Source organism: Haematobia irritans, chromosome 3 (assembly GCF_050003625.1).
Source record: "Haematobia irritans isolate KBUSLIRL chromosome 3, ASM5000362v1, whole genome shotgun sequence".
In the NCBI taxonomy this organism is placed as follows: domain Eukaryota; kingdom Metazoa; phylum Arthropoda; class Insecta; order Diptera; family Muscidae; genus Haematobia; species Haematobia irritans.
The window spans coordinates 126,631,953-126,776,131 of record NC_134399.1 but is presented as its reverse complement, the minus strand read 5'-3'; the positions used below and the strand labels follow the sequence as shown (position 1 = coordinate 126,776,131).

Genomic DNA, 144,179 nt, shown 5'->3' with positions numbered 1-144,179 from the left:
CACCTCTAAATTTAGGCAATTCGGACAAAAATATCCGTTTCTAGAAGCCTAAGAAGTCAAATCATAAGATCGGGCTTTACCGAAGCATAGACCGATACACACCATCTTACGCACAATTGTTTACGAATCCAAAATATATCTAGATTTTGAATTACAGGTAAATCGGATAAAAATTCGGATATCTAGAAGCTCAAGAAATCAAATAGCAAGATCGGGCTAAATGGGGGCTATACCAAACCATGGACTGATACACACCTATTCGGCACACGTATTTATGGACCCAAAATGCATCTAAATTTAGAATTTCAGGGAAATCGGATACAAATTGGGATGTCTAGACGCTAAAGGCCCCAAATCGGGGGATCGGTTTGTATGGGGGCTATATTAAAGTCTGCAGACAATACACGCTTATGCAAAATTTCAGCACGATAGCTACATTATTGAAGACTGTAGCGTGATGACAACAGACAGATGGACATGTTTATATCGTCTTAGAATTTCTCCCTGTTCAAGAATATATACTTAATGTACTCGGAAATTCACATCTCGATGTGTTGCAAACTGAATGACAAACTTATTATATTATTTGTTGACATTTTGAAAAAAAAAAAAATACTTGTAAATAATTTATGGGAGATTCCATATCTGGCGAGAAATGGATGCAAACAAATTTCAAATAATTTAATGAAATATCCATTATTTTATTTCTCCTTACTGTGTTATAAAAAGAACTTCTTGTGAAGTTATAATGAAATCCATCTCTGGAAGAGAATTTTTGGATATTCTTTATGAGAAATATCTTAGGAAGAACATTGTTATTTTTTTTTTTTGCTGGAACCGCGTTGGCTCCTGTTACTATACATTAAACTTGCGGGTTTCGCTTCTGCTGCTCATTGGAGTAATGGGGATAAAATCGACAGAACTTAGATTTCAAATAATATGACAGTCGTTATTCCATCAGATTTTCTTGCACGCTTAGGCGAAATGTTTAAGATTCCTCTAAAATTTGTTTAAATCATTTTAAAGTCCTTCGACATCAAATCTTGCCATTGTACTTTATATTAAATTAATTTTAGCTAATATGCAGCTTCCTTATAACTTTCCAACTTCTTTCAAAATGTTTACATCTCCTCTTAAAAATGCAGAGTTCTTTCTATTTCTTGTCAGTATATTCCTTATAGAAAATATCAGATAAAAATACTCTAGACGCCCGAAAAAAGACAATGAATGTTTAAGGAATGTCATAAAATTTCCTAATTACGGTAAAACTACTTGCAACTACAACGTATGTGATTAATCGTAGTAGTATGGGTCCGGAAGACTCACCATGAGCTTGTGTATGTGTGTGAGAGAGAGAGAGAGTAGCTACACATGATATGCTTCTCTTGAAGGTTGGCTAATGAATGGAGCTTGTAAAAGATTTTATAATAGGCTCATCATAACTTACACGAAGACCGTAAAAAAGGATTTTGAAACTTTAATGTAATGTGTGTGTGTAGTGGAAGTTAAAAGCTAACATACTCACACACACACACACACACTTCATATACGAGTATGCATCAGGGATGGAAAATGCTATTTTTAATAAAGTACAAGAAAGTTATTTTTTGGGCGAAAAAGTAATTTTCAACAAAAATTCCATTGGAAGGTTATTGTCAAGAGGCCCTTTAGACTGAGTTTTAAAGAAACTAATATTTTGTTTGTCAACACCTCAATTTTAAATGTGTTTTTCTACCCTCCACCATAGTAGGTCGGATGGTATTGCAAATGGGCCATATGGGTCCACTTTTACGAATAGCCCCCATATAAACGGACCTTAAAATTGACTTGCGGAGCCTCTAAGAGAAGCATATTTCATCCGATCCGACTGAAATTTGGTACATAATGTTGGTATATGGTCTCTAACAACCACATATATGGTCTCTAACAACCACGCATATATGGTATCTAACAACCACGATGGTTCACATCGGTCCATAATTTTATATAGCCCCCATATTAACCGATTCCCAGATTTGGCTTGCGGAGCCTCAAAGAGAAGCAAATTTCATCCAATCCTGCTGACATTTGGTACATGGTGTTGATATATGGTCTCTAACAACCATGCAAAAATTGGTCCATATCCGTCCATAATTATATGTTATATAGTCCCCATATAAACCGATTCCCAGATTTGGCTTGCGGAGTCTCAAAGAGAAGCAAATTTCATCCGATACGGCTGAAATTTGGTACATGGTGTTAGTATACGGTCTCTAACAACCATTCTAAAATTGGTCCACATCGGTTCATAATTATATATGGTTAGGTTAGGTGGCAGGCCGATGTATCAGGCTCACTTAGACTATTCAGTCCATTGTGATACCACATTGGTGAACTTCTCTCTTATCACTGAGTGCTGCCCGATTCCATGCTAAGATCAATGACAAGGGACCTTCTTTTTAAAGCCGAGCCCTAACGGCGTTCCACATTGCAGTGAAACCACTTAGAGACGCTTTGAAACCATCAGAAATGTCACCAGCATTACTGAGGTGGGATAATCCACCGCTGAAAAACTTTTTGCTGTTCGGTCGAAGCAGGAATCGAACCCACGACCTTGTGTATACAAGGCGGGCATGCTAACCATTGCACCACGGTGGCTCCCATAATTATATATAGCCACCATATAAACCGATCCCCAGATTTGGTTTGCGGAGGCTCAAAGAGAAAAAAATTTCATCCGATCCGGTTGAAATTTGGTAAGTGGTGTTGGTATATGGTCTCTAACAACCGTGCCAGAATTGGTCCATATCGGTCCATAATTATATATAGCCCCCATATATACTGTTCTCCAGATTTGACCTCTGGAGCCCCTTGGAGGAGCAAAATTCATCCGATCCGGTTCAAATTTGGAACGTGGTGGTAGTATATAGCCGCTAACAACCACACCAAAATTGGTTCATATCGGTCTGTATAGCCGATCCCACATCGGTTCATAATCATGCCACTCGAGCCAAAAATAATATACCAAAATTTTATTTCTTTAGAAAATTTTGTCAAGATTTTATTTCTATAGAAAATTTTGTTAAAATTTTATTTCTATACAAAATTTTGTCAAACTGAATTATATATGTGTTTAATCGGTCTTTTTTAATTTAATATATACCACCTATGGACTTACTTACAATTTAGAAGATGGTGTTAGGAGGTTTTAATATACCTTGCCATCGGCAAGCGTTACCCCGCAACCCAAGTAATTCGATTGTGGATGGCAGTGTTTAGAAGGAGTTTATACGCAATCCATGGTGGAGGGTACGTAAGATTCGGCCTGGCCGAACTTACGGCCATATATACTTTTTATTTTTATATTCGCTAACAAAGACTACAATAGTATTGTAATCACGGTTGCCATAGTTGGTAGAATTCTGCCAAAAATTATAGTTTTTGCTACTGTTTGATAGACTGGTAGAAATCATGGCACATCATAAATTAGCTACAGATAAATAAAATGAAATTTTTGACAAACTTTTCTATAATAATAAAATGTTTTTTTCCGTAGGAATAAAATTTTGAAAAAAATTTCTATAGAATATAATTTTGACACAATTTTCTATACTATAGAAATAAATGTTCTGAGAAAATGTTCTACAGAAATAAAATTTCGAGAAAATTTTCTATAAATATAAAATCTTGAAAAATTTTTTTATAGAAATAAAATTTTGAAATAAATTCGTTTAAAAAATTCGTGAAAATTTTCTATAAAAATAAAATCTTGACAAAATTTTCTATACTATAGAAATAAAATTTTGAGAAAATTTTCTACAGTAATAAAGTTTTGAGAAAACTTTCTATAGAAATAAAATTTTGACAAAATTTTCTATAGAAATAAAATTTTGAGAAAATTTTCTATAGAAATAAAATTTTGAGAAAATATTCTATGGAAATAAAATTTTGACAAATTTTCTATAGAAATAAAATTTTGACAAAATTTTCCGTAAAAATAAAATTCTAACAAAATTTTCTGTAGAAAAAAATGTTGACAAAATTTCTATAAAAATAAAATTTTTGAAAAAATTTTCTATAGAAAAATTTTGACAAAATGTTCTATAGAAATAAAAAGTTGAGAACATTTTTTATAGAAATAAAATGGTGACAAAATTTTCTATAGAAATAGAATTTTGACAAAATTGTCTATAGAAATAATTTTGACAAAATTTTCTATAGAAATAAAATTTTTAAAAAATTTTCTATAGAAATAAAATTTTGACTAAATTTTCTATAGAAGTAAGATTTAGACAAAATTTTCTATAGAAATAAAATTTTTAACAAAATTTTCTATGGAAATAAAATTTTGAGAAAATTTTCTATAGAAATAAAATTTTGACAAAATTTTCTATAGAAATAAAATTTTAACAAAATTTTCTATAGAAATAAAATTTTGACAAAATTTTCTATAGAAATAAAATTTTTAACAAAATTTTCTATGGAAATAAAATTTTGACAAAATTTTCTTAGAACAAAATATTTGACAAAATTTTCTATAGAAATAGAATTTTGACAAAATTTTCTATAGAAATAAAATTTTAATTATATTTGTTTAGTTCGGCTTGAGGTCATATGGATAAAAAACAAATGTTGTTGTTGTGTCTGTTGAGTTTAAAACTGTATATTGTAAATTTACTCGTTTGCGAATAAGTTCATTGTTCTTTATTTCTAAAAAATTTCCCTGAAGACGAACATCGGAGATGTTTCGAAATATTGGATAATTTTCAATAAAAATACAACTCAACAAAGACAACAACATCTGTTTTTTATTCATATGACCTCAAGCCGAACTAAACAAATATAATTAACAGTTTAAAGGTCAACTATCAAACAACGACGAAATAAAATTTTGACAAAATTTTCTATAGAAATAACATTTTGACAAATTTTCTGTACTATAGAAATAAAATCTTGAAAACATTTTCTATAGAAATAAAATTTTGAGAAAATTTTCCATAGAATTAAAATTTTGACAAAATTTTCTATAGAAATAAAATTTTGGCAAAATTTTCTATAAAAATAAAATCTTGCCAAGTTTGCTATAGTAATAAAATTTGTACAAATTTTCTATACTATAGAAATAAAATTTTGACAATATTTTCTATAGAAATAAAATTTTGAAAAAATTTTCTATGGAAATAAAAGTTTGACAAAATTTTCTATAGAAATGAAATTTTGAGCAATTTTTCTATAGAAATAAAATGTTGAGAAAATTTTCTATAGAAATAAAATTTTGAGAAAATTTTCTATAGAAATAAAATTTTGAGAAAATTTTCTATAGAATTAAAATTTTGACAAAATTTTCTATAGAAATAAAATTTTGGCAAATTTTTCTATATAAATAAAACTTTGACAAAATTTTCTATAGAAATAAAATTTTGACAAAATTTTCCGTAAAAATAAAATTTTGACAAAATTTTCTATAGAAATAAAATTTTGACAAAATTTTCTATAGAAATAAAATTTTGACAAAATTTTCAGTAGAAATAAAATGTTGAAAAAATTTCTATAGAAATAAAATTTTTGAAAAAAATTTTCTATAGAAATAAAATTTTGACCAAATTTTCTATAGAAATACAATTTTACCAAAATTTTTCGTAAAAATAAAATTTTGACAAAATTTTCTATAGAAATAAAAGTTTGACAAAACTTTCTGAAGACATTTTTTTATAGTTTTTGTTAAGAATTTCTCTAAATGTTGGTAGATTATTTTTGTCCCAAGTTTCACCGTGATAATACAGTCATTAGTTACAGGCATTAGTTTAGTACGCGATCGATATATTCTCATTTTAAAAGTACTATAGTACTGCATTTTCCATCCCTGGTATGCATGGTTCTGTTTGTATAGTAATATGGTATCCTTTTCCGTTGTCTCATCACATATGTGTTTTTGTATGTTAATGTTAATTTTCCTGTGTACAAACAACAACAACAATATGTTTAACGTTCACTTATATGTATGGCTACGGAGTTTTTGTTTTTGCGGGAAAATCTACAGTGACAACAACCCCGGATGGCATTGGTTATTTAACGTGTACTTTGTATGCAAAATAATTAATTAAAGTATTAATAACACTTAATGAAACTTGTTAACTTTTACCGAAACAGTTGATGTCAGTTGGTCTTGGGATGTTGGCTGTCGCTTTTATATCCGATGCGACTGTCGACACCATTGCCACCAATATTGTCCGTTTGTAGTTGTATGCAATATCTGCTAGACATGTAAGGACTTTTGACTTGTCGATGTGAACATATGTTCAAATAAAAGTGAAATCTTCAAGGTCCCAAGCAATACATGAGAAAAATATCTGACTCGATATAACATTTCACATTGCTAACAATATTGTCATTTGAAAACCAACGAGGGAGAATATGTAATTGATTATGAAATTAATTTTCCGGTGTCGGGAGAAAACGTTGTACTGGTTTATGTGAAAAATAAACCAAATGACTAAATCGTGCGAAAATTTGAGTAATTTGATTTCCATATTCCGAGAATTTGCTGACATTTTTAGATTTTTAACTACACTCAAAAACAAAAAAAAAAAATGAACCATATATGGCACCAAACACAATTTATTTCTACTTTACCAGGTATACCGGTATGACATGAGCGTTTTTAACACTATGTTAATTACCCAGCAAAAAAAGCGTCGCCAAAAAAGTAAAGAAAATGTTCTTTTTTGATCCGGAAGTGGTGCAAAATTGACGCTGAAACGATGAATTTAAAATGGACTTGTCATAAGATGGAAGTCCTCCATTTCAACAGCCGTTGCACTGAATTGGCATCACTTCTGTAGGTGTGATCCGATTTCAATGTTTTGGATGTAAATTAAAAAAATCTGTGATATTTTGTCAAATTAATAATTTTTATAATTTTTAATGGATTCTAACGTCTATTATTTCAACCGTCGAACGGAACGGACGTGTTTTTTTAATAGCGGATAAAATCATCGTAATAAGTACCTACTACGAATTTCAAGTGTGGTGGGATATTAGGCCACCATGCAGAGAAATTCAAAGACATCCACTGGGTTGCTAACTTCAGGGCCCAGTGGACGGGTATCGACTGGAGTTATAAATTTGGGCAATGACCAAGAGTTAGGCCCAATTAGTCGACCTGTAGACGGGTCGACAGGTGGCGACAATTTGACAAGTCGGACCTTTTCCAAGGTAACGGCATCAAAAGGAGGTAATCCCTCACGAAAGAGATTCAAAGAACGCAGAAATGCTTTGTTTATCCTAAAGAAATTAGGATCAGTCGACCCAAGCACGTTGTCGGCTAAACAAAGCGATTCCTTAAAATGGGCTCAAGGAATTCTTGAGGCTGGAAAAAGGGAACGATCACCGGATGAGCTGCCATCCTCCAAAAGGGATCAACGATCGTTTGCCTCAGTTGCTAAAGACAGCCTTGTGATGGCTATCATAAATAAAGGAGCATTGGACGGTATGGTTCCAAAGCAAAAATGGGGGGAAATTGAGAATGCTTTGTCTGGCGTCTACTCACAGGTGCTGGAAAAGTTTCCCGGCCCAGATCCTCGACACCAAGAGGCTGGTTGGTATCAAGGACGATTTAAGCTAGTCGCATTTGAGGACCAGAGGTCTATAGAATGTTTTAAAGCTGCTCTGATACTAATTGGTGAAGTTTGGGAAGGAGGTGCTCTAGAGTTAGTCGAGAAGAAAGACATACCGGCTAGACCAAGAGCACATGCGTGGATACCTGCAAACCCTCCTGACCCTGAATCTATTTTAAATAGACTGAAACAATGCAATCCAGATCTTCCAACAGCTGATTGGAAGGTTGGCCGTTTGGATGAAGTGGATGGGCCAAGACGGCATGCAGTGTTTATATTGAACACTCAGTCTTTGCCACATCTAGCAAAGTCCCAGGGCCGTGTATGTTATGGCTTTCATTATATCCAAATGAAGGTGTATAAAAACGATCAGCTAAAGGATTCAGAAATGGACAAGCCTCTGTCTGAATCAGAAGTAAGCGGATCCTCTTGCAAAGTCGAGGGGGATACCAAGACATTTGAAGACATGGATAGATACCGTATGCGTGAGGAGGCTTCTACTGCCTCAGAACTCACCAAAGTTGAACCTATGGTTATTGCGAGAGTCACCGATATCTCTGAAGAGGACATTCTTGATGACTCGATTGAAACGGCTGATGTGACGGTTGTTGAAAATCTCGATGGTCCTACGGATCCTCCAGATAAATCTTCATCATTGTAAGGCTGCATGTGCTGCCTTAAAAGTTCTCCTGATGAAAGGGGACATAGACATAGTTCTTATTCAAGAACCATATATTTATAGAAACAAAATATGTGAATTAAGTACTCCGGGGTTCAAACTATTGCAGTATAGTGGTAATGATGTAAATCGAGCCTGTATAATTGCTAAAAACGAGCTCAACTTGTTTCTGCTTCCCTCAATGTGCAATACAGACACTGTCGTTGCCAGTTTAGAAATAGCCAAATGCAAATATTGGGTATCTTCGGTCTACATGGGACATGACAGGGAGATGCCTCCATATGCCGTTAAGACCTTAGTGGAGGAGTCACGGAAAACAAAGACGAAACTCATTATGGGATGCGATGCGAATGCACATCATAGTATATGGGGAAGTAGTGATACTAATGCAAGGGGAGAGTCGCTAATAGAGTTTATTTTGCGTACTAATCTGGTAGTTTGCAACAAGGGAGATGTCCCAACCTTTGTCACTAAAAACAGGCAAGAGGTTTTGGACATCACCTTGGCCTCGCAAGAACTGAATGAAATGATATCTGAGTGGCAGGTTTTAAGTGAACACAGCTTCTCAGATCATCGCTACATCAGTTTCAAATTTGATGTTCATATCACCAAGATCATATTTCCGCCAAATGTTAGGAAAGCTGACTGGAATAGGTATAGGGAATCGTTCAATATGATGATACCGGAAATAACAGAGACAAATATGAGAAATGTGCAAGATATCGAATACGCAGTGGAGCGGATTACTAAGGCCTTCAACATCTCACTGAAAGCTGCATGCCCTAGAGGAAAGCCAAGGGGGAAACATCGACCACCATGGTGGTCTACGGAATTAAGTAATATGAGGAAATCCTGCAGGAAGCTCTTCAACAAGGCAAAGTCCACCTGAGCCCCTGAGGACTGGGACGCTTACAAGAAGAATCTGAGAGGATACAAGCGAGAACTGAGAAAGGCTCAGCATAACTCTTGGAATGCTTACTGCAGCAGTATTGAGAATACGTCCGAGGCTTCCAGACTACGGAAGGTTCTAGCATCCACCAACTCCGCTCCAGGTTTCATTAAAACATCGGAGGGCAATTGGACAACGTCCAGTGAGGAGACGCTGGAGGTACTATTGGACACACATTTTCCTGGAAATCAGACGGTTGAACCATGTACTGGCGGTGCCACAGTTGCTCAGCGGTCGTTTCCTGTCGAGGACATTGTATCGGAAACTAGAATAAGATGGGCGCTAAATAGCTTTGGACCATTCAAATCCCCTGGACCTGATGGAATTACTCCGGCGGAGTTACAAGCTGTAACTGACAAAATTATCCCCTGGTTGTCGGTGATATATAAAGGATGTATCAACTTATCATATATCCCAGGAAAGTGGAGGGAAACAATAGTCGTCTTCATACCTAAAGCGGGAAAAGCCTCTCACTCGAGGGCGAAGGATTTCCGACCAATCAGCTTATCCTCATTCCTACTTAAGACTCTGGAGAGGATGATAGATATTTATCTTAGAACTAGCATCGATTCAAGTTTGTTCTCGAAACGACAGCATGCATACTCGAAGGGCAGGTCTACTGAGACCGCACTACATGAACTAGTCAGCTTTATTGAAAGCTCACTATCTGTCAAAGAATACACAATCGTGGCGTTTCTAGACATCGAAGGGGCGTTCAATAATGTCCATCCGAGCTCGATATTAAATGGACTGACAACTCTGAATGTTGATCCATGTATACTCAGGCTGTTAGACGAACTGCTAATGAAGAGACGTATTTCAGCCACACTAGGACAAGCAAACATACAAAAGTATGTGAACAGAGGCACTCCCCAAGGAGGAGTTCTATCACCTCTTCTTTGGAATGTTGCTATAAATAGCCTTCTAGTTACTCTAGAAAAAGAAAGGATAAAAGTGGTGGCATACGCAGATGATGTAGCTCTGGCAGTCAGGGGAAAATTCCCATCCACAATCAGAGATATTATTCAGAGGGCCCTCCGGATGACTGAACAATGGGCGAAAGACAATGGTCTTGGGGTAAATCCTGCAAAGACAGAATTAGTCATGTACTGCAAAGATCGCAAAACTCCCACGGTTAGGCCTATTTCCTTAGGGGGTATTGAAATTCCCTTTGGTGATTGTGCAAAATACCTTGGCGTTATTTTGGACAGGAAGCTGAACTTTAAGCTTAATATTGAAGAAAGGGCGAGGAAGGCAACTGTAGCTTTGTACTCGTGCAAAAAGGCAATAGGAAAAAAGTGGGGACTAAAACCAAAAATTGTGCATTGGCTATACACGGCAGTGGTTAGACCTATAATGCTATATGGTGTTGTAGTCTGGTGGCCGACACTTCAGAAACCGACTGGTTTAGATAAAGTTCAGCGTATGGCGTGTTTGTGTATTTCAGGCGCATTCAGCAAGACAGGAACAAATTCCCTTAATGTCATGATACATCTATTGCCTTTAGACATTTTGGCCAAACAGTCAGCTGCAACAACGGCTGTGCGGTTGCGCGAACTATCGCTGTGGTCGGAAAAAGGTTACGGTCACAGTTCTGTCCTCAAAATAATGTCAGATGTGCCTAACGTAGTGGATTACACTTTGGCGAGTCCACTTTTCGACAAAAAGTTTGAGACTCTAATCCCCAACAGTGAGGCGTGGTGCACACATACCCCGGGGAATAAAGAATATATAGATTTCTACACTGATGGCTCCAAATTGGATGGACAAGTGGGTTTCGGAGTATATTCTAATGATCTGGAACTTCAAATAGCGAAAAGATTACCTAATCACTGTAGTGTTTTTCAGGCTGAAATATTAGCAATAAGAGAGGTGGCGAATTGGCTGAGAAGTAATGTTCCAAAAAATGTGGGCATTAATATATACTCAGACAGTCAACCTGCAATAAAATCCTTGGACTCTGTGTTCCTCAACTCGAAAACGGCCATCGATTGCCGCAAATCTCTCAATGAGATGGCTGAGCAGTACAATATTCACCTAATATGGGTGCCTGGCCCTAGGAACATTCCGGGGAACTGCGAAGCGGATGAGTTGGCAAGGCTAGGGACTACCTTACATATTCCAGGGGAACTAGAATTTGTTGGTATGCCCCTAGCTACCTGCAAGCTCATGCTGCGTGAGAAGGCTGTTATGATGGCAAATGTTCGATGGGAGAATTGCAAGGGTTGTAACGACACCAAGCAAATATGGCCCCATTTCAACTTAAACCGCACACTAGATATGCTAATGTTCTCGAGACGTCAGGTATCACTCCTGATATCTGCTATAACGGGTCGCTGCCTGATAGGAGATTTTGCAAAAACTATTGGCGCGAAGTATAATGACTATTGTATGAGCTGTCATGATGCGGAGGAAAAAGAATCAATTAAACACCTCTTGTGTGAGTGTCCTGCATTTTGTGTAAAGCGCAAGCAACTTTTAGGAGCATATAGCTTCAGATTACTGGCGGATCTGGAAAACGTTAACTTAAGCAGTCTGCTAATATTTTTGGAACAATCTGGTTGGTTCAACAAAGAAAAATAATCAAGAAGGTTCAGCGGTTAAAACTAGAAGTGCCCATATGTAATAGGTACTTTTAGTTAATGTGGTATCACAATGGACTGAATAGTCTAAGTGAGCCTGAATCTTAATCGGGCTGCCACTTTAACCTAACCTAACCTAACCTAACGCTTGTCGGAAACGTTTAACCTCAAATATTTTCAAAAATGTACAATTTTTATACCCTCCATCATAGGATGGGGGTATATTAACTTTGTCATTCCGTTTGTAACACATCGAAATATTGCTCTAAGACCCCATAAAGTATATATATTCTGGGTCGTGGTGAAATTCTGAGTCGATCTAAGCATGTCCGCTGTCCGTCCGTCTGTTGAATTCACGCTAACCTCCGAACGAAACAAGCTATCGACTTGAAACTTGGCACGAGTAGTTGTTATTGATGTAGGTCAAATGGTATTGCAAATGGGCCATATCGGTCCACTTTTACTTATAGCCCCCATATACACCGATCTCCAGATTTGGCTTGTGGAGCCTCAAAGAGAAGAAAATTTCATCCGATCCGGCTGAAATTTGGTACATGATGTTGGTATATTGTCTCTAACAACCATGCAAAAATTGGTCCATATCGGTCCTTAATTATATATAGCCCCCATATAAACCGATCCCCAGATTTGGCTTGTGGAGCCTCTAAGAGAAGCATATTTCATCCGATCCGGCTGAAATTTGGTACATGGTGTTGGTATATGGTCTCTAGCAGTCATGCAAAAATTGGTCCACATCGGTCCATAATTATATATAGACCCCATATAAACCGATCTCCAGATTTGGCTTGCGAAGCCTCAAAGAGAAGCAAATTGCATCCGATCCGGCTGAAATTTGGTATATGGTGTTGGTATATGGTCTCTAACAACCGTGCAAAAATTGGTCCACATCGGTCCATAATTATATATAGCGCCCATATAAACTGATCTCCAGATTTGGGTTCTGGAGCCTCAAAGAGAAGCAAATTTCATCCGATCCGTCTGAAATTTAGTACATGATATTGGTATATGGTCTCAAGCAACCATGTAAAAATTGGTCCACATCGGTTCATAATTATATATAGCCCCCATATAAACCGATCCCCAGATTTGGCTTGCGAAGTTTCCAAGAGAAGCATATTTCATCCAATCCGGTTGGTTTGGAACATGGTGTTAGTATATGATCTTTAACAAGCGTGCCAGAATTGGTCCATATCGGTCCATAATTATATATAGCCCCCATATAAAACGTTCTCCAGATTTGACCTCCGGAGCCTCTTGGAGGAGCAAGATTCATCCGATCCGGTTCAAATTAGGAACGTGGTGTTAGTATATGGTCGCTAACAACCATACCAAAATTGGTCCAATCACACAAAAATTGGTCCATATCGGTTCATAATCATGGTTGCCACTAGAGCAAAAATAGTCTACCAAAATTTTATTTCTATAGAAAATTTTGTCAAAATTTTATTTCTATAGAAAATTTTGTCAAAATTTTATTTCTAGAGAAAATTTTGTTAAAATTTTATTCGGTTCATAATAAAATTTTCATCATTGTCAAAATTTTATTTCTATAGAAAATTTTGTTCAAATTTTATTCGGTTCATAATCATGGTTGCCACTCGAGCCAAAAATAATCTACCAAGATTTTATTTCTATAGAAAATTTTTCAAAAGTTTATTTCTATAGAAAATTTTGTGAAAATTTTATTTCTATAGAAAATTTTGTTAAAATTTTATTTCTGAAGAAAATTTTGTCAAAATTTTATGTCTACTTTGTCAAACTGAATTATATACGTATTGGATCGATCTTTTTTTTTTTGATTTAATATATACCAAGTATGGACTTACATACAATTTAGAAGATGGTGTTAGAAGGTTTTAAGATACCTTGCCATCGGCAAGCGTTACCGCAACTTAAGTAATTCGATTGTGGATGGCAGTGTTTAGAAGAAGTTTCTACGCAATCCATGATGGAGGGTACATAAGCTTCGGCCTGGCCGAACTTACGGCCGTTTATACTTGTTTCTGATTGGATTTAGCATTTTTTCGACAAAATTTAAATGATTTGTACCATTTTATGAATTTTTACTCTGTTTTTAACCTATTTGAAACAAAAAAAAAATTAAAATTACCCATTAAAAGTATGAAAAAAAAAAATAATTAAAATAACTTCCTGAGTAGTTAAAATAAACAATATCATTGGGAGTGCATCTTCTGGAAGTGCTTTTAAAGTTGTGCCTTTGGAAGAACTTCCAAATTTTTTTGCTGCGACCCTTCACCACTACTGTGGTACAGAGTATAATAAGTTTGTGCATTTGTAAGTAACGCCAAGAAGGAAAAGTCTGAGACCCATCGTTTAGTATACCGATCGTCTTAAAATTAAATTCTGAGTCGATTTAGCGATGTCCGCCTGTCTGTCTGTCCGTCTGTCTGTCAGTTCATGTATTTTTGTGAGCAAAGTACATGTCGCAGTTTATGTCCGATCGTCCTCAAATTTGGCATAGGATCGTTTTTTGACACAAAGACAATCGCTATTGATTTTGGAAAAAATCGGTTCAGATTTAGATATAGCTGCCATATATATTTATCCCCGATCTGATCATAATTGGCGTATTTATCAACCGATGTTCCCCAAATTCCGTACATCCGAATATTTTATGAGTGTCGAAGAACTTGCAAAAATATCAGCCAAATCGGTTCAGAGTTAGATATAGCTCCCATATATATCTTTCGTCCGATTAAGACTCAAATGACCACAGAGGCCAACGTTTAATACCGACTTACCTGAAATTTTGCACAGAAAGTAGAATTGACATTCTACGAAAGCTTGGTAAATGTGATTGAAATCGGTTCAAATTTAGATATAGCTCCCATATATATCTTTCGTCCTATTTGAACTAATATAACCTCCAAAGCCAGAGTTTTGCCATGATTCGCTTCTAATTTTGCACAAGGGGTTCGTTTAATAGTATTTTTATGCATGCCAAATTTGATTAAAATCGGTTCAGATTTAGATATAGCTCCTATATATATCTTTCGTCCGATTTGAACTTATATGGCCTCAAATGCCAGAGTTTTGCCCTGACGTGTTTCAATTGGCACAAGGAGTACGTTTCATAGTATCGATAAGTCAAATTTGGTTGAAATCGGTTCAGATTTAGATATAGCTCCCATACATATCTTTCGCCCGATATGCACTTACATGGCCTCAAAAGCCAGAGTTTTGCCCTGACTTACTTCACATTTTGCACAAGAGGTACGTTTGATAGTATTGTTATGTGTGCCAAATTTGGTTAAAATCGGTTCAGATTTACATATAGCTCCCATATATATCTTTCGTCCGATTTGAACTTATATAGCTTCAAAAGCTATACGTGGTTGTTAGAGACCAGAGGCTCCGCAAGCCAAACCTGAGGGTCCGTTTGCATGGGGGCTATAAGTAAAAGTGGACCGATATGGCACATTTGCAATACCATCTGACCTACATCAATAACAACTACTCGTGCCAAGTTTCAAGTCGATAGCTTGTTTCGTTCGGAGGTTAGCGTGAATTCAACAGACGGACGGACAGCGGACATGCTTAGATCGACTCAGAATTTCACCACGACCCAGAATATATATACTTTATGGGGTCTTGGAGCAATATTTCGATGTGTTACAAACGGCATGACAAAGTTAATATACCCCCTATCCTATGGTGGAGGGTATAAAAACAGGTGAGTAAAGTAGAAAGTTGGGCGGGGTCGACTATATCATACCCTAAACCACCCCTACTTAATTAGTAAACATTGTTTGTGGGGTAGCAATGGTATAGGTGTGGGGATAAACCGCATTTCCATATTTAACAACATCACAATCTGAACAGAAATGTCTGATATTAGGAGCTATAGTTGATTCTGAACTTACACAGTTAGTATATCACTAATATTTCGTCCATTATTAAAAAAGATAAAATCGCTCAATTAGTGTGGGTAATAAATCCAAATTTCTGAAAATAGGCCAAATATGAATATGAATAACATGAAATATTATGGCCAAATTTGGGAAAATCGAGCGATGTATATATATGGGAGCTATATCTAAATCTGAACCGATTTGGATGATATTTTCCCAGTTTGATTGATGCCACAGAAGGTTACCTTGTGCTAAGTTATAAGGGGTTAATTTTCAACAAGTATATACGGCCGTAAGTTCGGCCAGGCCGAAGCTTATGTACGCTCCATCATGGATTGCGTAGAAACTTCTTCTAAACACTGCCATCCACAATCGAATTACTTAAGTTGCGGTAACGCTTGCCGATGGCAAGGTATCTTAAAACCTCCTAACACCATCTTCTAAATTGTATGTAAGTCCATACGTGGTATATATTAAATCAAAAAAGATCGATCCAATACGTATATAATTCAGTTTGACAAAGTAGACATACAATTTTGACAAAATTTTCTACAGAAATAAAATTTTAACAAAATTTTCTATAGAAATAAAATTTTCACAAAATTTTCTATAGAAATAAACTTTTGACAAAATTTTCTATAGAAATAAAATCTTGGTAGATTATTTTTGGCTCGAGTGGCAACCATGATTATGAACCGAATAAAATTTGAACAAAATTTTCTATAGAAATAAAATATTGACAATGATGAAAATTTTATTATGAACCGAATAAAATTTTAACAAAGTTTTCTCTAGAAATAAAATTTTAACAAAATTTTCTATAGAAATAAAATTTTGACAACATTTTCTATAGAAATAAAATTTTGGTAGACTATTTTTGGCTCTAGTGGCAACCATGATTATGAACCGATATGGACCAATTTTTGTGTGATTGGACCAATTTTGGTATGGTTGTTAGCGACCATATACTAACACCACGGTCCTAATTTGAACCGGATCGGATGAATTTTGCTCCTCCAAGAGGCTCCGGAGGTCAAATCTGGAGAACATTTTATATGGGGGCTTTATATAATTATGGACCGATATGGACCAATTCTGGCACGCTTGTTAAAGATCATATACTAACACTATGTTCCAAGTTACAACCGGATTGGATGAAATTTGCTTCTTTTGGAGACTTCGCAAGACAAATCTGGGGATCGGTTTATATGGGGGCTATATATAATTATGAACCGATGTGGACTAATTTTTGCATGGTTGTTAGAGACCATATACCAACATCGTGTACCGAATTTCAGCCGGATCGGATGAAATATGCTTCTCTTAGAGGCTCCACAAACCAAATCTGGGGATCGGTTTATATGGGGGCTATATATAATTAAGAACCGATATGGACCAATTTTTGCATGGTTGTTAGAGACCATATACCAACATCATGTACCTAATTTCAGCCGGATCGGATGAAATTTTCTTCTCTTTGAGGCTCCACAAGCCAAATCTGGGGATCGGTTTATATGGGGGCTATATATAATTATGGACCGATGTGGACCAATTTTTGCATGGTTGTTAGAGACCATATACTAACACCATGTACCAAATTTCAGCCGGATCGGATGAAATTTGCTTCTCTTTTATGATCCGCAAGCCAAATCTGGGGATAGGTTTATATGGGGGCTATATATAATTATGGACCGATGTGGACCAATTTTTGCATGGTTGTTAGAGACCATATACCAACACCATGTACCAAATTTCAGCCAGATCGGATGAAATATGCTTCTATTAGAGGCTCCACAAGCCAAATCTGAGGGTCCCTTTATATGGAGGCTATACGTAAAAGTGGACTGATATGGCCCATTTTCAATAACGTCCGACCTACATCGATAACAGCAACTTGTGCCAAGTTTCAAGTCGATAGCTTGTTTCGTTCGGAAGTTAGCGTGATTTCAACAGACGGACGGACGGACAGGCTTAGATCGACTCAGAATTTCACCACGATCGAGTATATATATACTTTATGGGGTCTTAGAGCAATATCCCCCATCCTATGATGGAGGGTATAAAAACGGGCGATACATATATACGGGAGCTATATCTAAATTGGAGCTGATTTGGATTATATTTTGTAAGTTTTGTTGACATTACACAAGATAACCTTGTGCTAAATTTGAGTAAGATCAGTTAAGAAATGAGGCCACTATGGTAAAAAATAAAGTTAAAAGGGCAAATTTTTGAAAATCGGCGCTACATATATATGGGAGCTATATCTAAATTTGAACCGATTTGGATGATATTTTGCAAATAAAGTCAGTACTATAGAAGATTAGAGTAGGCCATATTTGAGTAAGATCGGTTGATACAGAAGGGTTTTATGGCCAAATTTTCGAAAATCGGGCGATACATATATATGGGACCTATAGCTATATCTGAACCGATTTCGATGATTTTTTTGCACATACAGTAAATGCTATAGTAAATTAGAATTGGCCAACTGTGAGCCAGATCGGTTTATAAATAAGGGAATTATGGGCAAATTTTGCAAAATCGGGCGATACATATATATGGGAGCTATTTCTAAATCTGAACCGATTTCGATGAAATTTAGCAAACTTAAAGGGTGGTCAATTGGATTACTTTGTGACAAACCTGACGCCTATTGAGCCTAAATGAGCACAATCTGACGCCATATATCGAAATCGGGCGATACATTATATGGGAGATATATCTAAATTTGATCCGACTTTTTCCAAATTCAATAGCGTTCGTCCTTGTGCCAAAAAAACGCCATATACCAAATATCATCAAAATCGGTTAATAATTGTGACCGGAATCCTGGGAACAACAAATGCATGGACGGACGGGCTGACAGGAGGGATGGACACCAAGGGCTAGATCGACTCAGGAGGTGATTCTGAGTTGATCGGTATATATTTTATGGGGTCTAAAATCAATATTTCTGGTAGGCACACTTTTTGGCAGATCAAATTTATTATACCCTGACCACTACGTGGTTTAGGGAATAAAAATTTGAAATATCATTCAATCGAATCGCGTTGGTCGGTTTATATGAGACCTATATCAAAAAATGGTCGGGATCAAAAACTATCTTCGAACTTGACCTGCTTACAGACCAAAACGAGTTTTATTGAAGTAATTACTACAGACAGACAGGCAAAATGAACGCATTAGATTGTCTTAGAATTGCTCCCTGTGTAACAGAAAAATCGATATTTCGATGTGTTACTAACAGAATGACAAACGTATTATAATCCATCGCCATCCGATGTTGTGAATAAAAATGTACAAAGAAATAGAAAGAGAAGAATAGGAGGTAAAGAAAAAAATTAACAAATATATACAGCAGTAAGTTCGGCCGGGCCGAATCTTAAATACCCACCACCATGAATCAAATACATATAATAGTTTGCTTTGAAAACTCTTCGTCGTAGCGGGTTACTTCATAATATATAGCATTTTAAGGAGTTTAATGACAAATCTTCTCCCAAGAAAATCAGTTCAACCACTACGCTTCCCGAAGAAAAAATTTGAAGATTCTACCTATGAAGACCAGATGAGATTCTGGATTTATGAGAAGCAATTTTGTTTGAGTTTTAGAGAAATCATAAACACATCGTGTATATGATGAAATAACGCCTTGATTTAAAATCTTAAATCTGTAGATTTTTTACGCCATTATTTAAATGAATACGATGAGTAAAATCTGGAAATTTTACTTTCAGTTTCAAGCAATTTTCATGATCAGTGCGCCTGCTATACCCTGAAAGAAGTGTTTTCTTTTCTGAGGAACGAAATTTTAGACAAGCAAAGTCTTCCTTCGACACAAATTTTTAGAAACAATCGTTGAATCGCTTATCAAAAATTCGGATTAGTTTGCTCTAAACGAAAATACTTTATAGGAAAGGGGAATTTCGTTTGTCTAAAATTTCATTGCGGAGGAAAATATTTTTTCTTTGGGTGTACCCTCAAGAAGTTAAATCGATCTATATCGATGCCTTGCCAAATGGACCGGTAAAAATAAATGCGATACAGATTTTTGACGGTCTAAAATTCCAGTATATTTACATTTTTGTGCAAATCGGATAAAAACTACGGCTTCTAGAAGCCCAAGGAGTTAAATCTGGAGATCGGTCTATGTGGAGGCTATACTAAAACATGGGTCGACACACCCCATATTCGGCTGACCTATTTGTGGTCAGCCAGATTCCAGAAGTCCTATAAATATATTCGGAAGTTAGGTCTATATGGGGGCTATACCAAAACATGGACCAATACTAACCACCTCTTAATGTTCCTCAAATACCTCTACAATTCCACTTTCAGACGAATTGGGTGAAAACTACGAGTTCTAAAAGCCCAAAAAATAATATCGGGAGATCAGTCTATATAGGGGCTATACCAAAACATGGACCGATACGGACCATTTTCGACACACCTCTTTATGGTCCTAAGATACGTCTAGATTTCTAATTTCCGGCAAATTGAATAAAAACTACAGATTCTAGAAGCTCAAGAAATAAAGTCTGGAGATTGGTATATATGGGGGCTATACCAAAATATGGACCAATAGGCACTATTTGCAACACACCTATTTGTGATCCTAAAATACCTCTAGATTTTCAATTTCAAGCAAATCGTCTAGAAAATATAGTTTCTAGATGCCCAAGAAGTAAAATCGAGAGATCGGTCTATATGGGGGTTACGCCAAAAAATGGACCGATACACCTCAATTTCGGCACACATATTTAGGGTCCCAAAATACCTTCAGATTTCCAATTTCAGGCACATCGGATAGTAAATATAGTTTCTAGAAGCCAAAGAAGCAAAATCGGGAGATCGGTCTATATGGGGGCTATACCAAATCATGGATCGATACGGACCGTTTTCGACACACCTATTGATGGTCCTAAAATACCTCTAGATTTTCAATTTCAGGCAAATCGGATAGAAAATACAGTTTCTAGACGCCCATTAAGCAAAATCAGGAAATCGGTCTATATGGGGGCTATATCAAAACATGGACCGATTGGCACCATTTTGGGCACACCTTTTTATGGTCCCAAAATAACTCTAGATTTCCAATTTCAGGCAAATCGGATAGTAAATACAGTTTCTAGAATCCCAAGGAGCAAAATCGGGAGCCACCGTGGTGCAATGGTTACCTTGCCCGCCTTGCATACACAAGGTCGTGGGTTCGATTCCTGCTACGACCGACCACCAAAAAGTTTTTCAGCGGTGGATTATCCCACCTCAGTAATGCTGGTGACATTTCTGAGGGGTTCAAAGCTTCTCTAAGTGATTTCACTGGAATGTGGAACGCCGTTCGGACTCGGCCATAAAAAGGAGGTCCCTTGTCATTGAGCTTAACATGGAATCGGGCAGCACTCAATGATAAGAGACAAGTTCACCACTGTGGTATCATAATGGACTGAATAGTCTAAGTGAGCCTGATACATCGGGCTGCCACGTAACCTAACCTAACCTAACTTAATTTCAGGCAAATCGGATAGTAAATACAGTTTCTAGAAGCCCAAGAAGCAAAATCGGGAGATCACTCTATATAGGGGCTATACCAAACCATGGACCGATACGGACTACTTTCTACACACCTCTTTATGGTGCCAAAATACCTATAGATTTCCAATTTCAGGCAAATCGGATAGTAAATACAGTTTCTAGACGCCCAAGAAGCAAAATCGGGAGATCGGTCTATATGGGGGCTATACCAAAACTCACCATTTTCGGCGCACCTTTTTATGTCCCGAAATACTTCTAGATTTCAAATTTCAGGCAAATCGGATAGAAAATACATTTTCTAGATGCCCAAGAAGCATAATCGGGAGATCGGTCTATATGGGGGCTATATCAAAAAATGACCGATACAGACCATTTTCGACACACCTCTTTATGGTCCTAAAATACCTCTAGATTTTTAATTGCAGGCAAATTGGATAAAAACTACGGTTTTTATAAGCCCAAAAACCCAAATCGGGAAATCGGATTTTGTGAGGACTATATCAAAACTTGGACCGATATAGCCCATCTTCGAACTTGACCTGCCTGCAAACAACAAGCGAATCTGTGCAAAATTTCAGGACGATATCGCCATTATTCAAGGCTGTAGCGTGATTACAACAGACAGACAGACGGACATGCTTATATCGTCTTAGAATTTCTACCTGATCAAGAAGATATATACTTTAATTGTCGGAAATCGATATTTCGATGTGTTACACACGGAATGACAAACTTATTATACCCCCATCACCATTGTATGGTGGTGGGTATAAGAAACTAATTTAATATATGGTGGTGGGTATAGAAAACTAATTTAATATTTGGTGGTGGGTATAAAAAAACTAATTTAATATATTGAAGTCAAGCTTGGGTCCTGTAACAAAAGTCAAAATGGTACAAAATTAAAAAGTTTGATTATGAACATAAGTAGGAATTATTGATTGTTGATCAGTTACATTTGGTCATGGATTTTACGGCCTCAATAAAATTTTAATTACATTTGTAAATATTAAGATCACATTCATTTAAATTTTAGCCAGTTAATTTAACTTTTCTATCGACCCAAAAGTAATCACAAGTTTTCCAATTGTCTGCCTTTTTACCATTTCCAAACGAAAGAAGACAAAAGTGCATTAACTTATGATTTATTAAGAACTTCACTTCAACAATTTTTCAAAAGACAAAGTTTTGCTAAAAATCCATGAACTCCAGAAGCATTGCAAACCATAACTCTCTATTAAAGTCTTCTCTGCATTGCAGACATAGCAGTCGTGCAGTATAATATCACAGACACTGAGTAAAAAACATTTATGGAAGCTTTAACTCAAGAAATTTCAACAAAAAAAATGTATAACGCACACACATAAAACGAGAGGGGAAACTAACTCAATTTATCTTCTCCATGACAGTGACGATGGCCGACATAGAGTATATGTTTGACTCCTAAAGCTCCATCGTTACACTCCTGTTTTACTGGTGGAGATAGTGATGAGTTTGTGCACAAAAAAATACGAATTCATATTCACTCATTTGTTGGAGACCCCTTGTTAACATCCTTCCGAAAGGGCACACCCACCACTTATGTCAATGACAGAGAGGAGATAAAAAAATCCAACCAGACTCATAATAACATTAAGTGGTTTTGTGTTTTTTTTCTAAATACATCTAAGTGGATATTCCGTCTGCTTTCATATCCAATAAAAGACTGGCAATAGAAAATGATTTTAAAAATGCGCAAAATCTCATTTTTTGTTGTTGTATGAATTTAATATGAACTGTACGGTAAAATTAATGAACTTTAACCTTCCTATACCTTCGTTTGGCTTTAACTGACAATTGACAAGAGGTGGGTTAGGTTAGGTTAAAGTGGCAGCCCGATTAAGTTTCAAGATCACTTAGACTATTCAGTCCACGGTGATACCACATTTAACTAAATGTTCCTATTACATATGGGCACTTCTAGTTGTAACCACTGAACCTTCACTATTATTTTCTTTTGTTGAACCAACCAGATTGTTCCAAAAACATTAACAGGCTGCTTAAGTTAACGTTTTCCAGGTCCGCCAGTAATCTAAAGCTATATGCCCTTAAAATTCGCTTACGCCTTAATTAATTGATTCCTTTTCCTCCGCATCATAAAAGCTCACACAGTACTCATTATACTTCGCACCAATAGTTTTTGCAAATTCGCCTATCAGGCAGCGACCCGTTATCGCAGATATTAGAAGTGATATCTGATGTCTTGAGAACACTAACATATCTAGTGTGCGGTTCAAGTTTAAATGGGGCCATATTTGCTTGGTGTCGTTACAACCCTTGCAATTCTCCCATCAAATATTTGCCATCATGACAGCCTTCTCACGCAGTAAGAGCTTGCAGGTAGCCAAAGACATACCAACAGATTCTAGTTCCCCTGGAATTGTAAGGTAGTTCCTAGCCTTGCTATCTCATGTGCTTCGCAGTTCCCCGGTACGTTCCTATGGCCAGGCACCCATATTAGTGAATATTGTACTGCTCAGCCATCTCGTTGAGAGATTTGCGGCAGTCGAGTCCAAGGATTTTATTGCAGGTTGACTGTCTGAGTATATATTAATGCCAACATTTTTGGAACATTACTTCTCAGCCAATTCGCCACCTCTCTTATTGCTAAAATTTCAGCCTGAAAAATACTACAGTGATTAGGTAATCTTTTCGCTATTCGAAGTTCCAGATCTTTAGAATATACCCCGAAACCCACTTGTCCATGCAATTTGGAGCCATCAGCGTAGAAATTTATATATCTTTTATTCCCCGGGGTCTGTGTACACCACGCCTCAATGTTGGGAATTAGAGTTTCAAACTTTTTGTCGAAAAGTGGTTTCGCCAGAGTGTAATCCACTACGTTAGGCACATCTGACATTATTTTGAGGACCGAACTGTGACCGTATATTTTTTCCGACCACAGCGATAGCTCGCGCAACCGCACAGCCGTTTTTGCAGCTGGCTGTTTGGCCAAAATGTCTAAAGGCAATGGATGCGGCATGACAGTAAGGGAATCTGTTCCTGTCTTACTGAATGCACCTGAGATACACAAGCACGCCATCCGCTGAACTTTATCTAAACCTGTCGGTTGTAGAAGTGCCGACCACCAGACAACAACACTATATAGCATTATAGGTCTAACCACGGTCGTGTATAGCCAATACACAATTTCCGGTTTTAGTCCCCACTTGTTTCCTATTGCTTTTTGCACGAGTACAAAGCTATCGGGGCTTTTCTCGCTCTTTCTTCAATATTAAGCTAAAGTTCAGCTTCCTGTCCAGAATAACGCCAAGGAATTTTGCACACTCACCAAAGGGAATTTCAATACCCCCTAAGGACATGCGCTTAACCGTGGGAGTTTTGCAATCTTTGCAGTACATGACTAATTCTGTCTTTGCAGGATTTACTCCAAGACCATTTTCTTTTGCCCATTTCTCAGTCATCCGGAGGGCTCTCTGTATAACATCTCTGATTGTGATTGGGAATTTTCCCCTGACTGCTAGAGCCACATCGTCTGCGTATGCCACCACTTTTATCCTTTCTTTTTCTAGGGAAACCAGAAGGTTGTTTATAGCAACATTCCAAAGAAGAGGTGATAGAACTCCTCCTTGGGGAGTGACTCTGTTCACATACCTTTGTATGTTTGCTTGTCCTAGTGTGGCCGAAATACGTCTCTTCATTAGCAGTTCGTCTAGGAGCCTACGTATACCTGGATCTACATTCAGAGTTGCCAGTCCATTTAATATCGAGCTCGGATGGACGTTATTGAATGCCCCCTCGATGTCTAGAAACGCCACGATTGTGTATTCATTGACAAATAGTGAGCTTTCAATAAAGCTGACTAGTTCATGCAAAGCGGTCTCAGTAGACCTGCCCTTCGAGTATGCATGTTGTCGTTTCGAGAGCAAACTTGAATCGACGCTAGTTCTACGATAAATGTCTATCATCCTCTCCAGAGTTTTAAGTAGGAATGAGGATAAGCTGATTGGTCGGAAATCCTTCGCACTCGAGTGTGAGGGTTTTCCCGCTTTGGGTATGAAAACGACTTTTGTTTCCCACCACTTTTCTGGAATATATCCTAAGTTTATACATCCTTTATATATCACCGTCAACCAGGGGATAATTCTTTCAGTCACTGCTTGTAACTCCGCCGGAGTAATTCCATCAGGTCCGGGGGATTTGAATGGACCAAAGCTATTTAACGCCCATTTTATTCTAGATTCCGATAGAATTTCCTCGATAGGAAATAACCGCTGAGCCACTGTGGCACCGCCAGAACATGGTTCAACCGTCTGATTTCCAGGAAAATGTGTGTCCAATAGTACCTCCAGCGTCTCCTCACTGGACGTTGTCCAATTGCCGTCCGATGTTTTAATGAAACCTGGAGCGGAGTTAGTGGATGCTAGTACCTTCCCTAGTCTGGAAGCCTCGGACGTATTCTCAATACTCCTGCAGTAACCATTCCAAGAGTAATGCTGAGCCTTTCTCAGTTCTCGCTTGTATCCTTTCAGATTGTTCTTGTAAGCGTCCCAATCCTCAGGAGCTCTGGTGGACTTTGCTTTGTTAAATAGCTTCCTGCACGATTTCCTCATATCACCTAACTCCGTAGACCACCATGGTGGTCGATTTTTTCCCCTTGGCTTCCCTCTAGGGCATGCAGCTTTCGGTGAAATGTTGAAGGCCTTAGTAATCCTCTCCACTGCGTGTTCGATAACTTGCACAGTGCTCATATTTGTCTCTGGTATTTCCAGTGTCATCATATTGAACCTATTCCAATCAGCTTTCCTAACATTTGGCGGAAATATGGTCTTTGAAGTACGAACAGCCAATCTGAATGTAGCGATGATCTGAGAAGCTATGTTCCCTCAAAACTTGTCACTCAGATATCTTATCATTCAGTTCCGGAGAGGCCAATGTGACGTCCAACACCTCTTGCTTGTTTTTGGTGACGAAGGTTGGTGCATCTCCCTTATTGCAAACTACCAAGTTAGTACGCAAAATAAACTCTATTTGCGACTCTCCCCTTGCATTAGTATCACTACTTCCCCAAATACTATGATGTGCATTTGCATCGCATCCCATTGACAAGAGGTAAATCCAAGATATTTCGTAAATTTCATAAATTGAAGATATTGACTGCCAAGCTTTATATCAGTTAAGATTTTAACTGACTTTTGAATATAGAAGCAGGATTACAATCATATCTGTTGTGTGGTAGGCCAGGTAGATACAAAAATTGGAAGTTCTTCTAAAGTCACGACTTTAAAAGTACTTCAAAAAATGTCCTCCCAAAGATGTTCTTTATTTAACCACACAAGAAGTTCTTTTAATTCAATTTGTATACCCTCCACCATAGGATGGGGGTATATTACCTTTGACATTCCGTTTGTAACACATCGAAATATTGCTCTAATACCCCATAAAGTATATATATATTCTTGTTCGTGGTGAGATTTTGAGTCGATCTAAGCATGTCCGTCCGCCCGTCTGTTGAAATCACACAAACTTCCGAACGAAACAAGCTATCGACTTGAAACTTGGCATAAGTTGTTGTTATTGACGTTGGTCGGACTGTATTGCCAATGGGCCATATTGGACCACTTTTACGTATAGCCCCCATATAAACCGACCCCCAGATTTGGCTTGCGGAGCCTCTTAAAGAAGCAAATTTCATCCGATCCGGTTGAAATTTGGTATGTGGTGTTAGTATGTGGTCTCTCTAACAACCATGCAAGATTTGTTCCATATCGGTATATAATTATATATATCCCCCATAGAAACCGATACCCAAATTTTACCTCCGGAGCCACTTGGAGGAGTAAATTTCATACGATCCGGTTGAAATTTGGGACATTGTGCTGGTATATGGCCGTGGCAAGCCTGGTCCATATCGGTCTATAGTTATATAAAGGGTGATACGGTCAAAATTTGGTCAAGGGAAAACGCGTGTAAATCGGTGAAATCGTTTATTTAAAAAATCAAATTAAATTTATTTTTCAAGTTCAATTAGTATAAAATTCAGGAAAAATATTCAGTTAGGATTTCGGTTTTTCAAATCCGAATTACCGGGCCTCACGCTTGACACCTGCCATCAGATTTTGTACAGCCACCTTGTCCACCTTCTTCGCCGCAGAAAGCCAGTTTGCCTTGAACTCCGGCTCGTTCTTACCAGTTTTTTGGTCTTCTTTAGGTTCCGCTTGACAATAGCCCAGTATTTCTCAATTGGGCGGAGCTCTGGCGTGTTGGGAGGGTTCTTGTCCTTGGGAACCACCTGCACGTTGTTGGCGGCGTACCACTCCAAGGCCTTTTTACCGTAATGGCAAGATGCCAAATCCGGCAAAAACAGTACGGAACAGCCGTGTTTCTTCAGGAAAGGCAGCAGACGTTTATTGAAACACTATTTCACGTAAATTTCTTGGTTGACAGTCCCGGAAGCTATGAAAATGCTGCTTTCCAAGCCACAGGTACAGATGGCTTGCCAAACCAGATATTTCTTTGCGAACTTTGACAGTTTTATGTGCTTGAAAATATCTGCTACCTTTCCCCTTAGTTTTACCGTATAAAACTCCTGTCCCGGAAGCTGCTTGTAGTCGGCTTTGACGTAGGTTTCGTCGTCCATTACCACGCAGTCAAACTTGTTCAGCATCGTCGTGTACAGCCTCCGGGATCGCGCTTTGGCCGTCGTATTTTGTTTATCATCGCGATTTGGAGTCATTACCTTCTTGTAAGTCGATAGTCCGGCTCGTTTTTTGGCTCGATGCACGGTTGTAGACGATACACCCAGCTTATTTGCGGCATCTCGGAGAGAGAGGTTAGGGTTTCGCTTGAAAGTACCGGCAACTCTCTTTGTCATCTCAGCGGCTTCCGGTTTTCGATTTCCCCCCGATCCAGACTTCCTGGCTGTCGATAAACGTTCCCCAAACACTTTAATTACATTTGTAACGGTTGATTTGGCAACTTTCAGCGATTTTGCCAGCTTTGCGTGCGAGTAGCTCGGATTTTCGCGATGCGCGAGCAAAATTTTGATACGCTGCTCTTCTTGCTTGGACGGCATTTTGATAACTGAAGAGTGAATTCCAAAATCAAAATAGGAGCAACATTCTACACACACACACCTTCAAAATGAGGGGTGTTCAGGTTTTTTAAATGCAAAATTGAAAGAAATACGTCAAGTTTATATTGACCAAATTTTTACCGTATCACCCTTTAGCCCGCAGATAAACCGATCACACAAAAATTTATCCATATCGCTTCATAATTGTATATACACTGAAAAAAATATTGACCCAATATTGAAGATTATGCAACTTAAATTTTAGGACTCAAAATTTACGCAATGCTAAGGACAAAATTCGTTAAAACAATGACTTTTAATTAAAAGAAAGTTTATAATCCTTGCTTCAACAATTTTTTTCATTAAAGTTAGGACACAAATCTTGAAATTTTGCGTCTCTCTTCTGAAGTTGTAGACCTTTGAAGTAAGGCAAATTTTCTTTAAAATAAAGAAAAACATTTGTAATTTAAAGAAATTGTCTTTGACTCAATTGACATATTGAATTTTTAAATTTAAGATAAAAACGCTTCAAATATAGGCTAAGACTTATTTTAAGGATTTGCAAAATTCGTTAAAACAATGACTTTTAATTAAAAGAAAGTTTATAATCCTTGCTTCAACAATTTTTTTCATTAAAGTTAGGACACAAATCTTGAAATTTTGCGTCTCTCTTCTGAAGTTGTAGACCTTTGAAGTAAGGCAAATTTTCTTTAAAATAAAGAAAAACATTTGTAATTTAAAGAAATTGTCTTTGACTCAATTGACATATTGAATTTTTAAATTTAAGATAAAAACGCTTCAAATATAGGCTAAGACTTATTTTAAGGATTTGCATGTTTAGTTTTAAGTTTTTTTAGCATTAAGAAAACTGTTTTCACTTTGAAGTACCTGGCACAATTTGGATTTTGAAGTTGGAATTTTTTTGTGCGTAAATACCTTTATTAATATATCGAAAAAAGAAAATAAAAACTCGATGAATGAGATCTGTATCCAATTTTAATTTTATTGATCCCAGATTTAAAGCCAGGGAGGTCCGTAAAACATGTCTTTATTTTAAAGAAGCCGCATCTTTGGCCCGGAATCAATACCAAAATCCTTAAAGGAAGGTCAACATCGTTGGATCCAAGTAAACTTTTTATTGAGTGTAGCCCCCATTAAAAGCAACCCCGATATTGGCTTCCTAATTACCACGCAAAACTTCATATCCATTCGTAATTATTTGTAGACTTCCCTATATATCATATACCGGTCAAGAACTGAATTATCTACGTTTTCAATCTGTTTTTTTATATCTAATATATACCACGTATGGACTAACTTAGAATTTAGAAGACGATCTTAAGAAGTTTCAAGATAACTTGCCATTGGTAGGTATTGCCACAACTCAACTATTTCGATTGTGGATGACAGTCTTTCGTGGAAATTTCTACGCAATACATAAGATTCGGCCTGGCCGAACTTACGGCCGTATAAACATGTTTATAACTCGCTTTTTTCATATTTGTAATGCGTAACTCTTGTTTCAAATAGGTTAAAACAGAGTAAGAACTAATAAAATGGTACAAATTATTAAAATTTTGTCGAAAAAAATGCTAAATCCAATCTAAAAAAAGTGCGAATTTTGGAAAATATTTGAGGTCAAACGTTTCAAACAAGCGGTAGAAAGCACTAAAAATCATACAAATTATTTGGCAAAATATTATAATATTTTTTAACTCACATTCGAAACACTGAATTCGAATCAAACCTTAAGAAGTGATGCAAATACAGTGCAACGGCTGTTGTTGTGGTGAACATCCGTCATATGACAAGCCCATGTTAAATTAATCATTTCTAAGCCAATTTTTCACCACTTCCGAATCCAGAAAGAACATTTTCACTATTTGTTTCGCTGGGAATTCTGAAAAAAAAAATTCCAAAAATAATGAAATTGTCTTTAAATTTGTTGGCTTTTTATGTCTTGAATATGTTACAAAGCTAAAAAGGTTGTTTTCAGTGCAGCGGGTCCACTGGCTGACCTATGGGTGTTGAAAGTTGGTCACTTCTGTTGTTTGGATTTTTTGCTGACAAATCCGCAATTATGAACCGATTTCGATGATTTTTTTCTTTGCTAATTTTTTGACTAGGCGAAAACACCTCAGCTTTCATCATACAAAGGAAAAATTATGTTTATAATTTTATTTGTTGCAGAATTATTTTCAGCAAGTAGATACAGTAGTAAGTTCGGCCGGGCCGAATCTTAAACTCCCACCACCATGAATGAAATATAATAGTTTCCTTTGAAAATTTCAAATTGTGGCAAATCGGATAAAAACTACAATTTCTCTAAGGGGGCTATATCAAAAACTGTACCGATACACAATATATCCGGCACTCTTTTTATGGTCCTGGAATACCTCTAGATTTCCAATTCAAGGCAAATTGGATAAAAACTACGGATTCTACCCCAAATAGGGAGGTCGGTTTATATGAAGACTATATCAACCGACCGATATAGCCCATCTTCAAACTTGGCCTGCCTGCAAACAAAAGACGAATCTGTACCAAATTTCAGGACGATAGCGCCATTATTGAAGGCTGTAGCGTGATTACAACAGACAGACAGACAGAAGAATATAGATACTTTATATAGTCGGAAATCGATATTTCGATGTGTTACAAACGGAATGTCAAACTTATTATACCCCCGTCATCATTCTATGGCGGTGGGTAAAAAAATAAGCGATTTGGAACCTTTTTTTTCCAAATACCAAAATATGGACCGATACAAATCATATTCACTACACCCCTTTGTGATGCCAAAATACCCATAGTTTTCCCATTTCAGACAAATCGGATACAAATTGCAAAGTCTAGAAGCCTAAAAATTTAAATTGGAAAATCTGTGTATATGGCTCACACATTTATGGGCCTAAAATATCTCTAAATTTTCAATTTAAGCGAAATCGGATGAAAATGTCGATTTTTATAATGTCAAGAACTCAAATCGGGAAATCGTTCTGTATGAGAGGTATATCAAAACATGGACCGATATACACCACTCTGAAAAAACAGTGAATCCACTAGGAAGGAAACTTTTGGTTCATTTTAGAAAATTTTGAAAATTTTTAGAAAATTTTATCTAATAGTATTACAAACGCTGGCATCTCGCCGATATCACAAAAATAAGTAAATATTTTTCAACAAATACAAGAAAATTTATTAAACATAACTAATTTTGTGCACTAGTTAAAGAAAATTTTGTAGTTTAAAGGAAATAATTGGTATGCAAATCGTAGAAGGCAAAGAATTTCAATCGGCATATTGGTTTATATGGACGCTATATCAAAATATGGACCAAGATACATTAAAATTGCCACATATTTTTGTGGAACTAAAGTAGATCGAAATTTTAAATTACAGTCAAACCGAGAGATGGGTTTATTTGGGGGCTATACAAAAAATATAGACATATTTATACCAACTTAGGCATAACTCTTGCAAAAAAAAAAAAAATGAAATTTACGTCTTCTATGTTCTCAATTTTTCTCAATGCAAATTAGGTCTATATGGCGATTATGTCAAAACACGATTCGATAGACCTAAAATAAATTTATATTTTAAACTTTAAGCAAATGGAATAAAAAGTACGGAATTTCGGTCGGTCTATATTAAGTCTATATCAAAACTTTATGACTCCAAAATACCTCTAGATTTCAAATTTCGAGAAAATAGGGTAAAAGTACTCAAGAAGTTAAATCGGGGTTCGGTGCATAGGGGGGCTATATTGAAACTGAAACCTGTATAGCCCATATTCGAATTTGGTCCGCCTTCAAACGAAAATTGTGACAGTTAAAGATTTAATCGCGATAGATTCATGGTGAATGCTGCACAGTGATTCCGAGTCCTGTTTTTTGGAATGAATAGAGATATCAACATATTATTTTCAAAAGTGGTAACTTTGTGTGTATGAAATTTTGTTTTAGCTGCCAAATCCGTAGTTATGAACCGATAAAGATTAAAGGCAAATTTGAGGATCTTTTGGGTTAGCCTTATTATACCCACCACCATAGAATGGTGACGGAGGTATAATAAGTTTGTCATTCCCGTTTGTAACACATGGAAATATCGATTTCTGACTATATAAAGTATATATATTCTTGATCAGGGAGAAATCCTAAGACGAAATAACCATGTCCGTCTGTCTGTCTGTCTGTTGTAATCACGCTACAGTCTTCAATAATGAAACAATTGTGCTGAAATTTTGCACAAACTCGCCTTTTGTCTGCTGGCAGGTCAAGTTAGAATGGGCTATATCGGTCCAGGTTTTGATATAGTCCCCATATACATCGAACTCCCGATTTGAGGTCTAGGGCTTATAGAAACCGTAGTTTTTATCCAATATGCCTGAAATTGAAAATCTAGACGTATTTTAGGACCACAAAGAGGTGTGCCAAAAATGGTGAGTATCGGTCCATATTTTGGTATAGTCCTCGTATAGACCGATTCCCGATTTAACTTCTTGGGCTTATAGAAACCGTAGTTTTATCCAATTTGCCTGAAATTGGAAATCTAGAGGTATTATAGAACCATAACAAGTAAGGAAAGTCTAAAGTCGGGCGAGGCCGACTATATTATACCCTGCACCACCAAATCCGTCAAATGTGTTGGGTGCTATATATAAAGGTTTTTGTCCCAAATACATACATTTAAATCTGACTCCATTTGAACAAAATTTGTAATCTATAGACTTAAAATTTAAGTCGTAAATATGTAAATTAGTAAAAAAAATATGGGAAACATTTTAATCTGAATTTTGAGGCAACTTCGCAAAAGTGTATTTATGATTGTGTGTATTTATGACTTCAAATGACGACACAGCACAATAAATTGTATTTCGGGGGTCGTAGGGTGCACGGAAAAATAAAAGTTTTGGTGTTCTGAAATTGTCTTCGAATATGCTACAAAACTGGGGGGTGACCGCATCAACTTTTTTTCGTTACCCTATCTACACACAAAAAATTATCACCAACATTTTTTCAATTAAACACTTAATTGAATTTGGAAACGGATTCAATTAATATGTTAATTGATTCAATTAATTATTTAATCAAATTCGAATAAAACCCAATTAAAAAAATGATTGATATTTGTTACGTTTCCAATTAAAATATTAATTGATACAATCAATTTGTTAATCAATTCGGAAATAATTTTGAATTACAAACGTGATTGAAATGTTTTCCGTTTCCATTTACACATGTGATTGATACAATCACCTTTGTGATTGAAATTGAATAATTTTGAGCAATGGAAAGAGCGAAAAGAGAACAAGAGAATGGGTATTTATTCAACAATGTATGATGGAGAGATCAGTCTGTAGAAGTAACTTGTAACGAACGGTTGGGTTTTTGTTTTTCGCGTAACTTGAAAAACATGATGGGCGACATTCTGTCTGCTGCATTGAAAATGTGTACATAAATATTTTGAACGCAACAACAAATCATAGCAAAGGGTTGAAATAAATAAAGTGTGCAACAACAAATGGCATTTGAAATTACCTGTGTTTGTGTTTTGTGGTATTGTAAAAATGGAAAACAATCTACGTTTATTGAAGGTAAGAAATTGTGAAATGTGAATACCGTTTTCCATTGAAGCCTGTTTATATTAAACGGACTCAAATAATATATTTTTTATTCATTTCTTTTAGTAACCAATTTTATTTCGTGAAATTGACCAATGCGGAAATTTTGGAAAGGAATTGTTACTAAAATTAAATTACCGAGCTCCTTAATACACCTTTTTATGCTAAAAGACTACAACTGCAAAAGAAGATTTATGTAATTGTATTTGTAAGTAATTTATGTAATTGTATTTGTAAGTTATGTTAGAACAAACCACAAATGACAAGAACCAAATTTATTTGTCTATTGCATAATTCAAAAAATAATAAAATATTAAATATGTTTTATAAGAAACACATATTTTCTTTTATTTCAAATAAAATTAAATACGATTTTGGGGTCGCAATATATAAATTTTTTTATTGAAATTTATAGCCAGTTTCAATTAATTATTTAATTGAATGAATCAAATAGTTGATTGATTTTTGTCGCGAAATTAATTAAAATTTTAATTGATTCAATTAAAACTGTGATTGAATTTTATGTTAAAAATCAATCACGTTTTTAATTGATTCAATCACACAATTAATTGATTCCGTGACAAAAGTCAATTAAATTTTTAATGGAAAATCGTGTTTGTTTTCAATCAAAATGGGCGATTGATACTATCATTTTTGTGATTGAAGATATTTCAATTAAAAAATTGATTGAATCCGCGATTTTCGTGATTGAAATCAAAAAAACAATTTTTTTGTGTGTAGCGGGTATTTAAGATTCGCCCCGGCCGAACTTACTTGTGTGTATACTTGTTTTAAATTATTATCCAAAGATAGAAAAATCTTACCTGTATTTACAATAGGGCCCTTATAATTCATTTCGTTTGTGAGAGGAAACCACTATTATCGTATTTGTTTATATTGGGCTACATATTAAATAATTTTATTTTATTCAATTATTTTATAAAATCAACACAATTTAATCTAAACGAAATACGTACATTCATATAAACTAAACTTACTAACATAATGCAAATATAAAATTGTGACAAAGCTTCGTTTTATTCAAATGAAAAAAAATTTTTTTCAATTATATAGAACGAATTAAAATGTTAATTACCAAAATTTCTGCATAATCATGATATTTAGAATCTATATGTGAGTATGACTAATTTATTGCAAACACAATACGTTACTCTTTTGCTAACTACCATACCCCTACAATAACATATGGAGTGTATATATAAGTATGCATTTGCTATTTATAGATTATTTTGTAGTTTCTTCATTTGAATTTGGTTTTGGTTTTATCAATTTATTCGTTCTGTTAATTTACTAATAAAAGAAGCTCTTGATTTTGGTGTGTGTAAAGTGTTTAACTATTACAATGTTTTGTTTTTGTTTTTGCGTAGATTTTCCTTTTCTTAATCTCTTGTTTTGGTTAGCATATCCTTCTGTTGTTGTATTATCAACTTTGGTTTTTGTCGGGCAAAATAATTCAATAAATACAAATAACAATTCTTTTCTATATATATTTTTTTAATATACATATTATATATAAATATATATTCGTACTCTATACATACATATTTAATTGATTCTGTTTATCCTTTATAAGGGGCAGGGGGGGAATTAAAGATAAGAAAATCTCGTACTATTGTTTTGTACTGAAGTGATCGTGTATCCAGCAAAAGTAAAAAAAGAAGTTGTCCCACAAACATTTCTTCTCAAACGTATTCCACTATCAACCGACCAAGATATTTTGGATAAGTTGTAGAAAATACGCTATTTGTCCGTTTTTGGCGTCCGGGTAGAAAATTCTGATACTTTGCCATTTCAGTTGTCTCAATATCTTATGCAAATATAATTGTCTACATGTATATATGTATATTTGTGCAATTTTAATTTAAAGTTTTGGTAGAAATATCATTAAAAGATTAAATAAAAAGCCAATGAAAAATGCAAAAAAAAGGAATGAAAAATTAAATAATAAAGTTCACCCACACAGGGATATGACATTGTGCCGTTCAACTGTCTCCTTTCCATGGAAGTTCTTTTGAGAATTAACAATCCGGACAATCCAATAGTCCGGACAGCTACATTTTTTGGACAGTTTTAAAATTTTCATCTGTAATCCGCCGAGATTTTCAAGGATCTTTTGAAGATTGTTTTTTTTTTTTTTTTAATATTAAACATTTTTATATCACAACTGACAAGCAGTTATAAGTTGGTAATGACTAATGTACCATCACAACCCAACAGAAAACGAAATCAATACTGATCCTAACTTTCGAAACTGAAAATCAATGGCAGTACTCCAACCAATGAACCGGAATTTAACCCAGAACATCATGGTACATACAGAAAATATCTTCTAAGACATATTCTCAAAGAAATGTATGCAACCTTGGAAGCGTCCTAAAATCCTTTCATTTAATTATGTAAAGATACAATCGCTACAACCCCCTCTGCTAATTGAAGCAGTTTCCAAACTGACCAATAGTCTCGTGACGAAAATTAATATGTCTTGTTAAACAAAAATAGAAAATATATGTCTTAAGAAATCTACATGTCATCCCCCAACAAACTAGATGCATTAAAATTTTCTAAGATTTGTAGAATTCTTGATATTTTGGTAGATTTTGCAAAATAAATCCTCCCCAAATGTTCAATAGAAATAAAATATTAACCAAAATTGTCTAAAGAAATAAAATTTTAACCAAGATTTTCTATAGAAGTAAAATTTTAACCAAAATTTTCTATAGAATTAACATTTTAACAGAATTTTCTAAAGATAAAAAATTTTCAATACAAATAAAATTTTAAACAAAATTTACTATAGACATAAATTTTTGACAAAATTTTCGATAGATATAAAATTTGGACAAAATTTTCTATAGATATAAAATTTTGACAAAATTTTCTATAAATATTAAATTTTGACAAAATTCTTAAATATTAAATGTTGACAAAATTGAAATAAAATTTGGCAAAAAATTTTTATAGAAATAAAATTTTGACAAAAGTTTCTATAGATATAAATTTTTGACAATATTTTTAATAAACATAAAATTTTGCCAAAACTTTAAATAGCAATTAAATTTTGACAATATTTTCTATAGAAATTAAGTTTTGACAACATTTTTAATAAAAAAAAATATGGACAAAATTATCTATACATATACAACTTGGACAAAATTTTCTATGGATATAAAATTTTGAGAAAAATCTTTAAAGAATTTCTCTACAGATATAACATTTTGAGAAAAATTTTTAAAGACATTTTCTATAGATATAAAATTTTGACAAAATTTTCTATAGATGTAAAATTTTGACGACTTTTTCTAAAAAAAAAAACAAAATTTTGCCAAAACTTTCTATAGAAATGAAATTTGGAAAAAAATTTCTACTGAAATAAAATTTTTACAAAATTTTTTATAAAAATTAAATGTAGACAAAATTTTCTAAAGATATAAAATTTTGAGAAAAATATTTAAAGAAATTTTCTATAGATATAAAATTTTGAGAAGAATTAAAAAAAAAATTCTACAGATAAAAAATTTCACGAAATTTTCTATAGATATAAAATATTGACAAAAATTTTTATAGATATAAAATTTGGAAAAAATTTTAAAAGTTTGACAAAAATTTCTATAGAAAAAAAAATTGACACAATTTTCTTTTATTTTATTTGGACAAAATTTTCTGTAGATATAAAATTTTGACCACATTTTCTATAGAAATAAAATTTTGACCAATTTTCTATAGAAATTAAATTTTGACCAAATTTTCTATAGAAATAGAATTTTCACAAAATTTTATATAGAAATAAAATTTTGGACAAAATATTCTATTGATATAACATTTTGTCAAAATTTTTTTATAAATATGAAATTTTGACAAAATTTTATATAGAAATAAATACCAAACACAATTTTTTATAGGTAAAAATGTTTCTTTTCCTCTGTTGGTTAAGCCACTCTTGCAGTTTAGTCAACACAATGGTTTTAAAGCTGAGATCAAAACAACAAATATGATTGAAGTACAAACCCACAATAAAAAACAAAACACGAATGGTATAAAATTTGGAAAAAATTTTCTTTGGATATAAAATTTTGACAAATTTTTTTATAGAAATAAAATGTTGAGACAAGTTTCTATAGATATAAAATTTTGACCAAATTTTCACTAGAAATGAAATTTTGACCAAATTTTCTATAGAAATAAAATTTTGAGAAAATTTTTTATGAAGAGAAAATTTGGACAAAATTTTTTATGAAAAGAAAATTTGGACAAAATTTTCTATAGATATAAAATTTTGACGAACATTTTTATAAGTATAAAAGTTGGATAAAATTCTCTATATTTAAAAAATTTTGAGAAAAATTGTTATATATATAAAATTTTGACAAACATTTTTATAGATATAAAATTTTGAGAAAAATTTCTTATAGATATGAAATTTTGACAAAATTTTCTATAGGTATAAGAATTTAAATTAGATATACAATTTTGAGAAAAATTTTATAGAAATAAAATTTTAACAAAATTGTCTATAGAAAAAAAATTTTGACAAATTTTTTATAGAAATAAAATTTTGAAAAAATTTTCTATAGATATAAAAATAAAAAATTTTCTATAGATATAAAGATAAAATTTTCTGTAGATATAAAATTTTGACAAAATTTTCTATAGATATAAAATTTTGACAAAAATTTCTACAGAAACAAATTTTTGACAATTTTTTTTTTGTAGAATAAAAACAGTTTTTTCATATTAACTACAAAAGTTTGATCAACAGCTTCAAAGTTTTTTTTTTTAATTTTGTAGAGTTTTGGGAAAATTTTCAATTTAAATTTTTTCAATTTTTTTTAAGAGTTCAAATTTTGGTAGATTATCTTTGGCAGGAGTTGCCACTGTGTTACCTAGGCGTCAACAAAAAACTCAGGGTATAGATTTAAAATTTGGCAAAATTTTCTGTAGATATAAAATCATGACAAAATTTTCTATAGATATAAATTTTTGACAAAAATTTCTACGGAAATAAATTTTTGACAATTTTTTTTTTCGGAATAAAAAAAGTTTTTTCATATTAACTACAAAAGTTTGATCAACAACTTAAATTTTTTTTAATTTTCTATAGTTTTGGTAAAATTTTCAATCTCAATTTTTTCAATTTTTTTTTAAGAGTTCAAATTTTGGTAGATTATCTTTGGCAGGAGTTGCCACTGTGTTACCTAGGCGTGAACAAAAAAACTCAGGGTAAACTGCCAGTCGAAACGAAAGAGTCTTAGAAATTGTGAAAATTATATAATAAGTAAATAAAACTGTAATAAAACAAATATATACGGGCTTAAGTTCGATAGGGCCGAATTTTAAATACCCACCACCATGAATAATCGACATATACACACTATTTTCTGTACACTTATTTACGGACGCAAAATATATCTAGATTTCTAATTTTAAGCAATTAAAATTGCGGTGTCTAGAAGCCCATGAAGACGTTCTATATAGAGGCTGAGCTAAATAAAAAAAAAAATAATAAATAATTTTGGGCTACAAAAAATAAGTTAAGATAATCCTACAGGAAATGTACTGCGTTGCCAGAATTGTTTCACCAAAAACCGCTACTAAATGTTGTTTGTCTAAAATGTCGTTTCTGAGACAGGAAATCTCTTCTTCCAGTGTATCTGGTGTGTATGGACTAGTGCAAACTCTGGTCAAAAACCAAAAAGGATTTGCCATTGAAAATTTATAGTTTACGACGTGAGCTGGACTCATACCAAAGAACACGTCATCAGACAATTTAGTTGAACAACTCGTCCTCTTAAGAACCTGTTTCAATTTGAGAATGCTAAGAGTCAGAAAAAGTTGCGGTAAAATGGAGCATCGGCGTTAGTCCTTTGATAGGTTCGCTAGTGGGAATTTGTTTCAATTTTTCGTTAAAGTAGCATTACCTTAACCCTTTGACTACCGATGTCGACTTAGGAGGACGTTCGAAAACGAAAACAAACTCTATTCACCACTTCGTTTTGATTTATTTATCGATGTTATAATAAAGTAGAGGCTTTAACCTAAAGAGCTATAAATGTTTGCCATATTGGTGAGCACTAAAAAGCATCTTTAACAATAAATGAAAAATACGAAATTTTGACTAGTTTTCTACTGTATGTTTCTAGCAAATGGACATTTGTAGAAGAACTATAGCCGACTTTCTTTCTTTTTCTGAATTTTTTTTCACACTTCGATAGATATTATAGGCCAAATATCGCTTATTTTCATAAGGCCTTTAGGTCAAAATTCAAGAATCAAGTTTTCAAAACAAACTTAAATAGCTCGTGAACTGATTGAAATAGGTCCTTAAAATTACAACATTTTGTTTCTGTAAGCTGTTGGCACAAGTAAAAAAAGAATAAAATCATTTTTTAATATTTGATTTATTTCGGTAGTGAACGGGTTAACGGTGAACATTTTCCAATACAAATGCAATAGTACGATTTTTTTTATTCCATATATATATTTTTTTTTTTTTTGAGGTGCTTAGACTATACTCATTTTAAAGCTTAGCGACTATATATATTAGGCCTCTGTTTATACATATAATAACTAAAATTTACAACATTATCATAAATACATAATTCAATTGTTTTATACAATATAATTTATTTTCATTGCATATTTTTAGGTTTTATAGTTATACTTAGCTATACATTTAAGTTCATATTTGTATATCAACTATAATAATTACATTATATATAACTATATAATATATAGTTGATTATTGGTTAAATTTTCCTATCAATTATCTTAGTATAAATATACATTTACATGAGTATACAATTATCATTATCATCATCATTGTGATCATCATCACCATCATTAACATCATTCATGCCATCAATTTTATTAACATTCCCATATAAATTCCCTTTCAATGGTGGATTGTTGATTTTTATTCATCCATTGCATGGTTCTATGAATTGTTTAACTATTTGTTTTTTTATTAATTCATATTGGCTATTTAAAATAAAAATAACTGAAAATTTATTCAGGTTCTCATTTTGGCCTGGCATATACAATAATAATAGACACGAACAATATAACAATTTTTAATTTTGATATAAATTTCCATTTTAAATGTATGATATACGTATTGTTATTATTAGTATTGTTGTTATTTTTAATAATATAATTGCTTTTTTTAATTTTGGGGGGGGGGGGGAGGTTTAATTATTGACTAAATCAACAACTAATTTTATTTTTTGCCATTTGCAATATTTTATCGTTATTTACATACATTTTATGTATTTTATGCATTCACATTGACAGTTTATGATTTTCATTAACAAAAATTCCAATAATTGATTTGATGTTTCATAGTTTTCATTCGAAAATAATCAAAGACAAGTTTCGATGTTAAATTTCATCAGATCAGAACTATACACATTTGGAAATAATTCAATTAGTGAAACTTTATACTTGGGAAAAAGTATATAAGGCTGTAAGTTCGGCCAGGTCGAATCTTAAATACCCTCCACCATGGATTGCGTAGAAACTTCTACGAAAGACTGACATCCACAATCGAATTACTTGGGTTGTGGTATCTTAAAACTTCTTAACATCGTTTTCTAAATTGTCCATACGTGGCTTATATTAGACAAAAAAGTTATGTATAGGTAAGTCTACAAATAATTACGAATCGATGTGGACTTTTGCACGGTACGTAGAGAGCCAGAATTGAAATATAGGGGTCGCTTATATGTGGGCTATATACAATTATGAACTTGATATGGACCAATTTTTGTGTGATTGGGGATCTATTTATCTGAGGGCTATATATAACTATACACCGATATGGACCTAGTTAGGCATGGTTGTTAACGGCCATATACTAGCACAATGTACCAAATTTTAACTGACTCGGATGAAATTTACTCCTCCAAGAGGCTCCAAAACCAAGTCTCGTGATCGGTTTATATGGGGGCTATATACACGGATGAAAAAGACTGTTTTTCATATGTTTGGCTATAAACATTATATGTTTGGAACACAAATTTTTAAACACAATATTTTTGAGTGCAAGCATATAATGTTCATAAACTAGCATAACATGTTTGGGACATATATGTTAATATATTAATTTAGAAATAGCCTATAAACATATATGTGTTTAGTAGCTTGGAGCGCTATTTAACAGGGAGCGATATTGAATTAAGTTGGTGGTTGTTGCTCGTTATTACAAAATTAACATTTTATTTTCCCTTGGGCAACTGATCAGCTACTTCTTTGATCCTTACAAACTGTGTGGTCCGCTGTTCGAATCCCCGTCCGGCAAAAGGTAAAATTAAAATAAAAAAATCATAAAATTGAATAATTTCTTCTACAATGTTTGTATTACAGAAAAAGGTGCTAAGAACTAAAAAATCTCGTGGAAGTGAGAAAGATGTGGGGGAATATACAATTGGGCAGAAACAAAATTTTTGGCAATCATTTCGAAAACCTATGTTGTTAGCACCTATATTACCTGTTTATTTTCATAATTAATTATGATTGTAAATATATAAATAAATAAATAAAATTTTGAGCACAATATTGTTTGGGAGAATTTTTTTAAGCATATAATATTTTTGGGTGCAAAATGCTTCCAAACATATTATATGTTCACATAATAACATATTGTTTTTTGGAAGATAACATTATTGAATTTGGATGCAAAAATACAAAATGTTTGGAACTTAGACTACCCAAACATATATTGTTTAGACCAATATGCTTTCAAACATATTATATATTGGAAGAGATCAAACATATAAATGTTTGGGCAATACCCAAAATTGTATATGCTTGAAGCAAAATATGTTTGGGAGTATATGTTACAGAAGCGATTTTTTGTGAGGGTGTATGATTATGGACTGATATGGACCAATTTTGGCATGGTTGTTAAATATCATAGACTACCACCACGTACCAATTTTCAGATGAATTCTGCTTCTCCAAACGGAACCGGAGGTCAAATCTGGGGATCGGTTTATATGGAGGCTATATATAATTATGGACCTATATGAACCAATTCCTGCATGGTTGTTGGATACCATATACTAACATCACGTACCAAATTTCAACCGAATCGGATGAATTTTGCTCTTCCAAGGGGCTCCGGAGGTCAAATCTGGGGATCGGTTTATATGAGGCCTATATATAATTATGGACCGATTTCGGCCAATTTTTGCATGGGTGTTTGATGCCATATATTAACACCATGTACAAAATTTCAACTGAATCAGGTGAATTTTGGTCTTCCCAGAGGGCCCGGATGTCAAACCTGATTATCGGTTTATATTGCGACTATATATAATTATGGACCGATATGGACAAATTTTTGCATGCTCATTAGAGACCATATACTAACATCATGTACCAAATTTCAGCCGTATCGGATGAACCTTGCTTCTCTTAGAGGCTCCGCAAGCCAAATCTGGGGATCAGTTTATATGGGGGGCTATATTTATGGACCGATGTGGACCAATTTTTGCATGATTGTTAGAGACCAAATACTAACATCATTTACCAAATTTCAACCGGATCGGATGAATTTTGCTCTTCCAAGAGGCTCCGCAAGCCAAATCTGAGCGTCGGTTTATATGGGGGCTATACGTAAAAGTGGACCGATATGGTCCATTTGCAATACCATCTGACCTACATCTATAACAACTACTTGTGCCAAATTTCAAGTCGATAGCTTATTTCGTTCGGAAGTTAGCGTGATTTAAACAGACGGACGGACGGACATGCTCAGATCGACTCAGAATTTCACCACGACCCAGAATATATATATAATTTATGGGGTCTTAGAGTAATATTTCGATGTGTTGCAAACGGAATGACAAAGTTAATATACTGCCATCGTATGGTAGAGGGTATAATAACAACACAACAACAACTAGTTAGTGAGAGCAAGATAAAGTCGAACGAAGCCTAATTGCATGATACCCTAAGCCAACTTTACTGATTAAGAGTGATACCACTGCTGAGGAGAGTATTTTTAAAATATGGACTACTTGCGAAATTTACAGAAGATGTTTTACCGGACTTTGTGACATTTTCATGTAGGGCCCATAACTGTGAGATAAATAGGCCCATACCACTGACCACAACAAAACCACTCTAAGGGCGTTTTCGTTTCGAAAAAAATATGTTGCCCTGGTGTTATATTACTTTTTCCCTCATTGTATTTTCGCTCAAATAATAGTGTCATTCCAAAGTTATTGTTAATTCATAATATTGTGGGGGATACAGGATCCAAAATCTATGACAGTATCCTTTATATTTGGCAATCAATTTCGAGAATGTTGCACCTTTTTTCCTAATCGAAATCGCAATAAGAGACACACTATCACATTGGGGGACGAAGACAAAAGTGTGCTACATGCACCCCTATGTAACCCACCGGCTTGTCGGACACGAAATAATCCAATGGTGTGACAATATCTCAGTAATGAGAAGAACATCCTGTTAAGGGATCTGAAATCGTATTATGAAAGTTCTCGAAGCTAAGATATGACACCAGGGGAGATTATGTAGTGAATATAGGTTAGGTTAGGTTAAGTGGCAGCCCGTTGTATCAGGCTCACTTAGACTATTCAGTCCATTGTGATACTACATTGTGATACTACATTGGTGAACTTCTCTCTTATCACTGAGTGCTGCCCGATTCCATGTTAAGCTCAATGACAAGGGACCTCCTTTTTATAGCCGAGTCCGAACGGCGTTCCACATTGCAGTGAAACCACTTAGAGAAGCTTTGAAAAACACAGAAATGTCACCAGCATTACTGAGGTGGGATAATCCACCGCTGAAAAACTTTTTGGTGTTCGGTCGAAACAGGAATCGAACCCATGACCTTGTGTTTACAAGGCGGGCATGCTAACCCTTGCACCACGGTGGCTCTGCAACATGAGTCTAAAATACTATCGGTGGGACAAAACTGCGACCTCTTAATCCAACCGAATCATGTCACATCCAGGAGGTATCTCCTGCAAGAACCACGTCATCCGGAGAATTTCTGAAGGGACTTAAAATCGATTAGTCACCTGATCGGCGATGACAGTGACGAGGGAATAAGGCATTGGAAGTCGTATACATGGAAGCGGTACAGATGCCGATGCCACTTCTGAGAGTGTGCCTTCCGAATGAGCTAAATCCATCCGTCTCGTATTCAGACGGGACTTAAAACTAAATAGTCACGTGATCAGCAACGATGATAGTGACAATGCAACTACAGAGTCCAGGGAAGAAGACCACCACCATTCAGCGATGGTAGTGACAATGCAACAACAGAGTACAGGGAAAAAGACCACCACCATTCAGCGAAGACACAATACAATCATGATAGTGTCATTGCTTTATATGTGACTGAAAAAACCACTAGTCCCTATCCTTAAAACCTTCCAGCATTAGAATTTGAATAAATCATTTGTTTCTTATACCATTGCTCGTTACCATTTGGCTGTGTTGGACGAAAACACCGTATTTAAAACCAGAAACTCTTCGAAAAGTGAAGGCTAGAATATGATCAAAATCCACACCGCATAGATAGAAAACTTGCTCGTGAGCTGAATATATCGCGAGAATGGTAGCAACAGATATTTAAAATGGGCTTGGACTTGAGCCATCGAAGTTAGGTTAGGTTAGGTGGCAGCCCGATGTATCAGGCTCACTTAGACTATTCAGTCCATTGTGATACCACAGTGGCGAACTTCTGTCTTATCATTGAGTGCTGCCCGATTCCATGTTAAGCTCAATGATAAGGGACCTCCTTTTTATAGCCGAGTCTGAACGGCGTTCCACATTGCAGTGAGACCACTTAAAGAAGCTTTGAAACCCTCAGAAATGTCACCAGCATTACTGAGGTGGGATAATCCACCGCTGAAAAACTTTTTGGTGTTCGGTCGAAGCAGGAATCGAACCCACGACCATGTGTATGCAAGGCGGGCATGCTAACCATTGCACCACGGTGGCTCCCGAGCCATCGAAGTTCCAAAAGTGCATGAGCTCATCGATGCACGAAAGTGGCCAATTAGCGAATTTGGTTTTTGCCGATGAGATGTCATTCAACATTGAGCAGTTTATAAACAAGCAAAATGATCGTTGGCTTCGATTGGCCACCAGAACTCCAGGGCCGCCGATGGTAAATATGGGCCGCACTCCACTTGTATTCGTCGATCGTGGGATCAAAAAAAAAATGCTGAATTTTATCATGAAAATGTCCTAATGACAGTATTGAAACTCTGGGCAGACAAACATTTCATTCGCAAACCATGGACATTTCAGCAGAACTCAGCACCATCTTACACATCACGTGTAAACCAAGAACGGTTTAAAAATAGGTTCCTAGCTTAATTTCTACCGCACAATGACCACTAAAATCTTTGGATCTCAATTCGTTGGACTTTTGCGTTTTGGGGCATTTGGAGGCATTTTGGAGATTCAAGTTGGCATTGAATAAAATGAAAGTGTCGATAATCTCAGGACGGCGCTTCGGTGGGCATGACTCAAACTACCGCAAAGCCACTTTCGGCCGTGTTAAATGTACTTAATTCGAACAAATCTAAACTGATTCTAAAATGTAATGTTATTTGCGAAATTATGTACTTTTGAACAATAAATTTGACATTGTAATAGATTTGCTGATAAGTCCCCGGTCTGACACATAGATGGCGTCGCTAGTATTAAATGCATATTATTTTTATATAGTACCAACCTTCAAATGATTCGTGTCAAAATTTGACGTCTGTAAGTCAATTAGTTTGTGAGATAGAGCGTCTGTTGTGAAGCAACTTTTGTTATTGTGAAAAAAATGGAAAAAAGGAATTTCGTGTGTTGATAAAATATTGTTTTCTGAAGGGAAAAAATACGGTGGAAGCAAAAACTTGGCTTGATAATGAGTTTCCGGACTCTGCCCGGAAAATCAACAATAATTGATTGGTATGCAAAATTCAAGCGTGGTGAAATGCGCACGGAGGAGAGTGAACGCAGTGGACGCCTGAAAGAGGTGGTTACCGACGAAAACATCAAAAAAACAAGTATAAACGGCCGTAAGTTCGGCCACGCCGAATCTTATGTACCCTCCACCATGGATTGCGTAGAAACTTCTACGAAAGACTGTTATACACAATCGAATTACTTGGGTTGTGATATCTTAACTCGTTTTCTAAATTGTGAGTTAGTCCACACGTGGTATATATTAGACAAAAAGGTATGTAAGTCTACAAATAATTACGAATCGATATGGACTTTTGCACGGTGTGTAGGGAGCCAGAATTGAAATATGGGGGTCGCTTATATGGGGGGGCTATATACAATTATGAACTTGATATGGACCAATATTTGTGTGATTGGGGATCGATTTATCTGAGGGCTATATATAACTATAGACCGATATGGACCTAGTTAGGCATAGTTGTTAACGACCATATACTAGCACAATGTACCAAATTTCAACTGACTCGGAGGAAATTTACTCCTCCAAGAGGCTCCAAAACCAAATCTCGGGATCGGTTTATATGGGGGCTATATATGATTATGGACTGATATGGACCACTTTTGGCATGGTTGTTAAATATCATATACTACCACCACGTACCAAATTTCAACCAGATCGGATGAATTTTGCTTTTCCACAAGGCACCGGAGGTCAAATCTGGGGATCGGTTTATATGGGGGCTATATATAATTATGGACTGATATGAACCAATTCATGCATGGTTGTTGGATACCATATACTAACATCACGTACCAAATTTCAACCGAATCCGATGAATTTTGCTCTTCCAAGGGGCTCCGGAAGTCAAATCTGGGGATCGGTTTATATGGGGGCTATACATAATTATGGACCGATTTCGACCAACTTTTGCATGGGTGTTTGAGGCCATATATTAACACCACGTACCAAATATCAACTGAATCAGATGAATTTTGGTCTTCCAAGAGGCTCCGGAGGTCAAATCTGGCGATAGGTTTATATGGAGCTATATAAAATTATGCACCGACGTGGACCAATTTCTGCATGGTCATTAGAGACCATATACTAACACCATGTACCAAATTTCAGCCGGATAGGATGAAACTTGCTTCTCTTAGAGGCTCCTCAAACCAAATCTGGGGATCGGTTTATATGGGGGCTATATATAATTATGGACCGATATGGACCAATTTTTGCAAGGTTGTTAAAGACGATATACTAACACAATGCACCAAATTTCAGCCGGATCGGATGAAATTTGCTTCTCTTAGAGGCTCTGAAAGCCAAATCGGGGGATCGGTTTATATGGGGGCTATATATAATTATGGACCGATGTGGACCAATTTTTGCATGGTTGTTAGAGATCATATACTAACACCATGTACCAAATTTCAGCCGGATCGGATGAAATTTGCTTCTCTTAGAGGCCTCGCAAGCCAAATTTGGGGGTCCGTTTATATGGGGGCTATTCGTAAAAGTGGACCGATATGGCCCATTTGCAATACCATCCGACCTACATCAATAACAACTACTTGTGCCAAGTTTCAAGTCGATAGCTTGTTTCGTTCGGAAGTTAGCGTGATTTCAACAGACGGACGGACGGACGGACATGCTCAGATCGATTCAGAATTTCACCACTACCCAGAATATATATACTTTATGGGGTCTTAGAGCAATATTTCGATGTGTTACAAACGGAATCACAAAGTTAATATACCCCCATCCAATGGTGGAGGGTATAAAAAATCACAAAATGATTTTGAATGACCGTAAAATGAAGTTGATCGAGATAGCAGAGGCCTTAGAGATATCAAAGGAATGTGTTGGTCATATCATTCATCAATATTTGTATATGCATAAGCTTTGTGCAAAATGAGTGCCGCGCGAGCTCACATTTGACCAAAAACAACAACGTGTTGATGATTTTGAGCGGTGTTTGCAACTGTTAACTCGTAAGACACCCAAGTTTTTCCGTCGATATGTGACAATGGATGAAACATGGCCCCATCACTACACTCCTGAGTCCAATCGACCGTTGGCTGAGTGGAACCGTCTCCGAAGCGTGGAAAAACTCAAAAGTCCGCTGGCAAAGTAATGGTCTCTGGTTTTTGGGATGCGCATGGAATACTTTTTATCGATTATCTTGAGAAGGGAAAAACCATCAACAGTGACTATTATATAGCGTTATTGGAGCATTTGAAGGTCGAAATCGCGGCGAAACGGCCCCATATGAAGAAGAAAAAAGTGTTGTTCCACCAAGACAACGCACTGTGCCACAAGTAATTGAGAACGATGGCAAAAATTCATGAATTGGGCTTCGAATTGCTTCCCCACCCACCGTATTCTCCAGATCTGGCCCCAGCGACTTTTTCTTGTTCTCAGACCTCAAAAGGATGCTCGCAGGGAAAAAAATGTGGCTGCAATGAAGAGGTGATCGCCGAAACTGAGGCCTATTTTGAGGCAAAACCAAAGGAGTACTACCAAAATAGTATCAAAAAATTGGAAGGTCGTTATAATCGTTGTATCGCTCTTGAAGGGAACTATGTTGAATAACAAAAACGAATTTTGACAAAAAAATGTGTTTTTCTTTGTTAGACCGGGGACTTATCAGCCAACCTGTTATATTATTGGTCCTTGTGCAATTCTAAGTCGATCTAATTAAGTCCTTTCATTGAAATCACCCTTACTTGCCACTGCTAGTTATTATTGATGTAGATCCGATGCCATGAATAAAGTCGCCAATTTTAGTCGCCGATTAAGTCTGTTAATCACGACCCTAATGTAGCCGCCAATCAATCATTATATCTTCCTTAAAAGCTTAAATTAACTCATATTAAATTTTTCGCCTAAACTAATTCAAATTATTAAAACATAATTTTTTTTTTTTTCAAAATGATTTGATGTTTTTTCTTGTCCGTATGTCCAATACAAAATATTTATAGTTCTGTCTGATAAAATCGATTACTTTATAGTTGCTTTACAGCCTTATAAAAAAAGTATAAAATTTCGTTGCGATAATTTTCAAATCATACGTAAATTTGATCATGCCATTTATATTATCATTTAAGTGATTTTATTTTGATATGATTGATTTATATTTCAATTTTATATGAAACATTTCATTTAATATTACCAATTGTCACTAAGATTATCTGTTTCACATATTTTCAATATTAACAAAATACATTAAAAATTATTATTTTGTTTCGAAATTAATTTCAAATTCAATTTAAATTATTTTTATTGGTATTTTAGTATAATAGTATTTCTATTTATCTATAACATTATATTAGTTGCTAAATTTATTTTGATTATCTTATAAAAAAAAATATTTTTTTTTTCCACTTTAGTTGTTTTTCGTTTCTATATTCTTAATAAGGAAATATTTACCTAAAACCCCTGCATCAGGAGAATTGTCAGTTCTTGTGATTATTTTGTGTTGTGTTTTGTTTTGCTGTTTATGTGAGTTACTTGCCATTTTCCATTCAATATTTCTTTGAGTTATTGTCATTGGTGATATCGGGTTTCAATCATCTGCAGACGGTACTGTCATCACCGGCACATGACGAATGCGAACTGGCCAAAAATAATTTGCCATTTGAACAGGCACATAGCTGAAATACACGATGTGTGTGATCCTTTTGGGGCGGTCCTTGTATGGATGGTACTGTTCTTAAATTTGGCATAAATATTTTCGATGATTCCAGACGTATCTGTAAAATAAAGAAGCACGAAAATCAAAGTAAACGTAAGATCTTTTGAGAAGGTTTTTCAATTTACAAGAGTTTCGAACATTTTGAGAAATTTTTTTTTCAGAAATAAAATCTTGAAAAAATTTTCTATATAAATAAACTTTTTAGAAAATTTTCTATAGAAAAAACAAGTAAGGATAGTCCAAAGTCGGACGGGGCCGACTATATTATACCCTGCACCACTTTGTAAATCCACATTTTCGATACTATATCAAATCCGTCAAATGTGTTCCGTGCTATATATGTTATAAAGGTTTTTGACTCCATCTGAACAAAATTTATAATCTATAGACTTAAAATTTAAGTCGGCTAATGTCCTGGGATGGTACACTATGTTAGTAAAAAATAAGTAAGGATCGGCGGGGCCGACTATATTATACCCTGCACCACTTTGTAGATCTAAATTTTCGATACCATATCACATCCGTTAAATGTGTTGGGGGTCTATATATAAAGGTTTGTCCCAAATACATAAATTTAAATATCACTCGATTTGGACAGAATTTGATAGACTTTTACAAAATCTATAGACTCAAAATTTAAGTCGGCTAATGCACTAGGGTGGAACACAATGTTAGTAAAAATATATAAGAAACATTTAAATCTGAAGCAATTTTAAGGACACTTTGCAAAAGTTTATTTATGATTTATTGCTCGATATATATGTATTAGAAGTTTAGGAAAATTGGAGTCATTTTTACAACTTTTCGACTAAGCAGTGGCGATTTTACAAGGATAATGTTGGTATTTTTACCATTTTTGTCGAAATTAGAAAAACATATATATGGGAGCTATATCTAAATCTAAACCGATTTCAACCAAATTTGGCAGGCATAGCTACAATGCTAATTCTACTCCCTGTGCAAAATTTGAACTAAATCGGAGCAAAAAAGTGGCCTCTGTGGACATATGAGTGTAAATCGGGGGAAAGCTATATATGGGTGCTATATATAAATCTGAACCGATTGCATCCAACTTTGGCACGCACAGCTACAATGCTAATTATACTCCCTGTGCAAAATTTTAACTAAATCGAAGTAAAAAATTGGCCTCTGTGGTCATATGAGTGTAAATCGGACGAAAGCTATATATGGGAGCTATATCTAAATCTGAACCGATTTCAATCAAATTTGGCACACTTGACTATACTGCTAATTGTACTCCTAGTGCAAAATTTCAACCAAATTGGGCCAAAACTCTGGCTTCTGGGGCCATATAAGTCCATATCGGGCGATAGATATATATGGGAGCTAGATCTAAATCTGAACCGATTTCAATCAAATTTGGCACACCTGACTATAGTACTTATTGTTCTCCTGGTGCACAATTTCAACCAAATTGGGCCAAAACTCTGGCTTCTAGGAACATATTAGTCCATATCGGGCGAAAGATATATATGGGAGTTATATCTAAATCTGAACCGATTTCAATAAATTTTAGCACACTTGACTACACTACTAATTGTACTCCTAGTGCAAAATTTCAACCAAATTGGGCTAAAACTCTGGCTTCTGGGGATATATAAGTCTATATCGGGCGAAAGATGTATATGAGAGCTATATCTCAATCTGAACCGATTTCAATCGAATTTGGTACACCTGACTATAGTACTTATTGTTCTCCTGGTGCAAAATTTCTAGCAAATCAGGGTAAAACTCTGGCTTCTGGGTCCATATAAGTGCATATCGGTCGAAAGATATATGGAAGCTATACCTAATTCTGAACCGATTTCTTCCAAAATCAATAGTGTTCTATTCTGACCCACAACAGGAACTTGTGCCAAATTTGAAGGCGATTGGACTTGAACTGCGACCTAGACTTTGATCACAGAAATGTGTTCACAGACAGACGGACATGGCTAGACCGGCTCAGGGACCCACCCTGAGCATTATTCCCAAAGACACTACGTGTCTATCTCGTCTCCTTCTAGGTGTTGCAAACATATGCACTAACTTATAATACCCTGTTCCACAGTGTGGCGCAGGGTATAAAAACAAAACACGAATAAAAAATTTTGTAATAAAATAAAATTTTGACAAAATTTTCTATAGAAAAAAATCGTGAAAATTTTCCATCGAAATAAAATTTTGTAAAAATTTTGAATACAAAAAAAAAATTGTGACAATTTACTAAAAATACGAAAATTTCTATAAAGCAATATAACACCTATACTGAAAGGTCAACTATTCAACAACTACAAGAAATACAATTTTGTCAAGATTTTCTATAAATTAAAATTTTGTCAAGATTTTCAATAAAATCAAATTTTGTGCAAATTTTCTATAGAAATAAACTTTTGTTAAAATTTTCTATATAAAAAATATATTAAATTTTATATTAAAATAAAATAGTTAAGTTTTAATTAAAAAATAGTTGCATTTTGTAATCAACATCAATTAAATTTTTAATTGAATCAATTAAAAAATGTATTGTAATTTGCTATGAAATCAATTAATTTTTTAATCAAGTATTTTGTTTATGACTAATTAAAAATGGGACTGATACGATCATTTCCGTAATTGAAGACGTTTCAAGCAAACAATTAAATGGATCAATTAATTTTGTGGGAATTTTCAAAAGAAATATATTTTTGTGAGCATTTTCTATAGAAATAGAATTAAAAAAAATCTATGAAAAATATATATTGAGAAAATTTTATATTAAAATAAAATGTCAACACAATTTTCTATAGAAACTAAATTATGACAATATTTTCAATAGAAATAAAATTTTGTGAGAATTTTCTACAGGAATAGGCAATATTTTACAGAAATAAAATTTTGTGAAAAAGTTTTTTAAGTGACTTGTTAGTCGCTTTTCCATACAAAAGCGAGATATAATTATTTTAAAAGAATATTAAGCAATTTCGGACATTATGGCGTATAATTAATGGCAGAAACTAAACCACAACCATACGCCCTATGGTCCACATACCAATGGGGAATACAGCAATCCCGATTTACGTCGCCTCGGTTAACGTTGTTTCGATTTACGTCGTAAAAGTTTTCGTTCCATTAAAATTCGATTTACGTCCTCGATGTTTTTGTCAACTTTATTAGAACCGCCTTCCATAAGTGAAATAAGTACCAACGATGATGACATCGAAACATTTATTTCAGAAATTCTTAACGAAAATTCGTCAAATTCTGATTGATATTGCATATATAACGCAATTGTCAAAGTGGCGATTTTTATACCCTGCGCCACACTGTGGAACAGGGTATTATAAGTTAGTGCATATGTTTGCAACACCCAGAAGGAGACGAGATAGACACATGGTGGCAAAAATGCTCAGGGTGGGCTCGTGTGTCGATATAGCCATGTCCGTCTATCCGTGAACACATTTTTGTAACCAAAGTCTAGGTCGCAGTTTTAGTCCAATCGACTACAAATTTGGCACAAGTATGTGTTTTGGCTCAGAATAGAAACCTATTGATTTTGGCAGAAATCGGTTCAGATTTAGATATAACTCCCATATATATGTATATTTCGGCCGATATGGACTTATATGGCCCCAGAAGCCAGAGTTTTACCCTAATTTGCCTAAAATTTTGTACAAGAACAATATGTAATAAAGTCAAGTGTGCCAAATTTTATTGAAATCGGTTCAGATTTAGATATAGCTCCCATATATATCTTTCGCCCGATATGGACTAATACGGTTCCAGAAGCCAGAGTTTTAACCCAATTTGGTTGAAATTTTGCACTAGGAGTACAATTAGTAGTGTAGTCAAGTGTGCCAAATTTGGTTGAAATCGGTTCAGATTTAGATATAGTTCCCATATATATCGTTCGCCCGATTTACACTCATATGATCACAGAGGCCAATTTTTCCTTTGATTTAGTTGAAATTTTGCACAGGGAGTAGAATTAGTATTGTAGCTATGCGTGCTAAATTTGGTTGAAATCGGTTCAGATTTATATATAGCTCCCATATATATGTTTTTCTGATTTCGACACAAATGGTCAAAATACCAACATTTTCCTTGTAAAATCGCCACTGCTTAGTCGACTAAACTTCTAATACATATATATCGAGCGAAAATTTAGACCTACAAAGTGGTGCAGGGTATAATATAGTAGGCCCCGCCCGACTTTAGATTTTCCGTACTTGTTTTTTATATGTATACAACGTTATGGTTTTTAATTTGTTTATGAACTTAATTTTTAAACCTTGATTTTTTTATACCCACGGCCATAGAATGGTGACGGGGTTATAATAAGTTTGTCATTCCGTTTGTAACACATCAAAATATCGATTTCCGACTATATAAAGTATATATATTCTTGATCAGGTAGAAATTCCGATATAAGTATGTCCGTCTCTCTGTTGTAATCACGCTACAGCCTTGAATAATTGAGCTATCGACCTGAAATTTGGTACAGATTCGCCTTTTCTTTGCAGGCAGGTCACGTTCGAAGATGGGCTATATCGGTTCAAGTTTCGATTTGTCCCCATATAAACCGATTTGGGGTCTTGGGCTTATAAAAACTGTAGTATTTTAGGACCATCAAAAAGTGTACAGAAAATGGTGCCTATCGGTCCATGTTTTGGTATAGCCCCCATATGGATCGATATCCCCATTTTGCTTCTTGGCCGTCTAAAAAGTGTATTTTCTATCCCATTTGCATGAAATTGGAAATCTAGAGGTATTCTAGGACCATAAAAAGGTGCACCGAAAATGGGGTGTATCGGTCCATGAGTTGATATAGCCCCACATAGACCGATCTCCCGATTTTACTTCTTGGGCTTCTAGAATCCGTAGTTTTAATCCAATTTACCTGAAATATGAAATCTATGGGTACTCTAGAACCCTAAAGACATGCACCAAAAATGGTGAGTACCGGTCCATGTTTTGATATAGCCACAATATAGACCGATCTCCCGATTTTAATTCTTGGGCTTCTAGAATCTGTAGTTTTTATCCAATTTGCCTGAAATTGGAAATGTAGGGGTACTCTAGGACCCTAAAGACGTGTGCCAAAAATGGTGAGTACCGGTCCATGTTTTGATATAGCCACCATATAGACCAAACTCTCGATTTTACCTCTTTGGCTTCTAGAATCCGTAGGTTTTATCCAATTTGCTTGAAATTTGAAATCTAGAGGTATTCTAGGACCATTTTTCGTTTCACATTTTTCGTTAATTTTCGAAATGAAAAAATGGTATAAATGACTATTATAAGCTAACATTTGAACGCCAATATATTTGAAAAATATTCATGCATAGTTTTATTATAATTTATTATATTTTGTTTCAGATATTCCTTATTCCTCTTTTGGTTGGATAATATCTAATTTGGTAAGTTATAAAATGTTTAGTATTTAGTTTATACTTATACTTATAATTATTTTATTTATTTATTTTGAATTTTTATGAGTAACGAAGTTGTACTTACACTTCCTTCTAAAGTTGTCAGTTTGATATCCTCAAGTGCTGTTATTTCAATACCTCCAGCTCGTGATTGTAGATTGATATCCTGGGCTGCCTTCATTTCCAGTTGTCGTGTAGGTGATTCCAGCCTAATAAATAAATAAAAAAAAAAAAAAAAACAAAAAGAGAAATGAATATTTCATGAGTGAGGAAACAAAAACTAAATCTAATTTTCACAAAGTGTAAACATATTCAAAGACTTCGATCTTCCCTTAAGGATTTCTGTATTAATTCAGAGCCAAAGAGACGGTTTCTTTAAAATAAAGAGAGAAGTTCACCACTGTGGTATCACAATGGAATGAATACTCTAAGTGAGCCTGATACATCGGGCTGCCACATAACCTAACCTAACCTAACCTTTAAAATAAAGAACATTTTCTGGGATCTATCTGTCTTTAAATGCAGCCTATACGAATATAAATTTAAAACTAAGATTCAGATCTCGTGTCTCGAATTTGCGTTTACTTTTATGAAGCCTTTTCTTTCCAACGAAAATTTTGCCAACATTTTATTTCTATAGAATTTTTTGTCAAAAATTTATTTCTACAGAAAATTTTGTTAGAAATTTATTTCTATAGAAAACTTTGTCAAAAATTTTTTTTATAGAAAATTTTGTCAAAATTGTATTTCTACAGAAAATTTTGTCAAAATGTTGTTTTTCTAGAAAATTTTGTCATAATTTTATTTCGGTGTATAATTTCAATTTCTATAAAAAATTTTGTCCTCTTTAAGTTAGAATATCAGATGTAAGCAATTTATGAATACAATAAACAATTGAAATTGAAAAAAATTTTGAAAAAATTTTATTTCTATAAAAAATTTTCTTTCTATAAAAAGTTTTGTAAAAATTTTCTTTCCAAAGAAAATTTTGTCAAAATTTTATTTTTATAGAAAATTTTTTCAAACATTTATTTTTAGAGAAAATTTTGTCCAAATTTTATTTCTATTGATAGTTATCGCAAAATTTTATTTCTATATAAAATTTTTAAAAAATTTTCTTCCTATACAAAATTTTTGTATAATTTTGTATCTATAAACAATTTTTTTAAAGTTTATTTCTGTACATGCCCTACGGGAAATTGGTGCAAATTGTCACTGACGGACCTATCACAGGACTGGTACCGGTGATCCAGTTTGTTGCAGTTTTTAAATAGTCATAATTTAATGATTTCCATACTCGCTTGATATAAAAAGCTTATTGGATCTACACATTTAGTGAAGTAGAATTACCAGAATAACCTATTGTTCAATATATTTCAAAAGTTTTTCATTTCTGGTGCGATTCGGATAACCAAACTGAAACAGATTCCTAAGAGGTTGTCCGAGACTGGTTCATGAGGACCTGTCTATGGAGTGCTACTACTAAAATGTCCCAGGACGTGTCCTAAGGAACGAGTCCAAGACGTGTCCTAAAGTGTAAATTTACCCCGTCAATGACAAACCCATGTTAAAGTGACCGGTCCCTTCCATACGTCTTGACCAGAACTAGGACTGGTCCATGCACACCAGGGACTAGTCCTGTACCGGTCCTGTGGTTGATCCATTTCCCGTAGGGTGATTTTGTCAAAATTTTATTTCTACAGAAATTAAATTTATTAAAATTAAATTAAATTTTAAATTAAATTAAAATTAAATTAAAATTTTATTTCTATAGAAATTGTTTTCAACATTTCTTTTTCTATAGAAAATGTTGTCAAAATTTTAGTTCTATAGAAAATTTTGTCGAAATTTTATTTCTATAGAAAATTAACCAAGTTCCATTTGGTCCTACCATTGGAACAAATTTAAAAATTAAGTTTTTTTCACCAATTTTGGTCCGATCAGACCAGAATGGCAACCCTCGTTAAAAGGTTATTTTCAGGCTCACTTAGACTATCCAGTCCCTTGTGTGTGTGTGTGTGAGAGCGAGAGAGAGAGAGAGTAGAAGAAATGATAAAGAAGGCGACGGAGATAGATAACAAAATACATATATGCTGATATGCTGAGTACTCGTTCATAATTACTTATCGACTTACATTTTTTAAAATAAATTATAAACATACGTGCTTATTGTATTCTAATACAATTATATTTAATACATTTCGCTGCAAGCAAACAAATGTTTAGAAACTGGAATTCACTATTTGGGGCCTTAAACAAAGAAACATAACATGTGTGCTCAGTACAAACATTTTTTTGTTTGAACAAATTCTGAAAATATATATAACATAGTTGGAGCAGAATATGTTTGGGACTATATGTTACAGAGGCGTTTTCTTTTTTTTTTTTTGAGTGTGTAAACTCGAACTTAATACTAAATATCCTGAATTTAGTGAAAAAACTGCCAATGCAATCATCGTGAACTTTGTTTTCATTAAAATTTCTTTATTTTAAAGAAATTTGTCTTAATATTGTGAAAATTGCGTGTACTAAAATTTCAATTCATATTAGGTCAATATTTTTTCAGTGTTCGTAACATATAAAGGTTGGTTAAATTGTAAGGGCCGATGTTGAATGTGAACCACACCTAAACGCCAAGTTTTTTTCCGACTTTTATTTGACATTTCTATATTTCAGACTTACTCAATTTGAACCATGGAGAGATACACAATCCAACAACGTGTTAAATGGTTCCAAGAAATGGCAACAGTGGATGATCTATTTTCGAAGAAAATCATCTTCAGTGCTGAGGCACATTTTCACCGCGGTGGATTCGTCAATAAACAGAATTGCCGCATTTGGGCGAATGAGAATCCAAGAGTGATTGTCGAAAAACCAATGCACCCAGAAAGAGTGACTGTTTGGTGCGGTTTATGGGCTGGCGGCATCATCGGGCCGTATTTTTTCCAAAATGAGGCCGGTCAGGCAGTTACTGTGAATGGTATTCGCTATCGTGAGATGATAATGAACTTTTTATGGCCCGAATTGGAAGATATGGATGTGGACGATATGTGGTTTCAGCAGAACGGTGCCGCTTGCCACACAACTAACGAAACAATGGCTCTTTTGCGCAACAAATTCAATGGCCGTGTTATCTCACGTAATGGCGATGTCAATTGGCCGCCAAGATCATGTGATTTGACACCGTTGGACTTTTTTTTGGGTTATTTGAAAGAAAAGGTGTACGTCGATAAGCCAGCAACAATTCAAGAGCTAAAGGATGAGATAATTCGGCACATTAACGGCATAGAACCTCCATTATGCCTCACCGTCATCGAAAATCTGGACCATCGGATGAAGGTGTGCCATCGATGTCGCGGCGCCCATTTGGCCGATATTTTGTTCCATACATAATTGAATAATACCAATATATCACAATAAAATAAAATTACAATAATTTCCTAAATAGTTTGTGTTTTATTCAAAATCAACATCGGCCCTTGAAATTTTAACCACCCTTTAGCATTCTCTTCTGTTATTTGGAAGTTAACTTATTCTGTCTATTATAGTACACGCCACCTAGTATTTATGAGTTCAAACAAGTATATACGGCCGTAAGTTCGGCCAGGCCGAAGCTTATGTACCCTCCATCATGGATTGCGTAGAAACTTGATCTAAACACTGACATCCACAATCGAATTACTTAATTGCGGTAACGCTTGCCGATGGCAAGGTATCTTAAAACCTCCTAACACCATCTTCTAAATTGTATGTAAGTCCATACGTGGTATATATTAAATCAAACAAGTATATACGGCCGTAAGTTCGGCCAGGCCGAATCTTATGTACCCTCCACCATGGATTGCGTAGGAACTTCTACTAAAGGCTGTCATCCACAATCGAATTACTTGGGTTGCGATAACACTTGCCGATGGCAAGGTATCGTAAAACTTTTTAACTTGACAAAATTTTCTATAGAAATAAAATGTTGACAAAATTTTCTATGGAAGTAAAATGTTGACAAAATTTTCTATAGCAATAAAATTTTGACAAAATTTTCTATAGAAATAAAATGTTGACAAAATTTTCTATAGAAATAAAATGTTGACAAAATGTTCTATAGAAATAAAATGTTGACAAAATTTTCTACAGAAATAATTTTTTTACAAAATTCTCTACAGAAATAAAATTTTGACAAAATTTTCTGTGGATATAAAATGTTGACAAACATTGCTATAGAAATAGACTTTTTACAAAACTTTCTATAGAAATGAAATTTTGACAAAACTTTCTATAGTAATAAAATTTGACAATTTTTACATGGTTGTTAGAGGCCATATACTAACGAAATGTACCAAATTTCAACCGCATCGGATGACTTTTGCTCCTCAAAGAGGCTCCGGAGGTCAAATCTGGGGATCGGTTTATATGGGAGCTATATATAATTATGGACCGATATGGACCAATTTTTGCATGGTTGTTAGAGACCGTATACTAACACCACGTACTAAATTTCAATTGGATCGGATGAATTTTGCTTATCCAAGAGGCTCCAGAGTTCAAATCTGGGGATCGGTTTATATGGGAGCTATATATATTTATGGACCGATATGGACCAATTTTTGCATGGTTGTTAGAGACCGTATACTAACATCAGGTACCAAATTTCAACCGGATCGGATGAATTTTGCCCCTCCAAGAGGCTCCGGAGGTCAAATCTGGGGATCGGTTTATATGGGGGCTATATATAATTATGGACCGATATGGACCAATTTTTGCATGGTTGTTAGAGACCGTATACTTAGACCACGTACCAAATTTCAACCGGATCGGATGAATTTTGCTGCTCCGGAAGGCTCCGCAAGCCAAATTTGGGGATCGGTTTATATGGGGGCTATACGTAAACGTGGGCCGATATGGCCCATTTTCAATACCATCCGACCTACATCAATAACAACTACTTGTGCCAAGTTTCAAGTCGATAGCTAGTTTCCTTCGGAAGTTAGCGTGATTTCCACAGACGGACGGACAGCCGGACAGACGGACAGACGGACAGACAGACGGACGGACGGACGGACATGCTTAGATCGACTCAGAATTTCACCACGACCCAGAATATATATACTTTATGGGGTCTTAGAGCAATATTTCGATGTGTTACAAACGGAATGACAAAGTTAATATACCCCCATCCTATGGTGGAGGGTATAAAAAGATCGATCCAATACTTATATATTTCAGTTTGACAAAGTAGACATAAAATTTTGACAAAATTTTCTACAGAAATAAAATTTTAACAAAATTTTCTATAGAAATAAAATTTTCACAAAATTTTCTATAGAAATAAAAATTTTGACAAAATTTTCTACAGAAAGAAAATTTTGACAAAAATTTCTACAAAAATAAAATTTTAACAAAATTTCTATAGAAATAAACTTTTGACAAAATTTTCTATAGAAATAAAATCTTGGTAGATTATTTTGGCTCGAGTGGCAACCATGATTATGAACCGAATAAAATTTGAACAAAATTTTCTATAGAAATAAAATTTTTACAAAATTTTCTATAGAAATAAAATTTTGACAATGATGAAAATTTTATTATGAACCGAATAAAATTTTAACAAAATTTTCTCTAGAAATAAAATTTTGTGAACCAATTTGTGCATGATTTTTAGAGACCATATACCAACACCATGTACCAAATTTCAGCCGGATCGGATTAAATATGCTTCTCTTAGAGGCTTCGCAAGCCAAATCTGGAAATCGGTTTATATGGTTCTATATATAATTATGGACCGATGTGGACCAATTTTTGCATGGTTGTTAGAGACCATATACCAACATCACGTACCAAATTTCAGCCGGATCGGATGAAATTTGCTTCTCTTTGAGGCTCCGCAAGCCAAATCTGGGGATCGGTTTATATGGGGGCTATATATAATTATGGACCGATGTGGACCAATTTTTGCATGGTTGTTAGAGACCATATACCAACATCATGTGTCAAATTTCAGCCGGATCGGATGAAATTTGCTTCTCTTTGAGGCTCCGCAAGGCAAATCTGGGGATCGGTTTATATGGGGGCTATATATAATTAAGGACCGATATGGATCAATTTTGCATGGTTGTTAGAGACCATATACCAACATCATGTACCAAATTTCAGCCGGATCGGATGAAATATGCTTCTGTTAGAGGCTCCACAAGCCAAATCTGAGGGTCCCTTTATATGGGGGCTATAGTGTAAAAGTAGACCGATATGGCCCATTTTCAATACCATCCGACCTACATCGATAACAACTACTTGTGCCAAGTTTCAAGTCGATAGCTTGTTTCGTTCGGAAGTTAGCGTGATTTCAACAGACGGACGGACGGACGGACGGACATGCCTAGATCGACTCAGAATTTCACCACGACCCAGAATATATATACTTTATGGGGTCTTAGAGCAATATTTCGATGTGTTACAAACGGAATGACAAAGTTAATATACCCCCATCCTATGATGGAGGGTATAAAAATGTATCGCTGCTCCTGTTGTAAAGGGTGATTTGTTAAGAGCTTGATAACTTTTTTTAAAAAAAAAACGCATAAAATTTGCAAAATCTCATCGGTTCTTTATTTGAAACGTTAGATTGGTCCATGACATTTACTTTTTGAAGATAATTTCATTTAAATGTTGACCGCGGCTGCGTCTTAGGTGGTCCATTCGGAAAGTCCAATTTTGGGCAACTTTTTCGAGCATTTCGGCCGGAATAGCCCGAATTTCTTCGGAAATGTTGTCTTCCAAAGCTGGAATAGTTGCTGGCTTATTTCTGTAGACTTTAGACTTGACGTAGCCCCACAAAAAATAGTCTAAAGGCGTCAAATCGCATGATCTTGGTGGGCAACTTACCGGTCCATTTCTTGAGATGAATTGTTCTCCGAAGTTTTCCCTCAAAATGGCCATAGAATCGCGAGCTGTGTGGCATGTAGCGCCATCTTGTTGAAACCACATGTCAACCAAGTTCAGTTCTTCCATTTTTGGCAACAAAAAGTTTGTTAGCATCGAACGATAGCGATCGCCATTCACCGTAACGTTGCGTCCAACAGCATCTTTGAAAAAATACGGTCCAATGATTCCACCAGCGTACAAACCACACCAAACAGTGCATTTTTCGGGATGCATGGGCAGTTCTTGAACGGCTTCTGGTTGCTCTTCACTCCAAATGCGGCAATTTTGCTTATTTACGTAGCCATTCAACCAGAAATGAGCCTCATCGCTGAACAAAATTTGTCGATAAAAAAGCGGATTTTCTGCCAACTTTTCTAGGGCCCATTCACTGAAAATTCGACGTTGTGGCAGATCGTAAGTCTATTCATGATGAAATGTCAAAGCATACTGAGCATCTTTCTCTTTGACACCATGTCTGAAATCCCACGTGATCTGTCAAATACTAATGCATGAAAATCCTAACCTCAAAAGAATCACCCTTTAATATGCACTGCCCGTGAAAGGTTTACCTTGACAGTCACCCTGTTTTTCATTCATCCTCGTTTCGTCCTACATCTATTTCCTTTCTCGGAAGGCCTAACTATTCTTAAAAACTCCTACCAAAGCTTTGACTATCAACAGTCAAACAAATATTTGATCTCATAAGTATGACTATTGGTGTCGAAAACGACACAAAACTCTAACTACCCACTTAGTTTGTTATATATTTATTATAATTTATAATAAAGCTTTTAATAAATAAATAAATAAACATTTTAAAGTAGACGCTGTAATCTAAATATGCTATAAATTTTCCATATTGGTGAGCACTAAAATGCATCTTTATAAACTTCTTTAGCAATCAACGAAAAATACGCAATTTTGACAACATTTTCCTACTTTGCGTCTCCAGTAAATGAATATTCATACAAAAACTATAACTATATAATATTATTATACCCTCCACCATAGGATACCATATTAACTTTGTCATTCCGTTTGTAACACATCGAAATATTGCTCTAAGACCCCATAAAGGATATATATTCTGGGTCGTGGTGAAATTCTGAGTCGATCTGAGCATGTCCGTCCGTCCGTCTGTTGAAATCACGCTAACTTTGGAACGAAACAAGCTATCGACTTGAAACTTGGCACAAGTAGTTGTTATTGATGTAGGTCGGAAGGTATTGCAAATGGGCCATATCGGTCTACTTTTACACTATAGCCCCCATATAAAGGGACCCTCAGATTTGGCTTGTGGAGCCTCTAACAGAAGCATATTTCATCCGATCCGGCTGAAATTTGGTACATTATGTTGGTATATGGTCTCTAACAACCATGCAAAAATTGGTCCATATCGGTCCTTATATATAGCCCCCATATAAACCGATCCCCAGATTTGGCTTGCGGAGCCTCAAAGAGAAGCAAATTTCATCCGATCCGGCTGAAATTTGACACATGATGTTGGTATATGGTCTCTAACAACCATGCAAAAATTGGTCCACATCGGTCCATAATTATATATACCCCATATAAACCGATCCCCAGATTTGGCTTGCGGAGCCTCAAAGAGAAGCAAATTTCATCCGATCCGGCTGAAATTTGGTACATGATGTTGGTATATGGTCTCTAATAACCATGCAAAAATTGGTCCACATCGGTCCATAATTATATATAGACACCATATAAACCGATTTCCAGATTTGCCTTGCGAAGCCTCTAAGAGAAGCATATTTAATCCGATCCGGCTGAAATTTCGTACATGGTTTGTAGCACATCGAAATATTGTTCTAAGACCCCATAAAGGATATATATTCTGGGTCGTGGTGAAATTCTGAGTCGATCTGAGCATGTCCGTCCGTCCGTCTGTTGAAATCACGCTAACTTCGGAACGAAACAAGCTATCGACTTGAAACTTGGCACAAGTAGTTGTTATTGATGTAGGTCGGATGGTATTGCAAATGGGCCATATCGGTCTACTTTTACACTATAGCACCCATATAAACGGACCCCCAAATTTGGCTTGCGATTGCTCTAAGAGAAGCAAATTTCATCCGATCCGGCTGAAATTTGGTTCATGGTGTTGGTATATGGTCTCTAACAACCATGCAAAAATTGGTCCACATCGGTCCATTATTATATATAGCCCCCATATAAACCGATCCCCCGATTTGGCTTGCGGAGCTTCTAAGAGAAGCAAATTTCATCCGATCCGGCTGCAATTTGGTACATGGTATTGGTATATGTTCTCTAATGATCGTGCAAAAATTGGTCCACATTGGCCCATAATTATATATAGCTCCCATATAAACCGATCCCCAGATTTGACCTCCGGAGCCTCTTTGAGGAGCAAAAGTCATCCGATCCGATTGAAATTTGGTACGTGGTGTTAGTATATTGTCTTTAACAACCATGCCAAAATTGGTTCATATCGGTCCATAATTATATATAGCCCCCCTATAAGCCGATCCCCAGATTTGTCCTCCGGAGCCTCTTAGAGGAGCAAAATTCATCCGATCCGGTTGAAATTTGGTACTTGATATTAGTATATGGTCTCTAACAACCATGCAAGAATTGGTCCATATCGGTCCATAATTATATATGGCCGATCCCCAATCACACAAAAATTGGTCCATATCGGTTCATAATCATGGTCGCCACTCGAGCCAAAAATAATCTACCAAAATTTTATTTTTATAGAAAACATTGTCAAAATGTTATTTCTATAGAAAATTTTGTCAACATTTTATTTTTATAGTAAATTTTGTCAAAATTTTATTTCTATAGAAAATTCAAAATTTAGAAAAGTCAAAATTTTATTTCTATAGAAAATTTTGTCAAAATTTTATTTCTATAGATTTTTTTTCCAAATTTTACTTCTATAGAAAATGTTGTCAAAATTTAATTTTGTCAAAATTGTATTTCTATAGAAACTTTAAACTTAATTATATACGTATTTAATCGGCCATGCAAGAATTGGTCCATATCGGTCCATAATTATATATAGCCGATCCCCAATCACACAAAAATTGGTCCATTACAATCTTTGATTTTCTTTAAATTTTGTTTCGATTGAGCTGAATAAAATTAATTGTTGGAACGAACTTTTCACTTTTGGGGTGAAGGGATTTAATTTTTTCGAATCTTCAACCAGAAATTGCATTGCCTTGCATTATACTTACACGATTCTCATCAAACTCACATACAAACTTTTACTAAATAGAACACAACATTGGAGGGTAGAAAGACTGCATTCATTCATATCCCATTTCTTTGCGATAGACGAACAAAATACGGTGCTTACGCGTTCTGTCCGCCGTGATGAACATGTAAACAAATACAATCCATATTTGTCACTTAAACCCTTTGAGCACTTTTTAATAAACTCTGTTTCTCATTGCGTCACATAAACACACATTCAGTAAACGCACAAGTATTCCTCTGATGTAAGTGTGTTTGTATATTTCATTGAAAACCCATTAATATCCTAGTCATGTATGGTGGTTACATTCATACATTCCTGAGCCTGATCGACTGGATTGCCTGAGTGACTATGTAACTGCTGTGAACCAAAACAAACATCAGAAATGTCTGACTTATAGACAACACTAACAACCTGTCGTTTGAAAAGGAAACCAAAGCTGAACATTGGTAGGAACATTGGAGAAGGAGTACAGGCTTAAGGATATGTAAGGAGAATGGTCTGATGGAAATGGAAAGGTGAGTATGTCAGTAATAGTCCATTACAGATGGCAGACATGCTGGTAGCCAGATTTGTTTGTTGCTATTCATCGCTTGTTCCATATACCATAAACGCAATTCGCACAGCATGAATTAATAAGTGTTTATTTAATGCATATTGCTTGCTTTCTGGCAATTGTCTCATGTAGTACCTGACGGACAGTAATGTAATTCATGTAGGGTAGGAAAATATATTGGCATGCTATAAGCTAGATCCCGCACAAATTACTAAAGCTTTTCAAACATTTAATATTTTTTTTTTTGCGAAAAAATTATATATAACTAACATTTTGAGAAAATTTTCTATAGAAATAAAATTTTGAGAAAATTTTCTATAGATATAAAACTCCTGCAGAAATTTTTCTATAAAACTAAAATTTTAACAAAATTGTCTATAGAACTAACATTTTGAGAAAATTTTCTATAGAAATAAAATTTTGAGAAAATTTTCTATAGATATAAAACTCCTGCAGAAATTTTTCTATAAAACTAAAATTTTAACAAAATAGTCTATAGAAATAAAATTTTGACAAAATTTACTTTAGAGATAACATTTTTATATAGAAACAAGTATATACAGCAGTAAGTCCGGCCGGGCCGAACTAAACTACGGCTTCTAGAAACCCAAGGAGTTAAATCGGGAGATCGTTCTTATGGGGGCTACACTAAAATATGGACCGATACTCACTGTTTTCAGCACACCTCTTAATGCTCGAAAATATCTCTAGATTTCCAATTTCAGGCATATTGGATAAAAACTACGGTTTCTATAAGACCAAGTCCCCAAATCGGGAGGTCGGTTTATATGGCGACCATACCAAAACATGGACCGATGCAAATTGAATAAAAAGTATTGATTGTAGAAGCCCAAGAAGTAAAATCGGGAGATCGGTCTATATGGGGGCTATACCAAACCATAGACCGATACTGACCATATTTGGCACACCTCTTTATGGTTCTAAAATACCTCTAGATTTCCAATTTCAGGTAAATTGAATAAAAACTGCGGATTCTAGAAGCCCAAGAAGTAAAATCGGGAGATCGGTCTATATGGGGGCTATGCCAAAACATGATCCGATACTCACAATTTTTGACACACCTATTTATGGTTCGAAAATACCTCAAGATTTCCAATTTCATGCAAATTGGATAAAAACTACGATTTCTATAAGCCCAAGACCCAAATCGGGAGGTCGGTTTATATGGGGACCATACCAAACCATGGACCGATACTCACCATTCTTGGCACACCTATTTATTGTTCGAAAATACCTCCAGATTTCCAATTTCAGGCAAATTGGATAAAAACTACGGTTTCTATAAGACCAAGACCCAAAATCGGGAGGTCTGTTTATATGGGTACCATACCAAAACATGGACCAATGCTCACCATATTTGGCACACCTCTTTATGGTTCTAAAATACCTCTAGATTTCAAATTTCAGGTAAATTGAATAAAAACTGCGGATTCTAGAAGCCCAAGAAGTAAAATCGGGAGATCGGTCTATATGGGGGCTATGCCAAAACATGACCCGATACTCACAATTTTTGACACACCTATTTATGGTTCGAAAATACCTCAAGATTTCCAACTTCAGGCAAATTGGATAAAAACTACGATTTCTATAAGCCCAAGACCCAAATCGGGAGGTCGGTTTATATGGGGACCATACCAAAACATGGACCGATACTCACCATTTTTGGCACACCTCTTTATTGTCATAACATACCTCTAGATTTCAAATTTCAGGCAAATTGGATAAAAACTACGATTTCTATAAACCCAAAACCCCATATCGGGAGGACTTTTTATATGGGGACTATATCAAAACCTGGACCGAACTTGACCTGCCTGCAGACAAAAGACGAGTTTGTGCAAAATTTCAGCACGATTGCTTCATTATTGAAGACTGTAGCGTGATTACAACGACAGCCAGACAGACAGACGGACATGGTTATATCGTCTTAGAATTTCTCCCTGATCTCCCTTAGAATTTCTCCCTATATAAAGTATATATATTTACTTTATATAGTCGGAAATCGATATTTGGATGTGTTACAAGCGGAATGACAAACTTATTATACCCCCGTCACCATTCTATGGTGGTGGGTATAATAACACTTTAAGACATTTTTCTATAAAACTAAAATTGTGATATTTTGTTAGAAATAAAATTTTTAGAAATTTTTTAGGGAAATAAAACTTTGAGAGAATTTTTTTCTAGAAATAAAATGTTGAAAAAATTTTCTATAGAAACCAAATGTTGCGAAAATTTTCTATAGAAAAAAAATTCTGAGAAAAATATCTATGGCAATAAAGTTTTGAAATTTTTTTAAAGAAATAAAATTTTGAGATAATTTTCTTTTTTCCTTCCTCTATTTGCAATTTACAATACATAAATATTAAGTAAATTTATTTGGTGATTTTCAGAAAATATTCTATAGAAATAAAGTCACGAGAAACTTTTCTATTCACATAAAATTTTATAAAAATTTTCTAAAAAACAAAATTTTGTATAGAAATTATATTTTATGAAAATTTTTGAGAACATTTTCTGTAAATTTTCTCTAGAAGTAAATTTTTTAAAAAAAAATTCTTTAGAAGTAAAATTTTGAGAACATTTTTTCTATGAGAAAATTTTCTATAGAAATAAAATAGAGAGCAAATTGTCTACGGCAACAAAATTTTGGCAAAATTTTCTATTAAAATAAAATTTTGTAAAAATTTCTAAAAAAATAATTTTTATACCCCCACCATAAGATGGGGGTATATTAACTTTGTTATTCCGTTTGCAACACATCGAAATATTGCTCTAATATCCCATAAAGTATACATATTCTGGGTCGTAGTGAAATTATGAGTCGATCTGAGCATGTCCGTCCGTGCGTCCGTCTGTTGAAATCACGCTAACTTCCGAACGAAACAAGCGATCGACTTGAAATTTGAAAGAGTTGTTATGGATGTAGGTCGGATGGTATTGCAAATGGGCCATATCGATCCACTTTTACGTATAGCCCCCATATAAACGGACCCCCAAATTTGGCTTGCGATTGCTCTAAGAGAAGCAAATTTCATCCGATCCGGCTGAAATTTGGTACATGGTGTAAGTATATGGTCTCTAACAACCATGCAGGAATTGGTCCATAGCGGTCCATAATTACATATAGCACCCATATAAACTGATCCCCCGATTTCGCTTGCGAAGCCTCTAAGAGAACCAAATTTCATCCGATCCGATTGAAATTTGGTATGTGGTGTTAGTATATTGTCTCTAACAACCATGCCAAAATTGGTCCATATCGGTTCATAATTATATATAGCCCCCATATAAGCCGATCCGCAGATTTGAAATCCGGAGCCTCTTAGAGGAGCAAAATTCATCCGATCCGGTTGAAATTTGGTACGTGGTGTTAGTATATGGTCTCTAAGAATCATGCAAGAATTGGTCCTTATCGGTCCATAATTATATATAGCCCCTATATAAATCGATCCCCAGATTTGTCCTCCGGAGCCTCTTGGAGGAGCAAAATTCATCCGATCCGGTTGAAATTTGGAACATGGTGTTAGAATGTGGTCTCTAAGAAACACGCAAGAATTGGTCCATATCGGTCCATAATTATATATAGCTCCCATATAAACCGTTCCCCAGATTTGATCTCCGCAGCCTCATAGAGGAGCAAAATTCATCCGATCCGGTTGAAATTTGCAACGTGGTGTTAGTATAAGGCCGCTAATAACCATGCCAAAATTGGTCCATATCTATAGTTATATATAGCCGATCCCCAATCACACAAAAATTGGTCCATATCGGTTCATAATCATGGTTGCCACTCGAGCCAAAAATAATCTACCAAAATTTTATTTTTATAGAAAACATTGTCAAAATGTTATTTCTATAGAAAATGTTGTCAAAATTTTATTTCTATAGAAAATTTTGTCAAAATTTTATTTCTATAGAAAATTTTTTCCAAATTTTATTTCTATAGAAAATTTTGTCAAAATTTTATTTCTATAGAAATTTTTTTCCAAATTGTATTTCTATAGAAAATTTTTGCCAAATTTTACTTCTATAGAAAATGTTGTCAAAATTTTATTTTGTCAAAATTTTATTTCTATAGAAACTTTAAACTTAATTATATACGTATTTAATCGGCCTTTTTAGCTTAATATATACCACGTATGGACTATGTGGCATATATTACGGTGTTAGGAGGTTTTAAGATACCTTGCCATCGGCAAGTGTTACCGCAACTCAAGTAATTCGATTGTGGATGACGGTATTCAGTGTAGCTTAACCAACAGAGGAAAAGTATGCTTGTCAAATTTATTTGAGCAAGGTCCTATAGACTGCAATATGGTTGGATGCACAGCTGTTTCGGAATTACCACATTCCTCATCAGCATCTTCTACTTGCAGCAAAACTATCAACCAATTATCAGAATAAATTCGGGTAATTCACTCAACCCAAAGTGAGCTACACTTGAACCTTCCGAAAAAAGGTTTGAAAGTCGGCTACTGCCTAAACAAATGTGATGGAAGAGAAACTAACAATAACAAACAAAACGAAAATAAAAATTTGTAAAAATTTTCTATAAAAATAAAATTTTGAGAAAATTAAATAACAAAAAATAAAATTAAAAAAAAAATATTCCATAAAAATAAAATCATAAGAAAATTTTCTATATAAATACAATTTTGAGAAATTTTTCTATAGCAATAAAATTTTTCTTTAGAAATTCAATTTTGAGAAAATTATTCTAAACTTTTAAGAACTTTTTGTATATGAATAAAATCATATTTTTATACCCTTCACCACTACTGTGGTACAGGGTATAATAAGTTTGTGCATTTGTATGTAACGCCAAGAAGGAGTAATCATAGACAAACCTTTTAGTATACGGATCGGCTTAGAATTAAATTCTGAGTCGATTTAGCGATGTCCGTCTGTCTGTCTGTCTGTCCGTCTGTCTGTCTGTTGATGTATTTTTGTGTGCAAAGTACAGCTCGCAGTTTTAGTCCGATTGCCCTAAACTTTGGTATAGGGTCCTGTTTCGGCTCAAAGACGATCCCTATTGATTTTGGAAAAAATCGGTTCAGATTTAGATATAGCTGCCATACATATTTTTCACCGATCTGGTCATAATTGGCGTGTATACCAACCGATCTTCCTCAAATTCCGTATATCCGAATATTTTGTGGGTCTCGAAAAACTTGCAAAATATCAGCCAAATCGGTTCAGATTTAGATATGGCTCCCATATATAGCTTTCGCCTCATTTGCCCACAGAGGCCAATTTTTAACTCCGATTTAGTTGAAATTTTGCACAGGGAGTAGAATAAGCATTGTTGCTATGTGCGCCAAATTTGGTTGAAATCGGTTCAGATTTAGATATAGCTCCCATATATAGCTTTCGCCCGATTTACACTCATATGACCACAGAGGCTAATTTTTAACTCCGATTTAGTTGAAATTTTGCACAGGGAGTAGAATTAGCACTGTAGCCATGTATGCAAAATTTGGTTGAAATCGGTTCAGATTTAGATATAGCTCCCATATATATGTTTTTCAGATTTCGACAAAAATGGTCAAAATACCAACATTTTCCTTGTAAAATCGCCACAGCTTAGTCGAAAAGTTGTAAAAATGACTCTAATTTTCCTAAACTTCTAATACATATATATCGAGCGATAAATCATAAATAAACTTTTTCGAAGATTCCTTAAAATTGCTTCAGATTTAAACGTTTCCCATATTTTTTTACTAACATTGTGTTCCACCCTAGTGCACAAGCCGACTTAAATTTTGAGTTTATAGATTTGCAGAAGTCTATCAAATTCTGTCCAGATCGAGTGATATTTAAATGTATGTATTTGGGACAAACCTTTATATATAGCCCCAACACATTTGACGGATGTGAAGTGGTATCGAAAATTTAGATCTACAAAGTGGTGCAGGGTATAATATAGTCGGCCCCGCCCGACTTTAGACTTTCCTTACTTGTTTATATTAAAAAAAATTTAAAACATTTTCTATAGAAAAACAATTTTGAGAAAATTTTCTGTAGAAATAAAATTTTTGAAAACTTTTCTCTGGAAATAAATCTGTTGAAAAAATTTCTCTAGAATAACATTTTGAGAAAAATATTGCGGTTATTTTTAGGAATGAAATTTTGAGAACATTTTCTATTTAAATAAAATTTTGAGAAAATTTTCTGCAGAAAACAGACATTCACAAGAAAATTTTCTATATAAATAAAATTTTGAGAAGTTTTTCTCTAGAAATTCAATTTTGAGAAAATTATTCTAAACTTTTAAGAACTTTTTGTATATAAATAAAATCATATTTTTTATATTAAAAAAAATTTGAGAACATTTTCTATAGATACACAATTTTGAGAAAATTTTCAGTAGAAATAAATTTTTTGAGAAATTTTCTCTGGAAATAAATCTGTTGAAAACATTTCTCTAGAATAACATTTTAAGAAAAATATTGCGGTTATTTTTAGGAATGAAATTTTGAGAACATTTTCTATTTAAATAAAATTTTGAGAAAATTTTCTGCAGAAAAAAAGATACTCACAAGAAAATTTTCTATATAAATAAAATTTTGAGAAATTTTTCTATAGAAATAAAATTTTTGAAAAATTTTCTCTAGAAATTTAATGTTGAGGAAATTATTCTAAACTTTTAAAAACTTTTTGTATATAAATAAAATCATATTTTTATATTAAAAAAATGAGACAAATTTCTATAGAAATACAATTTTGAGAACATTTTCTGTAGAAATAAAATTTTTGAAATATTTTCACTGGAAATAAATCTTTTGAAAACAATTCTCTAGAATAACATTTTGAGAAAAATATTGAGGTTATTTTTAGGAATTAAATTTTGAGAACATTTTCTATTTAAATAAAATTTTTAGAAAATTGTCTGCAGAAATAAGATTTTTACAAAATTTTCTACAGAAATAAGATTTTCACAAAATTTTCTATAGACATAAAATCTTGACAAAATTTTCAGTGTAAATCAAATTTTGACACAATTTTCTTAAGAAATAAGATTTTCATATATAAATACAAATTTGGGAAAATGTTCTATAAAAATATAATTATGAAAAAAAAAAAAAATTTAATATAAAATTTTTGGAAAATTTTCAAAGGATATAAAACTTTATGTGAGTTTTCCATAAAAATAAAATTGTGATAAAATGTTGAAAAAGTTTTCTATATAAGGTTAGGTTAAGTTAGGTGGCAGCCCGATGTATCAGGCTCACTTAGAATATTCAGTCCATTGTGATACCACATTGGTGAAGTTCTCTCTTATCACTGAGTGCTGCCCGATTCCATGTTAAGCTCAATGACAAGGGACCTCCTTTTTATAGCCGAGTCCGAACGGCGTTCCACATTGCAGTGAAACCACTTAGAGAAGCTTTGAAACCCTCAGAAATGTCTCCAGCATTACTGAGGTGGAATAATCCACCGCTGAAAAACTTTTTGGTGTACGGTCGATGCAGGAATCGAATCCATGACCTTGTGTATGCAAGGCGGGCATGCTAACCATAGCACCACGGTGGCTCCCAAATTTTCTATAGAAACAAAATTGTATAAAGTACTAAAAATTTGACAAATTTTTCTATAAAAATAAAATTGAGAGAAATTTTTTTTAGAAATAATTCTTAGAAACAATTTTCTTAGAAATAACACTTTTGTAAAAACTTTTTTTTTGTAGAAATAAAATTCCTTAAGAGAATATGTCATAGCAATAAAATTTAGAGAAAGCTGTGAATGGAAATAAAATCTTTAGAAAATTTTCTATAGAAATAAAGTCTTGACAAAATTTTCTATAATAATAAAATTTAAAAAAAAAAATAAAATATTGCCAAAATTGTCTATAAAAATAAAAATTTGTAAAATTTTTTTATAAAAGCAAAATTTTGAGATTCTTTTTTAGAGAAATAAAACTTTGAGAAACTATTCTTTAAAAACAAAAACCACATAAATAAAATTCTTGAAGAAAATATTCAATGGAACAATGTTCTTGAAGAAAAAATGTCTATATTTATAAATAAAATTCCTGATTTCGAGAGACTTTTCCATAGAACAAAAACTTTCAGAAATTTTTCCATAGAAATGAAATGTTGTGAAAAATTTCTATAAAAATAGAATTTTTAAGAAATAAAATTCTTGAAGAAAATTTTATATAGAAATATCATTTTGAGAATATTTTCTAAAGAAGTAAACATTTTGACAAAATTTTCTATAGCAAAAAATAAAAAAAAATATATAGCATTAAAATTTTGAGAAACTTTTCCAAAGAAATAAAACATTCAGACATAGACTTTGAGAAAAATTTCTGTAGAAATAAAATTGTGACAATATTTTGAGAAAATTTTCAATAGAAATAAAATTATGAGAACATTTTTCAATTGAAATAAAATTTTGATAAAATTGTCTATAGAAATAAAATTTTGACAAAATTTTCTATATAAATAAAATTTTGACAAATTTGTCTATAGAAATAAAATTGTGACAAAATTTTCTAGAGAAATAAAATATAGAAAAAATTTTACATAAAAATAAAAATTTGGCAAAATTTTCTATAGAAATAAAATTTTGACAAAATTTTCTGTGAAAATTAAATTTTGAAAAAGTGGTCTAAAAACACAAAATTAAATTTCCTTCATATTTTGTGTAAAAAATGTTTTGCGTGAGCTTTAATAAATCATTGCGTATTTAAGGACTATGCTTTTAAATTTCTTCACTTTGATTTTTCACTTGCATTTGAGGACAACCAATAACTCCCCACATTAAATACAAATATATAAACACGAATGGAATTGATGTTGACTTACCTTAATTCTCGTCCTGGCTCGGCACGTACATGCGGTGTCTGTATGGATTCACGAAATATTGCACCACCTTCACCCTCTACACGTAAAGCGTGAGCTCCAATGGTGACTTCATCTCGATTTACGGAAAATAAATTTCTTCCGTTTGTATCATTGATGCGAAATGATGTCGCCAAGCATTCAAGCTTATCGTGGCCCAGAAATAAATGATTTTCCAGCAGACCATCCGGACCACGTGTATTGATTGAAAAATTACGTGATGATTCTGTGGAAAAGACAGAAAACATAACACAAATTTCGTTGAAAATAAGGCAGAATGAAATATTCACAATTCAAAGTTAAGTTGGCACTTAAATGTTTACAGATGTATATGGCGATATTCGAGTTTTATGTAGATGTCGATGAAGGTATGTATTAATGTACGAGTATTAACAAAATACAGATTGACACAAATGACAAATATTTTGTGAAATTATGATAAACAGTTTGAATTACTACACAGCAAAAAACAAAAAAGCGTCACCAAAAACACAAAATCGGATCGTAGAAACAATGAATTTCACACGGTATTGTCATACGTTGCATAGTAGTTCCAAATTGTTGTTTTTGGAAATAATTCCGGAACTGGTAAAAATATCAGTATTTTTGTGAAAGCTGAGGTGCACCCAGAGAAGGAATATGATCACCTCAAACATGTTTTAAGAACAAAATGTTATTTTTTGGGTAGTGACCATGTAACATGGTTTTCGCAACCATGTTATTTTCTCGGATATCATGTATCTGATTTCGGCAAGCAGGTTATATTTGACGAGAAAATAAAATTTTAGAGATAAACATGTTACATGGTCACCATACAAAAATAATATTTTGCTCTTGAAACATGTTTGAGGTAATCATATTTCTTCTCTGCGTGTGGTTTCCTCTAAGTCTGCAAGTTTGTGGGTTCCACGTGATATTTTGGCAAATAAATAATTTTTAATTTCTTTATGATTTCTAATGCATCCTAAAGCTTGTCTCAAATGTTTGACCTGAAATATTTTCAAAAAATCACAATTTTTCTAGAATAGATTTACCCAGCAAAAACTCCTATTACCAGGTATGAGTACATGTATGCCTGCGTCAAATTGGTAACAACTTCCTCGTACATATATCAGTAGTAATACTTTTACACGGGCATGACATTGGAAGAAAGTACTTCCATGCAAACATACCAGCAGTCAAAAAATTAGTACTTCTTCGCAAGCATACCAGCTCTCCAAAAATAATATCTTTACCATAAAGATACCCAAAAAGTGCGAACTCACCCCTGTGGTTTTGTAATCCAACACACTATACCACGCTCCACGACATTGATCTATTCAATGATGAAAACAAAGGTATATTTTATTGGCAATTTTTTCTGAAATGTAATTTGGCATTACTTTTCGCTACTACCCAGCAAAAAACGCGTCGCCAAAAAAGTAATGAAAATGTTCTTTTTGGATCCGGAAGTGTTGCAAAATTAACGCAGAAGCAATGAATTTAACATGGGTTTGTCATAGGACAGAAGTCCTCCATTTCAACAGCCGTTGCACTGAATTTGCATCACTTCTTTAGGTGTGATCCGAATTCAATGTTTTGGATGTAAATTGAAAAATTCTGTGATATTTTGTCAAATAAATTATTATTATAATTTTTTCTAATTTTTAATGGATTCTAACTCTTGTCGGAAACGTTTGACCTCAAATATTTTCAAAAATTCACAATTTTTTCAGATTGGATTTAGCCTTTTTTCGACAAAATTTAAATGATTTCTATCATTTTATGAATTCTTACTCAGTTTTTAACCTATTTGAAACAAAAAAAGTAAAAATTACCCATTAATAGTATGAAAAAACCAAGTTATAAAAAATTGAATTACAAGAACTTCCTGGGTAGTTAAAATAAAGAACATCATTGGGAGTGCATCTTCTGGAAGAGCTTTTAAAGTTCTGTCTTTGGAGGAACTTCCAAATTTTTTTGCTGGGTATTAACGGTGCCCACTGTAGAGCCGAACCCGGACCTCAAGATATGATTTTGATTACCGGTATTAATAGAAAGAATCACTTTTTGCCTACACAGGTAATTTATTATTTTTAAATCCCAGGTAATACTTCAAGTAGTAACTTTTTGATTACTGAAAGATTCACCATTGCTTACCCAGTTTTTGCTGGGTAGCATTTTTTTCGACGAAACTTGAATAATATGTAAAATTTTTTATACCCACCACCATAGAATGGTGATGGGGGTATAACAAGTTTGTCATTCCGTGTGTAACACATCGAAATATCGATTTCCGACTATATAAAGTATATATATTCTTGATCAGGGAGAAATTCTAAGACGATATAAGCATGTCCGTCTGTCTGTCTGTTGTAATAACGCTGCAGCCTTCAATAATGGCGCGATCGTTCTGAAATTTGGCACAGATTCGTTTTTTGCTTGCAGGCAGGTCAAGTTCGAAGATCGGTCCAAGTTTTGATATAGTCCCCATATAAACCGATTTCCCGATTTGGGGTCTTGGGCTTATAAAAACTGTAGTTTTTATTCAATTTGCCTGAAATTAAAAATCTAAAGGTATTTTACGACCATAAAGAGGTGTGTCGAAAATGATCCGTATCGGTCCATGTTTTTATATAGCCCCTATAGAGACCGATCTCCCGATTTTGCTTCTTTGGCATCTAGAAATTGTATTTTCTATCCGATTTGCTGAAATTGAAAATCTACGGGTATTTTAGGACCATAAAGAGGTGTGTCGAAAATGGTCCGTATCGGTCCATGTTTTGATATAGCCCCTATATAGACCGATCTCCCGATCTTGGGCCTCTAGAAACTGTAGTTACTGTCCGATTTGCCTGAAATTTTAAATCTAGAAGTATTTCGGGAACACAAAAAGGTGCGCCGAAAATGGTGAGTATCGGTCCATGTTTAGGTATAGTCGCCGTATAGACCGATCTCCCGATTTTTATTCTTGGGCGTCTAGAAACTGTATTTATTACCCAATTTGGAAATTGAAATTGGAAATTTATAGGTATTTGAGGAACATTAGGAGGTGGTGAGTATTGGTCCATGTTTTGATATAGCCCCCATATAGACCGATCTCCCGATTTTGCTTCTTGGGATTCTAGAAACTGTATTTACTATCCGATTTGCCTGAAATTGGAAATCTATAGGTATTTTGGGACCATAAAGAGGTGTGTAGAAAATAGTCCGTATCGATCCATGTTTTGGTATAGCCCCCATATAGACCGATCTCCCGATTTTGCTTCTTGGGCGTCTAGAAACTGTATTTACTATCCGATTTGCCTGAAATTGGAAATCTATAGGTATTTTGGGACCATAAAGAGGTGTGTAGAAAATAGTCCGTATCGGTCCATGTTTTGGTATAGCCCCCATATAGACCCATCTCCCGATTTTGCTTCTTGGGCGTCTAGAAACTGTATTTTTCATCTGAAATGCCTGAAATTGGAAATCTAGAGGTATTTTAGGATTATAAAGAGGTGTGTCGGAAATGGTCCGTATCGGTCCATGTTTAGGTATAGTCGCCATATAGACCGATCTCACGATTTTTATTCTTGGGCTTCTATAAACTGTACTTATTACCCGTTTTGCCTGAAATTGGAAATCTAGAGCTATTTGAGGAGCATTAAGAGGTGGTGAGTATTGGTCCATGTTTTGGTATAGCCCCCATATAGACCTAACTTCCGAATTTATTTCTAGGACTTCTGGAATCCGGCTGACTGAACATGGTATGTGTCGACCCATGTTTTAGAATAGCCTCCCCATAGACCGATCTCCAGATTTAAATCCTTGGGCTTCTAGAAACCATAGGTTTTATCCGATTTGCATAAAAATTTAAATATTCTGGAATTTTAGACCCTCAAAAATCTGTATCGCATTTATTTTTACCTGTCCATTTGGCAAGGCATCGATATCGGCCGAATTAACTTCTTGAGGGTACACCCAAAGAAAAAATATTTTCCTCCGGAATGAAATTTTAGACAAACGAAATTCCTCTTTCGTATAAAGTATTTTCCATTACAGCAAACTAATCCGAATTTTTGATAAGCGATTCAACGATTGTCTCTAAAATTTGTGTCAAAAGAAAACTTTGCTTGTCTAAAATTTCGTTCCTCAGAAAACACTTCTTTCAGGGTACAGCAGGCGCACTGATCATGAAAATTGCTTGAAACTGAAAATAAAATTTCCAGATTTTACTCATCGTATTAATTTAAATAATGGCGGAAAACATCTACAGATTTAAAATTTAAAATCAAGGCGTTATTTCATTATATATACGATATGTTTATGATTTCTCTAAAACTCAAACAAAATTGGTTCTCATAAATCTAGAATCTGATCTGGTCTTCATGGGTAGAATCTTTAAATTTTTTCTTCGGGAAGCGTTCTGGTTGAACTGATGTGCTTGGGAGAAGATATTATCAAGTAACCCGCTACGACGAAGAGTTTTCAAAGTAAACTATTATATTTGATTCATGGTGGTGGGTATTTAAGATTCGGCCCAGCCGAACTTACTGCTGTAGAAATTTCTACGAAAGACTGTCATCCACAATCGAATTACTTGGGTTGTGGTATCTTCAAACTTCTTAACATCGTTTTCTAAATTGTGATTTCGTCCATACGTGGATTATATTAGATTATATATTGAAATATGGGTGTCGCTTATATGGGGGCTATATAAAATTATGAACTTGATATGGACCAATTTTTGTGTGATTGGGGATCGATTTATCTTAGGCCTACATATAACTATAGACATATGGACCTAGTTAGGCATGGTTGTTAACGGTCATATACTGGCACAATGTACCAAATTTCAACTGACTCTGATGAAATTTGCTCCCCCAAGAGGCTCCAAAACCAAATCTCGGGATCGGTTTATATGGGGGCTATATATGATTATGGCCTGATATATTTCACCAGATCGGATAAATTTTGCTTCTCCAAAAGGCACCGGAGGTCAAATCTGGGGATTGGTTTATATGGAGGCTATATATAATTATGGACTGATATGAACCAGTTCCTGCATGGTTATTGGATACCATATATTAACATCACGTAGAAAATTTCAACCGAATCGGTTGAATTTTGCTCTTCCAAGGGGCTCCGGAGGTCAAATCTTGGGATCGGTTTATATGGGGGCTATATATAATTATGGACCGATTTCAACCAATTTTTGCATTGGCGTTTGAGGACATATATTAACACCACGTACCAAATTTCAACTGAATCAGATGAATTTTGGTCATCCAACAGGCTCCAGAGGTCAAATCTGGTGATCGGTTTATATGGGGGCTATATATAATTATGGACCGATTTCAACCAATTTTTGCATTGGCGTTTGAGGACATATATTAACACCACGTACCAAATTTCAACTGAATCAGATGAATTTTGGTCATCCAACAGGCTCCAGAGGTCAAATCTGGTGATCGGTTTATATGGGGGCTATATATAATTATTAACCGATGAGGGCCAATTTTTGCATAGTTGTTAGAGATCATATACTTACACCATGTACCGAATTTCAGCCGGATCGAATGAAATTTGCTTCTCTTAGAAGCTCTGCAAGCCAAATCGTGGGATCGGTTTATATGGGGGCTATATATAATTATGGACCGATGTGGACCAATTTTTGCTTGGTTGTTAGAGATCATATGCTGACACCATGTACCAAATATCAGCCGGATCGGATGAAATTTGCTTCTCTTAGAGGCCCCGCAAGCCAAATTTGGGGGTCAGTTTATATGGGGGCTATACGTAAAAGTCGACCGATATAACCCATTTGGCCTTAGAGCAATATTCCGATGTGTTACAAACGGATATAAAAATATGAACAAATCGAGTTATAAAAAATTTAATTAAAGATGTTCCTGAGTAGTTAAAATGATGAACATCTTTAGGATGACATTTTTGGAAGTGCTTAAAGTCGTGCTTGTAGAAGAACTTTCATTAACTCGGGTGAAATAGTGCATTTCTGTAAATGAGGTTACTGAGGCTCCACTTAAATCTGAACCGATTTCAACCAAACTTGGCACACTGTTACTGTCTGTTGAAATCACATAGGTCACAGGTAGTTGTTGTTGATGTAGGTTAGATGGTATTGTAAATGGACCACTTTTACGTATAGTCCCCATATAAACCGTTTCCCAGACTCCTGAAGGAACAAATTTCATCCCTTCATAATTACCCAGCAAAAAAATTTGGAAGTTCTTCCAAAGGCACAACTTTAAAAGCACTTCCAGAAAACGCACTCCCAATGATGTTCTTTATTTTAACTACTCAGGAAGTTCTTTTAATTCAATTTTTATAACTTGTTTTTTTTTTCATACTTTTAATGGGTAATTTTAACTTTTTTTGCTTCAAATAGGTTAAAAACACAGTAAGAATTCATAAAATGGTACAAATCATTTAAATTTTGTCGCAAAAAAATGCTAAATCCAATCTGAAAAATTGTGCATTTTTGAAAGTATTTGAGAATCCATTAAAAATTATAAAAAAATATAAAAATTATTTTTTGGACAAAATATCACAGAATTTTTTAATTTGAAGCCGAAACATTGAATTCGGATCACACCTAAAGAAGTGATGCAAATTCAGTGCAACGGCTGTTGAAATGGAGGACTTCCGTCCTATGACAAGCCAATGTTAAATGCATCGCTTCTGCGTCAATTTTGCACCACTTTTATTTTTTTTTTATTTTATTTATTTATTTGTATATTTCTACACAGCAAGACAATGTCTTATAATTATAGTGCAGATTTCAATAGTTGAATAATATCCATCTTTCGGATCCAAAAAGAACATTTTCATTACTTTTTTGGCGACACTTTTTTGCTGGGTATATATAGAGCCCCCTTATAAACCGATCCACAACCCTGCAGTTGATCGAATAGGTTTATAATTATATATAGCCCCCGTATAAAAACCCATCCCCATCCTCATCTTGTACTTCCTGGAAGAGCCAAATTTCATCTGATCCATTTGAAATTCGGTAATTATGCAAAAAAAATTTTCATATAGGTCCATAATTATATATAGACCCTCCACATATAAACCGACCCCTCAGGAGCATTTTGGAGGAGCAAAATTTCATTCGATCCAGTTAAAATTGGTTACTTTTATGTATTTGTTTGAACCAATTGTCGAAACACGTTGTCACATTTGTCGAAAAACGTTGACCTCTCTTTTCATTTTTTGCGTACGGGAATAAAAATTGTCATTTGGTGCCAATTCAGGACTATACGCAGACGACCGATATTTGGAGTGCTCAAGAATGCATTTGCTGGAGCCGATGTGTAAGAGCTCCCATTGTCGGGCTCAAGAGAGATCCATCTTAGGCGTGTGATTTTCCTGATTTTTTGGAAGACAAGCGTGCAAATAAATGATTGTGTACCACTCAGAATTGACTGTTCTGCGTTTTTCTGGTGTTACGATTGCCACACGTCCAATTTTTCTGAAAATTTTGCTTGGAAAGAGCTTCGTGCTCGTATTCATTTTGTTGGATTTGGCTCATTTTGAAACACCCATACAATCGGCTGTATTTTCCTTTAAGGCTAATACGCATAAATTCACGATTCTTCACCTGTCAGCAAAGCGATCGCATTTTTGTAGCATTTTTTTAGACCAATAGACACGAGTCTTTTTTGAGCAATTGACTAATTGTATGGGATCCAACGCGAACAAATTTTTGACGGTCAAATAATTATGCAATATTAAAAGTGTGCTGATTCCAGTAATATCTAAGGTTGTCTATCAATAACATATCAGTTGGCGCACAGCATCCATGGTTTCAGGAACAACAACTGATTTTCGACGACCTTCACGAAATTCGTCTTGGAGTGAACTAAGACCTACAACCGAGGTCCTAGTTCACTCCACCGTACCATCGATAAACACTGGTCCTTGATGGAGCTTCATCGCCAAAAAATGAAACAAGTTCATCCATGCACTGTTATTGAGTTAATACACGTCGAATGTTGTAGAAAATAATCGCAGAAAAATGTTCACGATTTAATTACATTTTCCAAATACTATGCAGATAGCTTTGACCAATCCCACATTTTAATATTTGAGCCTTCTTTTAAATGTCTGCAAAATTAAGTCGTTGACCAATATTCCACTTTAAAGACATTCGAATACCTAAGTCTGTTTGTATTTTATTTAGCCAGGTATTTGTACGATTTCAAGGATATCATGTCACCTGTAGTTATTTTTTTTTTTCATGGATATTCAATGTACGTGAATATGCCATTGAGATGTCTAGGTCCTATCTTAGACATATCCCATGCTAACACCATGCTTGACATTTTAGCACAGGGCAATATTTTAAGATTAGTAATTTTGTGATAAAAGCGTTAACAACGGAAATAGAATTTGCTGTCCTATACATCATTGCATAGAATGCGACGAGGACTACGATGACGGCGACTATACCCTCCCCACCTATTTCAAATGTCCTTCGCTTATTTATGTGAATGTGATTTTTTTTTCTATGCTTTGTGGTTTTGTCATCTTATCGTTTTGTTGGAGATTTTTTTTCCATTCCATTCTTCGTGGCTTGTGTTTTCATTCCGGTGTCATTTTCACTCGAAATATACTCATGTACGATTTTCATCTATCATTGGACTTTATCTGAAATTGTGCATCGCACACTCTCTCCATACAAACGAACCATCTTACCTCAACAACTATAGATACGCATACGAATTCACATACGTTGAAATTGTGGTTCAGACCATGTGAATGTATTCGAAGGATGCGCTGTTTATTTCTGCAGTGATTTATTACTGTGAGAGTGTGTGAAGTGGTAGCGATGATTGTGTTTGTGTTCAAGTTCGAATGAGTGATGAGAAACATTTGTTTATGGCAATTTGATTTTCGATGAAACTCTTTAATGCCAAATATCAGTGGGATCTGTATATATTTCTTGCCTATAGAGTAAGGGCAGGCGAATTCATGGACTCTTCAGAAAATGAATACCAAGGGAGAAATAATGTTAAATTTCTTGATTAACATTAAACTCGTATGGAGAAAATATATTTTTACCACAATAAATGGTCCAATGGTGAGCAAAAAATCAAAAAAGATTTATTTTCCAAAAAATACATTTTACAAAAAAATTGTTTCGGTAGTAACTAGTACCTTGCTTTGAGCAACGGATTCAACTAAATTTAAGCACACTTCAAAATAAAGTTTATTTGGATTCAGAAATTTGATTTTCCTTTAACTATTTTGGTGTCGCTTCCGAGTCACATATGCAGACTTTTTAAAATAACGACATTTTTAGGAAACCATTGAGCTTTAAATCCGGGAGCCACCGAGGTGCAATGATTAGCATGCTCGACTTGCTTACAAAGGCCCATGGGTTCTATCCATGGTCGCCACTCGAACCAAAAACAATCAAAGTTTGAAGAAAATTTTACCAAAAAACTACCAAAAAAGAAAATCTTATTTTGCAGCTTTTGATAAAATGTATGTGGTAATTATGAAAAAAATCTTTCTTTGAAAGAAATGATTTATTACTTTATTTTAGAAGTTTATTTACTATTTTATGATTACTCCCAATAGTGGCAATTTATTTGGGAGTATTAATATCCTTTGAATTATAAATATGTCGATGTTTTAAATATTTTTAGCTTGTACCAACTAAAAGAAAGTTGAAATTTGGTCAAGGGAAAACGCGTGTAAATCGGTGAAATCGTTTATTTAAAAAATCAAATTAAATTTCTTTTTCAAGTTCAATTAGTATAAAATTCAGGAAAAATATTCAGTTAGGCTTTCGCTTTTCCAAATCCGAATTGCCGGGAATCACGCTTGACACCTGCCATCAGATTTTGTACAGCCACCTTGTCCACTTTCTTCGCCGCAGAAAGCCAGTTTGCCTTGAACTGCTGCTCGTCCTTAGCAGTTTTTTTGGTCTTCTTTAGGTTCCGCTTGACAATAGCCCAGTATTTCTCAATTGGGCGGAGCTCTGGCGTGTTGGGAGGGTTCTTGTCCTTGGGAACCACCTGCACGTTGTTGGCGGCGTACCACTTCATGGCCTTTTTACCGTAATGGCAAGATGCCAAATCCGGCCAAAACAGTACGGAACAACCGTGTTTCTTCAGGAAAGGCAGCAGACGTTTATTCAAACACTCTTTCACGTAAATTTCTTGGTTGACAGTCCCGGAAGCTATGAAAATGCTGCTTTTCAAGCCACAGGTACAGATGGCTTGCCAAACCAGATATTTCTTTGCGAACTTTGACATTTTTATGTGCTTGAAAATATCTGCTACCTTTCCCTTTCTTTTTGCCGTATAAAACTCCTGTCCCGGAAGCAGCTTGAAGTCGGCTTTGACGTAGGTTTCGTCGTCCATTACCACGCAGTCAAACTTCGTCAGCATCGTCGTGTACAGCCTCCGGGATCGCGCTTTGGCCGTCGTATTTTGTTTATCATCGCGATTTGGAGTCACTACCTTCTTGTAGTGACTTTATGACTAAAAGTAAGAATTAAAATGCTTAAATATGTTGACCTAATATTGACTTTATAGACATTTTTTTTAGTCAACATTTTTTCTTGTATAGGAAATAATATCAAAATTTTATTTTCCTATAAGTTTTTTTTGTCAAAATTTTTTTTCTTTAGAAAATTTTGTTAACATTGTATATCTAGAGAAAAATCTTTCAAAATTTTATTTTTATAGAAAATTTTCTCAAAATTTTATTTCTATAGCAAATTTTGTCAAAATTTTATTTCTATAGAAAATTTTTTTAAAATTTTATTTCTATAGATAATTTCGTCAACATTTTATTTCTACTGAAAATGTTATCAACATTTTATTTCAATAAAACATTTTGTCAAATTTTATTTCTATAGGAAATTTATTAAAATTTTATTTGTACAGAAAATTTTGTCAAAATCTTATTTCTATAGAAAATTTTGTCAAAATTTTATTACTATAGATAATTTTGTTAAAACTTTATTTCAATAAAAAAATTTTTTCAAAATTTTACTTCTATCGGAAATTTTGTAAAAATTTATTTTTTTGAGAAGTTTGTCAAAATTTAATTTTCATAGAAATTTTTGTCAAAATTTTATTTCTATAGAAAATTATGTCAAAATTCTATTTTTATAGAATTTTTTTTTTTTCAAAACTTAATTTTTATATAAAATTTTATCAAAATATTATTTCTATAGAACAGTTTGTCAAAATTTTACTACTATACAAAATTTTCTCAAAATGTTATTTCTATAGAACATTTTGTGAAAATTTTATTTCTATAGAAAATGCTGTCAAAATTTTGTTTCTATTGCAAAATTTGTCAAAAGTTTATTTCTATAGAAAATTTTGTCAAAATTTTATTTCTATAGATAATTTTGTTAACATTTCATTTCTATAGAAAATTTTGTCAAAATTTTATTTCTATAGAAAATTTTGTCAAAATTTTATTTTTATAGAACCTTTTGTCAAAATTTTATTTTTATAGATAATTTTGTCAACATTTTTTTTCTATAGAACATTTTTTTAAAATTTTATTTCTATAGAAAATTTTTTCAACATTTTATTTCTTTACAAAATTTTATTTTTATACCCACCACCATAAAATGGTGACGGGGTATAATAAGTTTGTCATTCCGTTTTAACACATCGAAATATCGATTTCCGACTATATAAAGTATATATATTCTTGATCAGGGAGAAATTCTAAGACGATATAACGATGTCCGTCTGTCTGTTGAAATCACGCTACAGTCTCCAATAATGAAGCAATCGTGCTGAAATTTTGTACAAACTCGTCTTTTGTCTGCAGGTAGATCAAGTTCGAAGATGGGCTATATCGGTCCAGGTTTTGGTATAGTCCCCATATAAACCGACCTCCTGATTTGGGGTCTTGGGCTTATAGAAATCGCTGTTTTTATCCAATTTGCGTGAAATTTTAAATCTAGAGGTATTTTATGACCATAAAGAGGTGTGCCAAAAATGGTGAGTATCGGTCCATATTTTGGTATAGCCCCCATATAGACCGATCTCCCGATTTTACTTCTTGGGCTTATAGAAACCGCAGTTTTTATCCAATTTACCTGAAATTGGAAATCGAGAGGTACTTTAGAACTGTAAAGAGGTGTGCCAAAAATGGTGAGCATCGGTCCATGTTTTGGTATGGTCCCCATATAAACCGACCTCCCGATTTGGGATCTTGGGCTTATAGAAATCGTATTTTTTATCCAATTTGCCTGAAATATGAAATCTAGAGGTAGTTTATGACCACAAAGAGGTGTGCCAAAAATGGTGAGTATCGGTCCATATTTTGGTATAGCCCCCATATATACCGATGTCCCGATTTTACTTCTTGGGCTTCTAGAATCCGAAGTTTTTATCCAATTTTCCTGAAATTGGAAATCTAGAGGTATTTTCTTATAAATCCAGAATCTGATATAGTCCTCATAGGTGAAATCTTTAAATTTATCTTCGGGAAGTGTCCTCAAGCCCTCCTGAAATTTCAAAGGAAACCTTAATATTTGCTTCATGATGGTGGGTATTTAAGATTCGGCCCGGCCGAACTTACTGCTGTATATACTTGTTATAGAACCTTTTGTCAAAATATTTATTTCTATAGACAATTTTGTCAAAATTTTATTTCTATAGAATTTTTTTTTTTAAATTTTGGCAGAATTCAAATTTTTATTTCAATAGAATATTTTTTCAAAAAAAAATTTTTTAATTTTATTTCCATAGAAAATTTGGTCACAATTCAAATTTTTACTTCTATAGAAAATTTTGTCAAAATTTTATTTCTATAGAATTTTTTTTTTAAAATTTTGGCAGAATTCAAATTTTTATTTCAATAGAATATTTTTTCAAAAAAAAATTTTTTAATTTTATTTCCATAGAAAATTTGGTCACAATTCAAATTTTTACTTCTATAGAAAATTTTGTCAAAATTTTATTTCTATAGATAATTTTGTTAAAATTTATTTTCTATAGAAAATTTTGTCAAAATTTTATTTCTATAGAAAATTTTGTAAAAATTTTATTTCTATAGAAAATTTTGTAAAAATTTTATTTCTATAGAAAATTTTGTAGAAATTTTAGTTTTATGGAAAATATTGTCAAAACTTTATTTCTACAGAAAATGTTTTTAAAAATTTTATTTCTATAGAAAATTTTGTCACAATTTTATTTCTATAGAACAAACCGTCAAATTTTTATTTTTGTGTAGAAAATTTTGTCAAAAAATTATTTCTATAGAAAATTTTGTCAAAATTTTATTTCTGTAGAAAATTTTGTAAAAATTTTATTCTTAGAGAAATTTTTGTCAACATTTTGTTTCTATGGAAAATATTGTTCAAATTTTATTGCTTTAGAAAATTTTGTAAAAATTTTATTTCTATCGAAAATTTTGTCAAAATTTTATTTCTATAGAAATTTTTTTTAAATTTTATTTTTATGGATTTTTTTTAATTTTATTTCTATAGAAAATTTTGTCAAAATTTTATTTCTATAGATAATTTCATCAAAATTTTATTTCTATAGATAATTTCGTCAAAATTTTATTTCTATAGAAAATTTAGTCAAAATTTTATTTCTATAGAAAAATTTTTCAAATTTTTTTTTCTATAGAAAAATTAGTCAAAATTTTATTTCTGTAGAAAATTTGTGAAATTCCTTTCGGCCGCGCGAACCAGAAAATATCAATTCTATTAGTGCTGTCTAGAATCTGCATTAAATCAGGTCATCGTCAACGTACATTTTAGCTATAATTCGGTTCTATTTGGAAAGCAGTGATTACTTTTTCTCTGCTTTACTATCTTGTTGAAATATTTCCAAATTTTTTACTGGGGAGGGTTACGATGGAACAATAGGAAGCACATTATGTTCTCCTTTCAGGAAACGTGGAGAGAAATGTTTCCTGATAATTTCAATCAATTAATTTATTCGTAGGTGATGGGATATTATTTTGAATCCTTGTTGAAATTGATCGAAATTTCCCATTCACCATCTCTTTCCAGCAGACATTTCAACAAAGTTTCATTTCTAAATAAGGAGATGTTGGCATATAATATTTAACAAATTTGAATTATTCAAAAGGAATGCCTTGCTACATTTCCGATTAACAATGTCTATAGTTTGGAAAAGTTTTAGTTCATTAAAATTCTCCCAAAGCATATGGAGGTTAATAAAAACACAAACACATCATGATTTAACAAAATTATAACCTAAAGGTAAATATAGTTTTGGCCAAATGGTTTTGTGTAAATAACAAATATCATTCACACATTCTATCACAGATTTATCAATCACAAAGGACCAATGATATTCGTAACTATAGCCCACAATGTGGACGAACAATGACTTTCAACAACAAAATTGCCTTAGAACAAATCACAAGAAATCCAAATGGTAAATACGCTGAACACAACAATTCACACATGAACACGAATGATAATATAAAGTGATAAGCCGGAAACTGGAATGAGAAGATAAGGATATAATCACCCATAAAATATCTAACACACGCACACACATTCATATATCCTGGCTCACACATATGAATGTTTAGTTATAAGGAAACAAATGCTCTGTAATTTATGCAAAAATCCCCAATGTAAATGACTAATCAGCATCTGTGTGTTAGATAAACATGAAACGAATGAATAAATAAATAAACTATTAAATATTTGCATTTGGTTTTGGGGTGTTGGAGCAAGCCATTATTATCAGGCATCAGGATATGGGGGATGTGTGGTAATTTAAGCATGTAAAAAGGATATTTAGAAATGCTAATTAGGTACAACACACAAGACATAATGATTAGCCTTAGTTGGAAAAATGACAAATGTGAGAAATTTATTCATATCAATATGACTATGACTAGGATGATGATGTTGAATTTTTATTATGTCTACAATTTAATTAATGAGATGCATAAGTTTTGTTTGAGGAATTTTTACCAGTATCGTACTTACCTATCGATATTGGCTGACCATGCCTAGAGCGTATCGATGATGCTCTTAACATATCCATAATTAAAGCTTGTCCAGTAAGTTGTATGCCTCCAGGAACGATTTTAAGTGGGCCCATGCCTTCCTATGAGAAAAATAAATAATTTTTGGTAGACTTAGTTTTAGGTCTAATAAATGATATTCATAATTTTTGTGATATAAAATTGTCATCTTTAGAATTTTAATTTACTCAATTAACCACAATTTTAATTGATGCTGAACATATTCATTAACAAATGACCCTTAACCCTTTCGACCCCAAAGTTGTCTGTGGGCAACGTCACGTGTTTAATGATCAGCGTTGTTTTTGGTTTTCTTATATGGTTGTTAATTAGTAAAGTTTTTTCATTAGTACTCGAAGGTCTCAGGGCAAATATATTCGCGAATTTAGAAAGAGGTTCTTATACATACACTGAAAAAAATATTGACCTAATATGGAAGATTATGCAACTTAAATTTTAGGACTCGAAATTTACGCAATGCTAAGGCCAAATTCTTTAAAATAATGACATTTTAATTAAAAGGACGTTTATAATCCTTGCTTCAAAATTTTTTTTCATTAAATTTAGAACGGAAATCTTGAAATTTTTCGTCCCTCTGTTGAAGTTGTAGATCTTTGAAGTAAGGCAAATGTTCCTTAAAATAAAGAAAAACATTTTTAATTTAAAAAATTGTCTTTAACTCAACTAACATATTGAATTTTTAAATTTAAGATAAAAACGCTTCAAGGATTTGCATCTTAGGTTTAAAGTTTTTTTTTTTTGCATTAAGAAAACAGTTTTTACTATGAAGTACTTGACATAATTTGGATTTTGAAAGTGAAATTTGTTTGTACATGAATACCCTCATTAATATATCGCAAAAAGAGAATAACAATTCGATGAATGAGATTAATTTTATCGATCCTAGATTTAAAGCCAGGGAGGTCCGTAAAAAGTCTTTATTTTAAAGAAGCCGCATCTTTGGCTCGGAATGAATACCAAACTCCTTAAAGAAAGGTCAAAATCTTTGGATCCAAGTAAATTTTTTTTGAGTGTACATGTAATGTTTTTCCAAAAATATAACAACAACTTTGACAATTTTAATTAAACCTTTTGTGGTAAATATCAACTAATATTGGTTTAGAAAGAAAAAATATTCCTATAGAAAAATATTGTCAATAATTAATTTCAATAAAAAAATTTTTAAACTTTTATTATTATAGAAAATTTTATTTTAAAAAAATTCAAAATTTTATTTCTATACTAAATTTTGTCAAAATTTTATCTCTATAGAAAATTTTATCAAAATTTTATTTCTATAGAAAATTTTGTCAAAATTTTATCTCTATAGAAAATTGTGTCAACATTTTATCTCTATGGAAAATTTTGTCAAAATTTTATTTCTATAGAAATTTTGCCAAAATTTTATTTCTGTAGAAAATTTTATTTCTATAGAAAATTGTGTTAAAATTTTGTTTCTTTAGAAAATTTTTTCAAAATTTTATTTCTATAGAACATTTTGTCAAAAATTTTATTTCTATAGAAAATTTCGTCAAAATTATATTTCTATAGAAAATTGTGTCAAAATTTTATTTCTTTAGAAAATTTTGTCAAAATTTTATTTCTAAGAAAATGTCAAAATTTTGTTTTTATAGGGAGCCACCGTGGTACAATGGTTAGCATGCCCGCCCTGCATACACCAGTTCGACCAAACACCAAAAAATTTTTTCAGCGGTGGATTATCCCACATCAGTAATGCTGGTGGCATTTCTGAGTGTTTCAATGCTTCTCAAAGTGGTTTCACGGTAACGTCGAACGCCGCTCGGACTAGGCTATAAAAACGAAGCTGCTTTTCAGTAAGCTAAACAGCTAATAGTGCAGCACTCAGTGATAAGAATGAAGTTCACCACTGTGGTATCGCAATGAGGCTGAAATATCGAGCTGCCACTCAGCCCATTGTTCCCATTACTTTTAGATAAGTCTTAGCAAGTACGTTATTTATTATACACTCCACCATAGGATGGGGGTATATTAACTTTGTCATTCCGTTTGTAACACATCGAAATATTGCTCTAAGACCCCATAAAGTATACATATTCTGGGTCGTGGTGAAATTCTGAGTCGATCTGAGCATGTCCGTCCGTCGTCTGTTGAAATCACGCTAACTTCCGAACGAAACAAGCTATCGACTTGAAACTTGGCACAAGTAGTTGTTATTGATGTAGGTTGGATGGTATTGCAAATGGGCCATTTCGGTCCACTTTTACGTATAGCCCCCATATAAACCGATCCCCCGAGTTGGCTGCGGAGCCTCTAAGAGAACCACTAAAATTTGAAAGAACCAAATAACTTTCTGGCGGAAGTTATTCGCATACCAGCAGCCAAAGCCACAGTTGTTTGAAGCAATGCCTGGCATAGTGATCACATAGGACTTATGTGAAAATTGTTTTCTAAAATTTTATTTCCAAAAGTTTATTTCTATAGAAAAGTTTGTCAAAATTTTATTTCTAAAGAAAAATTTGTCAAATTTTGTTTCTATAGAAAATTTTGTCAAAATTTTATTTTTATGAAAATTTTTTCCAAAATTGTCTTTCCAAATAAAAATGTTCAAATATGTTATATCTATAGAAAATTTTTCAAAAATTTTATTTATATAGAAAATTTTGTCAAAATTTTATGTCCATAGAAACATTTCCAAAATTTGTCCAAAATATTTATCCAAAATTTTATTTCTACAGAAAAAATTTCCAAAAATTTATTTCAATGGAAAATTTTTCCGAAATCCATATCGATCCATAATTACATATAGCCCCATATAAACCGATCCCCCGATTTGACTTACGGAGCCTCTAAGAGAACCAAATTTCATTCGATCCGGCTTAAATTTGTTACATGGTGTTAGTATATGGTCTCTCACAACCATTCAAAAATTAGTCCATATCGGCCCATAATTATATAAAGCGTCCATATAAACAGATCCCCATATTTGGGTTCCGGAGCCTCAAAGAGAAGCAAATTTCATCCGATCCGCCTGAAATTTGGTACATGATATTGGTATATGGTCTCTAACAACCATGCAAAAATTAGTCCACATCGGCTCATAATTATATATAGCCCCCATATAAACCGATCCCCAGATTTGACTTCAGGAGCCTCTTAGATGAGCAAAAGTTATCCGATCAGATTGAAATTTGGTTAGTTTATGGTCTCTAACAACCATGCAAGAAATGGTCCATAGTTTATGGTCTCTAACAACCATGCAAGAAATGGTCCATAATTATATATAGCCCCCATATAAATCGATCCCAAGATTTGTTCTCCGGAGCCTCTTAGAGGAGCAAAATTCATCCGATCTGGTTGAAATTTGCAACGTTGTTTTAGTATAAGGCCGCTAATAACAATGCCAAAATTGGTCCATATCGGTCCATAATTATATATAGCCCCCATATAAATCGATCCACAGATTTGTCCTCCGGAGCCTCTTGGAGGAGCAAAATTCATCCGATCCGGTTGAAATTTGTAACGTTGTGTTAGTATAAGGCCGCTAATAACCATGCTAAAATTGGTCCATATCGGTCTATAGTTATATATAGCCGATCCCCAATCACACAAAGATTGGTCCATATCGGTTCATAATCATGGTTGCCACTCGAGCCAAAAATAATCTACTAAAATTTTATTTCTATAGAAAATTTTTTCAAAATTTAATATCTATAGAAAATTTTGTCAAAATTTTATTTCTTAAAATTTTATTCGGTTTATAATCATGGTTGCCACTCGAGCCAAAAATATTCTACCAAAATTTTATTTCTATAGAAAATTTTTTTAAAATTTTATTTCTATATAAAATTTTTTCCAAATTTTATTTCTATAGAAAATTTTGTCAAAATTTTATTTCTATATAAATTTTTTCCAAATTTTATTTCTATAGAAATTTTTTTTCCAAATTTTACTTCTATAGAAAATGTTGTCAAAATTTTATTTTGTCAAAATTTTATTTCTATAGAAACTTTAAACTTAATTATATACGTATTTAATCTGCATTTTCTAGTTAAATATATACCACGTATGGACTATGTGGTATATATTACGGTGTTAGGAAGTTTTAAGATACCTTGCCATCGGCAAGTGTTACCGCAACCCAAGTAATTCGATGGTGGATGACAGTCTTCAGTAGAATTTTCTACGCAATTCATGGTAGAGGGTACATAAGCTTCAGCCTGGCCGAACTTATGGCCGTATATACTTGTTAAAAATTTAATATAGTCCTTGAAAATCAATAAAAAAAAGAAAAATGTTTGTGTACATTTATGAAAGCAAAGTCGACTATCAAAACTCTTTTTGGGAGGTTCGAGTGTAATTCACATTGGATTTAGTGAATTATCTGCATTTATTTTGGTCGTTCCGAAACGATCGTTTTATAAATTTCTTCATTCAAATGAATTTAAAAGGCACAACTTCTTAAGCAATGCAAAGGTTCTAAAAACTGAGTACTTTCATCGTATGACAAGCCCATGTAAAAGTCATTGGAGATGATCCAAGTTTGCACTAGTTCTGGATCACAAATTGGGGATCCAAACTACTTTTTTGGAAGCTCTTTGTTTGCTGGGTAACCTAACCTACACCTTCCTATCCAAGGTGAGAAATATCATCAGCATAGTTTAACTGCCAATTGGTTGACAGATAGATGGATCAAAAACTACTAGAATCACTAATTCCGGGTTGGGAAACTCTCATCCTACAAAGTTGTAGGATATAAAATTGAAGTTGCTATGTCCCCTATATACTACACATTTCCCGAGTGATGCGACGCAGTGTATAACCCTATTCCTTATCGTCTCTTAATAAATAGACAAAACAAAAAATAATCACATCAACATTTTGTATCATGATCTTTACCTACCGTTGTGAATTCCATGACCTTAAGTATCCACAATGTCAGGCCCAAATTAATGATTATCAGCAGCATCAGGAGCACCAATAGTGTGTAAAGGCATTTCTTACGCCAACCAATTAAGCCCAAATTCATTTCAATGTCATCGACTAGACTGGAGCTATTGCTAAAACCCTTGGCCGTTGTAGTGGTCCCACTACCGCCACTGCTGCTGGCTTGCATTTTAGCCAAATGCTGATGGTGCTGTTGTTGTTTTGACGTTTGCCGTGAATTATTGGCCGTTGTGGCGAGTAGGTGATGTTGTCGTTTTGTTGCCGACGTGGAGGCAGAGGAAGATAAGGTTTTAGCTTTGAAATTTGATTTCAATTGACCGGCCGTAGGAGGATGAGATGATGCTTTTCCAGTGGCACATTTAGTGTCATGCACTAAATCTACCACACCATCAGCAATGAATGACGATGGAATTTGATGTGCTTTTGAAATGCCTGTAGATGCAGCAGATGCCACCAGAGGCAGAGTGTGTGTACGTCGTGTTGTACGTTGGGGGGTGATGGTAGTTTCACTGTTTCCGTTACAGTTTTCCGTAGCAGTTCCGTTTCCGCCAGTGATTAGTGAGGATGTGGACGACGAGGCATAGTTTACAACGGCTGTGTCTGTGATAATCACACCTGTACTGGTATTTATCACCGTCTTTGTATCATTTGCCTTGTTGCAATGATAATAGGGTCTATGCTGTTGTTGTGGTTCCGGGTAATGGCTATTCTCTTGAGGTGTCTGTTGATGTTGTTGGCCCCAATGGTATCTTATAAGGGTCGAATTGCTAGCAGGACTTCCTTTCGAATTGCTTGTTGTCGTCGTCGTCGTTGTACTGTAATCTTCACTTAAGGTTGTTGCACTTTCATTGGTTGCACCTATTGGCCTTTTAGTGGCAACATAACCATTTGTGGTAGCCTCCTTCTTGGCCAAGTTATTGTTGGTATGCAACTCTTCGTATTGCTTTTGTAACTCTTCTGCTTTCCCTTCTCTTTGTAGTTGTTGTTGCTTTTTTCTCTTAAATGTCGATGTGGGTGAAGTGAAGACAAAAGTCGAGACCTCTGAATTTTGTTGCAAATGCTGTAGGGTTTGTGTTCGTGTATCTCGTAGCTCTGTTCTATTCAAATCACTACCCGATATTGTAGTCGTTGAGGTTAGTTGAGGCAATGTTGCAACTGTAGTATTTGCCACTGATGATGTCGATGCATTAGAAGTCTGTGAAAGAATTTCAGGAGTTTGTAGTAAGGAGCCATTGATCGCATAACCATTACTTTTGCTACGAGGGGTTTGAATTTGGTTATTTGGTTTTAGATGTTTTTTTTTTAGTTTAGTTTTAAAATTGGTTGGATACGAGTTTAGATGAAGGTAAGTAAAGTTGGTTGATAGTGGTTATTTTGTTGGTTACATGATGGGGATATATATATTTTTTTGGTTAATCGATTTTTTTTTGGTGGTTGGTTGTGGTGATGGTGGTAGTGGTGGCATTATGCAAATGTTTTTTTTTTTTTTTTGATTTTAATGCATGGAGAGGAGGAATCGTAACAAGAAGAGATAATATGCAAATAACAAAATTTAAATATCATTAACTGGTTTAACTTTGGAAAATTTTCTATTTTAATTTTTTGTTAGCTACAAACAGATCATGCAATTTAATTTAAAAATAAAATTGATATGGAAATAAAAATGAATAAAATTATAATTACATTATGAAAACAAGTATATACGGCCGTAAGTTCGGCCAGGCCGAAGCTTATGTACCCTCCATCATGGATTGCGTAAAAATTCTTCTAAACACTGTCATCCACAATCAAATTACTTAAGTTGCGGTAACGCTTGCCGATGGCAAGGTATCTTAAAACCTCCTAACACCATCTTCTAAATTGTATGTAAGTCCATACGTGGTACATATGAAATCAAAAAGGATCGATCCAATACGTATATAATTCAGTTTGACAAAGTAGACATAAAATTTTGACAAAATTTTCTACAGAAATAAAATTTTAACAAAATTTTCTATAGAAATAAAATTTTCACAAAATTGTCTATAGAAATAAACTTTTGACAAAATTTTCTATAGAAATAAAATCTTGGTAGATTATTTTTGGCTAGAGTGGCAACCATGATTATGAACCGAATAAAATTTGAACAAAATTTTCTATAGAAATAAAATTTTGACAATGATGAAAATTTTATTATGAACCGAATAAAATTTTAACAAAATTTTCTATAGAAATAAAATTTTGACAAAATTTTCTATAGAAATAAAATTTTGGTAGACTATTTTTGGCTCTAGTGGCAACCATGATTATGAACCGATATGGACCAATTTTTGTGTGATTGGACCAATTTTGGTATGGTTGTTAGCGACCATATACTAACACCACGGTCCTAATTTGAACCAGATCGGATGAATTTTGCTCCTCCAAGAGGCTCCGGAGGTCAAATCTGGAGAACGTTTTATATGGGGGCTATATATAATTATGGACCGAAATGGACCAATTCTGGCACGCTTGTTAAATATCATATACTAACACTATGTTCAAAATTACAACCGGATTGGATGAAATTTGCTTCTCTTGGAGACTTCGTAAGGCAAATCTGGGGATCGGTTTATATGGGGGCTATATATAATTATGAACCGATGTGGACCAATTTTTGCATGGTTGTTAGAGACCATATACCAACATCGTGTACCGAATTTCAGCCGGATAGGATGAAATTTGCTTCTCTTTGAGGCTCCGCAACCCAAATCTGGGGATCGGTTTATATGGGCGCTTTATATAATTATGGACCGATGTGGACCAATTTTTGCATGGTTGTTAGAGACCATATACCAATACCATGTACCAAATTTCAGCCAGATCGGATGAAATATGCTTCTCTTAGAGGCTCCACAAGCCAAATCTGGGGATCGGTTTATATGGGGGCTACATATAATTATGGACCGATATGGACCAATTTTTGCATGGTTGTTAGAGACAATATACCAACATCATGTACCAAATTTCAGCCGGATCGGATGAAATTTTCTTCTCTTTTAGGCTCCGCAAGCCAAATCTGGGGATCGGTTTATATGGGGGCTATATATAATTATGGACCGATGTGGACCAATTTTTGCGTGGTTGTTAGAGACCATATACCAACACCATATACTAAATTTCAGCCGGATCGGATGAAATATACTTCTGTTAGAGACTCTACAAGCCAAATCTGAGGGTCCCTTTATATGGGGGCTATACGTAAAAGTGGACCGATATGGCCCATTTTCAATACCATCCGACCTACATCGATAACAACTACTTGTGCCAAGTTTCAAGTCGATAGCTTGTTTCGTTCGGAAGTTAGCGTGATTTCAACAGACGGACGGACGGATATATATAGAAATAAAATTTTGACAAACTTTTCTATAGAAATAAACTTTTGGAAAAATTTTCTATAGAAATAAAATTTTGGAAATAAAATTTTTGAAAACAATTTTCGCATAAGTCCTATGTAATCACTATGCCAGGCATTTCTTCAAACAACTGTGGCTTTGGCTGCTGGTATGCGAATAACTTCCGCCAGAAAATCATTTGGTTCTTTCAAATTTTAGTGGTTGTCTTAGAGGCTCCGCAGCCAACTCGGGGGATCGGTTTATATGGGGGCTATACGTAAAAGTGGACCGATATGGCCCATTTGCAATACCATCCGACCTACATCAATAACAACTACTTGTGCCAAGTTTCAAGTCGATAGCTTGTTTCGTTCGGAAGTTAGCGTGATTTCTACAGACGGACGGACGGACATGCTCAGATCGACTCAGAATTTCACCACGACCCAGAATATGTATACTTTATGGGGTCTTAGAGCAATATTTCGATGTGTTACAAACGGAATGACAAAGTTAATATACCCCCATCCTATGATGGAGGGTATAAAAAAGGCTGATTAAATACGTATATAACTAAGTTTGACAAAATTTTATATAGAAATAAAATTTTGATAAAAGTTTCTATAGAAACAAAATTTTGACAACATTTTCTACAGAAGTAAAATTTGGACAAAATTTTCTTTAGAAATAAAATTTTAACAAAATTTTCTATAGAATTAAAATTTTGTCAAAATTTTCTATAGAAATAAAGTTTTGACAAAATTTTCTATAGAAATACAATTTTGGTAGATTATTTTTGGCTACAGTGGCAACCATGATTATGAACCGATATGGACCAATTTTTGTGTGATTGGGGATCGGCTATATATAACTATAGACCGATATGGACCAAATTAGGCATGGATATTAGCGGCCACATACAAACACCATGTTGCAAACTTCAACCGGATCGGATGAATTTTGCTTCTCCAAGACACTCCGGAGATCAAATCTGGAGAACGGTTTATATGGGGGCCATATATAATTATGGACCGATATGGACCAATTCGTGTCCATATCGTGTGTGTTAGAGACCATATAATAACACCACGTACCAAATTTCAACCACATCGGATATATTTTGCTCCAGCAAGAGGCTCGTGGGGTCAAATCTGGGGATCGGTTTATATGGGGGCTATAATTATGGACCGATATGGACCAGTTTTTGCATAGTTGTTAGAAACCATATACTAACACCACGATCCAAATTTCAACCGGGTCGGATGAATTTTGCTCCTCTAAGAGGCTCCGAAGGTCAAATCTGGGGATCGGTTTATATGGGGGCTATACATAATTATGGACCGATATGGACCAATTTTGGCATGGTTGCTAGGGACCATATATTAACACCACGTACCAAATTTAAACCGGATCGGATGAATTTTGCTCCGGAGGTCAAATCTGGGGATCGGTTTATATGGGGGCTACATATAATAACGGACCGATATGGACCAATTTTTGCATGGTTGTTAGGGACCACATACTTATACCATGTACCAAATTTCAGCCGGATCGGATGAAATTTGCCTCTCTTAGAGGGTCCGCAAACCAAATCTGGGGATCGGTTTATATGGGAGCTATATATAATTATGGACCGATATGGACCAATTTTGGCATGGTTGTTAGAGACCATATACTTACACCATGTACCAAATTTCAGCCAGATTGGATGAAATATGCTACTCTTAGAGGCTGCGCAAGCCAAATCTGAGGGTCCGTTTATATGGGGGCTACACGTAAAAGTGGACGGATATGGCCCATTTGCAATACCGTGCGACCTACATCAATAACAACTACTTGTGCCAAGTTTCAAGTCGATAGCTTGTTTCGTTCGGATGTTAGCGTGATTTCAACAGACGGACGGACGGACGGACATGCTTAGATCGACTAAGAATTTCACCACGACCCAGAATATATATACTTTATGGGGTCTTAGAGCAATATTTCGATGTGTTACAAACGGAATGACAAAGTTAATATACCCCCATCCTATGGTGGAGGGTATAGATAGACAACCCTTAAATAAAAATAAATTAAATTTTTATCCGGTATATTTTATATACTATAGGCTGAAGTACATTAAATTTAATTTAAAAGGACAACATCTTTGGAACCGTGTAAGTATATTTTAGTGTAGAGATAAACTGCAGTGTCTATAAATCCAAAAAATCAATTCACGGTGCTTGAAATATTTTTCTCCAAAAAAAAAAAAAAAAAATGTTTGTCATATAACTGGAGATGTTTTGCGTTGAATGTATGAACATTTATGATGCTGCATTTATGACCCTATTACCGACCAGAGAATTTAATAACGCAATCGTAATTTGGAAAACCATTAAATAGTTTTCCAAATTACTTTTCTGAATAAGAAAAACTACGAATATACTAAGGAAAATACATTGTGTACTATATTTGACATTAAGCTTCCATAAGAAATCCAAACCCAGCATACATACATCCATAGGGTTTGTAAATAATCCCTATTTCCATCTTTAAGAAAATTAAGGGCTACACGTTTATAGGAGCTTTATCCTAATATATCTGATATAAGGAGCTATACTTGATGATTTCGTGTTTTGATAAAATACTGTTTTCTGAAGGGAAAAAATACGCTGGAAGCAAAAACTTGGCTTGGTAATGAGTTTCCGGACTCTGCCCCAGGGAAATCAACAATAATTGATTGGTATGCAAAATTCAAGCGTGGTGAAATGAGCACGGAGGACGGTGAACGCAGCGGATGCCCGAAAGCGATGGTTACTGACGAAAACATCAAAAAAATCCACAAAATGATTTTGAATGACCGTAAAATGAAGTTGATCGAGATAGCAGTGGCCTTAAAGATATCAAAGGAACGTGTTGGTCATATCATTCATCAATATTTGGATATGCGGAAGCTCTGTGCAAAATGGGTGCCGCGCGAGCTCACATTTGACCAAAAACAACAACGTGTTGATGATTCTGAGCGGTGTTTGCAGCTCGATTTGTGACAATGGATGAAACATAGCTCCATCACTACACTCCTGAGTCCAATCGACAGTCGGCTGAGTCGACAGCGACCGGTAAACCGTCTCCGAAGCATGGAAAGACTCAAAAGTCCGCTGGCAAAGTAATGGCCTCTGTTTTTTGGGATGCGCATGGAATAATTTTTATCGATTATCTTGAGAAGGGAAAAACCATCAACAGTGACAATTATATGACGTTATTGGAGCGTTTAAAGGTCGAAATCGCGGCAAAATGGCCCCATATGAAGAAGAAAAAAGTGTTGTTCCACCAAGACAACGCACCGTGCCAAAAGTCATTGAGAACGATGGCAAAAATTCATGAATTGGGCTTCGAATTGCTTCCTCACCTACCGTATTCTTCAGATCTAGCCCCAGCGACTTTTTCTTGTTCTCAGACCTCAAAAGGATGCTCGCAGAGAAAAAAGTTGGCTGCAATGAAGAGGTGATCGCCGAAACTGAGGCCTATTTTGAGGCAAAACCGAAGGAGTACTACCAAAATGGTATCAAAAAATTGGAAGGTCGTTATAATCGTCGTATCGCTCTTGAATAATAAAAACGAATTTTGACAAAAAAATGTGTTTTTCTTTGTTAGACCGGAGACTTATCAGCCAACCTGTTAAATATAGTTGTGTTTGTTCTCTGTAGGAAATTGGAGATATATTTCATTTTTTTTTCATTTTGGGGAGTTATTTCATGAAGCCAACTTCATATTTGTCCATTAGCTAGGGTTCATTTTCGCAAGGTCCATAAATTCAAAAGTAATTTTACATGTTTTGGGGCTCATGTTCATTACGAAGCGTTGTCATATATTTGTGGTCTGGGGCTCATTTAGATTTTGGGGCTCATTTTCCTGGGACCCATTTTCTTAGAGCCACTACTGACCTCTTAAGGGTTTGGTTTATAAAAACTATCTTTACTATTTCTACTATACCTATTGTATGACGAACGAAATGAAAAATGACTAAATGTTGAAATGCAATTATTGCAAATATTTTACTGGGTTATTAAATTTCCGGGAATTGTTTATGGGAAATGAAAATTAATATGAAAGCAAGACAACGAAATAATTAAAAGCCACACCATATAAAAAACGAAAAAAAAAAATAAATTCATAACTATATTTGTGATTGAGGAAAAACAGACAACAACTTACCGATTATTTCCAAGTGAAGGCAATGAGGACTGAGGTGGTGGCGGTAATGGTAGAATTGAGGAACTACGACTATGACTGTGAGTATTGTGTTGCATACCCAATGCACTATTCATAGTCTTGCTGACGGCTGTACTGACGTCATTTGTGTTGTCTACTGCAGACGACTGTAATGATGATGATGATGAAGTGCCATTTGTTGAAGATAATTTACTACAACCATTCAAAAGCGCCGGTGGGGAGGACTGCAAAAAGAGAAATGTAAAAGAAAAATTATTTTGGTTCGAAAAAATATCTTACACATGTTTATATATATATTAAGAGGATTGAAGAAAAAGCAAAGCAAAATATTTCTTCAATCCCAGAGAGAATTTTGCATATGCCTTTTTTAACCAATTAAAATACTGGACGATGTCCAACAATTATTAAGATTTTTCAAGAACGTAAATGTGTGAAAAAAGAAGACTTTTTTTCCTTTCGTTTTCCCTCACTTCTTTTGAACTACACCTGTGATGCGAGAAGGACGCATATGAGGTGATTTCTTTCAATTGACATCGAATGAGAGCTGCCAAGTGATTGGATTCAGTCTGTCCAAAACGTCATTCTTTCAATCATTCATTGGAATTTCTTCAAAATAATCCCAATTATGTGGATGCGTGTATTTACCTCTACAAATTGCACTACGAGTGATTTATGTGTCTGTCTTTCCAACCACATCAATCTCATTTAAAAGTCTTCCAATGTAAATAAAATCGTATAGCATATAATTATGGAATTCGGTCTATGTAATTCGAATGCCGTCTGCATTATTTAACGTACTGACATTGGTCGATAAACAACTCATTAAGTTTATGCATAAATTTATAGCATCCATTCTGGTTATGAAATATTGCAAATTTTCTTACACCTGTTCAATATAGCATCTATGGAATTAATTTTAAATCATTACAGCTGAAGACATTAATTGATAATACATAGATATAGATGCTCAAATATCAAAATGATGATGATGATATTTGGTTATTTCCTTGAATTGTTCAATAAACTGAAACACTTATATGAAAAATACTAAAATAATTATATGCATGCTAAGAATTATAATGAGCTTGATGGTCTAGTCTACTTATCGATTTATTAAAAGAGATATTTGACTTTCCGAGGTTTTAAAATTTGTTTTAACTGTCTATCTGTGGCTAATTCGTGCCAAAGATAGACGGCCTTCAAATGGACGACAGAGCTGGGCGAAAGTGTCTCTGTGGTATTTTGACCCATTCCAAGTGAAGCGTCGTCTTGAGATGATCGGCACTTTGATATTTTGATATATAAGTGTCAACACACAAAAAAATAAAATATGAATTTGTACATAAATTTGTAATTTTTTATAAATTTATTGACTTTTTCATAAAAAATATGTACACTTACATAATATATTGTTTTCGTATATAGTTGTTGTGAAATTATGAATTTTTTAATAATATATATGGACGGTTTCATAAAATCAATGAAACTTTACTTAATATATCCAAAATACTGGTTTTCTCTTAGCGTGAGAGAACCACACCATAGAGTTACTCTCATATGTAACAACACAAGCATATAATAAGAGACAAAAGAAACGAAACATAACGTTTTGAAGGCAACACGTGTGTTTGAGTTTTTCAGTACAGTTTGAGACGCCGCACATTGGGGTTTTTGATACCAAAAATGGGAATTAATTGAAAAATGAAATTTAGGAGGACCGAAAAAATTTTTATAGTCGGTAAAAGTACACAAAATTCCACATCACTAGCGCAAAAATTGTGTCTTTGACAAGTACCGTTGTGTCACTATATATGTTTGAAGTTGGAGTTATTTTACGTTTTCCTTGCGTGCGATATAAATGTAAATTATTGGTGTCTTAAAAATTAGTTTTGAGTGTTTTCTAAAGCGATAATTAAAAAAATAATAATGGAACCTTCATCCTCAGGTTAATAAGATTATTTTTGTGTTTTTTATTTTTATATTTGACTTGTGTTATTATTTGAAATTTAGTTTCGCTCGTAAGTCTTTAAATTAGAGGATTTCGAGAAATATGTCGACAAATAGTTGTGAATAAAGCCAAATTAAGTAAAAAAGTTTATTTTTTCTAAAACAATAAACTCTTTTGAAAGCATAGATGAAAAAGTTGTCTGCACTTTTTTGCACATTTTGAAATTAAATGGAAATACATTTTTCAACCCCTGGTACTATATGTCCCCAACTGTGCACAAATATTTATTACTTGGAGCAGAAATAATTAACCACGCTTTACTTCCAATTGGATAGTTGTCGGAAGAAGCGCAAGAAGCTCGAAACAAAGATTTTAAAAAGTTTAGAGAGCATTTTTTGCGAAAATGTTCTATGGAAAAATCAAATGAATAGATATTTAAAAGACTGTTAATTAACATACTTCGGATCCAGTTATATCAGAAATGAGAAATTAAAAGAGAAGAAACCCCACAATTTGCCTATGGAAGCAATTCAAATGTTGATATTTGAGTCAAATCTTGATGGTGATCGAAACGCCAGTGTTGATGATAATGATCCATATAGTAATTTTACTGACGATGATGATTGTGATGATGATGATAATAATTGTTAAGAATCAGATCAAAAAGCAGATATTCATTCTCTTTTTTTTTTTTTTTGTTGCAAATTAACTAATGGAAAACAAATAAAATGTGGACTAAAAAATATTTTAAATTTGATTGGTTTTATGTCTTTTAGTGAATTTGGCCGAAAAAAGTTAAAACTATAAACAGGTAAAGCTACTTCGAATTAATTCCCGCTTTTGACATCAAAAACCCCACTGTGCGCCGTTGCGATTCGAAGAATTTTTTATTGCTGTAAAAAATTGACAAAAACAATATTAAATGAAAGCGTTGGTGCTCATAAGTAATATAAAATATTATAAAATTATGTTCTTTACTGGTTGGACTATAGTGAGGTTTTTAGTAAATGGGTTCATACATTTTGACCAATTATGCTGGCATTAAGAATCAGGGGAAAAATCTAAAGAAAAAGTTATATGTATTGCATGACGTTTTTAATATATATTATGGAAAAGTACATATTTTTCAATTACAAAAAATATGTATACTTCATTTATAATATTAAAAACTCCATTCATATTATGTATACATTCGTAGCCAATGAAAACCTGTATTTTTTATTTTATGAATTGTTTTCATATAATTTATAAATTCCGTGTTTGGAAAATTTTTGTGAACACTATTCATAAAATAAATGTTTTATTTTTTTGTGTGAACGTCACTCTTTAAAATATCCCAGGCGCAAAAGTCTAACAGATTGAGATCTGGACACTTTGGTGGCTATTGGGTGGTAGAAACCCCCCTTGTTAAGTCATTCTTGGTTGACGCGTGCTGAGTGCGATAGCTCTGAGTCCGTTTGGAATGTCCATGGTCAAAATGTTTTTAGAGCATTTTTCCGAAAATATTTATTTCGATCTCATGGTCGATGAGCGGCCATCGCAAAGTGATTCAAAATCGCTTTTTATACCCTCCACCATAGGATGAGGGGTATATTAACTTTGTCATTCCGTTTGTAACACATCGAAATATTGCTCTAAGGCCCCATAAAGTATATAAAGGGTGATTCTTTTGAGGTTAGGATTTTCATGCATTAGTATTTGACAGATCACGTGGGATTTCAGACATGGTGTCAAAGAGAAAGATGCTCAGTATGCTTTGACATTTCATCATGAATAGACTTACTAACGAGCCACAACGTCGAATTTTCAGTGAATGGGCCCTAGAAAAGTTGGCAGAAAATCCGCTTTTTTATCGACAAATTTTGTTCAGCGATGAGGCTCATTTCTGGTTGAATGGCTACGTAAATAAGCAATATTGCCGCATTTGGAGTGAAGAGCAACCAGAAGCCGTTCAAGAACTGCCCATGCATCCCGAAAAATGCACTGTTTGGTGTGGTTTGTACGCTGGTGGAATCATTGGACCGTATTTTTTCAAAGATGCTGTTGGACGCAACGTTACGGTGAATGGCGATCGCTATCGTTCGATGCTAACAAACTTTTTGTTGCCAAAAATGGAAGAACTGAACTTGGTTGACATGTGGTTTCAACAAGATGGCGCTACATGCCACACAGCTCGCGATTCTATGGCCATTTTGAGGGAAAACTTCGGAGAACAATTCATCTCAAGAAATGGACCGGTAAGTTGGCCACCAAGATCATGCGATTTGACGCCTTTAGACTATTTTTTGTGGGGCAACGTCAAGTCTAAAATCTACAGAAATAAGCCAGCAACTATTCCAGCTTTGGAAGACAACATTTCCGAAGAAATTCGGGCTATTCCGGCCGAAATGCTCGAAAAAGTTGCCCAAAATTGGACTTTCCGAATGGACCACCCAAGACGCAGCCGCGGTCAACATTTAAATGAAATTATCTTCAAAAAGTAAATGTCATGGACCAATCTAACGTTTCAAGTAAAGAACCGATGAGATTTTGCAAATTTTATGCGTTTTTTTTTTTAAAGTTATCAAGCTCTTAACAAATCACCCTTTATATTCTCGGTCGTGGTGAAATTCCGAGTCGATCTAAGCATGTCCGTCCGTCCGTCTGTTGAAATCGCACTAGCTTCCGAACGAAACAAGCTATAGCCTTCAAACTTGGCACAAGTAGTTGTTATTGATGTAGGTCAGATGGTATTGCAAATAGGCCATATCGGTCCACTTTTACGTATAGCCCCCATATAAACGGACCCCCAGATATGGCTTGCAGAGCCTCTAAGAGAAGCAAATTTCATCCGATCCGGCTGAAATTTGGTACATAGTGTTAGTATATGGTCTCCAACAACCATGCAAAAATTGGTCCATATCGATTCATAATTATATATAGGCCCCATATAAACCGATCCCCAGATTTGGCTTGCGGAGCCTCTAAGAGAAGTAAATTTCATCAGATCCGGCCGAAATTTGGTACATGGTGTCAGCATATGATCTCTAATAACCATGCAAAAATTGGTCCATATCGATCCATAATTATATATAGCCCCATATAAGCCGATCCCCAGATTTGGCTTGCGGAGCCTCTAAGAGAAGCAAATTTCATCCGATCCGGCTGAAATTTGGTACATAGTGTTAGTATATGTATATATATATCCAAAAACCATACAAAAATTGGTCCACATCGATCCATAATTATATATAGCCCTCATATAAACCCATACCCAGATTTGACTTGCGGAGCCTCTAAGAGAAGCAAATTTCATCCGATCCGGCTAAAATTAGGTGCATGGTGTCAGCATATGATTCCTAATAACCATGCAGAAATTGGTACATATCGATTCATAATTATATATAGCCCCCATATAAACCGATCCCCAGATTTGGCTTGCGGAGCCTCTAAGAGAAGCAAATTTCATCTCATCCGGCTGAAAATAGGTACATGGCGTCAGCATATGATCTCTAACAACTATGCAAAAATTGGTCCACATAGGTCCATAATTATATATAGCCCCCATATAAACCGATCCCTCGATTTGGCTTGCGGAGCCGCTAAGTGAAGCAAATTTCATCCGATACTGTTGACATTTAGTAGATAGTGTAAGTATATGGTCCTTAACAACTATGCAAAAATTGGCCCACATCGGTCAATAATTATATATAGCCCCCATATAAACCGATCCCACGATTTTGCTTACAGAGCCTCTAAGAGAAGCAAATTTCATCCGATACGGTTGAAATTTAGTACATGGTGTAAGTATATGGCCTCTAACAACTATGCAAAAATTGGTCCACATCGGTCAATAATTATATATAGCCCCCATATAAACCGATCCCACGATTTTGCTTGCAGAGCCTGTAAGAGAAGCAAATTTCATCCGATCCGGCTGAAATTTGGTACATGGTGTTAGTATATAGTCTCTAATGACCATGCAAAAATTGGTCCACATCGGTCCATAATTATATATAGCCCCAATATAAACCGATCCCCACATTTGCCTCCGGTGCCTTTTGGAGAGGCAAAATTCATCCAATCTGGTTGAAATTTGGTACGTGGTGGTAGTATATGATATTTAACAACCATGCCAAAAGTGGTCCATATGAGTCCATAATCATACATAGCCCCCATATAAACCGAGCCCGAAGTTTGGTTTTGGATCCTCTTGGAGGAGCAAATTTCATCCGAGTCAGTTGAAATTAGGTACATTGTGCTAGTATATGGCCGTTAACAACCATGCCTAACTAGGTCCCTATCGATCTATAGTTATATATAGCCCTTAGATATATCGATCACCAATCACACAAAAATTGGTCCATATCAAGTTCATAATTGTATATAGCCCCCATATAAGCGACCCCCATATTTCAATTCTGGCTCTCTACCACGTATGGACTAACTCACAATTTAGAAAACGATGTTAAGAAGTTTTAAGATACCACAACCCAAGTAATTCCATTGTGGATGACAGTCTTTAGTACAAGTTTCTATGCAATCCATGGTGGAGGGTACATAAGATTCGTTCTGGCCGAACTTACGGCAGTATATACTTGATTTATTTATCTTTCTATGCTGGATTAGTTATAAATTTGTATTACTTTTATTACCAATTTTAAAATAAATAATACTATGTTAGCAACATAACTCTGTGTATGAAATTTGTCTGAATGAACTGCATTTTCACTATGCAAATACTTTTTTTGCCCTCGGCATTCTAGGGTCACTTTCGATTATATGTTCACACTCAATTATAAAAATATCATATCCATAATCATATAACCCCCATATAAACCAATGCGAGATTTGGTTTTGGAGCCCCTTGGAGGAGCAAATTTCATCCGAGTCAGTTGAAATTTGGTACATTGTGCTAGTATATGACCGTTACCAACCATGCCTAACTGGGTCCATATCAGTCTATAGTTATATATAGCCCTTAGATAAATCGATCCCCAATCATTAAAAAAAATTGGTCCACATCAAGTTCATAATTGTATATAGCCCCCATATAAGTGACCCACATATTTCAATTCTGGCTCTCTACCACGTATGGACTAACTCACAATTTAGAAAACGATGTTAAGAAGTTTTAAGATACCACAACCCAAGTAATTCGATTGTGGATGACAGTCTTTAGTACAAGTTTCTATGCAATCCATGGTGGAGGGTACATAAGATTCGGCCTGCCCGAACTTACGGCTGTATATACTTGTTTTATTTATCTTTCTATGCTGGATTAGTTATTAATTTGTATCACGTTTATTACCAATTTTAATATAAATCATACTATGTTAGCAACATAACTCTGTGTATGAAATTTGAATAGGTTTGTCTGAATGAACTGAATTTTCACTATGCAAATACTTTATTTGCCCTCGGCATTCTAGTGACACTTCCGATTATATGTTCACACTCAATTATAAAAATAATTATTTTGGCAGTTTTTTTTTTTCATCATTTCCTTGACTTGTGCACATGAAAGAATGTACAACAGCTTATATGGGTACATAGTATTCGTTTTTTATTATTAGACATACAAACATTTTCATTTTCATGGTAAACAAATATTTTGGTAACATGTGACTTAAACAAAAAACCATCTACAATGGATAGGTAAAACAAACAAACACATAGACAGACAGATAGACATATATGATGTGCAATCCCCTCTCTCTCTCTCTCCCCTCTTCACCATATGGCTGTGATGCTGATATAGCAACATCAGACGAAGCAGACAGTTGGACAACAAACATCAAATGATCCATGGACAAGAGCCAATTTTAAATACATTTCCATTCGTAGAGTCAAATAAATAAAATATAAATTTGTCTGCACCATACAATTGAGTGTGTGGGTATATCTATGTTGGGTGGGTGACTTGGGAAGGGCATATGATGCTGTGGTGGGGCAGGGATTGATGGAAAATCTACAAGTAAATCTCTGCTATACAGTTTATTTCTTTTGGCGGTAGAATATTTTTGTTTGGCTCATACACACATGTTTTATGTTTTTTTGTTATTGTTTTTATTTAGATTTCCATATTCAAGGTAAGTTGTATATGAAAATATAAATCTGAATATGAAATTAATGACGTCGAACAAATGTTTTGTTGTGGGAATATATTTTGTGAAAAATTAAAAACCATTTTTGACAGCTTCAAGTTTGTTGTGACCTGGGGCAGATGTTTTGGAGATTTTAGATTCGTTTTACTCAGTTGATTTAATTAATAAAATTACAAAATTTATTATTCAATTTATTTTGCATTTATTAACATCCAAAAGTATGAAAATGGGCATTCTTTGTTTTCCAAATAAGATTTAGGAATTTTAATATTTCTATGCAAATAATATTCGAAGAGACCATTAAAATTTTATTTTTATCAGAAATGACGATATGTTAACGATTTCTATGGCAATTTTAAAATTCCGTTCTTAAGTTTGTGCAATTGGAAGTAGATTTTTTAAAACAAATTTAGTATGATTGCAGGTACAACGACCTTTAAATATTATGAAATAATTTGTTTCTTGTGATTATATCCAAGTATAAACAAACTTTCGTGCATTGTTGAAAAAACATATAATAGTCCAGCTTTTTATTTAATACTAAGTCATGTTATATACTGAAAAAATATGGTCCTGAAACATTTTTCCGTTAAAAAGCTTTTTCCTTGTCCAAAAGTCGATAAAATTTCCTGTGTTTTGTATCTTTACATGAAAGAAATTTTTGTTAGACCAGATCAATTTGACTTTAATTATTCTGAAAAATTCTTCAAAATTAATGAAATCGTCTTTTTAGTTCGTTGACTAGCTGCATATTGACTACAAAGCAAGAAAGATTTTTAAATACTTTATTTTAAAGACGCTGTTTTACCTGAAATATAGAATAATTTCTACTTGAAGTCGAGTCTGAATTTGATCATTTAAGTTGGCGTTAACAATTTTTAATACCCTTTGATAGAATATCAAGGAAAGCCTGAAAACACTTGGCCTTTTTGGAGATTAGGATAAAGTTCTCCGAGTTGTATCAAAATTTTCAGCGAAGTTAACTGGTACCCAATAGACAAAAATTTGCTATTTTATTTTTCCATAGTTGATCGAAGAAGGGAAACTCCCTATTGTCCGGCTTTTTTCAAGTAATGTGAAAAAACTAAACTTTACAAAGGTCGTCGCAGGATGTTATGAAATTAATATGGGGTACCTGATTTTTATACCCACCACCATAGAATGGTGACGGGGGTATAATAAGTTTGTCATTCCGTTTGTAACACATCGAAATATCGATTTCCGACCATATAAAGTATATATATATTCCTGATCAGGGAGAATTTCTAAGACGATATAACGATGTCCGTCTGTCCCTCTGTCTGTCTGTCTGTTGTAATCACGCTACAGTCTTCAATAATGAAGCAATCGTGCTGAAATTTTGCACAGACTCGTCTTTTGTCTGCAGGCAGGTCAAGTTCGAAGATGGGCTGTATCGGTCCATATATGATATAGTCCCCATATAAACCGACCTCCCGATTTGGGGTCTAGGGCTTATAGAAATCGTAGTTTTTATCCAATTTTCCTGAAATTTCAAATCCGGAGGTATTTTATGACCATAAAGAGGTGTGCCAAAAATATTGAGTATCGGTCCATATTTTGGTATAGCCCCCATATAGACCACTCTCCCGATTTTACTTCTTGGGCTTATAGAAGCCGCAGTTTTTATTCAATTTACCTGAAATTCGAAATCTAGAGGTATTGTAGGACCACAAACGCGTGTGCCAAAAATTCTGAGTGTCGGTCCATATTTTGGTATGGTCCCCATATAAAACGACCTCCCGATTTGGGGTCTTGGGCTTATAGAAACCGTTGTTTTTATCCAATTTGTCTGAAATTTGAAATCTAGAGGTATTTTAGGATCATAAAGAGGTGTGCCGAAAATGGTGAGTATCGGTCCATATTTTGGTATAGCCCCCATATAGACCGATTTCTCGATTTTACTTCTTGGGCTTCTAGAATCCGAAGTTTTTATCCTATTTGCCTGAAATTGGAAATCTAGAGGTATTTTCGGGTCATAAAGAGGTCTGCCGAAAACGGTCCATATTTTAGTATAGCCCCCATAAGAACGATCTCCCGATTTAACTCCTTGGGTTTCTAGAAGCCGTAGTTTTTATCTGATTTTCCTGAAATTGTAAATATTCTGGTATTTTAGGCTCACAAAAACGTGTATCGGATTAAGTTTTTATCGGTCCATTTGGTAATGCCTCCATATAGACCGACTTCACTTCTTCAGGGTGTAGAAGGCGCACTGATCATGAAAATTGCTTGAAACTCAATGTAAAATTTCCAGGTTTTACTTCTACAGATTTAAGATTTCAAATCAAGACGTTATTTTATAATTTTCTTGCACACTTACAAGAGATGTTAATGATTCCTCTAAAACTCAAACAAAAATGGTTCTTATAAATCCAGAATCTGATATAGTCCTCATAGGTGAAATCTTTAAATTTATCTTCGGGATGTGTCCTCAAGTCCTCAAGCCCTCCTGGAATTTCAAAGGAAACCCTAATATTTGGTTCATGGTGGTGGGTATGTAAGATTCGGCCCGGCCGAACTTAGTGCTGTATATACTTGTTTATACTAGAAGGGCTAGGGAGACCTACCGATATTCGTGAAATTTTCAGGGATGTTGAAGGTGGTGTCTAGGCAGAAATCGCATACTTTATTATGCTACAGTTGATCGGGGAAAATGACGTCCCTATTTTACAAGAATTGAGCTAAATCTAGACTTCTCCGATTTATTTGAACTTTACAGAGTACGTGGAGGAAGGTGAATAAATTAATACAGTCTACACGCTTTTTCGATACCTGTCCAAGGAAGGTAAACTCCTCTTTGGAATAGTGGAAAATCGAAGCTTCTTCGATTAACTTAGTTCTTACAGAGCACATGTGAGTTTATGAAATGAATATGGGTTACATGATTTTTCGATATCTGGGAGATTGTTGGGAGTTTATGAAATGAATATGGGTTACATGATTTTTCGATATCTGGGAGATTGTTGAAAACATAAAGTTTCCGATTTTTGTACCCTGCCCCACGCTGTGGTACAGGGTATTATAAGATGCTCGTAATGCTTATGTTTGCAACACTCAGAAGGAGACGAGATAGACACATGGTATCTTTGGCAATATCGCTCAGGGCGGGTGCCTGAGTCGATATATCCATGTCCGTCTGTCCGCCCGTCCGTCTGTCTGTCTGTGAACACATTTTTGTATTCAAAGTCCAGGTGGCAGTTTTAGTTCAATCAACTTCAAAGTTTCTGTTTTGGGTTAGAATAGAACTCTATTGATTTTGGAAGAAATCGATTCAGATATAGCTATATCTGAATCGATTTCTATATATATATATATATATATATATATATATATATATATATATATATATATATATATATATATATATATATATATATATATATATATATATATATATATATATATATATATATATATATATATATATATATATATATATATTTCGCTCGATATGCAGTTATATGGCCCCAGAAGGCAGAGTTTACCCTAGCTTGCATGATATTTTGCACAAAGAGAACACTTGATACTATAGTCTAGTATGCCAAATTTTACTGAAATGGGTTCAGATTTAGATATAGCTCCCATATATATCATTCGCCCGATATGCGCTTATATGGCCCCGGAAGCCAGAGTTTTACTCCAATTCGGTTGAAATTTCGCACAAGGAGAACAACTAGTACTTTAGTTAAGAGTAATGAATTAAATTGAAATCGGTTCAGATTTAGATACAGCTCCCACAAAAAAAATCGCTTCTGTAACATAAACCCCAAACACATTTTGCTTCAAGCATATATATTTTCTGGATTGGTCCAAACAAAATATTATTTGTATTGTTCAAACATATTATGTTTCACCTTAGGGCATACACTGGTAGTAAAAAATTTTAATGACATTTTCTTTGTGTGCATATATTTATTTTTAAGGCGCCAATTGGTTACTTCCATTATTTTACTCGCAGCATACTCTCTAGGTCTCTCTTTCTAAACACAAATATGTGTATAGGCTATTTCTAAATTAATATATGTTTGCATATAAGCATATTATATTTACAAACATTTTATGTCCCAAACATAATATGTTCTAACATCTTAACATATATGTCCCAAACATGTTATGCTAGTTGATGAACATTATATGCTTGTATTTAAAAATATTTTGTTAAAAAATTTGAGTTCCAAACATATAATTTTTATATCCATACATATGAAAAACAGTCTTTTTCGTCCGTGTATATATATGGTTTTCCGATTTGGACAAACATGGCCAAAATATCCACATTTTCCTCATAAAATCGCCACTGCTAAGTCGAAAACTTGTAAATTTGCCTCTATTTCTAATACATATCTATCGACCGATAAATCATAAATACACTTTTGCGAAGTTGCCGCAAAATTGGTTCAGCTGTAAATGTCCAGATAGGGTTAGATTGAAATATATATATAGGGGGAAATAAACCTTTATATATAGCATCCAACATATTGGACGGATTTGATATGCTATCGAATATGTGGATCTACAATATGATGGAGGGTATAATATAGTCGGCCCCTCCCGACTTTAGACTTTCCTTACTTGTTGTTTTAGTTAAAAAGGACCATTCTACGAAACCATACGTTGTGTCAGTAAGGTGACTTCCTGTGGTCCTACATTGTAGAAGAGTTTTCCGGTTTATTTTGTGGTTTGATAATTTCACGAGATTGTACAAAACACAAACAATAAAATATTGAAGCCTTATCACGTCCTATAATTATCGAATACAAACTCCATTTTTTACTGGTTTGGTTTTTGTTCAAAGTGTCTGAAAATACCTGAAGTTAAAGGTTTCATATCCGAGTTATACAGCGTTTTATCTTTTTTTGACACGAAAAACCCAAAATGTCTACTTTTAACAGGTAATAGGTATTCGCACATGAATTAAACATTAAAATGAATTAATACCCAATACCCCAGGGTACGATTATGGTGGTAGTAAAAGCATTCAGTAGATTTGCTTTAGGACTCATATAATTTTATATAAACTATTCGAACTGTAATCTAATTTTTGTTTAAGTTTGTATCTTATAAAAGCAACTTTTCACTCACATATGTAGCAAAAATCGCAATTATTCTAAGAAACTCTAAAGACTAAATTTACCTTCAATCAATTGCTTTTACACTCAGGGTCACTAAGAGTGATATTTATTTAATACAGAATGTGTTCGCCAACACTCTCTTCAACACCAGAGAAATAATTCAAAACTTTAGCACTTTAAAATTCCGTTTATTGGCAATGTGCGTGAACATAAATTACCACAGGTGGCATGCAGTTGGCCCATTTGTTTCCATTAAGTTCATTTAAATTTTCTTGTAGTTTATTTTAGAGGGTTATTTCAGTATATTTTTTTTTTCTTTGTTTTGGAAAAAAATTTAAAGAAATAAAATTAAAACAAATGTTGAATGTACATTGGTATTGGTGTTTATGGCGTGCTTGAAATAGGAGAAAATTGTTTATAATATAAGCAAATGTTTTAAATGCTGTATATAGATGTGGTGAATATTGTTAGATGGATTAGGTGTTTGTGGGAGGAATCGTTCCTCCTATAGTTCTAAGCAAAAATTTACATTTATTTAACACTAAGATACTAATTTCGGACAGGGTTCATGTAACCTCTAACATTGATTTGACTCTATAAGTATAAAAAATTAAAAATTTGCTTAGAATGTTTTAATGTTGTAGACCGAAATGAAATATTAGAAAAGTGTAGTAGAGGAATGGTTCAAATCCAAAATTCACTGCCAAATTAAAGACGGGTCTATACCATGGATTTGATTTTTAGAATTAACAAATAAATAATGGACTAAATAATACGTTCAGTAGATTAAAAATCGTATGAACAATTTGGAAAATAATCCTCTATTTAATAATAACTTTATTGTTGTCTTTTTTTTTTTGAAAGATCTGTTATAGTTATAACCAGGGCTGTGGAGTCGGAGTATGATAATTTTGCTGGAGTCGGAGTCGTAAAAATTTTGGTCGACTCCGGCTAAGCTAATTTTTTTAAACACTTCACATTTTTGTGAACAAATTTAACTTCTATATACATTGTGGTCAAAATTTTATTTCTATAGTAAATTTTGTCAAAATCTTGTTCCTATAGACAATTTTGTCAAAATTTTATTTCAATAGAAAATTTTGTTAAAATTTTAGTTCTATAGAAAATTTTCTCAAAATTTTATTTCTGTAGTAAATTTTGTCAAAATTTTATTTCTGCTGTAAATTTTGTCTACATTTTATTTCTATAGAAAATTTTGTCAAAATTTTTTTCATTATATTACATGATAGCCTGATACTGAAACAGGCAATTGACGTCCAAATGTATTATATCTAATTATAAAATTATTTTTCGAGCTTTATGGACAGATATAGATTAAGGAACATGGTTAATAGAGCCATTGAAAAGAAAACGCCAGATACAAACCTATACACGCCTGGACTGTACATGTTTTGGTTCGGGCGAATGAACCTTTCCACAGCCTTTAGTATAGATCTGGCTGGGAGAGATAACTCAATTTTGGACCCTTTATGCTAACTCCTTATGGAGAAAACATTTGGGAAATTTCCTCTTACAAATTGAATCATCTTTTCTCCCACTGTACATCATCTTTTCATATAACTTACAAGTCCCTTAATCTTATTTTTATTTCGTTTTGTTACATAGTAATGCAACAACACGAAATTTATTTTTAGAAAGCTAATTTGTTAGAATTCACCTAAGTGGTGAACAGTCGAACAATGCTTATTGTTTCTACAGTCAACTACAACATATGACAATTAACAGAAACTGGTTTCCAGGATACAACAACATTCTAACGCGTACATTAGTCGTGTTTTTCCTAGTTTTACGACGGGCTCATCGTTGCTTATTATATTACATGTTAGCCTGATACCGAAACAGGCAATTGACAATCGAAAATTAATTGTATAATTAAATTTTTTTCTATAGAAAATTTTGTTTAAATTTCATTTCTATAGAAAATTTTTTCAAAATTTTATTTCTATAGAAAATTTTGTGAAAATTTTAATTCTATAGAAAATATGTTAAAATTCTATTTCTATAGAAAATTTCGTCAAAATTTTAATTTCTGTAGTAAATTTTGTCAACATTTTATTTCTATAGAAAATTTTGTCAAAATTTTAATTCTATAGAAAATTTTGTTAAAATTTTAGTTCTATAGAAAATTTTGTTAAAATTTTAGTTCTATAGAAAATTTTTCTTCAAATTTAATTTCTATTTATATATTGTGGTCAAAATTTTATTTCTATAGTAAATTTTGTCAAAATTTTATTCCTATTGAAAATTTTGTCAAAATTTTATTTCTATAGAAAATTTTGGCTCAATTTTATTTCTATGGAAAATTTTGCCATTTAGCGAAATCCGTCTGTCTGTCTGTATACGTAACTTTGTGTGCAAAGTACAGCTCACAGTTTAAGTCCGTTCGTCCTCAAATTGGCACAGAGTTTTAGTTTGACTCAAAGACAAAATTTTAGTTCTATAGAAAATTTTCTCAAAATTTTATTTCTGTAGTAAATTTTGTCAAAATTTTATTTCTGCAGTAAATTTTGTTTACATATTATTTCTATAGAAAATTTTGTCAAAATTTTATTTTTATAGTGAAGTTTTTTCAAAATTTTATTTCTATAGAAAATTTTGTCAAAATTTTATTTCTGAAGTAAATTTTGTCAAAATTTTTTTCTATACAAAATTTTGTTTAAATTTCATTTCCATAGAAAATTTTTTCAAAATATTATAGAAAATTTTGTCAAAATTTTATTTCTGTAGTAAATTTTGTAAAAGTTTTATTTCTATAGAAAATTCTGTCAACATTTTATTTCTATAGTAAATTTTGACAACATTTTATTTCTATAGAAAATAATGTCAAAATGTTATTTCAATAGAAAACTTTGTTGTCACAATTTTATTTCTATAGAAAATTTGGACAAAATTTAATATGTATAGCAAATTTTATTTCTAACTGATGCTCACTGATACTAATGCTAAGACGAAAACTTGTAACAATGACTCAAATTTTGATATACTTCTAATACATATCTATCGACTGAAAAATCATAAATGCATCTTAGCGAATTTACCTAAAAATGGTTAAATATTTCCTATATTTATACCCTGCGCCACACTGTACCCAAGGCATTAGCCGTGCTAAAGATTTTGTAGAAGTCTGACAAAATTTTGTCCAAATCGGTATATATTGGGTAATGGAAACATAAACTTTTATACAAAGCACTCTACAAATTTGAAGGATTTGAGATTTTATCGAAATGTAGACCTAAATACAAAGTGGTGCAGGGTGTATTATAGTTGGCCTCGCCCGACTTCACACTTTCCATATTTGGTTTTTAATAACATTTTTTCGGCACATGGACGAACCCTATTGACTTTGGAAAATAATATCACGATACAGTCCCTATTTATATGCATCACCGCAGATGGGGTACTATTGAACTTTTTATTAACCGATCGTCTTCAAATTTGACACAAAGTAATGTAATTTCCAAAATTCTCCATCAAATCGATGTTTTGAGTGCTCAAAAATGCAGTTGTTTGAGCCGATGTGTAGGAGATCGCTTTGTCGTGGTGAAGAGTGATCCTTTTTCGGCGGTTGGTTTTGGAAGACAACTGGCAACCATATGGTTGTGTACCATTCACAATTGATTGTTGTTCTAGTGGGACGATTGCGATATGTCCAGATTTGGCTGATATTTTGCGTATTTTACGAAAGCCCAAATTGTGAGAAAATTCATTAATAAATAGGTCAATTATGACCAGACCAGATAAATATATATGACAGCTATATCTTAATCTGAACCGATTTTTTTTCAAAATCAATTGCGATTGTCTTTGAGCCAAAGTAAAACTCTGTGCCAAATTTGAGGACGATCAGACTTAAACTGTGAGCTGTACTTTGCACACAAAGTTACGTATACAGACAGACGGATATCGCTAAATGACAAAATTTTCCATAGAAAAAAAAATTTTGACAAAATTTTCTATAGAAATAAAATTTTGTCAAAATTTTCTGTAGAAATAAATTCTGACAAAATTTTCTATAGAAATAAAATTTTGACAAATTTTTCTACAGAAATAAAATTTTGACAAAATTTTCTATAGAAATAAAATTTTGACAAAATTTTCTATAGAAATAATATTTTGACAAAATTTTCTATAGAAATAAAATATTAACAAAATTTTCTATAGAAATAATATTTTGACGAAATGTTCTATAGAAATAAAATTGTGACAAAATTTTCTATAGCAATAACATTTTGACAAAATTTTCTATAGCAATAACATTTGGACAAAATTTTCTATAGAAATAATATTTTGACGAAATGTTCTATAGGAATAAAATTTTGACAAAATTTTCTATAGAAATAAAATTGTGACAAAATTTTCTATAGCAATAAAATTTTGACAAAATTTTCTATAGCAATAAAATTTTGACAACATTTTCTATAGAAATAAAATTTTGACAAAATTTTCTATAGAAATAAAATTTTGACAAAATTTTCTATAGAAATAAAATTTTGACAAAATTTTCTTTCGAAATAATATTTTGACAAGATTTTCTTTAGAAAATAAAATTTTGACAAGATTTTCTATAGAAATAAAATTTTAACAAAATTTTCTATAGGAATAAAATTTTGACAAAATTTTCTTTAGAAATAATATTTTGACAAGATTTTCTTTAGAAATAAAATTTTGACAGGATTTTCTATAGAAATCAAATTTTTACAAAATTTTCTATAGAAATAAAATTTTGACAAAATTTTCTATAGAAATAAAATTTTGACAAAATTTTCTATAGAAATAAAATTTTGACAAAATTTTCTATAGAAATAAAATTTTGACAAAATTTTCTATAGAAATAAAATTTTAACAAAATTTTCTATAGAAATAAAATTTTTACAAAATTTTCTATAGAAATAATATTTTGACAAAATTTTCTTTAGTAATAATATGTTGACAAGATTTTCTATAGAAATAAAATTTTGACAAAAATTTCTATAAAAAGCAAAATGTTGGCAAAATTTGACAATAATTTCCATAGAAATTAAATTTTGACCGAAATTTCTATAGAAATAAAATTTTGATTAAATTTTTTATAGAAATAAAATTTTGACAAAATTGTCTATTGAAATAACTCTATAGAAGTACCTCTTATTTAGAGTTCTGCCATTTTTGCTAAAATTTCCACCAACCGTGGCAACCGTGATTGTGACACCACAGTGGTAAATTTCTTTTTATCACTGAGTGCTCCCCGATTCTTTGTTTAGCCCAATGACTAGGGTCCTACTTTTTATAGCCGAGTGCGAACAGCGTTCCACTTTGCGGTGAAAACACTTAGAGGAGCTTTGAAACACTCAGAAATGAGAGGGCATTATCCACCGCTAAAAATCTTTTTGTTGTTCGTTCAAAACTGGGGTTGAACCCATCACTCTATGTATGCAAGACGCGCATGCTAAGCATTGCACCACGGTGGCTCACACACATTGAATTTTTATTGACGAAATTCATTTTGGATGGAAATTCGTTTTGAAGTGAACTACGATATCGCGCCAAATTGAATTAGGTTCGTCGAAATTTATAAAAAAATAATCGCACACAAATGTTCATGATTTCAATTATTTTTTTATTTGGATAATCTTTTAAGTTGCAGTAAACATCTTGGAACCTTACCAAAGTTTTTATAAACATGTACCTCTTACTTTTATACCCTGCGCCACACTGTGGAACAGGGTATTATAAGTTAGTGCATATGTTTGTAACACCCAGAAGGAGACGAGATAGACACATGGTGTCTTTGGCAATAATGCTCAGCGTGGGTCCCTGAGTCGATATAACCATGTCCGTCTGTCCGTCTGTCCGTCCGTCCATCTGTCTGTGAACACATTTTTGTGATCAAAGTCTAGGCCGCAATTTAAGTCCAATCGCCTTCAAATTTGGCACATGTCCCTAATTTAGGTCAGAATAGAACCCTATTGATTTTGGAAGAAATCGGTTCAGATTTAGATATAGCTCCCATATATATCTTTCGCCCGATATGAACTAATATGGACCCAGCAGCCAGAGTTTTATACCGATTTGCTTGAAAATTTGTACAAACGTAACACTCAGTCGTATAGTCAAGTGTGCAAAAATTGATTGAAATCGGTTCAGATTTAGATATAGCTCCATATATCTTTCGTTCGATATGGACTTATATGGCCCCAGAAGCCAGAGTTTTACCCTAATTTGCTTAAAATTTTGCACTAGGAATACAATTAGTAATATAATCATGTGTGCCAAATTTGATTGAAATCGGTTCAGACTAAGATATAGCTTCCATATATATATTTCGCCCGATATGGACTAATATGGTCCTACAAGCCAGAGTATTGGCCCAATTTGGTTGAAATTTTGCACAGAGAGTAGATTTAGCATTGTAGCTATGCGTGCCAAATTTGGTTGAAATCGATTCAGATTTAGATATAGCTCCCATATATATCTTTCGCTCGATATGCACTTATATGGACCTAGAAGCCAGAGTTTTATCCCGATTAGCTTGAAATTTTGCACAAGGAGTACAATTGGAAGTATAGTCATGTGTGCCAAATTTGATTGAAATCGGTTCAGATTTAGATATAGCTTCCATATATATTTTTTGCCCGATATGTACTTATATGGCCCCAGAAGTCAGAGTTTTGGCCCAATTTGGTTGAAATTGTGCACTAGGAGTACAATTAGAAATATAATCATGTGTGCCAAAGTTGATTGAAATCGGTTCAGATTTAGATATAGCTCCCATATATATGTTTTTCTGATTTCGACAAAAATGGTCAAAATACCAATATTTTCCTTGTTAAATCTCCACTGCTTAGTCGAAAAGTTGTAAAAATGAATCTAATTTTCCTAAACTTCTAATACATATATATCGAGCAATAAATCATAAATAAACTTTTGCGAAGTTTCCTTAAAATTGCTTCAGAATTAAATGTTTCCCATATTTTTTTACTAAAATTGTGTTCCACCCTAGTGCATTAGCCAACTTAAATTTTGAGTCTATAGATTTTGTAAAAGTCTATCAAATTCTGTCCAAATCGAGTGATATTTAAATGTATGTATTTGGGACAAACCTTTATTAAATCTAAATTTAGATCTACCAAGTGGTGCAGGGTATAATATAGTCGGCCCCGCCCGACTTTAGACTTTCCTTACTTGTTTTTAATACGATGATGCTGTTTATTTCCCAAATTTTAATAACACCCCACAAATGTCTAAGTTTGATTTAGGCTATGATATGTTATTGTCGGCCAGCCTGAATTTCTACCTTACTCACTTTTTTTGGTGGAATTGTGTGTAAGCTTCATTTTTTAAATTGAACGTTATTTAGTTCGTACAATAAGTCAATGTCAAGGAGAAAAACAACCACAATCATCAGCATACCATAATAATTATAAATAAAATAAAATTGCTGAAATAACATAAACATTTTCAAAGAAAACAATCAAACCGAATTTATTTAGAATCTCAATAAATATTTTAGTTTTTTGTTTTGTTATTGTGCCAAAGAAAACAAACCGAAATAATAGCTTTTTTAAAATAAATTGAAGTCGATATTTAGAAATTTACCTCATCATCAACAAAATCAGTGAGAATTGTTAGACCGAGAGAAGACTATCAATTAATTTAGATTGTGTTACGAAAAACTGTAATTCTCAGGGTATTGGTTTCTTAGGTGGATAATTTTAGACATTGAATTCCATGTTCGTTTTTAATGGCTTCCCGAAAATTATAATATAAAACATCGAAATTAGTAACTGCGTTGAATGTGATTCTACAAATGGATTTGAATCATCAAACTATACAGAAGAAAATTATGGAAAATGGCAAGATATATGTGAACCACTTAAATTTTTGCTGGGTTGGTTAAAATAATGGCAGATTATATTTTGTAATAAAAGCCCACATTGTAACAGCAAAGAATACGCGATAGGGATTTGCTCGTAATCGCAAGGATTATGAAAAAAGCACCCGCTGCAAGTTCCTGGTTTGTCGTCTAAATGCCAAGAGACAGCATCCGTGACTCAAACTAAATACAAAATGTTTTCAATGTAGTTAAAAAAAGTTGAATTCAAATCAATAGAAATTTAAACAAATATATATATGGAAATAGAATTTTACAAATATTAGAAAAGAGTGGTTTACCAGGTCTAGCATTACGTAGCGCAAAATAATGGTCCTACCATAGAGTGCTGCTAGCTATAAATAGATGCAAACTTTTCAAATACTATGCGTCACAACAAATATTGATGGCCTTTTGATGTTTTTGACACTTTCTAAATACGAAGACCATGTTTTTCCTTAAGTTTTGTGTTGAGAGAATAATGAATCACGCGGAAAATAGAAATATAAAAGTAAATTTTTTGATGATACCATTTTGTATTTTAATAGGAAATTTTGGCTCGTGTGTGGTTCTCTTAGGCGCCACAATCCATGACATTAACTCATGATGTTATGCCAAAAATGTTCGTCTTCCATAATATTTATCTTTGTTGTCAATTTGACATAAAATTATGTTTTTAGAAAAAGTCAAGAAACACTTTGTATGTGTTGTTTTAGTTATGATTTTAATTATTTTACCGTAAACGTGAAAATAAAATGGTTTTCAACTCGATAACCTAATAAAGTAGCAGCCTTACAGGTTTAAAAATATGTAAGTTTTCTCCTAGCCTCGAATAACAAAAATTTCCTCAAATAGTAATACATAACAATTAAAGAAAGTTTACAGTCGGGCGGGCTGACTATATTATACCCTTTACCACATAGATCTACATTTTCGATACCATCTTAAATCCTTCAATTTTGTTGGAAGCTATATCGATGTCCTCATTCCAGTGTACGTTAAGTCGACTTAGCATTTTTTTATGGAGTTCGTTGTTTTTTATTCGGATTGATGTGAATTGTATCCTGTCAAAAGTTCATATTTATTGGACACTTCTATCAAAAGTTATGGTTAATATTGTACGTAGTCTGTGACTAAAGTTTTAAAATTTTCCAATACAAAAAAGGGATAAAGCTTTGGTCGGTCTAAAGTGGTCTAAGTCATTTTCTATTATCACTATTTTGAATTCGTACATACTAAAAAAAATCTACAATAAACGTGATTTTAAGACCGAAAAAATTTAATTTATATCTTACACGGGTTTTGAGAAATTCCAAAAAAAAAACAAGTATATACGGCCGCAAGTACGGCCAGGCCGAATCTTATGTACCCTCCACCATGGATTGCGTAGAAACTTCTAAACACTGCCATCCACAATCGAATTACTTGGGTAAGTTTGTCCATATGTGGTACAAATCGATATTTTTGCACGGTACTTAGAGAGCCAGAATTGTAATATAGGGGTCGCTTATGCGGGGGCTATACAATTATGAACTTGATATGGACCAATATATATAATTATAGACCGATATGGACCTAGTTAGGCATGGACCTAGTTAGGACATATACTGGCACAATGTACCAAATTCCAACTGACTCGGATGAAATTTGCTCCTCCAAGCGGCTCCAAAACCAACTCTCGGGATCGTTTTATATGGGGGCTATATATGATAATGGACTGATATGGATCACTTTTAGCATGGTTATTAAATAGCATATACTACCACCACGAACCAAATTTCAACCAGATCGGATGAATTTTGCTTCTCCATAAGGCACCGTAGGTCAAATCTGGGGATCGGTTTATATGGGGCCTATATATATATATATATATATATATATATATATATATATATATATATAAATATATATATATATATATATATATATATATATATATATATATATATATATATATATATATATATATATATATATATATATATATATATATATATATATATATATATATATATATTATATATATATATATATATATATATATATATATATATATATATATATATATATATATATATACACGGATGAAAAAGACTGTTTTTCATATGTTTGGCTATAAACATTATATGTTTGGAAAACAAATTTTTAAACACAATATTTTTGAGTGCAAGCATATAATGTTCATAAACTAGCATAACATGTTTGGGACATATATGTTAATATGTTAGAACATATTATGTTTGGGACATAAAATGTTTGTATATATATTATATGCTTGGATGCAAACATATATTAATTTAGAAATAGCCTATAAACATATATGTGTTTAGTAGCTTGGAGCGCTATTTAACAGGGAGCGATATTGAATTAAGTTGGTGGTTGTTGCTTGTTATTACAAAATTAACATTTTATTTTTCCTTGGGCAATTGATCAGCTACTTCTTTGATCCTTACAAACTGTGTGGTCCGCTGTTCGAATCCCCGTCCGGCAAAAGGTAAAATTAAAATAAAAAAATCATAAAATTGAATAATTCCTTCTAAAATGTTTGTATTGCAGAAAAAGGTGCTAATAACTAAAAAATCTCGTGGAAGTGAGAAAAATGGGGGGAATATACAATTAGGCAGAAACAAAATTTTGAGCATTCAGTTCGAAAACCTATGTTGTTAGCACCTATATTACCTGTTTATTTTCATAATTCATTATGATTGTAAATATATAAATAAATAAATAAAATTTTGAGCACAATATTGTTTGGGAGAATTTTTTTTAAGCATATAATATTTTTGGGTGCAAAATGCTTCCAAACATATTATATGTTCACATAATAACATATTGTTTTTTGGAAGACAACATTATTGAATTTGGATGCAAAAATACAAAATGTTTGGAAATTGACTACCCAAACATATATTGTTTAGACCAATATGCTTTCAAACATATTATATATTGGAAGAGATCAAACATATAAATGTTTGGACAATAGCCAAAAATGTATATATGTTACAGAAGCGATTTTTTGTGAGTGATATATATATATATATATATATATATATATATATATATATATATATATATATATATATATATATATATATATATATATATATATATATATATATATATATATATATATATATATATATATATATATATATATATATATATATATATATATATATATATATATATATATATATATATATATATATATATATATATATATATATATTATGGGGTCTGAGTGCAATATTTCCATGTGTTAAAAACGGAATGACAAAGTTAATATACCCTCCATCCTATGGTGGAGTGTATAAAAAGTTAAAATTACCCTTTAAAAATATGAAAAATGTGACTTAAAAACTTTAATAAAATAATTTTTTTTTAATGAAGAACATCTTTGCGAGAACATTTTTGGAAGTTGTGCCCTTAGAAGTACTTCTAAATTTTTTGCTTGGTTCTTTAGGAATAATTATAAAATTTTAAACCATTTTTCAACTTGGAGAGAATGAGATGAAAATTCGGGCTTCAATGTTCTCATGCATTCAATTTATGTGGTCGGCTTTAGGGGGAGGGGGATGATATGTGCAAGCATAAAGCGATATAGCCCATCTTTGAATATAACCTACCTGCTGACAATGAGTTTGTGCAAAATTTCGGTACGATAGTTTTATTATTGAAGGATGCAATTTGATTACAGCCGACAGACGGACCGACGTCTTTACTTTATATGCTCGGAAATAGATCGACATATATTTCCATACCTTAACAATGGCCTACATGTTTTGTGCCTTCACTGTTCCTTGCATTTGCGAATCATAGCCTGTTCCAAATCTAGATACTGATGAAGGATATGTACGTAATTACAATAAATTTTCACAAAATTCACAAAATAAATAACCACACACTCGTCTATTCCAGCCAGCGATATGCTAAACACATTAATATTTGTGGTTGTGGTTAGTGGACTTCCAAGATGGTACTAAAAGATTTTTGAATTGTTTTATTTCAAAATGTTTAGACATTAAAATGCAATTTATTTCCACTCTCGTGTCCATATTTCTGAAGGTGAAATGCAAAATAATATAAAATCGAAATTCAACAAATGGGACATAAATTTTAATTACAGCGTTTAAATTTATTTTGTCATAGAAATTTTGGTTAAAGTAAAAATCATATTAATATTTTCTTAATGTACTTTCACTACATCCTGGTATATATTTTATACGTTATATTATACCTGTTATAATAGTTTGCATTTTAGCTTGAGTACATATACACGTATGTTTGTTATATATGCGAAACCTCAACTATTAGATTAGGTATGTGGTACAAGTTAATCTGTTCGTTGCAAATGGAAATATCAAAATTTTGGTTTTGTTTTGAAGAATTATATGCTACTGAAACAATGCTATATATCATTCAGTGTTAAGATAATATATATGGGAAGGAAATCTTCATTGCAAATGGGATGTATTCAAATTTTAGAATACACATAAATATGCGGACTGTGAGTTTTTCTCAGGACCGCAATCCCAGAAATTCTCGTGATTCTACCTTATTAACGCTCTCACTTCCCGGATATTAAGGACGGCAAATTCCCGATATTTTGTTGTATAGCTCTCAGGAAGATTGGTTCAAATAATAAGATTAAGTAAAATATCATTTTGAATTTATAAGAATTGAATTTATAAGAATTTATAAGTCTTTGAGAAATTGTTGTTGTTTTTTTTTTATAATCTAAAATCTTAATTTAGTCATCTCAATTATGATTTTTTCCCCCCATTACTCGAAAGAGTACGAAAAGTAAAATTGGGATATTTTATTTGTGATTTAGAGCAATTACGGCATGCATATTTGTAGACCCAATAATACCTCTGGATTTCCAATTTCACGCAATTCGGTTAAAACTGGGATGTGTAGGTGCTCGAAAATTCAAACCAGGATGTCGATTTATATGGGAGTTATGCCAAAATATGTAACGACATAGGACTTCGTGGATCCAAAAGAAATCTCTTGCAAAATCAGGCAAAAATCAGGGTAAAAATTTTGGTTTCTAGAAGCTCAATAAGTTAAAGTGGGAGATTAGTCTATATGTGGCTCTATCAAACCGTGAATCGATGCTTGTGATATTCTCTATACCAATTTATGAAACGAAATTACTTCTAGGTTTTCTTTTCTGTGAATGCGGTTTAATTTGCGGTGTATAGATGATCCGGAAACCAAATCGGGCGTCAGCTTATTTACTATATGGTGACTGTATCAATAGCAGTACCGATGTTGCCCTGCTTGCTGAAAAAACGAATCTGTGCTAAATTTCAGAAAGATATCTCTATTATTGAAGCCTGTAGCATAATTACAAAAGACAGAGAGACGGATCGTCTTAGAATTTCAAACATGGTTCTAAAAGACCTATAGATTTCCAATTCGAGACAAATCGGATAGCAACTACGGTTTCTAGAAGCCCAAGACCCCAAATAAGGGGATCGGTTTATATGGGAGCTATATCAAAACCTGGATTGAAAATGGGCTATTTTCGAACTTGGCCTGCGTGCAGACAAATGACTTATCTGTGCCAAATTTCAGGACGATAGCGCCATTATTGAACACTGTAGCGTGATTACAACAGACAGACATACGGCCAGACGGACATGCTTATATCGTCTTAGAATTTCTCCCTGATCAAGAATATATATATAGTCGGAAATCGATATTTCGATGTGTTACAAACGGAATGACAAACTTATTATACCCCCGTCACCAGTCTATGGTGGAGGGTATAAAAAACTATGAGCTACAATGCTAATTCTACTCCCTATGCAAAATTTCAGCTAAATCGGAGCAAAAAATTGGCCTCTGTGGTCATATGTGTGTAAATCAGGCGAAAGCTATATATGGGAGCTATATCTAAATCTGAACCGATTTCAACCAAATTTGGCACGTATAGCTACAATGCTAATTCTACTCCCTGTGCAAAATTTCAAATAAATCGGAGTAAAAGATTGGCCACTGTGGTCATATGAGTGTATGTTAAATCAGGCGAACTATATATATGGGAGCTATATCTAAATCTGAACCGATTTCAATAAAATTTGGCACACTTGACAACACTACTAATTGTACTCCCTGTGCAAAATTTCAACCAAATTGGGGTAAAACTCTGGCTTCTGGGACCGTATTAGTCCATATCGGGCGAAAGATATATATGGGAGCTATATCTAAATCTGAACCGATTTCAATAAAATTTGGCACACTTGACAACACTACTAATTGTACTCCCTGTGCAACATTTCAACCAAATTGGGGTAAAACTCTGGCTTCTGGGACCGTATTAGTCAATATCGGGCGAAAGATATATATGGAAGCTATATCTAAAACTGAACCGATTTCAATAAAATTTAGTACACTTGACTATAGTAATAATTGTTCTTCTTGTGCAAAATTTTAAGCAAATTAGGGTAAAACTCTGGCTTCTGGGGAAATATAAGTCCATATCGGGCGAAAGATATATATGGGAGCTATATCTAACTCTGAACCGATTTCTTCCACAAATCAATAGGGTTCTATTCTGAGCCAAAACACATACTTGTGCCCAATTTAAAGTCGATTGGACTAAAACTGCGACCTAGTCTTTGATTACAAAAATGTGTTCACGGACAGACGGACATGGCTATATTGACTCAGGAGCCCACCCTGAGCATTTTTGCCAAAGACTATTAGCCCAATTCTCAATAACAACTCCCTGGGAATTTTTTCTCTATTCCCTGTTCCCCTATTCTAAACAAAATCTCCCTGGGGAATTTTTCTTTATTCCCTTTTCCCTTATTCTAAACCAACTTCGAAAATGGGAAATTTTTCCCTTGGGGAAAGATTGGTATTACAAATGACAATAAAAAGGGGAAAACGATGACATTTTTTGGGAATAATTCCCCCAAAAAAATCAAGGGAGTTGTAACCAAAATGCTTCATTTCTCTGTAATTTCCGGTCAAATTAAAAAATTACATTAAAATTGATGATGGGATGCATCCAACTACCGAATGCTCATCTCATGGTCACAGATCTGTACATATTTTAAAATTTCTTTTATATAAATAGAACATAAAGATTTTACATTTAAACTATAATATCCCTTGCTGTTTTAATGTAGGTGCTTGTTTCTTAAAGGAGCAATAATGCGAACATGTGTCCCGCGTGGTGTAAAAAGCTGAAGAAATTTACTAGTTTTCTTCTTCCGTTTTGATGAAATATATCCAATTCGGGCATAGGTGTTCTTTAAATATATTTATGACTTCTTTATGAACTTTGTTCAGGCTACTCTGGGCCACAGATATGTCTCGATCTTTTCTTACGCCCTTTTTGGTAACCACCTTCGACAAAGAAGCGTAGCACCTAATCTTACTAGTGAAGATAATCCAAAAGACTTGCTTTGAGGTGGAATGTGGGCTGGTACTACATCCAACAGGTATTTGAAGGCTGGATTATTTACCCTATAATATTGTATCACAATGAACTGAATGGTCTAAGTGAGTCCGAATCAAATCGGGCTGCCACTTTAACCCTATAAATCCCATGAACTAAGTAACAACCTCTTCATGTACAAGTATGTAGTTACAACGTTTAAGGCAACTCAAGTGGGTTAATGGCATCGCGTAGCTTTCTCCTTTCTATCCTTTAGACCTTGCCACGTTGATGCGCCTCTCCTCAGCTACTACCATAAACACGGCACTAAGCATTTTTGACGTTTTTCGCGTTTAACTCAACTTTTACATCAATTTAATACAATTTAAATTCAAAATTTTAATATTAAAAATTTATGAAAATAAAACAGTTGAAGTAAAACAGCTGACTTCGAATACTCTGAATTATTTCTCCCATGTTATTCCCTTCCCCTACTGTTTAGAATAGGAGGATTTTATTCCCGGGGAAAATGAATTCCCAGGGAACACATTCCCTATATTCAGAATTGGGCTATATGCGTTGTTGTACCAAGGAGCGTATGATAGTTATGAGTGGCTTTTTTATAAAGTATACGCACCTATACCCCATTTTATAATCCATTCGCCAGTCAAATGCCATCGAAACGGCAATATAAGCAAATGGTTTTTGTATTCAATATACATACTTCCCTTTCACTTTTTCCTTAAGAAACAAAAAGACTAAAAACAAATCACAAGTCACAAAACAGAATATCAAATGAATAGAATTGCCTTTGAGTATGTCACACAAAGTGGATATCCATTGCAAGTCCGGCAGTTTGCTTTTTGTATGCGTTAAAAAACAGCAGGTGAGCAGGTATTTGAGAGGTGAAGTTTGCAAAACTTGCATCCAAAAACCAATGAAGGAAACTATTAATAAACGCCAATGCCTGCATGTTCCACGACACTTCAATAGTTTCGTGAACCCTTTCCTGTGTGCAACAGAGCATACTGGCTGTTGCCTAACATAGTATGGCTTGTTATACAAAACTTACGTGCTTGGGAAATGCAACCGTCAACAGAAGATTGCACGAACAACTTTGACGATTATATTTAAGATATATCCAAAGATTAAACTTGTTTGCATTATGGAATTTGTGTTAGATGTGAACACATGCAAGGATAATATCATCACCCTAAAACTCTTATGAGAGGGGTTTGAAAAGTCACCGCATGGAAATTTGTACAAATTTTAATTTGAGTATTTATACCCTGCGCCACACTGTGGAACAGGGTATTATAAGTTAGTGCATATGTTTGCAACACCCAGAAGGAGAAGAGATAGACACATGGTGTCTATGGCAAAAATGCTCAGGGTGGGCTCCTGAGTCGATATAGCCATGTCCGTCTGTCCGTGAACACATTTTTGTAATCAAAGTCTAGGTCGCAGTTTTAGTCCAATCGACTTCAAATTTGGCACAAGTATGTGTTTTGGCTAAGAATAAAACCCTATTGATTTTTGAAGAAATCGGTTCAGATTTAGATATAGCTCCCATATATATCTTTCGCCCGATATGAACTAATACGGTCCCAGAAGCCAGAGTTTTAAACCAATTTGGTTGAAATTTTGCACAGGGAGTAGAATTAGTAGTGTAGTCAAGTGTGCCAAATTTTATTGAAATCGGTTCAGATTTAGATATAGCTCCCATATATATCGTTCGCCCGATTTACACTCTTATGACCACAGTGGCCAATCTTTTACTCCGATTTTATTGAAATTTTGCACTGCGAGTAGAACTTGTAGCTATGCGTGCTAAACTTGGCTGAAACCGGTTCAGATTTAGATATATCTCCCATATATAGCTTTCGCCCGATTTACACTCATATGACCACAGAGACCATTTTTGGGCTCCGATTTAGTTGAAATTTTGCACAGGGAGTAGAATTAGCATTGTAGCTATGCGTGCCAAATTTGGTTGAAATCGGTTCAGATTTAGATATATCTCCCATATATATGTTTTTCTAATTTCGACAAAAAAGCTCAAAATATCAACATTTTTCTTGTAAAATCGCCACTGCTTAGTCAAAACATTGTAAAAATGAGTCTAATTTTCCTAAACTTCTAATACATGTATATCGAGCGATAAATCATAAATAAACTTTTGCGAAGTTTCCTTAAAATTGCTTCAGATTTACATGTTTCCCATATTTATACCCTGCTCCACACTGTGAAACAGGGTATTATAAGTTAGTGCATATGTTTGCAACACCCGGAAGGAGACGAGATAGACACATGGTGTCTTTGGCAAAAATGCTCAGGGTGGGCTCCTGAGTCGATATAGCCATGACCGTCTGTCCGTCTGTCCGTGAACACATTTTTTAATCAAAGTCTAGGTCGCAGTTTTAGTCCAATCGACTTCAAATTTGGCACAAGTATGTGTTTTGGCTCAGAATAGATCCCTATTGATTTTGGAAGAAATCGGTTCAGATTTAGATATGGCTCCCATATATATATATTTCGCCCGATATGGACTAATACGGTCCCAGAAGCCAGAGTTTTACCCCAATTTGGTTGAAATTTTGCACGGGGAGTAGAATTAGCATTGTAGCAATGCGTGCCAAATTTGGTTGAAATCGGTTCAGATTTAGATATAGCTCCCATATATATCGTTCGCCCGATTTACACTCATATGACCACAGAGGCCAATTTTTAACTCCGATTTAGTTGAAATTTTGTACAGGGAGTAGAATAAGCATTGTGGCTATGCGTGCCAAATTTGGTTGAAATCGGTTCAGATTTGGATATATCTCCCATATATAGCTTTCGCCCGATTTACACTCATATGACCACAGAGGCCAATTTTTTGGTCCGATTTAGTTGAAATTTTGCACAGGGAGTGGAATTAGCATTGTTGCTATGCGTGCCAAATTTGGTGGAAATCGGTTCAGATATAGATATAGCTCCCATATGACCACAGAGGCCAATTTTTAACTCCAATTTAGTTGAAATTTTGCATAGGGAGTAGAATAAGCATTGTTGCTATGCGTGCCAAATTTTGTTGAAATCGGTTCAGATTTAGATATAGCTCCCATATATATGTTTTTCTGATTTCGACAAAAATGGTTAAAATACCAACATTTTCCTTGTAAAATCGCCACTGCTTAGTCGAAAAGTTGTAAATATGACTCCAATTTTCTTAAACTTCTAATACATATATATCGAGCGATAAATCATAAATAAACTTTTTCGACGTTTCCTTAAAATTGCTTCAGATTTAAACGTTTTCCATATTTTTTTTTTACTAACATTGTGTTCCACCCTAGTGCATTAGCCGACTTAAATTTTGAGTCTATAGATTTTGTAGAAGTCTATCAAATTCTATCCAGACTGAGTGATGTTTAAATGTATGTATTTGGGACAAACCATTATATATAGCATCCAACACATTTGACGGATGTGATATGGTATCGAAAATTTAGATCTACAAGGTGGTGCAGGGTATAATATAGTCGGCCCCGCCCCACTTTAGACTTTCCTTACTTGTTTTTTTTTGCTTTGGTTACTATTAAAGGTTCTCCGCCCTTTACAGCCTAAGAATAAGTCCATGATACACGCAAAAAAATAATTCTTTCCTCCCAAACGAAATTATAGACAAACAAAGTTCGTTTCTCATTTGCTTTTCGCTGTAAGGAAGTTTCTTTGGGAGAAAAGTATAAACCTTTTGTTATAAACGTTTATTCTTTTCCAGGATGTAAAAACAATTTCATAAAGACTAACTCAAAAAACAATCTTTTCTGGTTAATTGCATTTTCCCTCACATTTTTCTCACTTCCACGAGGTTTTGTTTACTTCCTAGCACCTTTTTCTGTAATACAAACAATGTAGAAGAAATTATTCGATTTTATAATTTTTTTTTAAATTTTTCCTTTCGCCTGGACGGAGAATCGAACTGCGGACCATGCAATTTGTAAGACAGCACACTATCCACTGAGCTACGTAGCTGTTATTGTCACCAATAGATAATTATCCATATAAGTTATATTGAAATCGGTTCAGATTTAGATATATCTCCCATATATATGTTTTTCTAATTTCGACAAAAAAGCTCAAAATATCAACATTTTTCTTGTAAAATCGCCACTGCTTAGTCAAAACATTGTAAAAATGAGTCTAATTTTCCTAAACTTCTAATACATGTATATCGAGCGATAAATCATAAATAAACTTTTGCGAAGTTTCCTTAAAATTGCTTCAGATTTACATGTTTCCCATATTTATACCCTGCTCCACACTGTGAAACAGGGTATTATAAGTTAGTGCATATGTTTGCAACACCCGGAAGGAGACGAGATAGACACATGGTGTCTTTGGCAAAAATGCTCAGGGTGGGCTCCTGAGTCGATATAGCCATGACCGTCTGTCCGTCTGTCCGTGAACACATTTTTTAATCAAAGTCTAGGTCGCAGTTTTAGTCCAATCGACTTCAAATTTGGCACAAGTATGTGTTTTGGCTCAGAATAGATCCCTATTGATTTTGGAAGAAATCGGTTCAGATTTAGATATGGCTCCCATATATATATATTTCGCCCGATATGGACTAATACGGTCCCAGAAGCCAGAGTTTTACCCCAATTTGGTTGAAATTTTGCACGGGGAGTAGAATTAGCATTGTAGCAATGCGTGCCAAATTTGGTTGAAATCGGTTCAGATTTAGATATAGCTCCCATATATATCGTTCGCCCGATTTACACTCATATGACCACAGAGGCCAATTTTTAACTCCGATTTAGTTGAAATTTTGTACAGGGAGTAGAATAAGCATTGTGGCTATGCGTGCCAAATTTGGTTGAAATCGGTTCAGATTTGGATATATCTCCCATATATAGCTTTCGCCCGATTTACACTCATATGACCACAGAGGCCAATTTTTTGGTCCGATTTAGTTGAAATTTTGCACAGGGAGTGGAATTAGCATTGTTGCTATGCGTGCCAAATTTGGTGGAAATCGGTTCAGATATAGATATAGCTCCCATATGACCACAGAGGCCAATTTTTAACTCCAATTTAGTTGAAATTTTGCATAGGGAGTAGAATAAGCATTGTTGCTATGCGTGCCAAATTTTGTTGAAATCGGTTCAGATTTAGATATAGCTCCCATATATATGTTTTTCTGATTTCGACAAAAATGGTTAAAATACCAACATTTTCCTTGTAAAATCGCCACTGCTTAGTCGAAAAGTTGTAAATATGACTCCAATTTTCTTAAACTTCTAATACATATATATCGAGCGATAAATCATAAATAAACTTTTTCGACGTTTCCTTAAAATTGCTTCAGATTTAAACGTTTTCCATATTTTTTTTTTACTAACATTGTGTTCCACCCTAGTGCATTAGCCGACTTAAATTTTGAGTCTATAGATTTTGTAGAAGTCTATCAAATTCTATCCAGACTGAGTGATGTTTAAATGTATGTATTTGGGACAAACCATTATATATAGCATCCAACACATTTGACGGATGTGATATGGTATCGAAAATTTAGATCTACAAGGTGGTGCAGGGTATAATATAGTCGGCCCCGCCCCACTTTAGACTTTCCTTACTTGTTTTTTTTTGCTTTGGTTACTATTAAAGGTTCTCCGCCCTTTACAGCCTAAGAATAAGTCCATGATACACGCAAAAAAATAATTCTTTCCTCCCAAACGAAATTATAGACAAACAAAGTTCGTTTCTCATTTGCTTTTCGCTGTAAGGAAGTTTCTTTGGGAGAAAAGTATAAACCTTTTGTTATAAACGTTTATTCTTTTCCAGGATGTAAAAACAATTTCATAAAGACTAACTCAAAAAACAATCTTTTCTGGTTAATTGCATTTTCCCTCACATTTTTCTCACTTCCACGAGGTTTTGTTTACTTCCTAGCACCTTTTTCTGTAATACAAACAATGTAGAAGAAATTATTCGATTTTATAATTTTTTTTTAAATTTTTCCTTTCGCCTGGACGGAGAATCGAACTGCGGACCATGCAATTTGTAAGACAGCACACTATCCACTGAGCTACGTAGCTGTTATTGTCACCAATAGATAATTATCCATATAAGTTATATTAATATAGCATAGCTTGCGGCGCCCACGAGCCGATTAAACAAACTTTATTTAACAGAAACAAACATTTAGTTTGGCACCGTGGAGCAGTGGTTGCTACGTCCGCCTTGCATGCCAAGGGTCGTGGGTTCAAGCCCTGCTTCGACCGAACTTTTTTTTACACATATTCCAGATCTGTTCGGAAAATTCCGAAAAGAAGTTCAACATTACATACTACTATATTAAGTTTTTACTAAGAACTGTAAAATGTGTCTTATTAAAGACTTAAAGTTAGAAAAGAACAGTTCTTGATATAAACGAAATGGACTGTGTTGGTGGTTCAAAAATATTTTTTTTATTGAAAAAATAAAAATTTTTTAACAAATGATTTTTTTTGGTGATAAAAGTTTAACATTTTCGAAGAAATTCAAAAAAAAAACTCAAACAAAAGTAAAACGTTTTCGGTACACGTTTTACAAACCTTTTTTTTTTTTTTTTTGCGTGTAGATTTTGGTTCATGCCATTGTTAGGTGGCAAATAACTTGGTTTATTTGATTGAACTTGAACATTTTTATATTAATTTCCATAAGAAGTTGGAATATAAGACCCAAAATGAATCACATCCCTTCTGCCAGATGACATGAACATTATGAAGCATAATTTTCAGGCATTCTTTTTTGACTCCTGCTTTATATGACCGTTCCGATTCTTGTTCAAAGCAGCTTTTACCCTGGATTTGCTATTCCCATGGGCAAAACAACAAATTGTATAAGTTCTGGCGAATTTAACATCCAGTTTTTGTAAGAATTTCCTATTTTCGATTTTTTCGACCACTATCACGGAGGTTGCTAACGCTGCTAATATCATTCTAACGATTTATGATCAATAAACTAAAACTTTGTTCATTTCGGGGTTCTATAGCCACAATTGCCACTCATGCCAAAAATAATCTACAGAAGTTTGAAGAACATTTTACCAAAAATCTACTAAATTTAAAATTGGTAGAAGTTTTGGTTCAATAGAAAATTTTGTCAAAATATTGTATCGATAGAAAATTTTGTCAAAATTTTGTTTCGATAGAAAATTTCGTCAAAATTTTGTTTCGATAGAAAATTTTGTTAAAATTTTGTTTCGATAGAAAATTTTGTTTCGGCAGCAAATTTTGTGAACATTTTGTTTCGATAGACGATTTTGTCAAAATTTTGTTTCGATAGACAATTTTGTTAAAATTTTGTTTCGATAGCAGATTTTGTCAAAATATTGTTTCGCTAGAAAATTTTGTCAAAATATTGTTTCGGCAGCAAATTTTGTGAACATTTTATTTCGATAGCAGATTTTGTCAAAATTTTGTTTCGATAGACAATTTTGTCAAAATTTTCTTTCTACAGAAATTTTTGTCAATATTTTGTTTCGCAAATTTTGTGAAAATTTTGTTTCGATAGAAAATTCTGTCAAAATATTGTTTCGATAGAAAATTTTGTCAAAATATTGTTTCGATAGAAAATTTTGTCAAAGTTTTATTTCTGCAGCAAATTTTGTGAACATTTTGTTTCGATAGCAGATTTTGTCAAAATTTTGTTTCGATAGATAATTTTGTCAAAATTTTATTTCTACAGAAAATTTTGTCAATATTTTGTTTCGATAGAAAATTTTGTCCAAATTTTGTTTCAATAGAAAATTTGTGAAAAAATGTTGTAAAAATTTTATTTTTATAGAAAAATGTGTCCAAATCTTATTTCTATAAAGACATTTATCAAAAATTTATTTCTATAGAAAATTTTGTTTTGATAGCAAACATTTGTCAAAATTTTATTTTTATAGAGACTTTTATCAAAAATTTATTTCTATAGAAAATTTTGTTTTGATAGCAAAAATTTGTCAAAATTTTATTTCTATATAGACTTCTATCAAAAATTTATTTCTATAGAAAATTTTGTTTTGATAGCATATTTAAAATACAGAAAATTTTGCCAACAGTTTGTTTCGATAGAACATTTTATCAAAATGTTGTTTCGATAGAAAATTTTGACAAAATTTTATTTGTATAGAAAATCTTGTTAAAATTTTATTTTTATGGAAAGTTTTGTCAAAATTTTATTTTTATAGAAAAATTTGTCAAAAATTTATTTTTGTAATACCTCATTCACATTACACTTCCACAATCCATTTTAACTAGATTACAACTGTTATTTGTTTTATGACAAATGGATTTCAAACCTACTTTTAGTAGATTTCGAGCCTAATGTGAATGAGGTATAAAGATTTTCATCACAAATTTAATTCTATAGAATTATTTCAAAATTTTGTTTTCATAGCAAATTTTGTTGTGATAGACAATTGTGTCAAAATTTTGTTTCTATAGAAAATTTTGTCAAAATTTTATTTCTATAGAAAAAAAACTACAAGTGTAGCTTAGCCAACAGAGGAAAAGAATGTTTGTCAAATTTATTTGGGCAAAGCCCTATAGGCTGCAACATGGTTGGACGGACGCACGTTTCGGAATTACCACATTCCTCATCAGCATCCTCTACTTGCAGCAAAACTATCAACCAATTATCAGAATAAATTCAGGCAGTTCATTAAACCCAACAATGAACCACACTTGAACCTCCCGAAAAAAGGTTTTGTATGATAGCCGGCTTATGCCGAAATAAATTCGAAACAAACATATCTCTTTTCCTATGCCACTGTCAAATCGTCGATTTGAGTTCAGTTGGCTGGGTTTATTTTGAGCGTGCTTCCTCTTCTTTTTCCATTCGTTTTGTTTTGTTATTGTTGGTTTATTCTTCAATCGTTATTGTTGTTTTGAGTGCAGCTTAAAACCATGCAATGACTAAACTACAAGTTTAGCTTAACCAACAGAGGAAAAAGTATGATTGTTAAATTTATTTGGGCAAAGCTCTATAGACTGCAAGACGGTTGAATGGACAGCTGTTTCGGAATTACCACATTCCTCATCAGCATACTCTATTGGCAGCAAAACTATCAACCAATTATCAGAATAAATTCGGGTAATTCACTAAAGCCAAGTGAAGTGAAGTGCACTTGAAAGAAAATTTGTATAGAAAATTTTTGTCAAAATTTTGTTTCTATAGATTTTTTTTTCGATTTTTTTTCCATAGAAAATTTTTGGTAAATTTTTGTTTTATAGTTTTTTTTTGCAAATTTTAATTCTTTAAAATATTTGTGGTAAATTTTATATTTATAGACAATTTTTGCAAAATTTTATTTCTATAAAATTTTTTTTTCCGAATTTTATTGCTATAGAAAATTTGGTAAAAATTTAATTTTTATAAAAAATTTAAAGTCTTCAAAAACATCAAAAACTCCTCCAATCCACCAAACAGTAAAATATATTCATTTTTTGGTAGAATTCTACCAAATGTGGTATCCGTGATTGGAGCTTGCCAACAGTAAATTGTCGCATTGCTCATGAATATCTATTTTTAATAAACTCAGATGTAAATGATGCTGGTGGCTTGTGAAGAATATAAGCAAATATATATATTGCCCAAAATTTGGCTTGGCCGAATCTTATGTATGTACAAGCATTCTACAAATATTGGTCGTTCATAACATTATGGACCGGTATTTACCATTTTTGGTAGTTTCTTATGAAAGAATATGGTCATGTCGGACCGAAAATCGTTCGCATCTGTTGAAAAAAGCCTTCTGGATACTCAACAAGTCAAATATTTTATTTTCGCTCTATAGAGGGTTTTGTGGAATACCCGGTGCAATAGCAAAACCCGTGTAAAAATTGGAGGATCTAATTAGATATGATTACATCTCAAAATTGGCCACTTTATATTTATGCAGATTTACTCACATATAATGAGATCTTACCATTTTTCGGATCTACTCATATCTAATCGTATCAAATTAGATCTCTCATTTTTTACTCGGGAAATAAATCTTTGTGCCAAGTTTCAAGTTGTTAGAAAGTTAGCATGATTTAAACTGAAGGACACATAGATCGACTAAGAATTTCATTTTATATAAGAATATATATACTTTATGGGGTCTCAAATGAATTATACTATAATTTGATATTATTTTCTAAATCTTGTGAAAATCACCCTGCTATGCCCTTGCTAATGTAAGCAATAAAAAATTAATTTAACAAAACAGAGGGCGAGCATATTATTGTTCCATTTATGTACATTTAAAGCCTTTATGCAAATTAATTATTAATCCCATAAATTATGCACATAGACACGCATAAAGTGCTTGCTCGCATACTCATACAGAATAAAACGCACAAACATACTTACATACACTCGCATATATGCACACATTTACAATCAAAAAATTTGTAAACAAAATTTAATATCTTTACCGAATTAGTATCGTTTTAGAGCTGCAAATTGGAATATTTACAAGCGACACGAAAATATTTACACACACACACACACACTGACAGACAGACAGATGTTCGCACTCTTGTTTAACCAGATAAAGATAAGGAACCAGTAATGGAAGCCAATATGCTACTTCATGACAGCCTTAATATAATAACAACAACAACAACAACAACAAGAAGTACGAGAATTTAGCCACAAGGCCAAACACCAGAGGCTACACAGCAATAAACTGGAAGTATCAACATTCTATAAATAAATGATTTTGTTTGTAATGACGAGAGGAGAGCCGATCATTGCTTCGACAATGGTGATTATGATGTTGTTATCTGAAGTACTCAGACAATGATACGAAAGACTCTATGTTCGGTGAAGACGAAGCTTATTTACACTATGCTATGGGTTGTATAGAATGCAGATGGTTATAAACAGTAGCTGTCAATTGCGTCAGGTTGGTGTAGAATTGAGAGTAATACAACAACGAAAAGAATACGAGTTTATACGGTCATAAGTTAGGCTGGGCTGAATGTGAGGTACCACCATGGAACCTATACAGTAATTTTCTTTGCAAACATCTTATCGTAATGAATTGTCGTACTGAAAAGAGCCTCAATTTTGTTTGATATTTTGTGGGACCTTTTCCTTTTTGGTTTTTGGTTCATTCTTCAAACACAATGACACACGAAAAAAATATTGACCTAATATGAAGGATTGTACAACCTAAATTTTAGTACATGTAATTTATACAATAGTTTCTTTTTCCAATTTTAATTAAGATAAAGTTCATAATCTTTGCTTTAAGAATTGTTTTCTTTAAATTTAGGACATGGATCTTTGAAATGTTCGTCCCTCTGTTATAGTCGTAGAAACTTCTACTAAAGAATGTCATCCACAAGTAAATTACTTGGCTTGTGGTAATACTTACCGATGGAAAGGTATCTTAAAACTTCTTTACATCGTCTTCTAAATTGTAAATTAGTCCATAAGTGGTATAAATTAGACAAAAAAACAGATTAAATACGTACATAATTCAGTTCTTGACCGGTATATATAAGGTAGTCTATAAATAATTACGAACCGGTATGAAATTTTGCGTGGTAAGTAGAGCGGAGGAATAAAAATATGGGTGTCGCTTTATATTGGGACTATATACAATTATGAAACCGTATGGACCAATTTTTGTGTGATTTGGTATTGGGGGCTATATAGAACCATTGAGCGATATGTCATGATTGTTTGCGGCTATATACTAGTAAATTCCATGTAGTTAATTTCAACCGGATCAGATGAATTTTGCTCCTCCCAGAGGCTCCTAAGGTCAAATCTGGGGATCGATTTATATGGGGGCTATATATAATTATGGACCGATATGGACCAATTTTTGTGTGGTTATTAGAGACCATATACTTACACCACGTACCAAATTTCAACCGGATCGGATGAATTTTGCATGAGGGATATACGTAAAAGTGGTGCGATATGGCCCATTTCCAATACCATCCGACCTACATCAATAACAACTACTTGTGCCAAGTTTCAAGTCGATAGCTTATTTCGTTCCGAAGTTAGAGTGATTTCAACAGACGGACGGATGGACGTGGCTAGATCGACTCAGAATTTCACGAACCAGAGTATATATAATTTATGAGGTCCTGGAGTAATATTTCGATGTGTTGCCAACAGAATGACAAAGTTAATACACCCTCATCCTATGGTGGAGGGTATAAAAACCATTATACCCTGCGCCACACTGTGGAACAGGGTATTATAAGTTAGTGCATATGTTTGTAACACCCAGAAGGAGACGAGATAGACACATTTGTGCGATCAAAGTCTAGGTCGCAATTTAAGTCCAATCGCCTTCAAATTTGGCACATGTTCCTAGTTTGGGTCAAAATAGAGCCCTGTTGATTTTGGAAGAAATCGGTTCAGATTTAGATAACTCCCATATATATCTTTCTCTCGACATGCACTAACATGGACCCAGCAGCCAGAGTTTTATACCGATTTGCTTGACATTTTGTGCAAACATAACACTTAGTCGTATAGTCAAGTGTGCAAAATTTGATTGAAATCGGTTCAGATTTAGATATAGCTCCCATATATATATCTTTCGCCCGATATGGACTAATATGGCCCCAAAAGCCAGAGTTTTGGCCCAATTTGGTTAAAATTTTGCACAGGGAGTAAATTTAGCATTGTAGCTATGCGTGCCAAATTTGGTTGAAATCGATTCAGATTTAGATATAGCTCCCATATATATATTTCGC

At 33.8% G+C, this 144,179-nt stretch overlaps 1 protein-coding gene across 1 annotated transcript; it reads right to left on the bottom strand.

Annotated features, from left to right (window-relative positions):
• Positions 1 to 50,154: 50,154 nt before the first annotated feature.
• Positions 50,155 to 138,415, bottom strand: Scgdelta (sarcoglycan delta). The gene is made up of 7 exons (XM_075301794.1): positions 138,278 to 138,415; positions 103,038 to 103,201; positions 95,450 to 96,749; positions 90,530 to 90,650; positions 75,544 to 75,805; positions 56,083 to 56,206; positions 50,155 to 50,644 (listed from the first exon to the last, which is right to left on the bottom strand). The coding sequence occupies exons 1-7, from the start codon at positions 138,413 to 138,415 to the stop codon at positions 50,462 to 50,464; spliced, it is 2,292 nt and encodes a 763-aa protein (XP_075157909.1). The 3' UTR covers positions 50,155 to 50,461.
• Between the last annotated feature and the right edge of the window lie 5,764 nt (positions 138,416 to 144,179).

Coding starts and splice junctions, on each gene's coding strand:
- Scgdelta (XM_075301794.1), bottom strand. CDS start 138,415: ATGATATTAGCAGCGTTAGCAACCTCCGTGATAGTGGTCGAAAAAATC. Junction 103,202..138,277: donor ATGGGAATAGCAAATCCAGG/GTAAAAGCTGCT, acceptor TCATCATTACAG/TCGTCTGCAGTAGACAACAC. Junction 90,651..95,449: donor AGGTCATGGAATTCACAACG/GTAGGTAAAGAT, acceptor TTTTTCTCATAG/GAAGGCATGGGCCCACTTAA.